Here is a 138,708-nt window from a genome sequence, read left to right as displayed (position 1 = left end):
GGCCTACTCCAACCCTCCAGCCTGGCTCACACTGGTTTCCCCGGGGTAAGTTTCTTATTCTCACTGGGGTTCAGATTTCCTCATCTGTGTAATGGGTGGTTCTGAGGATTAAGTGTTTGAATAAATATAACACCATGCTGCACAGTATGTACTCAAGTGTAACAATATGCAGGGTCCCTGCTGTGGAAAGCTTTTCTGTTTAATTCACCTCTTTAATTTCTTTCTGCGAATATGACAGCTTCTGCTAACATTCCAGCCTCCCCCTCACACACTTCTGTCCTCTCAAGCACGCCTGCACACTTCCAATTCTGCACTCCCTCACATACAATCTTAAACTCCCACAATACACTCCTTCACACCTGTGAAGTCACACACGCATTTACTGAAACACTCACACCCTTGAGCTAACTCTCAGGCACTCACTCTGACATCTCCCACACTTGTGTACTAACACCTACATACTGTCTTGCACTCCCGCACTCACACGCATCTTTTTGAGACCAGGTAGTGAAGGGAACAAATCCAGGTTGCCATGCAGCTTTGAATATTGTTTCTTAGAACCTGAGTCCTATATGGTTGTCTGTGAAAAAGAAATAGCCTATACTTATGCTTGGGAAAGGAAGAGTTATACAGAGATCAAAAGGTTCTTGGACCAAGTGTGGTGAAGCACTCTTTTTATCCCAGCATTACAAAGGCAGAGGCAGATGGATTCCTGCGAGTTCAAGCCTGGCCTGGTCTACATAGTGACTTCTAATTCAGCCAGGGCTAAATAATCTGCCTCAAAAAAAAAAAGAAGGCTTCTTGTTTCAAGACTTCTCCAACCCCCAGCAGAAGGCACCATGACCTCTCCAAAGAAGCACAGTGTTCTGCATGTGGCAGATCTGTGGCTCAGAATCAGTGTGATCTTTTTCAACTCTTGAGGCTGTCATTTATTGCACACACTGCAACACAGTTCTGAGGCATTGGCAGGAAGACAAAAGGTTCATAGTCTAGTCTGGTTCATCAGACTAAAACCTCAGTAGTGAGCCATCCTTGGAGTTCATTTTAAATGAAAACTGGCAATTTTAGTAAACTGAGAACCATTCTCTAAACACTTTGTTCATGTGGAGTACTGCAAACTGACGGCAGGTAGCTAACTCAAGGTAGCGATTACTCAGGGAAGCATGTGGAGGCAGCAGCCTACATTACTGCTGGCTGGTCAGACTCCCTCATAAACCTAACATCAATGAGCAGTTGAAGTCGCAGAAGCCTGGTTTCTGCCTGCAAGCTGTTAACACACAGTGTATCTGGCAAGAAATGAAAAGCATGTCCAAATAGTACTGTTTTATCACAACCACACACGGGTGCTTTTCACAATAACCAGCAGTCCTGTAGGTGCTGGAGGGGCCTTTTAATTACATGTTTCAGTGCCCATGGGTTGTACTGAAGGCCTCTTCCTGCAGCTGATTGGTGAGTATAGCTCTGAGAACGTGCCCATAGACAGACCTTACTAAGATGGACTTCACAATGATGAAATGTTCTGGTTTCTACAGCATCCTTTGCTTCACCCAAGAACCAGAAGTTCACAGCTGTAGCTGTGAAGGTACAGAGTTCCAGACCACATACACTGCCTCCAGTGTGACTGGAAGTTAAGTAGCATACTCACCAGGCTTGTTAGGAACCACAAGAAGGAAGTTTGTGGAGAATAATTGAAGTTTATGGTTGCTAGTGTTTGTTCATTGACTGACCTTCAATTAGGCTCCATTCCCATAATAAAAGGAGACAACACAAACTTACAACTGGCCCTTAGGCCTAACCTCATATCAAAGGACTCCAGGAGGCAGCTCAAGGGGGACAGCACAGGGTCACAAATACCATTAAGTCCTGGTCTTCCATCAACCTTCCTACCCTCTTATCAGAAGAAGCATAATTCTACCAGTTGGGCAAGATGACCCTGGGTAACAACTATTCAAAAGGAACATTGTAGGGTGGTGCACACCTTTCATCCCAGCACTCAGGAGGCAGAAGCAGGCAGATCTCTGAGTTCAAGGCCAGTCTGGTCCACAGAGTGGGTTCCAGGTCAGCCAGGGCTACACAGAGAAACTCTGTCTCGAAACCACCACCACCACCCCAAAAAAAAGAAAGGAAGGAAAAAATTCTGCCCAAGTGACCAGACATGTAGTTTCCTGTCTTTGTTTAAATTGCCAAAGTGTAACCTGGGGTGGAACCTGAAGGAGATTTAAGATGGCGTTGTATGTAAATATATGAGCTTAAGGTCTATATAAGCTGGTAAATTTTTCTGTTCAAGGCCGGATCCTTTTGTGTGTTGGCCAGAATTAGTTGTGTGCTATTACTGAAGAGCCTGTTCCTTTATTAATATCTTAAGTGTGGGCAGTGAGTTCTCACTGGGAAAGCATATTCATTCTATAACAAGTTCACAACTATAACTCCAGTCCCAGGGAAACACACGTACACAGACATACATGCTAGCAAAATGTCCACACGTAAAAAAAAAAAATTTTAAATCAAAAACCCAAAAAGCAAAAAAATCCCAGAACAGTACCAACAAAAAGGAGAAAATGGAGTTTTCTTTTTTTTTTCTTAGCAACATTGTTTTTTTTTTTTTTTTTTCCTTGATCTAATTGGGGGATTTTGAAGTCCTGATTTTAAAAATAGATAAAATCTATCTTAGTGACACTGCTTTCACAGTTAAGTGACACCCTTGTCATTGCCTTGGTGGCTAAAGCACCTAACTCCGCCTTTCTCTGTTTTTGTTTTCACAGTTCATCACTTGGTTTGCATTGGAGTAACAAGGTGAAAACAAGTAATGTATCAGGCCGCCAGGGCATAGGCCTCCAGGGCAAGTCTCAGGTTTGGTTATTTCACAGCTCCTTGGTTGTATGGATATGGTGGCTCACACCTATAATCCCAGCATTTAGGAGGCAGAGAGCAGAGGATAGTTGCAAATTCAAGGCCAGCCTGATCTACACAGCAAGTTCCAGTTAACCAGGGTTAACTACCAAGTTCCTGTCTTGGGCTACAGATATAACTCAGGGGTACACTGCTCACAGTATGTGTAATACCCTGGCATCCATCCTCAAACGACTGAACAGATAAACTCAAGTTCCCCCTGTCTTTCTGATAGGCCATCTTCAACTTGCTGGCATTTGCCCTGTGATCACTTCAGGCTCACAAAACACTAAGCAGTAGCTCCCAACATCCTATTTTCAGAAAGCAATGATGAGGAGCTAGAGTGTGGGCACCCTCTCTCCTCCCACTATTTTAATAAATAGAACTTTCATGGATACCTCTATCAGCAAGGTCTCTGTAGGCTTGCCCCCACCTCCTCTCTCTCTCTCTCTCTCTCTCTCTCTCTCTCTCTCTCTCTCTCTCTGTGTGTGTGTGTGTGTGTGTGTGTGTGTGTATTTTGTTTATTACCCAGCTCTGCATATCTTCTTTTTTATTATTTTACCCTAGTGCTTGAGGACAAACCTAGGGCCCACAATATGGTGGACAAATGCTCCTACATTGAGCTATACCTCCAGCTTGCACATTGACTCTCAAGCCACTTCTTGCATAAAAAGTAAAACCATAATTCCCATAATCTAATCACATTTCACCCAATGCTGGACATTACTGCCCCAAGGCTCATGGATGGTGAAAACATGAACAGTCAGAAATGTGCTAATAATGAAAAATAAGTGTTGTAGATCAGTCAACTGATTGATATTCCTCACCAGAAGTGGAGACACTTGGAGAAGAAAGACTTGGACAATGTTTCTGAAGTGGATTTCATCTGTCTTACAAGAAAACCATGTGCTTTCATACACTGCATGGTTTAACTGTGTTTTCCTACTGTGGTTGTTGCACTGCATTAGGACAAATCCCCTGAAAGAATGTGGGTGAAGAGTAGAGAGCAAGCTGAGAACTGCAGCTAACCTGAGAAGCCATAAAGTGTGGTAATAAAGTAATAAAAAGGTGCTCTTTGAACAGCAGGTAGAATAAATGTAGTGAAATAGGAGACAGAAACTTGAAGTAAGAAAATTGGTGTTCTAGGATTTACTAATAAAATGTGCTTAGATGACATTAAGTCACACAAAATAGAATTTAGCTAAGGGAGTGCTGCCTCTGACATAACTTAAAGGCAGGTCTAGTTCAACTGTCAGATGTTGCAGTAACGCCCGTGCTACCGCCACCCATTTACCATGTCCAAGCAAGGGGCTGTGGATTAAAAAATAGAGACAAAACCCCCACTCACGTCCAGGCTGTTCATGTAGATCTCATCCATTTCTTCGTCATTGGGCGATCCCCGTGTCTTTCTTGGTGTCCTGTTTTCCAGGTAGCCTCCCTAGTGTTGTGAGTAGCAGTCCATTCATCCTTGTTCCACATCTAGTATCCTCCTATGAGTGAGTACATACCATGTTTGTCTTTCTGAGTCTGGGTTACCTCACTCAGGATGATTTTTTTCTAGATCCATCCATTTTGCCTGCAAACCTCATGATGTCATTGTTTTCTCTGAGTAGTATTCCATTGTGTATGTGTACATTTTATTTATCCATTCTTTAGTTGAAGGGCATCTAGGTTGTTTCCAGGTTCTGGCTATTACAAACAATGCTGATATGAACATAGCTGAGCAAGTGCTTTTGTGGTATGATTGAGCATTCCTTGGGTTTATGCCCAAGAGTGGTATAGCTGGATCTTGGGGGAGATTAATTCCCAATTTTTTAAGAAAGTGCCATATTGATTTCCAAAGTGGTTGTACAAGCTTGCATTCCCACCAGCAGTGGAGAAGAGTTCCCCTAGCTCCACATCCTCTCAATCATAAGGTGTCTTCAGTGTTTTTGATCTTAGCCTGAAAGACCCCCGCTCCATTATGAGGACATGGGGCGTTGGGCCGATGGAATGTCCCCCCCCAATAACTTAGCCTAAGAAACGCCATTCTGAAGGAATCAGAAAAACAGGAGTTCACAGCCGTAGCCAGCCACCCGGCCTTGAGAGAGATAACTATGGCCAGCCATCCGGCCTTGAGAGAGATAATTGTGGTCAGCGGCCTTGAGAGAAAGACAGTTGAGTTAAATTAGGATATTTTATGGCGGGCCCCTGGCCTTGAGGAATAAGCAGCTGGCCTGGGCAAGGCCAGATCAGCCACACACATACGACCCCAAGTTCACCCTGGCCTTCTTTGAAACAACCAATAGGGACCCTGTAACTATGCTTCTTGCTTCTGTAACCGCGCCTCTGCCCTGGAATCCCATAAAAAGTCCCCTTTGCCCTAGGAAGGCGCGCAAGTCCTCCTAGAGACTTCGCCCCGGGTACCCGTGTATCTAATAAACCCTCTTGCTTTTGCATCTGATAGGTGGTTTCGGTGTGTTCCTTGGGTTTGGGGTCTCTCCTGAAGGAAGATCTCCTCTGGGGGTTCTTTCAAGCCATTCTGACAGGCATAAGGTGGTATCTCAGAGTTGTTTTGATTTGCATTTCCCTGATAATTAGGGATGTTGAGCAATTCCTTAAATGTCTTTCAGCCATTTGAGTTTCCTCTGTTGAGAATTCTCTGTTTAGTTCTATAGCCCATTTCTTAATTGGACTGTTGAGCATTTTGATGTCTAGTTTCTTGAGTTCCTTATATATTCTGGATATCAGTTCTCTGTCAGATGTGGGGTTGGTGAAGATCTTTTCCCATTCAGTAGGCTGTCGCTTTGCCTTGTTGCTCTACAAAAACTTCTCAGTTTCAAGAGGTCCCATTGATTGATTGTTTCTCTCAGTGTCTGAGCTACTGGTGTTATATTTAGGAAGTGATCTCCTATGCCAATGCGTTCAAGACTACTTCCTACTTTCTCTTCTAGCAGGTTCAGAGTATGAAGGGTGAGGGTCGAGGGAAAGAGAGCTTGGGGGAGCAGGAGATCCCAACTGGATCAAGAACAGAGAGGGAGAACAAGGAATAGGAGACCATGGTGAATGAAGACCATATGAGAATAGGAAGAAGCAAAGTGCTAGAGAGGCCCACAGAAATCCACAAAGATACCTCCACAATAGACTACTGGCAGTGGTTGAGAGAAAGCCCGAACTGACCTACTCTGGTGATAGGATGGCCAAACACCCTAATTGTTGTGCTAGAAACCCCATCCAATGACTGAGGGAACTGGATGCAGAGTTCCACGGCTAGGCCCTGGGTGGAGCTCTAGGAGTCCAATTGGCGAGAAAGAGGAGGGTTTATATGAGCGAGAATTGTTGATAAAGCATAAGGACAAATAGCCAAACGAATGGAAACACATGAACTATGAACCAAGGGCTGAGGGGTCCCCAACTGGATCAGGCTTTTTGAATAGGTGAGACAGTTGATTGGCTTGATCTGTTTGGGAGGCATCCAGGCAGTGGGACCGGGTCCTGTGCTCAGTGCATGAGTTGGCTGTTTGAAACCTGGGGCTTATGCAGGGTCACTTGGCTCAGCCTGGGAGGAGGGGACTGGACCTGCCTGGACTGAATCTACCAGGTTGATCTCAATCCTCAGGGGAGTCTTTGCCCTGGAGGAGATGGGAATGGGAGGTGGACTGGGGGGAAGGGAAGGGGGGCAGGAGGGGGAAAACAAGGGAATCCGTGGCTGATATGTAGAATTAAATTATATTATAAAATAAAATTAAATTAAAAAAAAAATAGAGATAATTCTCTGTTTAAATTGTTCAAAGTGTCACCTGGGACCTGAAGGAGATTTAAGGGTGACAGTGTGTATGGGATGGATAAGCCCAAGGCTTATATTAACAGGCAAAGTTTTCTGTTCAAGGCTGTTTCCCTTCTGTGCATTGGCCAGACCAGTTGCATGCTATTAAAGAATTCTTCCTTTATTGATCTCTAAGTGTGGGGGCGTGCTTTCTCACTATGAAGGCATGTTCTATGACAGCAGAGAGAACACACTTTCTCTTTGGGCATTCACCATTCCTCACCTTAAGCAACAATTACAGGATGGGAAATTAAAGTATAACAAAATGTTCTTAGAGGAAAATCTGCTCCTGAGTTTGGAGTCTGCATTTCCTTGCAGAGGCAGAGGGATGGGAGCAGGTTCACTGGGGAGGAAGAACATGGATTTGAGTTTAGACTCCCCAGAGATATGTGATCTGTTAATTTGGGGTATTAATTTTACCTGATTGCTTCACACAGTTGTGGGGGGAAAATGAGATGTTTCAGAACAATGAACATCCTGAATCTCTAGGAAAAGCTGTGATTATTTCCTCCCTTTAATAGATCTAACTGCTCTCTAGGGATCCCCAGATTTCACTTTCACACCCTCACAGCCCATGTTTTACCTGGGGCCCTAGGGATCCTCTTAGAGCAGGAAGTAATTTCCACAGTAGGACAACAGGAAATACCAAGAGGGCAAAGTTCCCTGATGATCTGTATCCCCTTGAGCCCTTCCTCTTGGCTTCAGATTTCTATCACTTCTCTGCTCTATTTCCACATCCTAGAGTGGTGGTTCTTTCTCTTTTCTTTTCCTTCTTTTTTTTTTTTTTTTTTTTGTTGTTGTTTGTTGTTTTGTTTTTTCTTTTTTGTGTAGCCCTGGCTATCCTAGAACTTACTCTGTAGACCAGGCTGGACTCAAACTCAGAGATCCATCTGCCTCTACTTCCCCAGTGCTGAGATTAAAGGTTTGCATCACCACTAACAAGCAGTGGTTCTCAATCTTCCTAATGCTGCAGCCCCTTTAAAACAGTTTCTCATGCTCTGGTGACCCTCCCCAAACATAAGATTATTTCATTACTACTTCGTAACTGTAATTTTGCTAGTTATGAATCAGAATGTGTTATGCCTGTGTCTCAAGCCCCCAAACCAGACCACCAAGGAGCTGACTTCCGATGCAAAAACAAAAGATTTCTCTATTCAAGCCAAGCCCAGGCAGGGACTTCATCCACACTCTGTTACTGTTATGCCCAGATCGCAGGGACCCCAGAAGACCACCACAGAGACCGAATTCTGCAGGTAAAAGCAAAGAACCTTTTATTTCAAGCTCTGGAGGTTGGTCCCTCTGTCCGACACAGCGGTGAGAGTAGAGCCCTGAGCTCAGGTGGGGCAGACTTTTTAATCATAGCAGAGGTTGGGGTGAGGGGATTTCCAGGGTCCAGGACCCTGATTGGCTGGCAATTGTCTAGGGATATCTGTAAAACAAAAATAGGTATGTGCTAGACTCAAGGACATCTGGCCACCTTATCTAATGGTTGGAATGTTTGGGATGTCGGGTACTTCCTAATCCCTGGGTGGATCTCTGGGTGGTATTAGCTTAAGGCTTTTCCTGGATCTGGGTGTTGCCTGCCAATAAGCCTGTCACAGAAGCTGTGTCTAGGCCCCTAAGCCTGTCATGGCTGCTGTGTGGTCAAGCTGTTTGGGGGCCCTTCACAATCACAAGGGGTTTATATAGGAAAAGTTAACATGCAATGGGTTACATATCATTGGACGAGGGGGTTGGGGTGAGATAGTTCTTTGAAGTTACTGGCTGAACTATAAGCGTGAAGTTACTAATGGCTGACAGGATGCAGGCTATCTACAGAGACATAATTTTTTTTTTTTTAACTTCTGTAAGGAACATGTAAGACCTAGGGTGAACAACCCTGGTCCAGAGTGATAAGCAATAGAATGACGTAAGTAAACCACAAATGGAGCAGTAATAAGCTAGCCAGAAAGGGATGTAAAAGATGAAGCCTCAGACCCAACCAACAGAGCTCATCAGACCCTCACGTGAGATCCTGTCCCCAGTGCAGATGTGGCTGACCGGAGAAAGGCTGACCCAAGATCCAGAGGAACAGAGTGGCGAATCCGGACCTGTACACTGGAGAGGTACTCCTGCTTACATTTGAAAGACGGGATAAATATTGCTTGTAATCTTCCTGTGTGAATGAGTGTTATACCAAGTCTGAATCAAGAGTGATTATTCCTCCCCCGTAACCGGGGAATGTGCTCACTATACTCTCTGTATCATGTTTTTGCTGAGCCCAGGATATGTACATTCAGATTTATTGTTCCAATCCTATTTTCACATGAGTTCAATCTCTGGTCAGTTGAGTCCATTGCTCCCCAAATCGTGTTTTGCTGAGTCCAGGATACATAGATTTATTGTCACATATGTTCAATCTCTGGTCAGCTCTGGGTTCATTTATAGATTAGCATATACTTTGAGGGGGGCAATTTTCAAGAGGGCTACTAATTTTTCCCCTTCAAATGTAAATATCTGATATGCTGGCTATCTGATATTCAACCCCTGTCAAAGGGTCACTTGACCCCCAGAGGGGTCATGACCCCACAGGTTGGGAACACCTGCCCTAGTATCTTTTACCTACTCTTTCACACACCAAACCCCTCAAAACTCATGGGAACTCAATCGGGGATCTTCCAAAGACATAAAGTGAGCACTCATCCCTTCTTGATGCTAGGATTGCAGCAGGAATTGGTATTGCTTTGGTATCTCAAGTGGAAACCCTGGATTTATCTTTCTACTAAAAATGAAAAAAAAAAAAAAAAAAAAAAAAAACTGGGTCTGGAGAGATGACTCAACAGAGCACTGGCTGCTCTTGCAGAGGATGTGGGTTTAGTTCCCAGCATCTATGTAGTAGCTCAGAATAGTCTATAACCAGTTCAAGGTGGTCTGCCACCCTCTTCTGGCCTCCATGGGCACTGCATGCACATGGTGCACAAACACACACACAGGCAAAACACCTACACATAATATAAATGGGGGGATGTAGAACGAAGGCAAATAATGGATTAGTTCTGCCCAACATTAAAGATTAATTTCTTCTTAGAAAAAAGAAAAAAACTGATGTTTTGAAAGTAACATTTGCAACAGAGTAGAGTCATTTGATCTGCCCTGACCTCTGGATATCAGCAAGTATAAAGTCTACCAGCTTTCCAAAATCTGCCTTAATTTGCTGGGCTCTTGCCCTTTTCCCTTTCCCTTTTATTATCCTACCAGGAATGCTGATGCCGCCTTCCTGGACTACAAGATGAAGGCCACATTGTCACATCGTGGCACGTGACCTAGTCATACTAGTTTTAGGCATCGTGGCACGTGACCGAGTCATACTAGTTTTAGATTTCTCATCTTCAGACATTGCATATCTGAGTAAGGAATAAAGTTTTTCTGGGGGGTGGGGGTCACCCTGGGAATTGAATGCAGGACTTCATGTGTGCATTGCATACATTCTACTTTAAACCTCTGAACAAAAATTCTTGTAAAGAAGCTGTGTTTTGCAGAGACTGGTTTGCTGACTAATTTCAGTACTGTGGAGAGACTGGAATATTACAGGTCCAGTAGCTAATTACTTTATCTTGGGCTAGTTCTAGCATTCCAGAATAGTCATTCCTTCCCCATCTCTGTATCAGAACTAACATCTGTGGCTAATGGCTAAAAAGCCTCTTACAACCTGTTAACTTAGTAGGCCACTAGCTTCCACCAACCCCAAAGCTATGAATGTCATTGAATAACATCTTGGATCAATAGAAAAGTCTCCCCCATCTCAATATACCACTTCTCTGATGTACCTACCAATGTATTTTAAACTTGCCTTAATTTATGACTTTCTTTGTTCTGTAAAACTATAAAAACTTTATGAAACTGCTTCCACATTAGAACATGGAATTTGGGGTAACCTAAATCTGTGTTACCAGGCCATGATCACTCAAAAGCTTCCTAGAATAAGCTACCTCCTATTCCTTTTAAGATGTGAACTATGGTTTTTATGTTGACAATTATGGTGCCCAATGTTGGGCTCTGAGAATGATCCACTTTTCACTGGGGAGCTGGGGGACTATTTACCTATATCCAAGAGGCCAAGGCTGATCTTATGACGTCACTCTGTTGTTATTACCTGAAGCCAGGTACCTGCATGGAAACATTGTATCTAGACTATCTGGTGCTGTTTCCTCAGAAGAATTGTTGTTGAGTTCTTTCCAGAGCTCTGGACCTCCCTTGGTTTGGTTGATAGTCAATTTTGTTTATTCTAAGCTGGTTAACATGGATCTTACTTGGATAGAAACCTTTAGGTCTGTTTTCAAAGTATTTGGTTTAACGTATGTGTGTCTTAGTTAGGATTTCTGTTGCTGCGAAGAAACATCATGACTACAGCAACTCTTAAAAAGACAAATATTTAATTGGGGCTTGCTTACAGTTTCAGAGGTTTAGTCCATTTTCATCATGGAAGGACATGGTGGCATATAGGCAGACATGGTGCTGGAAAAGGAGTTGAGAGTTCTACATCTTGATCTGTAGGGAACAGGAGGTGTATCACATTGGGTATGGCTTAAGCATATGAGACCTCAAAGCCTACCCCCAGAGTGACACACTTCCTCCAACAAGGCCACACCTACTCCAACAAGGCCACACCTACTCCAACAAGGCCACACCTCCTAATGGTGCTACTCCCTATAGGCCAAGCATTCAAACAGATGAGTCTATGGGGGCCATACCTATTCAAACCACCCAAGCATGTAATTTTGCTTATTTTCTTTGAAAGCATTTTGTTCTAGACATTTGGTTTGGCTTATCTGCTGGCTTACTTGCTTGCTTTTAGATCTGTAAGGTATTTGGATTCTGCCTGTTTAGCTTGTTTTCAAGCTTGCATTTGGTTTGCTTTTGGAACTTTGAAGGCATTTTTGTCTAGATGTTTGGTTTGGTTTTGTTTGCTTGCTTGCTTTTGTATCTCTAAAGGTATTTTTGGTGTTTGCCCTTGGAATGTTGAAGGCATTTTGGTTTCTGTTTTGTTTTTACTGATTTTCTTTGTCTTTGAAGTGTTCTGATTTATTATCAGTTGACCCTTGCTCCTGACATTCCTCCTCAAATGCCTAATTCTGTGTTTTTCTGTTGCTTCTCCTATGGTCTTGCACGCCTTTGGCTTAGGAATTGTGTGAAAGGTTGATGGTAAGGATGCCAAAGAGAAGAGGCACTTGTTCCCTTCCATCCAAAAGTGTGGCAGTGTTAGGGGGAACACCCCGTGTGCAATGGCTTCATAGAGAAATCCAACAAATGTCCCTTTCCTGGGTCAGAAGGAACTGTGTTTGCTCACCCAGGAAAACACATATGAGGATTGGTCCCCCAGTTCCTGGAGTCCCCTTCATGTTTGTATAAATGTGCAGGATAACCCAAGACTCAGTTGAGAAGACAGTCTTAGGATAAGAGCTGAGAAAACCAATCCCAAAGCTGCACGTAAAACTGACCCTAAAGACATATTCCCTTGTTAGCAGAGATAGATGTTGCTACATGACTGCACATGCGCTGTTCAGTAGCCAAGCAAGGGGCCTTACGTCCTACTTAATCCTGTGTGCTGCCTAGTCGCATGATTTGAGCACAGTGTGATCATGCAATCTATGTGCACGTGTGGCATAGCTATGTTAGCCCATACACATATGTGCAGGGGGACCCATAAAAAGTGAGTCACACCCTGACCTTGATGTCCTCCCTATGCTAATTCCCTCCCGGGTTCCACCCTCCTGAATGCTTAAGGGAAGTTCCTTGTCTGTGTATCCTGAATAATGGACGTTAACAGCTTAGATGCAAGATTGTAAAACATCAGTATCGGTATTGAACTTCTGCCCTCCGGGGTTCTCCCATTGTGCTGCAAGCCTGTATTTAAGACCTCCTCCCTCCTTCAATAAAGGGCATTCAGCATTAAAAAAAAAAAAAAAAGAAAGAAAGAAAAGAAAAGAAAAAGAAAAAATAAAATAAATAAATAAGAAAACAAACAAACAAAAAGAATAATCAGAAGCCAACAAGATGGTTCTGTGGGGAAAGACATTTGCCAAGAGGCCTGACAAGCTGAGTTTGATTCCTGGGACCCACATCTAAAAGGAGAGAGCCAACCTGCCAAATCTGTCCCCTGACCTCTGTGTACACACTGTGACTTGCTCACACACCTCACCTAAATAAATATACAAAAAAAAGTGAGTCATAGACTCCTTCCCCCTTTTTCCTCCCCCTTCTTCTCCTCCTTTCTCTCTCCCCCTGCACAACCTTCCACAGGTCTAAAGCACATTCCCCTCTGTTCCTTCTCCTAATAAACTCTCATAGTGGGTTTTGTCATGCCTTGTGGCTTTTCCCTCAAGATAAACAGCACTGCTTAATGAATAACATTGCATCACCACATAAAAACTAACAATAGACATTTTTTAAGAGAAAAGACACACACACAAACACACACACACACACACAAAGCAAGATTTTTGGAGACAAACTACTATCTAGCTGGCTTTATGTGTGATAATCATTAACTTGTAAGTGTTTGGGAAAATGGGAGATCTAAAGATAACTACTGCCAAAATGTTTTATCTTGCATGCTTAACAAAGTCCTAGGTGTTAAACTGAAGACGTTGACAGCTCCATGGTATGTTAAGGGGAAGTTTTTATTGTAGATATGAGGGAGCCAACAGCCAGGGGCATCTGGAGGAGCCCAGAGCAGAGAATGGAGTGGACCAAGTGCAGCCGACAGACTAGACCTGGCCAAAGAGAAGCAGGAGCAGAGAGAGACTCAGAGAGAGAGAGAGAGAGAGAGAGAGAGAGAGAGAGAGAGAGAGAGAGAGAGACTCAGAAGGAGGCAAGGAGAGAGAGAGCACAGCCAAAGTAGCAGGGTTATAAAGAGTGGCTGGGGGAGGGAAGCCCTTGAGCTGGAAGGTTGAGGGTGGGGAGGAGGTGAGAAGAAGAGCCTGGAGCCAGCATGGGCTGTGGGTGCTGATAGGCACCACAGGTAGCCATTTGTCCAATCTGCTGGTGATAAGGGAACAGCTCCTTTGGTAGAGGGGGACCAGCTTCACAAGTTCCTGAGGAATACTGCCTGTTGTCTAACTTCCACAATTTGGGGAAATGGACCATGGACCCTAGGTAATAAATGTGTTTGTTTCACAAACAAGCGGCCTGCTTTAGTTAAAATGTAAAATATCTTTTAAGAAAAACCTGATAAAATTGGTAATTCATTATTTTTTTTAAAAGAGCTCTTAAAATACACATTGGTTAAATGCAATGCTAAAATAAAAATAATTAAAAGGTTTTTAGAGTTGATATTGAAAATAAGAGTAAATTCTAAAGCAACTGCCCAGTCTTCTCTTTCTCTGGCCTGACTTCTTTGTGTCACTCGTCTATTGTTTCCTTGAACAGCCTTTTCCTTAACTCTCACCCTTACAGTAAACCTGTCCCTTAAAGCCAAAAATTCACCTTTGCCTGCCTTGAGTCCTACAGCTCAGAGCAACGCCTCAGGCTGTTAAGATAACCAGAGGAAGCTAAGTCTGTGCCCCCAGCCCAGCATTCCTGGGATTTACCTGAGACCCGTCTTCAATTTGACAGGTTGGTCCTGTTAAGCAGGGCTTTTGTGTTCCTTTGCTTCTATTTTTCTAATGAGAAACCCACTAACTGTTTAAATGCCACTAACATAAAAAGAAATCTCTTAGACCCAGCTACAGTTCGCTCCTGAGTCCTGTGTAGTGACACATGGCTTTTCTGGGGAATATCTTCATAAAGCTGGACCCCGGATAGCAAGTCTGGCAGATATAAAGGTGTTCATCAGACTGTTGATAGAATGGGCCCTGAGAATAAGACCGTTCCCCAGAAATCTCATGCTAGGTGTTTGGTTGGAGCCTCTGGCTCCTCCCTCTGATAGGAATTCCAGCCACGCCCCCATGATCATGCATGCCCTGGCTGGACACTTAGTCATTTCTGCCTAGTCATTTCCTGTCATACATCCTACGTAACCCATGCGCTGCCTGGTCACGTAATGGAGCATGGTGTGACCACGCGATCTATGCGCATGCATGGAGTAGCCGTGTGGACCTGTGTGCACATGTGTAGGGTGGAGTGGATCCCATGCCCCCCCCCATCCCTTCCCTCATGTGTCCTTTCAGCAGGCCTGAACACACCTGTAGATGTAACCAACCGTCTTATTAAATAAGAAACACAGAACCAATGTAAAAGAGAAAGCCAAGAGGTCAGAGCTCAGAGCTAAAATCTCACCCTTCCTCCTGCGGTGGTCCTACCTCTCCGAAAGAGAGCTATTTCCTGTCTGTCCGTCTTTTCATAGTCTTTTGTTCTGCCTTCTCATTGGTTGTAAACCCAAACACGTGACTGCCTCGTCACTGTATGTACAGCCCCCCAGGTCTTAAAGGCATATGTCTCCAATGCTGGCTGTATCCCTGAACACACAGATATCTGTGGGATTAAAGGTGTGTGCCACCACCACCACCACCACCACCACCACCACCACCACCGCCACCACCACCACCACCACCACCACCACACTCTGTCTATGGCTCTAATAGCTCTGACCCCCGGGCAACTTTATTTATTAACATACAATCAAAATCACATTTCAGTACAATTAGAATACCACCACACACACCTATCCCTTTCTCATTTCCTTAATAAAACTCTTGTTAGTGGGTTTTGCTGTGACTTTTCCTCCCTAAAACCATCACTCCTCCGGCCCCCTTCACAACCCCACCTGCCAAACAAAGGAAAGGCACCAAAAGCCCAGTTCTCTTTCTTGGTGGCTGTTGCAGCTTTCTCCCCTAAGGTTGCCAGCTGCCCAAGTCCCTGCCTGAGCGCGTTCAGCTTTTGACCACACTTGGGTACAAACCCAGCTTGTGGCTGACATCATCACCCCTGAACTACAACCTATAAAATCTCCCTGCTTTAATTTGGGGATAGAACTTTTCTAACCTCCATCTCTGGAACCAGAGAATCCACCCAAGAGTTGCTTTGCTCAATATACCTGTTATTATACTTTTCAATTCAGCCTGATCTGGTTTCCTGAGTCAGCAGAGACACTTATTATGGGGTGGGGGGAACAGGCAGAAAAGGCTATTACTGGGAAGAGAAAAGAGCCTCAGGCAAGAAAAAAAAGACACCAGAGACTCCATTCTGATGTAAAGACCAGGACTGTATCCCGGTATTTCTAACTCACTCCTAGGCAGTGGTGAGCTCTTTCATATATCAAGAGCACATTCATGTGGATTTTAAAATGTTGGATGTACTCATCTTCAACACCACTGACAGTAAAGTGCCCCGAGTGACTGAACATTCTTTTATGCTTTATGTTTCTAAAATATTTTAGATTTTAAAAATTGATTATGGAGCTGGTCTGGCAGCACATGCCTTTACTCCCAGCACTGGGAGTCAGAGGCAGGAGGATCTCTGAGCTTGAGGCCAGCCTAGTCTACAGAGTGAGTTCCAGGACAGCCTGAAATACACAGAGAAATCCTGGTTTGAAAAACCAAAATCAAACAAAAATAATTGATGATGATATTTAATGTTCTACCTAGTAAATAATAAAACATTAGCTGCTTAGGTAGAATCCCTGCGATACCTCCTACCCAAGGAGTCTGGGATGATTAGGTAGACGCCCCACTTCTCTCCCTCTCCAGACCCTGCCCCAGAAGCCTGCAGAGACAGTCCCTCCCTCAGGGCTGCTCAAGACCATGCCTACAGGCTATACTGGTCACCACTGTAAGGATTTGGTCCTTAATTATGTCATCAGCCTTCCACGGCGTCCCAGCCTAAAAATCGGGTGGGCGCTCTGTCTTCTCTCTCCTTTCCGCTCCTTCTTCTCCTCGGCCCCCCCTCTGGGCCCCCCTCTCTCCCTCCCCCTCCCCCCTTCTGTCTCTCTCTCTCCCAAATCCAATAAAACTCTAAAAAGGTAAACATGGCTATGATTCTTTTAATCAGCATGCTCCTCCGCCAGCATGGCTGCCGCGGGCAGTGACCAGCCACAAGGGGCAGCACCGTGGAATAACCAACAACCACACCTGCCATGTGCTCTCATAATTCCTCTCCTACCTTCCTGCTCTGCTCAGATTAAACCTGGATTTATTAATTCGGTTTGACTGGCTCATTACATTGGCATTAGAGGATGCCCAATAACTGGGAATCCAAAACTTATCATTAGCCTTGATTTTAATGAACTTATAAATGAAAATGTCGTGTTTTCCCATAGGATCATACTTTTTGTTATGACTGTCTGCTTACCCTAAACCCCTACCTTATTCAAAACGAGTATTGGAAAGAGTCAGTTTTCTCATTGTCTTTACATGTGTGTGTCCTGTGTGTATATGTGTGTTCTCACTGTTCAGTGTAATGTTGATACAGCAAGAAAGTCTAGTTTTTAAAGTAAAATTTAACTCCATTTATCTTAGCTAGATTTTTATCCTACCCAAAGATTTTGATTAATTCTTCTTACCTAAATTATGCGAAAGATTTCAATGTTTAATAACAACACTCATGAAGTTTTACGTTTCTTCACTTAATTAGTATCTAAAATGTCCTATATTACAATTATTAGAGATTTAAAAAATTAAACATTTGTATTTTAATAATAAAAGGAGAGACAATACAACAGTGACTCCTTTAAGAGTCCTATTTCCGCTGGGTGGTGGTAGCGCACGCCTTTAATCCCAGCACTCGGGAGGCAGAGCCAGGAGGATCTCTGTGAGTTCGAGGCCAGCTTGGGCTACCAAGTGAGTTCCAGGAAAGGTGCAAAGCTACACAGAGAAACCCTGTCTCGAAAAACCAAAAAAAAAAAGAAAAAGAAAAAGAGTCCTATTTCCAACTATTTAAATATAAATAAGATAGTCCATTGGAAGCAAATAAAACTATAAATACAGGGAAGCTGTATAGTCAATCTCTTTACAAATATGTAAATTTCACAGGCCACTCTAACCAGGAATGGGGTAGGATGACTGTAGAAGTTCACCTATCCTCTCTCCACTAAATCTAATCCCTCAGTCTCATCCCTAGCTCTGAAAACCACCTGCTGAGCCCTCCCCCATCTCCAGTCAATCATACAAATCTTCTCCTCCTAACCTACTTTACCCCACTCATTGCTCTATCCCAGCCCCCAACTCCAGCAGGCATTCCCTGGGAACCCACAGGCCACTCTGACCATGGTAGTGAGTAGGCAAATTGAAGATCTTCATCTCTTCCTCCATTCCACCAAGTCCAATCCCCCAGCCTCATCCCAGTCTCGGTCCCAGTCCTTCTGCTGTGGCCTCCCCTTACTCTATCCCCATTCCCAGGAGACTAGCAGGTCCTGTGGAACACCGTGATTTCCTCCCTCTTGTGGACCCCTCAGTCCCCCAGCTCTATTCCTAAGTGTCTTCTCCCAATACATTTTACCTGGAATCCCCAGTGGCCACACCTATCAGAATCCCAGAAGAATTCCTACAATACACAGCCACCACACTTTCCTAAGCACCAGGGAGGGCAACAGAAACCGAGAAACAAAACATCCACCCAACAAAGACAAGACCAGATATCAGCACTGGAATTACAAGCTTCCCAAACCCAGATGCCTAGGTTCCATTGTAAAAACACAATAACAACCAGGACAATATGTCTCTACAAGAACCCAGCCACCCCCTACCACAGCAGGCTCTAAAATACCTAATAGACACACACACACACACACACACACACACACACACACACACACACACACACAGATGCACAAAGGCCTTAAAATTGCCTGAATGAAGATGATAGGAGTCCTTAAAGAGGAAATGAATAAATCCCTTAGAGAAATCTTTTATAAAAACACAAACAGTGGAAGGAAATGATTAAAATAGTTCAAAACCTGAAATTGGAAATAGAATCTGTTAGTTATTTAGAGGCGCTCTTACTCTTCGAGGAAATGTCATGAAACAAGACAGAATCCACTAACAAGAGTTTTATTAAGATGAAAGAGACAGCCGAGTGCTCAGGCCTGAGGAGAGACATGTGTGTGTGAAGAAAGAAGCTGGGAATATGGTGCTGGCTTATAAAGGCTGGGTGGCGCATGCGTACACAGGTCGATGTGGCTACTCCATGCATGTGCAGATCACATGGTTGTGTTGCATGCTGTTACGCAACCATGCAAAGCCACAGGGTCCTGGTCACTCGAGAAGCCTTGACCTGGAAATGGCTATTTTGACCTAGACCTGGCTAGGTGGAAGTGTCTAAGTCCACCGGGCATGCACCGTGGGGGCGTGTTGTGAATCTATCATCCCTGACTCTTCTTTTTTTTAAAAAAAAAAAAAATTGTGGTTGAATGGGTATGGGGTGACATTTCTCTCAAAGACTGCTTCCAGCTGAATAGTGGGCATTGGTTGGCTCTTGGGGGGAAATGTGGAGGGTAGCTTGTGAAGTCCTGGGATGATGGTAGGGGTCCTGGAATGAAGTTCTGCCGTCCCCTTGTTCTGCAGCTGTCCATCGGTGCTGTGGCTGGGAACCTTCTGTTTGACAAGATACTGTTGACATAGAAAAAGCTTAGAGAAAAAAGAATCATTATTATTTTATTTTTGGAGTTGGCATTTATCTGAGGTAGATCTGGCCTGACCAGATGGAGAGATGTGACATTTATCTGAGGTAGATCTGGCCTTAGTACTCTGCTTAATTTTTATCTGAGACAAGCCTTGTTAGAGGTAGTTTATTTAAGGCACCTGTTTGCTTTATTAGTTTAGCATTTAGGAAATGCAGGTGATCAGTTGCTGAGTATTGAACAATGATCAACTGTTGTATTATATTTTTCCTTACTGCCTGGATATTTTTGATGGTCCTTTTTGTCTCCAGCTCTGTGTGACCCTAGTTGGGAAAGGAAGGGGTAATACCTTATTCCTCTGGAATTGGTGACAAGGCAGTGGATCCTGATGTCCTCTGGAGCTTGAGAGTGAGAGGCCCTGTTTGTTTCACTGTATATGAAGAGAGATTTTTTCTGGGATGGAGGTGAGATAAAAGGTTTTAGATGAGACAGGTGGACCCAGTGAGGAAAGCCCTCGAGTTTAGCAGCTGTAGGAGTGACAAGAATTCCTTGAAAGGTCCCTGCCACTTAGGAGAAAGGGGTGAAGGGCCCTGGCCTGGAGGGAAGAGAAGAACCTGATCCCCAAAGTGGATTGGAGGTGGACAATTATTGTCACACGGCTAAGGTAATGAACAGTCTGTGTAGCTCCATAGGATAAACCTTAGGTGACATAAAAGGGGAGTTTACAGGTTATCTGGAACAGTTGGAGGCTTGGATAAAAGACCTGGTGTTAGAACTGGCCTTCCATACATTAGTTCAAATGGAGAAATTGAAAGAGGCTTTTTAGGAAGAGACCTGAGCCTGAGAAGAGCTAGAGGCAATAATCTTACCCAGTCAAGATGAAGTTCCTGTGACATCTTAGTAAGAATAGTTTTTAAAGACCGCTTGGTACGCTCCACCTTTCCTGAGGATTGAGGACGATATGGGATATGAAAATGCCAAGGAATGTTAAGAGTCTTAGGTAGTGTCTGAGAAATCTGAGAGGTGAATTCCGGGCCATTGTCAGATTGAAGAGAAGCAAGAACCCCAAACCGAGGAATAATTTCTCGGAGAAGGAGGTCTGCAACTGTCTGAGCCCGCTTATTAGAAACTGGGTATGCCTCCACCCAATTTGAAACTGAGTCCACCATCATGAGGAGATATTTAACTTTCCTGACAGTGGGCATATGGGTAAAATTGAGCTGCCAGTCAGTCCCTGGAAGGGAACCTCTAGCCTGGTGAGTGGGAAAAGGTTGACTTCTGTACTTGGTATTGGGATCTGTTTTTTGGCAGGTCTCACAAGAGGCTGTAATAGTTCTTAAGAACTGTAAGTCCTCAGAGGTGGGCTGCAGGTGAGCTTTTATGAATTGAGACAGAGCAAGATTATTAGGATGAAAGAGCTGGTGTAGATAGGAAAGAATTTGTCTAGTGTCTGGAGTTCCCTATGAGGGTGTAGGCTGTACTGTATGGATTCTCTATGGTGGGTGAGGTGACACTTGGCCCTGGAAGGCCGCTGTCCTGGCTGCCTGCTCAGCCCGGTTGTTTTTCCTAGAGATGATGGAGCTATCGGTCTGATGAGACCGGCAGTGGACAATTCCTATAGCCCTGGGGAGGTGGGAAGCCTCCAGCATGGCCATTATTTGGCCTGAGTTAGATATGGACCCCCCTTTTGCTGTGAGAAGGCCACACTCTCTCCAAATAGCAGCATGGAACAGGAGGATATGAAAAGCATATTTGGGCCGGGCGGTGGTGGCGCACGCCTTTAATCCCAGCACTCGGGAGGCAGAGCCAGGCGGATCTCTGTGAGTTCGAGGCCAGCCTGGGCTACCAAGTGAGTTCCAGGAAAGGCGCAAAGCTACACAGAGAAACCCTGTCTCGAAAAAACCAAAAAAAAAAAAAAAAGAAAAAAAAAAGAAAAGCATATTTGGACTCTGTGTAAACATTTAGAGATTGTCCCTGTGCCAGTTGGAAGGCACAGGTGAGAGCTATCAGCTCAGCCTGTTAGTGGTGTGTGCGGGTAATGCCTGTGCTTCTATTATCTCAGTATCTGACACTATGGCATAGCCCACTTTATGGGTCTCTTCGTATAAAAAGGAGCTGCCATCTGTGTACCAGGTATAAGTAGCCTGAGGCAATGTGCCCTCCTGTATGTGTGAAGGGTGAGGTAACAGTTCCTCTAAGGTTTCAGTGCAGGAATGAGAAGAATAGTCAGCATTAGGTTAAGGGAGGAGGCTTGAAATATTAAGGGGTGGACAAGTCTGGAAAGTAAGTGTGGCATCCTCTAGTAATGCCACCTGGAGAAAAAGAACCCAGGAAGGAGGTAAAGTTTGTAAGCCTTTATAAGTTAAAAGATGGGGCAGATTATGATGAGAAAAACAGTAATGGATGACCCAAAGCTTAGCTTCTTTGATTCCTGAATAAGGAGCTCTGCAGCTGCTAAGGCATGGATGCAAGGTGCCCAGCCCTGACTGGTAAGGTCTAACTTCTTTGACAGATAGGCTACAGGTGCAAAGGAGGGTCCCAGCTGATGCGGTAGGGTTCCGAGGGCAAATCCCTCCTTCTCTGCTACATAGAGGGAGAAGGGACGGGTTAAGTCTGGGAGATGAAGTGCTGGGGCCTGAAGAAGAGCCTGCTGGAGCTTCTGGAAAGGTTTAGTGACAGGATGGGGGAGGGGCTCATGTGGTGAGCCCTGGGCTGCCTCATATAAAGGGCGAGCAAGGAGAGAAAAAAGATGGAACATAAGACCATAGGAAGCCAGCTATTCCTAGGAAAGACAGAATCTCCTGGTTAGTAAAAGGGACTGTAAGAGACTGGATTAGGCGCTTTCTGTCTACAGTAATAGCCTTGTGAGTTGGAGTAATGGAGAGACCCAAATAGGTGACCCAGGGAGTCGACAGCTGAACTTTAGGAGGAGATACCCTGTAACCTCAGCTGGATAAGAAATTTAGAAGAGCAGAGGTGTTAGTTTGGCTAACCTATAAGGACAGGCTACAAAGTAAAATATCATCTACATACTGTATTAATTTAGAGCCAGGGAGAGACAGAGAAAGCAGGTCAGAGGCCAGAGCCTGACCAGAAGATAGGTGTGGACTGTCCCTGAATCCCTGTGGCAGAACAGTCCAGGTCAACTGTGTGGATCGGTGAGTGTCAGGGTCAGTCCAGGTGAAAGCAAAGATATTTTGAGACTGAGGACTGAAAGGAATAGAAAAGAAGGCATCCTTGAGATCTAGAACTGAGAAGTGAGAGGTTCCCGAAGGGATAGTGGACAGGAGAGTGTAAGGGTTAGGCACTACAGGATGGAGGGGGACCACTGCAGAGTTAATGAGCCGGAGGTCTTGAACCAGGTGGTAGGTTCCATTAGACATTTTAACTGCAAGCAAGTATGGGGGTGTTAAAAGGCAGAGAGGTTGGGCGGAGCAGCTTTTTCCTGAGAAGGTCAGAAATGATAGACTTAAGTCCTCTTAGGCTCTGGAGTGAGAGAGGGTACTGAGCTTGGGTGATATATCTGGTAGGATCTTGTAGCTGGATAATAATAGGCTGATGGTACCTAGCAATAGAAGGGTTTTGGGTATCCCAGACTTTTGGGTCTGCCTGAGAGGCTGGCAAGGGGAAAGAACTGTTAGAGTCAGAAGAGTGAGTGCCTAGGAGAAGGAGGAGAGGAGCTGCTGGTGCATCTGGGGTGAGGCAAATGTGTGGAGCGAAAGAAATGGATGCTCCTACCTTAGCTAGAAGATCCCTCCCCATTAAAGGCACAGGGCAGCTTGGCACCACTAAGAATGTGTGTGAGAGAGGGATGCCTCTGAAAATGCAATTGAGTGGTGGTGTCTGATGAGGTAGGTAAGGCTGTCCCCCCAACCCCGACAATAGGGAGACGAGAAGGAGAGGTGGGCCCCCCAAACTCTCTCGGGACAGAGTAGGTAGCTCCAGTGTCCAAAAGGAACGAGATAGGGTGCCCATTTACTTTTATTATTACCCTTGGTTCCCTGTGTGAGACAGGAGTGGCCGGGGTGGGAACCGGGCAGCGTCAGTCCTCGCTGTAGGCCAAGCCTAGAAAGTCAGCCGGAGGGTGGTCTTCGTCTGGCGTTCCTATGTCGCTTGGGACATTTGGACAGTCAGCTGACCAGTGACCCTTTTGGCAACATTTTGGACAAGGCCTTGTTGGTGCCCTTCGTGGGGTGGTGGTAAAAGCCCGGGCCCTATGGCCTTCTTTCCCACACTTGAAACAGAGACCAGATGGCTTTCGGGGAGCCAGTCAGATGGTGCTTGCCAGCATCTGGCAGTTCCTTTTTGGGTCTTTTTATCTCTACCATGGTACACCTTAAATGCTATCGCCAGTACATCTGCCTGTGGGGTCAGAGGGCCGATCTCCAAACATTCAAGTTTATCCCTAATGTCGGGGAAGCTCTGTGAGACAAAGTGGGTCATTAGGAACTGCCTGCTCTCAGGGCTCTCTGAGTCTAAGCTAGTGAACTGAAGTAGAGCCTTGGTGAGCTGCTCTAAGAGACAGATTTTTGTCCTTATCCTGAATTATCATTTTTAGTTTTTCATAGTTTACTGGTTTTAGGGCAGCCTTATGGAGACCTGTCAGGACAGGCAATAAACTTATCTCTGGCTAGACAGCCACCCTGGGTGTTATAGTCTCAGTGTGGCTCCTGGTCAGGAACCGCCTCAGCTCCTGGGGGGTGTGAAAGGTTAGTCTGGTGAATTTCGTCTGCATGGGTCCTAGCCTGTTCCCATACCCACCTGTGCTCCTCAGGAAGTAAATTATTAGAAAGTATCATGTATATATCATGAACGGTGAGACTATAAGATTGAGTTATATATTGAAACTGTTTAGTAAAGGAAGCAGAATTAGACGTATAAGAACCCAGCTTACTTTCTATCTGAGAGAGTTCTGCAAGTGAGAATGGAACATGAACTTTAATCAGTCCATCCACACCAGCCACCTCTCACAAGGGGAGAACAGTGGGAGGGTTTGGATGGCTGGAGTCAGGCAATTTAGCAGCTCGAGAGTGGGTGGTAGGAGGGGTGAAGGTCGGAGCCAGGACAGGGCCTTTGGAAACACCGCTGCCGAGGGAGGAGGAGCAGCTGCTGAAGGAGGATCAGCTTTAGAGGGAGGAAAAACTGGAAGAGGAGCTGAAGGAACAGTCACCCTAGGAGTAGGGGTGGGAGCCGGAGGTCGGATAGGTGGAGGTTCGTTAGCAGGATCTAGAGCCAGAGATTCTGGAGTCAGAGAATCCTCCAGTTTAGGCATAGCTAGGAGCATATGAGCAGGAGAGAAGGAATCCAGAAGAGACGGTTTAGCACTCAGAAAGAAGAAAGCAACTCTTTCCATCTGCCTGCTCGCTGACAGAAAATAGATAACACCTGTAAAATATCGGGATTTAAGAGCCGCTCGGTGGCCATTTTTTGTTATTTTCTAAAGCATATTTGGGCTATTTCTTATTATAGAGATGGATCAGCTTAGGAATCTTTAAGTAAGGCATTAAGCTGAGAGGTTTTAAAGCTTCAAGAAGGCATCCTAAGGGAGAGGAAGGACTAACAGGGTTGGAAGCCTTGTTTTCCCATGTCTGCAGCAGAGAGGCAGAAAAATAAAAAATAAAAATAAAAAAGCAAACGTGATCCAGAGCCAAGGCCCCAGGTGTCCCCAAGGCCAAGGACAGATACCGGGCACAGGCCCCTAATCGGCTCGTCAGACGAGAAGCAGGGGCCCCACCACGTTAGGCAAGGATTCCCCGGGAATCCAGTCAGCATCTACCACTTCATCAAGCCGGAAGAACGTGTCGCCCTCACACAACCCCCAGGACGCACCCAATGGCGGTGGTCCAACCATGAGGAGTATCTCAGGCTACAGACGTGGGAGATGGTAGAAATTTAGGCCTGCGATAGGGGCCGACCGTAGGCAATAAAGACACGGTTGTTCTCACAGATTCAGAAACTGTTTGCGCTGGCCGAAAAGTGGGGGACTTACCAATTGGAGAAGCTATGTGAACCCTCACGCACATGTGCGGGGAATCCATAAAAAGCGGGTCACAGACTCCTCCCCCCTTCTTCTCCTTCCTCTCTCCCCCTGCACAACCTTCCATAGGCCTAAAGCACATTCCCCTCTTTCCTTCTCCTAATAAACTCTCATAGTGGGCTTTGTTGTACCTCATGGCTTTTCTCTCATGGTAAACAGCTCCACTTAATGAATAACGTTGTGCCACTGAATAAACTAACAGTACTAGTAATAAGGTGAGTAGAGTCCATTTCCCTTTTATATGTTTAGATGTGAAAAGTTTTATTTACTTTTTAATTTTCTGCTTAATTAGAAACTTACCCATTTTTTTTTTCTTTTAAAGACAAGATCTCCCAGTGCAATCTTAGCTGGTTGTCTTGGAACTCATGCTGTAGACCAGGTTTGTCTTGAACTCATAGCTATCCAAGTGTTAGGATTACAGGTGTGCACCACTATTCTTGACTACTTACCGAACGTGACAGGAAATAGGTTGCCTAAGAGAAAATGAGACTACAAAGAAGAAGAGTAACCAAAAGGAACGAACAGGGAAATGAACAAGGGAAAAGGCAGGGTTTAGTTAGGGCCTGAAGCAGAGGCTGCAGAAAGCATTTCAAGACTGAAAACCCACTGTAATCTAACTTTGAATATGCCCACAGGTACATGCAGGAGACTGTGCTGGTATTCTAATTGTACTGAAATGTGATTTTGATTGTATGTTAATAAATAAAGTTGCCTGGGGGTCAGAGCTATTAGAGCCATAGACAGAGTGTGGCGGTGGTGGCACACGCCTTTAACCTCATGGATCTCTGTGTGTTCAGGGGTACAGCCAGCATTGGAGACATATGCCTTTAGGACCTGGGGGGCTGTACATTCAGACAGTGATGAGGCAGTCATGTGTTTGGGTTTACAACCAATGAGAAGGCAGAATGACTATGAAACGACTTACACACAGGGAAATAGCTCTCTTTTGGGAAGCTAGGACCAACACAGGAGGAAGGGTGAGATTTTAGCTCTGAGCTCTGACCTCTTGGCTTTCTCTTTTACATTGGTTCTGTGTTTCTTATTTAATAAGACGGTTGGTTACATCAACATCTGGCACCCAACGTGACAAGAATCCATTAAAAACCGATTGGCTTGGCGGCAGGTCCGGGTTCCCGCAAGGGCGACTGGCCCTTTCCAGCCTGGGCAGCAGGCTCACTAGTCCAAGCAGCCAATCAGCTTCCTAGCCCGGGCCCAGGTCTGCTTGGCCTCAGGCCAGACTAACCGTGGGCTGCTTGCTTAAAGCCAGTGCTACAAACAACTCAGAACTGCCCTGCCGAACAGGGCCCCACCTGTAAAGCCAACTTATGTGGTCTGAGCTTAAGGAAGCCAGAGCCAAGCCTTGACTCAGCTCAAGAGGGAACACGTGGCTGGATTTAAGCTTTAGCCAGCTATGCTTTCTTATGTGCTCTCTCTCTCTCTCCCTCTCTCTCTCTCTCTGGATTTACACCTCGGACACTAGGTGGCTGTTTTGAAATTTCCTCAGATTTCTACTGTTCTATGCAGATTTGGTAAGTCATAACATATCAGATATTTTAAAGGAAACTATTTAAAAGAGAATTTTTTCCACATTAAAAAAAATGGGTTTTATGTGTACATTGGAAGAAAATTGGGTTTTGTTTGAAATTTTAGGCAGTCTGACAATGGAACAACTATATGAGAAGATTGGTATTGTTGGAATTATGCAGTTTATCACTATGCTAATCCTCATTTTAATATTTAAAAAGATAGTCAATTTAAGTGCCAGGATAACAGCTTTAGAAAAACTTGTTAAACCTGTAAAAATTCAGACAGGAGAAATTAACAGTGAAGTTGTTTCAAGTTTGGATCATAAGGTTACAGAAAGAAAGCCTGTTTTCACACAGTCACTCTTAATTTATCCTGTAACCATACAACAGATGCCTGATCAAATGGCTACACAAAATATTTGGGCTCCAATTGAAATGTTGGATTTAAAAAGGTTTAAGGAGGCAATAGAATCTTATGGCATGCATTCCCCATATGTAAAGCAATGCTAAACTCTTTTCAACGTATAATAGGATTGTACCACAGGACTGGCAGGACCTTGCACAAGCTGTTCTGGAACCCAGCTAGAGACTTCAATTTCTAACGTGGTTCAAGGATGAGGCTAAAAACATAGAAAAACAATGGAGGGATAAAGGAATACAAGTCTGCCAGCATCAGCTTATTGGAGAAGGCCAATATGCTTCGGTACAAACACAATGTTTATACGATGTCCAAACCCTAATTTTATGTCGAACGGCAGCCTTGAATGCATGGGACAGAGTTGAGGAACCAGGAAAAAAACTGAGTCATTTACAAAGGTTATGCAAGGCCCAAAAGAATCTTTTACAGATTTTTTACAAAGACTGGCTTCAGCAGTAAAGAGAATGGTCTCAGATTCAGAAGCTAGTAAGGCAATAATTGAATCTTTGGACTTTGAGAATGCAAATGCGAATGTAGCATGCAAAAGAATAATCAGGCTGTTAAGGGCAAGATCTGCACCTTTGGAAGGTTGGATTAGAGACACAATTAATGTTGAGGCTGATGAGCATGATGATATGTGGGTAGGAGAAGCAATTTCAAAAGGTTTGAGGAATGTTAGATGTTTTGGATGTGGAAAGCAAGAACATTTGAAAAGGGACTGTAAACAGGTCAATCCTAGAAACAATGTTTCTTCAAGGAACAATGGCAACAGAATGCCCCTTCCTTCTGGAATATGCACAAGGTGTGGTAAGGGAAAACACTGGACCAACGAATGTAGATCAACAAAGGACAGACAGGGTAATCCTTTGCCTCAGTCTTCGGGAAACTCCCAGAGGGGCCTCATGCAGGCCCCCATAGCAAATCCAGTTCAAACCTTTCCTGCAGCCATAGAGGAAATCCCTGCTCTAAGCAATTAAATAACCAAATGCCTATTGGAATAAATCATGCTGGTCAGGATGATGAAACAAAGAGAATAGAAAATTCAGGAGAAAACATAAAGAAAATTTTTTGGCAAACTTCTATTAATGAACAAAGACCAAAATTAATGATAAAAATAAATGGTGTTTTGTTGTCTGGTCTGGTAGACACAGATGAGGACGTTACCATAATTGCACTAGAATTTTGGCATCCAACTTGGCCTCTTCAGGAGGTAAACGTTCAACTGTTAGGAATTGGGACATTATCTCAAGTGAAACAGAGTGCAAGATGGCTCGAATGTATAGGTCCAGAAGGACAGAGAGGAAAATTAAAACCATATGTGGCTAACACAACTATGAACCTGTGGGGTCGAGACTTGTTGCAACAATGGAATACTCAGATTAACATCCCTCCAATCTCAGAAACAAATCATAAACTAGCACATGTTACTGAGAGAAATATTGGAAGATAATGTTCTAATGAGTGGTCACCAGCCATCCATATTATACAAGAACAGGACACAACAACTGATGATCTTCCAAAGACACCAACAGCTCTACCTTTAAAATGGTTAACAAGCTAGCCTGTATGGGTCCAGCAATGGCCTTTAACAACAGAGAAACTCCAAGCTTTAGAAGAGCTGGTAGAAGAACAGTTAAATGCCCAGCATATTGAAGAATCAACCAGCCCTTGGAATTCTCCTGTATTTGTTATTAAAAAGAAATTTGGTAAATGGAGAATGGTAACAGATCTTGGAGCAATTAACAAAGTAATTCAGCCAATGGGCTCCCTACAATCTGGGATTCCTTTGCCTACTCTGTTACCAAAAGGATGGCCTCTCATAGTTATTGATTTAAAAGACTGTTTCTTTTCAATACCCTTACAAGAAAAAGACAGAGAAAGATTTGCTTTTACAGTGCCTACTTATAACAATTCTCAACCGGTTAAAAGATTTCAATGGAGGGTCCTCCCACAGGGAATGTTGAATAGCCCAACTCTGTGCCAATATTTTGTACAACAGCCATTGGAAGTGATACATAAAAAATTTCCTAAATCTATAATTTATCATTATATGGATGGTATTTTAGTAGCTGACTCAAATGCAGATACTTTAGAAAGAATGTTTGAAGAAGTAAAGAAAATTTTGCCTTGCTGGGGATTACAGATTGCTCCTGAAAAGATACAAAGAGGAGATTCTATTAATTATTTAGGATATAAAACAGAGCTACAAAAATTAGACCCTAAAAGGTGCAAATTAGGAGAGATAGACTACAGACTCTTAATGATTTTCAAAGATTATTTGGAGATATTTCTCATCTACGAACTATTGTTGGGGTAAAAAGTGATGAACTGACTAATTTGTTCAAAACCTTAGTAGGTGACAAGGACTTAAATAGCCCAAGAGAATTATCTCTTGAAGCTGAGAAGGAATTGTCCTTGGTAGAAAAGAAAATACATGAAGGGCACGTGGATCGTATTGATCCAAAGCTGGATTGCATTTTGGTTATTTTACCCTCTAGGCATTCTCCTACTGGAATATTAATGCAGAGGGAAGATATTATATTGGAATGGATATTTTTACCAAATAAACCAAATAAAAAATTAAAAACTTTTGTGGAAAAAATCTCTGACTTGATTTGCAAAGGAAATTGAGACTTCGTCAATTAGCAGTAATAGACCCAGCAGAAATTGTCGTACCTTTAACTAAGGAGGACATTGAAAAATTATGGACAGAAAGTGAACCTTGGCAAAGAGCTTGCAGTAATTTTTGGGAGAAGTGGCCTTTGCAATCTGGAAAAGGTACGGTGCCCTTTTCTTCGAAGGCAGCTGAACAGGCAGAGGGCCGATGGCTTCTGCTGTGCAATGGAACAGCAGCTGAAAGCTCATGCCTCTTGATAGTAGACTGGCATTTAATAGAGGTATGTGGAGAAGAAGGGGATGCTGAGATGAAGCCATATATACACAGTCAAGAAGAATGGACAGCTGAATTCAAAAACTGTCAACAATTTCCAGAATTTAAAATCCTGACAGGACACTAGTGGAATTCAGGTGTTTCTGGTACATGGACTGCTCTCACCCAATGTGAGGTTGAACTGTTGACCTTGTGTACATCCTACTTCACAAATGAGTCTGTCAGATACACTAGCCTATAGGCTGAAGATGATGCCCCAACACTGCGGAAACCTCAGGTGACTGTCCAGGCAGCTAGCTGTTTCTGTCAACTCACAAATTTTTTGGAAGTTGCTTGCATGCACTTCCTGTTTTTATTTTTGTTAGTTAATATTATTCCCTTCTTGGGTCTCTGAGGGAGTTGAAGATTAGTTAGTTATGGTTGAAAATTAGTTAGTTATAGTTGAAAATTAATTAGGATAGAAAGTGCATTAGATATATCTTGGATTTATCAAAATAGGATAGATAATGGAATTATTTTCTCTGATTTGTCAAATACCTGTTTAGGTATTTATTACTTGTATATATTGTATATAGTTATTGTACTTTTGTATATAGTTTTTCTTTTGTTAGTTATAACCTTTTGCTTTTTTTTCTTTTTATTAAAATAGAAAAGGGGAAATGTGGTGGTATTCTAATTATACTGAAATGTGATTTTGATTGTATGTTAATAAATAAAGTTGCCCGGGGGTCAGAGCTATTAGAGCCATAGACAGAGTGTGGCGGTGGTGGTGCATGCCTTTAACCCCATAGATCTCTGTGTGTTCAGGGATACAGCCAGCATTGGAGACGTATGCCTTTAAGACCTGGGGGGCTGTACATTCAGACAGTGACGAGGCAGTCACGTGTTTGGGTTTACAAGCAATGAGAAGGCAGAATGACTATGAAACGACTTACACACAGGGAAATAGCTCTCTTTTTGGAAGCTAGGACCAACACAGGAGGAAGGGTGAGATTTTAGCTCTGAGCTCTGACCTCTTGGCTTTCTCTTTTACATTGGTTCTGCGTTTCTTATTTAATAAGACGGTTGGTTACATCTACAGGAGACATTAGTTACACTGTGTTCTAAATCCAGGACATTCATCTTAAAATCCTGAGGTACACAGGTCACACCAGGACAAATCTCCCCTCTTGCTGTGGTTCACAAAGAAAGCTACCATTTCATTTTTATATTTTTAGTTTTATTTGTACTGTCCATGCTTAGCTCATCCTCTTCTCTGGATCCTCAGCTTCTGTGGCAAGGCATGGACCTCCCTGTATCTTTGGATATCTTGGTTCAGCTGAGGCATCCTCTCTGGTCAGCAGTTTTCCCTGCCAGTTGAGGAACTATGTATCGATGAGACTCAATTTGGAACTGCATACAGTTCAATTTGAAGAAAATCACTGCACCACACACTTTAACAACAACCTACCCTGGTCCCCTTGTCCCATCCTCCTACCCCTGGTCCCCTTGTCCCATCCTCCTACCCCTGGTCCCCTTGTCCCATCCCCCTACCCTGGTTCCCTTATCCCATCCTCCTACCCCTGGTCCCCTTGTCCCATGTCCTTACAGTTGCGGTAACGCCCACGTTACCGATACCCATTCACCATGTCTGAGCCAGGGGCTGCGGATTAAAAAATAGAGACAAGAGACAGCGAGTCATTTGCCAAGGCTGAAATGCCAAATGCCAAATGCCGTTTATTGATAGAGGGAGGAAACCTTAAATACAGGCTTACAACACAATGGAGGATCCCTGGAGGGCAGAAGTTTGCTACCTGCTACCGAATGTTCTACATTCTTGCATCTAAGTTGTTTACACCAAATGCAGGATACAGGAACAAAGAACCTCCAGTGATCTCTCTGGTGATGGTTAGGTGAGAAGGAAACCGGCAGGGAATCTGAATAGGGAGGACATCTGGTCAAGGTTGGCAAGCAAGGCGGCAGCCACTCACAGTCGGGGGCTGGGGCCCACAGGTCCCCCCTTTTCATTAAAAAAATAAATGAGCTTCTGACTTAGGTTGCATGGGATGTCAGCAGGTCACCTTACCCGTCATGGAGACAACTGCCCAGGCCACACAGGCACTCTGTCTTAGGTTGATGACTGCCCCCCAAGAATTACCCATCTCTGAATACTCATTATCATACAGATTCAACCACGTGAGCTGTAGAGTGACTGCTGCCAAAGATCTCAAAGTGGCGCTGGGCTTGCAATCTGTGCGACACAGAAAAGACCAACAGAAGTCCTAACCCACCCATAGCCAGGAGGCTAAAGGCAATTGAACCATTCCCTTCTTAAATGAGCCTTCCTGCAAATTGGAGTCCTTGTAGGGTGGTATCCCATAAGCAAATGGAACTTGAGTTTTAATAATTTTTTTTACAACTGTCAAAGCCAATTTTAATGTATAATAGTGGAATTAAATTTATCATGCCCAATAAGATGAAAGATTAACTAACTGTGGTAGCTACTTTTGCTGCCAGGGTCTCCATTGTGCTAGCTGTAGTAACCAATTATGAAATAGCAATCTGAGAAGCAATAGCAGCAGTGGCCACCACCACTATAACAGCAACAATGGCAACAGCGATGTCAGAGTCTCTTCTGGAGCTGTGAGCATCATCTGTGTCTAGCTGCCACGGTCCACTGGCATGGACACGGCTCCAGGAACACGAACCACCAAGGCCCATTTTTCTTGATCCCAGCACTACTTAGGCTGGCAGGTCTGCAAGAGAACAACTGAGAACCATAAAGAAAACAAAAAACAAAAACAGCAAACAAGGAGCAGAACTAATGGTCTCAATAATGGCTACATTCAGGATCACAAATTTTAAGGTATATTCAAAAAGGCTAGATGAATTTCAGGAGGCCAATAAATGTTGCACAGAGCCATTCCTGAAAAGTAGGTACTACACCAGCTTGAAGAGGGTTGCAAAATTCGAAAAGGCTTAGCTGGCATGCTACTGTTAACAAATGAAGGTCATTGACCTTCAGAGTTATCCTTAATCTCCAAGGTGTGACACATTCTCAACATTTTTGAAAAAAGTTACCATACATTACCTTCTGAAGAATCCAGCCACATGGCTACAGTTCCTAGGCTTACAATAATGTTTGCCAAGGGTGGCCGTATTGGGCTCTCAATCTCCATTGGCATCAGAAGGGGAGAGTTCTTTACGAAGGCCCAGTAGGTCTCTGCCATGTTGGGATTCAGCAGCAGTCACAGGGCGCACACAGTGTTCAGGAACCCAAAGAGGAACTTCATTGTCCTGCGGAAAGACACAAACAGATCCCAGGCCCACACCAACACCGGATCGGGTCCCTTCCAAGTGCCAGTAGAAAGATCCTTTCATCGCATCAGAGGATGATTTGCAACAGGAACCCTCTAGTGCTTATCTGCAGTGGATACTCCAGCAGAATCCACCGATAAAAAATTCAAAATATATAAAACAAGGGAAAGAATAGAATGTGGAGAGGAGAGATGAGCCCCTAGCTCCCCCTTTTTACTTTAGCAATATATGTTTTTAAGGTACGATGGCAGCGTTCTACTATAGCCTGCCCTTGAGGATTATAGGGAATACCAGTCTTATTAATAATAGAAAAGTCTTGGCAGAATTTTGAAAATCCCATACTTCTGTAGGTGGGACCATTATCAGTCTTTATGCATTTTGGCACTCCCATGTAAGCAAAAGCATGAAGACAATGGTTTTTTACATCCTTAACCTTTTTTCCTGAATGGGCAGAAGCAAAAATTAGAGAAAAATATGTATCAGTAGACACATGGACATATTGTAATTTTTTAAAGGAAGGCACATGTGTGATGTCCATCTGCCACACATGATTAGGTAAAAGTCTTTGGGGATTAACTCCCAAATGAGGAACAGGTAAATATTCCACACAAATAGGACATGATTTAACTATCTAGATGACTTGTTCCTGGGTTATGCCGGAAAAAAAAAAAAAAAAAAAACCAAAAAAAAAAAAAGGGAAAAACAGAAAAACATTTCCCACGAAGGGATCCTAAATATTGAATTATTCCCACTCTGAGGGAAAAATAAAAAACATTTGAACCCAAATTAAGCAAACAGACAGCAAAATTTAAGCTCTGGGCTCACTTGCTGATCAGCCAGCAGCAATGAGGCCTACCTGCCGATTCTTTGTAATTCAGATGCTGCCGCTCTGCACTTGCAGGAAGAAAAAACTCAAGAGTTTCAGCTATCCTGAAAACTCTACAACTGGAAAAAGTCTTTACATCCTCCATTACCCCTGGGAAGAGGCTTCTCTCTTTCCTTCATCCTTCCTCTACAGGGCCCCAATCTTTAGGCCGAGTTTCAAATTTTTTTCCCCTTTTTACTGGGAAAATTCTTTTTTCTTGATTAAATTTTTTTCTCCCTTTTCTAACGGGGAACTTCCTTTCTTCCCTCTTCTCTATTGGGAAGATTTCCTTTTTCATTTAAAATCTTTAGCTGTCTTGCCCTTACTTAACTTTGGTGCCTTCCTGCTTCAACAGTCCAATTAACTGACTGTGAGCTAGCTGCACCCATTTCAATTCACTCTTACCTTTTTCTTTTTTCTTTAAAATGCTGGCCAGCCTTCCAAGAGTGTCCATCAGCTTGTTCCTTCTTTCTCAGATCTCGGTGGAACCTCCATTTGTTGCGGTAACACCTGTGTTACCAATACCCGTTCACCATGTCTGAGCAAAGGGCTGCGGATTAAAAAATAGAGACAAGAGACAGCAAGGACATCTGGTCAAGGTCAGCAAGCAAGGTGGCAGCCACTCACAGTCGGGGGCCGGGGCCCACACCTTACCTTCTTTTTAAAAATTTTCATTGGAAAAGAATTTCATGAAGCCGGGTGGTGGTGGCGCACACCTTTAATCCCAGCACTCAGGAGGCAGAGGCAGGTGGATCTCTGTGAGTTCGAGGCCAGCCTGGACTACCAAGTGAGTCCCAGGAAAGGCGCAAAGCTACATAGAGAAACCCTGTCTCGAAAAACCAAAAAAAAAAAAAAAAAAAAAAAAAGAAAAAAAGAATTTCATGAGACACATAAGGGCCCACATATCTAATTTTTTCTTCAAGAAAAAGATCTATATGTTCTTACGGAGTGATTTTCAGTTCCCCTTTGTCAGTTAGACCTTTTTGGATTTGATTTTCTGTCCATTGGAGCTTTGGATAGAGTGAATAGTATTTGAGCAAAACTTTATATTTTGGTTGATTATTTCTGTAAATGTGGTATATATTTCATTAGTTGTTACTTTTGAAATCTTCATTTTTAAAAAACTTGTCCTAAAATATATGACTATAATTACAGCCAGGTGAGGAATACACTAAAATGGTTTCTACTTAGCAAAGTTAGCAGGATGGTGAAGGGGGGTATATTCTTCACTCTCTTACTAGCATGGTAGCTTAATAATAAAAATAATAAATATGCCCTTTCACTAATATAGTAGAGAATATGAATGTTTTTTAAAACATGGTGAGATTTTATAATTAACCATGTCCAAGCCACTTATTTCTAATTTGATGCCTGTGATGACTGATCCATTGGTCTTTGGACTACAATATAAAATTATATTTTTTTTTGTTGTGGAAATGAAGGATGCTTGTTTGACTTTTCTGCTTGGAGCAGATAAACATGAGGTCTTTCTTTCTATTACAGTATAGAACATGAGTTAGAGAAAAAATACTTCCAGACTCACTTCTCATTCTATAACTGGCTAGTTCTTACAACAGAACTTCAAACAGCTTATCTGGAAGACACATTCACATATACCAACAGAAAATAAGATTTGATCAAAATAGAACATGGTTTAAAACACAGACTTAGTGGTTATTATTTTACTTCTGAAGCAAGGGACATAAACACATTTGCTTTTGATGGAAGGAGAAACGCTGAGTTGGTTGATTTGTTAAAAATGTAGTGAAATGACCAGAAAATTATTAACATTTATGAAACAGGTAAATTCCAAAATTTACTTGATTGAAGACATTACCTTTTGAATAAAGCTTTTCATGTGCATTTCAAGCTGCTGTCTTAAACTGTTTGCTGTGAAAGGGGAAGCCTTTCTTCTCACCCTAAGGAACAGACAAGCGACTCTTGCTCCTTGTCGGTCATTCCCAAAGCATTGTCTGGACAAGACTGCCTACGAAACAATATGCTGGTGTGAATAGTACAATTATACAAATTATAGAATTAAAAAGTTGGCCCTACTTAATTTTGAAGACTCTCTCTCTCTTAGTATAGTATATATTCAGATAATAATAAATTTCTTGTTGGAGCTACTCAAAGCTCATAGCAAAATGATAGCACAAAGGAGCCCAAGGAATTCTGATCATTGTAATCATTTGTTGCGGATTGTATCATTCCTTCCTGGGAGAGACATAATCAGTGTCTTCCCTTTTCTTAAAGTTCCAATGACAAGCACGCACGATTCCACCACAGCTCACTGCTAGGGGACCAGTGAATTTATTTGGCTTTCTTACAGAGCATTGGTGAGGGGTAACTCACAGAGGGACACTCCCCCTGCCCAACAGGTAACACTTAGAAAGCCTTTATTCAGCAGTGATGAAGGCTTCCCCGCAAATGGATCCCCTCTCCACTCATCTTCCCCAGCCTAAACACAACAGCACCTCCCAGAGGCCATGTGCAGTGACAGCAGAGTCACATACATTAGTGACTCTGAGAGCAGCTGCCACTCAGGAGAGGTTTTGTGACCTTTCCCACCACTCCATGTGCTGTGGGCCACAGGAATCTATCCTAAGAACTCAGCTGGTTATGGCCAAGTCACTACCTGGAGGGATCAGGGAATTCCTCCAGAGGAAGCCAAATCCCAAGGAGTTTTTGGTGTTACTTGGCTTGTTATATATCAGCTGTATTCTGTTATGAAAATCATGTGTGCCTTCATAGTTTTCCCAATTGACTTTTCCCTAAGAAGGGCTAACAGTGTGGACTGATCACTCTCTGGACATACACATTCCAGGTGTTTGGAGAACTGCCTCAGGAAAGGCTTTCTCTGGAATCAGATATCTCCCTTGGCCACTTTCAAGGACTAGCAGTAATAACAGTCCACATGCAAGTTTCCTGATTTAAGGTAAATTCCACAAGGAGACACCACCTAGGTCAGTGTTAAGTAATAGCTTTACACAATTTAGCTCAGACCCTCCTTTCTTACAGCTTTACTAACTTTATAGTCCTCTCTCCTTACTTAACCACTTCTAGGAATATTTAGATAACCTTCTGTGCTGACAGCTATGCTCAGCCAGAACCCCAGTTCAAGCCTCCCTGTAATTATTGTCATTGGCAGCATCCGGCCAGGTCCATCCCCAGATGGAGGAAATTACCTTATCAGAGATACCTCTGTACTCTCTAAGAACAGACAAGCATCCAGGCTACCTGTTTGAGAAGGCGTGGCGGATGTGCCAATTAAGCTTTACTTCCTCCTTTTCCAAATCTTACCTCTGGTTCCAGATCTCCATTTAACTATCACCAGAGGCATCTAGCCATACACAGGTTGCCTAGCAACTGAGTACACTTTCCCCTACCCTGCAGAAAAATGGCAGATAGCTTGGACAGATAGGAGCCACAGGAAAAAAGAAGACAGTTTTATTTTCTCCCATTGACCTAGCAACTTATAGATTCTTAACATTTTCTACTAATCACATTTAAGAGTTTAATAGTTGAGCACATAAGATCCCTCTTCTTAGATATTACCCAAATTTAGCCTTTAGTTAATTCATTTCCCCATTGGTCACTTCCCTTTGGGGTTGCAAATGATAATTAACAGTTATTGCCTCTCAATGTGATTCTTATCACCCCTCCATTTGACCCTGGAAGCCTGGCTTTATATACCAGGACTTCCAGGGCATGGAGGGATGGAGAAGAGAAAAGAGAGAACAGAGAAGAAAAAGGAGTATGGAAGAACTATATGGGTACGAACTTGAGAGGAACAAACTGAGATGGGAAAGAGCTAGATTAAAGGACTAGAAGAGAGTACTAGAGGAACAAGATGGAAGATGAGGAAGAACCAGATGGGAAAGCCCTAGCTGGGTAAGAACAAGATGAAAAGGACCTAGATGAGGCAGAATTAAGACTAGAGAATTAAGATAGAACTTAAGAGGGAACAGTAGATAAACAGAGAGAAATCAGGCAAGAAAGGAGGTAGGCACGAGAACAGAACTGAAGCTGTGTATAAAGGATGTTATGCCAGAGGAATTAAAGCAAGTGGACTATAGAGCTCAGTGTGCTGAGATTCTATTTTCTGAAAATAGTCCTCGCCGTTAGTAGTTCTCTCTCCTGAGCCCCTGGGATGTATAATATTAAGGCTGATCCCTCTAATATTATACAAGATCCATGAGTGAGTGTAAACAGCCAATGAGCCCACCTGGGACAATCCTGCTGCAAGAGAGTTCCCTAAGGCGGCCGTTGCTTGTCTTCTATGACAGTCACTCACAGCATCACTGTAACACACTGTTTCCTTTTTCTCTAGGAAACTGAATGTTTCTTCAGGAATATAAATGGTGACAAGGGATACAAAAGGACATGGATAAGGAACAAGAGACAGAACTGTCACTTGGGAGACTTGATACAGACATGCCTCCCAGTTGAAGTATTTCTATTCGTACTTTTGACTGGGAAAAAACAATTTTTTTTTTAACTTTTATTAACTCTTTGTGGATTTCACATCATGCATTCTGATCCCACTCATCTCCCTGTCTCCTCACAACCACACTCTGTCCTTGCAACCTCTCCCCAAATCCAAGCAAATTTAAAAGAAAATCCCAAGACAAAACTAAACAAAGAAACAAAACAAAACAAAAACCAAACAACAACAAAAAAGAAGCGTAGCAGGCTTTTTTGGACCAACAGCCCCCAAACCATGATATGGAGGATTATTATTGATTTGAACGCTCGGCCTTAGCTTAGCCTTGTTTCTAGTTACCTTTTTTAACTTAAATTAACCCATTTCTATTAGTCTACGCACTTCTGTGAGGCTTGTGTACTCATCTATGTACTGTCCATCCTGCTTTCCTGCTTCCTCCATGTCTGACTAGTTGGCCCCCACCTGGCTGCCTCCCAGCTGGTTGGCTGGCCTTGCTTTCTCTCTGTCTGCCTATCCCTTCTCTGCCTAGCTATTGGCTGTTTAGCTTTTTATTAGACCAGTCAGGTACCTTAGATAGGCAAGGGAAAACAACAACATATCTTTCTGTAGTTAAACAAACGGAGCATAAACAAAAGCAACACATCTTTACATAGGTAAACAGTTTTTCTGCAACACAAACAAAGAATAATCTTGTTGTGGAAGCTGTAGTGTAGCCCGTTGAATCACACAGTTTACCCTTTAGTTCATTCATCTTTACTTGCAAGTGTTCATTACCATGAGTCATTGGTCTGACTCAAGGCATCTGGCTTCTGCTACACCATTGATAATGGGCTCTTACTGGGGTTCCTTTTGGATATCCTATTGTCCTGTGTCATGGAGATCCTGCTCTTTTGGATCTATAGGTCCGTCCCCTTCACATGCTCCAACAGTTCGTAGATTCCATGGATGCTGGGGTGAGCCAACTCATACCCCTAGTTCTGGGCCTGGGGTGGTAGCTGGGTTGGTCAGCCTGCCAGCTTTCCGTCATCATCACTACCCAGGCAAGTTCTCCAGCACTGCCTTGGCATAAGCCAATTCTTGTTTAAGATATACTGTATATACAACTTAGATTCAACTCTTCTTTAAAAAATAGACATACTAGAAAAATGGGTATTTTAAAGAACAACCATGTGGCTCACCTCCATCTTGGCTAACAGTCTCATCAAGATGGATGCAAACATGTCCCTGGCAGCCATATTTACTCGGGTTAAAAGGGTATATGCCAAGTAACTTCATTGCCATCTTAGTTAAGTTGGCCACATGACATAAAACAGCTAAGGAAACAATTGGTCTCTGAAATATTTTGGATTACTTTGTATTTTTGTATGATAAATTCCTACAATTATAAAGGTCTACTCAGATTAATAAATGCTAATCTAAGATGTATTTCTAACTATGTATGTCTTTGTTAGCTGTGTCTAACACCAGGCTTCTAGAAATTTTTACATAAAAAAATGTCTGATAAAGAATGATTGATTAAGGTTTATAAATTCCTAGTGCTATACAGGTATCCTTAGGTTAACAGAACCTGACTTAAAGATGTATATCTAACCACTTACATCTTTGCTAACAGCACAATACCAGGCTTCTGGAAATGTTTAAGTAAGGAACAACTTATATTTGATAAATAATATATGTTTGATAAATAAGTTTTATAAATTCCTAAACTCTACTCAGGTTAACAGTAACTAACTTGAAGATATATGTCTAATTTTGCTAACTTTGTCAAGCTTTAGCTACTTGGATAAACTGAGTCATAAAAGAAACTGTGAAATTATATAATGGTACACTATAAAAGAATAAAGTTCCCAGGCTCTGTGAACTGTATTTATGATCTAAAGTTTTATTTTGATGCTAAAGGATCTTCAATTAAAACTTCAACTCAAAATTTTAAGGCTCAAACTTAACAGGAATAAAATTATAAAATCCTAATCTTATAAAATCTACTAATTTGCTATAAATTGTTTAAGATAATTAAGACATGCATGTTAATACTCAGTCACTTTATAAATGATCAAATTCTTTAATAATGCTCAGAACTATGCTCATAGTCATGCTAGCTGCAAATGTAATTCATTGACAAGGATAAGCTTTATTTAGCCTCTTACATATATTTTCAAGGTTAAGCCTAAAATAAGTAACTAAAAACAAGTAAAGTTTGTTTAACTAGGTATACTTAATAAATAAAATGGTCCTCAAACTCTTTAGAGATTTGCTGAATATAGCATTTATTGTTTAATGAAAAAGCTTCCCACGATAGACAGAATGTCAGATCCTAGTGATAAACCTAAGGTCTCCAAAGAAGACAGATGGAACATGATGACTCCACCTGAATTGTGGTAATGCTAACCACTGTGCAAAACTGTCCTATGCCTCACCCTGCTGCAAGGGCTCTGCCTACACTGGGACACTACTGTTGGGTTGACTTGCCCTGCTTTGCCATGCCACAGCAGGTCAGTTTTCTCAGGTTCCTTCTCCACAGGAAATCCTTTCAGACTTTCTGGATCTGGCAGCCAAAGATCAACTCCACCATGGGAGTCTAGGAAGTGGGTAATTCTCTAATTTTACTTGATACAGGCTATTTGGGTTATACTTCCTGCTATAATTCATCCTTCTCAGATCTTTGATGATACTGATGGCTAACTGTAACTTTATGTTAATAGCAACAAGCAAACTAGCTCCTTCCCCAAGGCTGCAGCTACCTTGTTAATTCATTTCATATGTAAAATCAGGTCACAGGCCACACAAGCAAACTAGCTCCTTTCCCAAGGCTGCAGCTACCTTGTGAATTCATTTCATATGTAAAATCAGGTCCCAGCCCTCACTTTTCTGGAGCTACTAGGTCTCCTCCTGAGAAAGGCAGACACAGACAGTACACCTGGCAGACTTCACTTTGAAAAAGATAAACTCACAAGTCAGGCAGTGGTGGTATATTCCTTTAATCCCAGTTCTAGGAAGGCAGGGTTAGGCAGATCTCGGTGAGTTCAAGGCCAACCTGGACTATAGAGTGAGTTCCAGGGCAGCCAAGCCAAGGCTACACAGAGAAATCCTGTCTCAAAAAAACAAAAGAATTATGATAACAACAAAAAAGACAAATGCACAAGGACGTTTTCAATATAACTTTTTACTATTTCTTTATTTAAAAGGAACTTGCTTTGCAATGACTGCTCCCAGTAATCAACTACTTGTGTCTCATAATAAATGACTATGACTACGAATCTATTGTTTTTTCTACAATGCAGATTTCAGTACAAATTACAAACAGTGGTAATACTAACACATCTAAAACTTTTATCTCTTTTTGTAAACTTAAAAAACTCTTTTGGGGAAGTGGTAAGAAAAAAACCACAAACTGTATCCTGCAGGAGACCAATCAGAATTGTCTCCTGAAAAGTACTAGATGCTCCAGAACATAAGGGATAGCTCACATCACTTGTATATAAGTTGCCAATTTCCTTGCAGCAATGCCAGTACCAATCCCTGCTTGACAAGACTTCTGTGCCCCACTCCTTCCCAATCAGGAGTTCAGCCCCCATCTGAATCCGGTATTCCCCTACCCTCCCATTCTTTGCTCCTTAAAAACCCTGCCTCAGCTGAGCTCGATACTCTCCCTGATCCCCTGTGTCAGAACGGATGGAGAACCTAAGCCTGAGCTTGCAATAAAGGTTCTTTGCTTTTGCATATGAACACTCAGACTCCTGGTGGTCTCTGGGGGCTCCTGACATGGGCATAACATTCTTCCCGACTGCCAAGACCATGGGTCTGGAAGTTTCAAATATACACCCAAGATAAAAATTTTTTCTAAACCCCTTAACTTTGCCTTCTTCCCCTGATCTCTATCTGTCCCAGCAGACTTCTAGTCAACTGCAGACTGCTGAAAACCTGCCTATAATGTGCCAGTCCCAGGTGTTCCTTGGAACCTGCATCCAGCAGGCTCCAAAGCAGCCTGCCCTTCCCTAGCCCCAGATAGTTTGGCAGAACCCAAACAGCTGGTGAAACAGATGTCCCCCAGTCTGCACCCCTCTCTTTCTTCCCCTTCTTTGACCATCATTCTAGTCTTCCTGGCTCCTCTCCCCAGACAATCCCAATTTCAATAGGAAATAATTACAGAAGAGATTATGTCGGCCTTTATTATCAACAAAGGCTGGAATGTTAGATCTCTGGTCCTTGGCTCCTTTTTTTGCCCACCTCTTCTCTTTCACTCTTCCCCTTCCCTCTTCCCCTTCATAGCCTGGTTAAGTCTGGATGCCTCTGGATGTTTTCTCCCTCATATCTACAATAAACTTTCTCCTCAACCATACCAGGGAGCCATCATGTCTTTACTTTTCCATTCACTACCTGTGGTAGTTTGGATGTAATTGACCCCCATAGGCCCATACATAGGCACTATTAGAAGATATGCCCTTGTTGGAATAGGTCTGGCCTTGGTGGAGGAAGTGAGGGCAGGCTTTGAGGTTTCAGGTGCTCAAGCCAGGCCCAATGTCACTGTCACTTCCTGCTGTGAAGATCCTTCTGTAGAACTCTTGGCTCCTTCTCCAGCACCATGTCTGTCCGAATGCCACCATGCCACCCACCACGACAATAATGGACCAGACCTCTGAAACTGTAAGTCAGCCCAATTAAATGTTTTTTTTTTTTAATTAAGAGTTGCCCTGATCATGATGTCCTTTCACAGCAATAGAAACTCTAATAAGACTCTACCCATGACAAGAGGATAGTTAACAGATTTCTAAAAGTGACTGTGTACAATTCTGCATTAGTTTTCAGAGGCACTTAAAGTGTTTTGCCTTTAAAGCTGCTTACTAAAATTTTTATTACACTCACTATTTGCGTTGTGTGTGCCTGTGTGTGGGTGGTTGCACGAATGTCACAGAAAGCTTGTGGAATTCAGAAGACAACTTGCATGAGTTGGTTCTCTCCTCCCTGCAGGTCTCAGGAAGGTGAATTAAGATCATTGGGCTCATGGCAAGGGCCTTTCCCTACTAAACATCTCATTGACCATGTATGCTTCTTTTTCATTTATTTGAGTTTTTTTTTTTTTCTTTTTTTGGTGTTTTGAGACAGGATCTCTTCCTCTACAATCAGGCTTGCCTGGAACTATGCACTGCAGGCTGGCTTTAAACTAAAGGCAATCCTTTCTGTTCTGGTTAGTTATTTTGTTAACTTGACACAAGCTGGAGATATCTGGATGTAAATCTGTAGACTATTTTTTTGTTTTTTTGATTTGTGATTGGGAGCAGTACAACCCTAGGCAGGTAGTACCAAGTTGAAAGAGTGCTGAGCAAGCTATGGAGAGTAAGCCAGTCAGCAGCGCTCCTTTATGGCTTCTGCTTTAGTTCCTGCCTCGAGTTCCTGCTCTGACTTCACTCAGTGATGAACTGTGATTGGTGTGTGTGTTTCTCAGAGTTGCTTTTGGCCATGATGTTTGTTGTATGACAAAACTTTTCCCAGGGAGATGCAGCACACACGTCTGCTCTTACAGATAGGGAGCCCACAACAGACCATCAAAGCCCAACTGGTGAGCCAGCGGGATTTACTGTGGAGTGTGGGTGACCGACTACTACAGGAGCAGAAATGACTCACAGACATCTGCATTGCCAAGGCCCACCCCAGCATGGGTGACAGCTCACAAGAGCTGGGAAGCCTGGAGGACACTGCACAGCCTGCAGGCAGCTTCAGAGGTGGGGCAGTGTCCTTTCCAAGGGATGCTGGTCCAAACCAGGCAGCTCAGCTTCTCAGTCTTCGTTGCAGCTTGGCTAGTCTGAGAGTCTTCTTTGAAGTTTGGCTTTTTTGAGTCTGAGAGGGACTCTCAGCTTTTATTGTTTATTCTGGCAGGGAGAGGGAGATGGCCTATTGCATTTGGTCAGGTTCAGGGACTTCCCCGCAAGATGGAAAGTTTCAGTTTCTGAGGAAAATGTTAAACAACAGTGTTACATCACAGAATAGAAAACAAAGTAAGACATTGCCTCAACACTGGCATTTAAGGTATTTCAAGCTATTATGTGTTTGTGGGCAGTGGAATAAATAACACAGAGGCCTTACCTGTTGCTATTTACTGGGTGTGAGAACAGACCAGGAGATAACAACAAAGCCCACTTTAAGAGCTTTATTAAGGGGATAGGAAAGCAGGGCTGGTGCTGCAGGGCTGTCAGAGGGAAATGACGGAAGGGGGAGGGAATGGGCGGAGTCTGCTTTTAAGGGTCACCTCGAGTATGCATATACGGGTTTACAGTAGCCATGATGTGTGCAGATTACATAGGACATAAAGCCCTGGAGTGACTAAGCATTGAAGGAGCATGCGCAGTCATGGGACTCTGGAAGTGGATAGGAGGGTGTCAGGAATGATAACACTGACATGTATCTTTTTATTGGCTTTATATTTATAGTTGTTTACAGTTGGAAAACCAAGTCACATACAGCAGGGATCCTTTAACACAGAATATTTATATGATAATTTATTTTAGAAAAGAGTAATAGTGTAGGGTCCTTAGATGGCTCCACATGACCAGAAGACACCGGATATGCAATTGCAGAAAGCAGCTTTATTCCTGAGACAGAAAAACCAGCATGCTGGGGCCCACCCAAAATGCCATTGACCTCAGGGGAGGGGAAGGCAGTCCCTTTTAATTCTGCTTAGAGGAACTCCAGCTGTGGTCAAGTGTACTTTGAAGTATAGACCAATCTTGGCATAGACCTTTACTGGTACAGGAATCATCTTATGATTGGTTTATGACATCTGGTCAGCAACTGTGGTTGTGGTGTCAGGGGTCTGTTTGACTGAAAATAACAAGAACGGTTCCTGCTTGTGGCCAGGTAGGACCCTGACTGGCTTCCAGACTGGACATGCTTTCTGAGGTTCAGGTTGAAGCCAGACATGATTAATGGGTAATATGGGACAGAGATCTTAGCAAACTGGTCCTGGTCCCTTTAATAGCAGAGTAGATGTGCCCTATAACTCAAGTTTAAGTCACTGTATTGAGGTAAACTATGTATGTGCTTGCTTGCTTTGCAAGCACAAGGAACTGAGTTTGATCCCCAAAGTTCATATAAAAATTTCAAGTGTGGTAGAAGACACTTGTAGACTCACCTAGGGAGTCAGAGAATGGCAGAAATATGGGGTTCACTGGTCCCTTCTAATCAGAGACCCTGTCTCAAAAGTCAAAATAGAGAACTCCTGAGGAATGATACCTGAGGTTGACCTCTGGCCTACACGCACCTGCTTATATACATGTATACATACACACATACGCGTAAACAGACAGATGTACGCACACACACACAAATTTTCAAGTAAGTAAAAATCTCAAAAATCAACTTGGTCACCTTTTTTTCCTGCATTTATTTATTTATTGTGTGTGTGTGTGTGTGTGTGTGTGTGTGTGTGTGAGAGAGAGAGAGAGAGAGAGAGAAAGAGAGAGAGAGAGAGAGAGAGAGAGAGATTAGAGAGAGAGAGAGAGAGAGAGAGAGAGAGAGTGTATGTGTGTGTGTTTACAATTTATAGAGTTTATTTGATCTTTCCACCATGTGAGGTCTGGGGATTCAGTTCAGGTCATCAGGCTTGGCAGAACTTGTCTTTGCCTGCTGAATCATTTGTCCAGTTCAGCTCACCATTTCTTTATCTTCCTTTTTTACAATAAATTTTCGAGTCTTCATTTTTTTTTTTTATTTTCAACTGACACATAGTAGTTATGCATATTTATTTGGTACCATGTGACATTTTGATAGATATCACACAATAACTAAATTAAGGTACTTAGCATATCTAACACTTGAAATGTTTATCATTCACTTGTATTGATAATATTCAAAATCCTTTACTTTAGCTATTTTGAAATTGCCACCTTTTCTTAGCTGGGGTCTTAGAAATCGTGATTGATGTGGGAGGGACCAGCTCACTGTGGGTGGTGCCACCCTTGGGCTGGTGGTCCTCAGTGCTGTAAGAAAGCAGGCTAAACAAGCCATGTGGAGCAGCACCCTCCATGGCTTCTGCTGGGATTTCCTTCCACAGTCATCTGAATTGAAGCAGGAATGTAACCCCAGAGTTTGAAAGCTCAACCCTCGACTGCTCTCGACTGTGTTTGGACAAAGCGTCAGCACATCAGGTTATAAAAGGAAGGCATTATGTGGATGTATCTGCCAAGATTGGTGTCGTCACCGCCAAGCCTCACGGAGCCCCTGCTTTGCTGTCTCTTTATGAAATACAATGTGAAGAGACAAAATGGCGGGGGTGGGTGGGGACAGTTTGCTACATAGGCAGTCTGGCTTCACATTTATATCAATCCTCCTGCCTCAGCATCCCAAATGCTACGATTACAGGTATAAATCATCATGGTCAGAGTCAAATCTATTCTTAAAAATTTAAAAATAAACTTTAATACTAAAAAATAGTTTTTAATTTTTCATTGTCTGAAAATTTCTCCACTATGTATGGGGCCATCATGTAATGCTGACATGAGTGTGTATACTTATAAAGAGGAGCAATACTGCAGTGAGATTTTTTTCCCAGACTGGGTACAGTATCTGCTGGGTGCTGACAGTGCCCCACTATGCATCTTTTTTTTTAAATTTTTTCTTTTTTAATCTTCTTTTTATTTCAAAAGAAAAGGTTTTTTTTTTCATTTTACTTACCATCCCTAGTTCCCCCTCCCTCCCCTTCTCCTGATCCCCCCAGCTCTCCCCCATCCCAACCCCCATCCATTCCTCAGACAGAGGTAAGGCCTCCCTTGGGTAGTCAACAAAGTCTTGCACACCAAGTTGAGGCAAGGCCAAGCCCCTCCCCACTGCATTAGGACTGAGCAAGGTATCCCATCATGGGGAATGGGCTCCAAAAAGCCAGTTCATGCACCCAAGGAAAGTCCTGGTCCCATTCACTGCCAGGGGCCCCCCACACAGAACAAGCCACAAAACTGTCACCCTCATCCAGAGGACAGTTCCCCAGCTGTCAGTCCAGAGTCCGTGAGCTCCCACTAGCTCAGGTCAGCTGTCTCTGTGCCCCCCCCCAGCCTTATCTTGACACCCCCCCCTCATATGATCCCTCCTCCCTCTCTTCAACTGATCTCCAGGAGTCTAGGCCAGTGTTTGGCTGTGGATCTCTGCATCTTCTTCTATCAGTTACTGGTTATAGGCTCTGTGATGACAATTAGGGTAGTCACTAATCTGATTACAGGGGAAGGTCAGTTCAGGCATCCTCTCCACTGTTGCTAGGAGTCTTAGCTGGGGTCATCCTTGTGGGTTCCTGGGAATTTCCCTAGCACCAGGTTTCTCCCTTACTCATAATGGCTCCTTCTATCAAGCCGCTATGCATCTTATAGTCTGTTCCTAATCAAAATGTAGATCAATGGACTCTGATTAGAATTTTTAGGACATTTTGAGTAACAACATGAAAGAACACTCCTGCTATTTTCTCCAGTATTAGAGATTCCTATTATTGACAATGAGAAATTAAACTCATTGATAATTAGACAAGCAAATAAATTGATTAATCAAAATAATTAATAAACCACTAATTAAAGTAAATAATGTCTTCTTTAAATAAGTTACTGTTAGGAAATGGAATGATCCTGCTTCAGGACCATGGTACTCAGTCCGTAAACTGTCAGGAGTGTTGTTTGCCTTCTGCATATGGCTGTCAGCCAAAAGGCTTGCCCAAAGCTTGGATCCCTCTCCAAGAGCATCCCGTATTTAAAGATTAGTCAATAATAAACCAAAACAGCTAATTTCCTTGCTTCAATTCAGATGACTGTGGAAGGAAATCCCAGCAGAAGTCATGGAAGGGTGCTGCTTACTGGCTTACTCCACATGGCTTGTTTAGCCTGCTTTCTTACAGCACTGAGAACCACCAGCCCAAGGGTGGCACCACCCACGGTGAGCTGGTTCCTTCCACATCAATCACCAATCAAGAAAATATACCATTGGCTTGCTGATTGGCCACTATGATGGAGGGCATTTTCCCTCAGCGACTCTAGCTTTGTCAAGCTGACATAAAACTAGCCAGCACAGTTCCGTTGTTCCCTCTCTCCCTCCATACCCCCACTCATCTCACTCTATTTCAGGTGTTGTCCACAAATGGCACATCTTAATTCTCCTGCACACAAATGTCCAACTGGCAGTTCAGGGAGTCCAGCACAAGGCTTGGTATTGAAAATACGTTCAGAGTCTCTTCATGCCTGAAAATGTCAGAATAAATTCATTATTTTGTACAATTCGTGTATGCTAATTAAAATGTTTAAAGAAAACAAGTCATAGTCTACAATGGGACCTGGAGGCTGGCTCACCTGCTATCAGTGAGAATTCTCATCTGGTAGGCGAGCCCTCAAAGCACATGACATGTTAGGAATTTGAATGACCTTGGTTTTAGTTAAGTAAATAAACAAACCATAGGAAGTCTTTGCTGTAGCTTGGAGGAGACTGCCACCTCTAGGACACACACTGAAGATGGTGTGTGCGTGCGTGCGTGCGTGCGTGTGCTGAGTCTCTCATTAACTTGGGAAATTGGTACAACGAAATTTCGTCTCCACCCCGCTCCGAGTTTGAACCAATTTCTTCCTACAGACTTGGATCATCACAGGCTTTAGCATGATCATTTAAGTGACCGTAAACAGCTGTGAGATAGGAAGTACTAGCATGGCATCCACTCTGAGAAAACGGAACCGAAAGTACAGAGAACACCGGGCGCTCCGACGGGACTCACGGGGTCCACACGCCAGGTCTGCCCACGGCTCTAAACCTTACCGGGCTCCGCTCCCGCTCCGCCCGAGCATGCGCAGAGGCAGTGAGGCGCTGGTGCCCGCAGGGCGGCGGAGGCCCAGCATGCCCTGCGCGTGCTGCAAGATGGCGGCGCCCGTCCTGCGGCGCCTGTGCTGCGCGCCCCGGTCGGGGGTCTGGCCGCGCGGGCTGCGCGCGGTGCGCCCGGGCGCGCGGGGGGTTCTGGCGGCGCCACGGGCCAGGGGCCTGTTCAAGGAGTTCTTCCCCGAGAGCGGCACGAAGACCGAGCTCCCCGAGCTCTTCGACCGCCGCCGGGCGGGCTCGTCGCCCCAGACCGTGTACTGCGGCTTCGACCCCACGGGCGATTCGCTCCACGTGGGGCACCTGCTAACGCTGTTGGGTCTGTTCCACTTTCAGCGAGCCGGCCACAACGTGATCGCGCTCGTGGGGGGCTCCACAGCCCGCCTGGGGGACCCTAGCGGCCGGACCAAGGGGCGCGAGGCGCAGAGCGCGGAGTGCGTGCAGGCCAACGCGCGCGCCCTGCGCCTGGGGCTCGAGACCCTGGCCGCCAACCACGCGCGGCTCTTCGCCGACGGGCGGTCCTGGGGCACTTTCACCGTGCTCGACAACGCCGCCTGGTTCCAGGAGCAGCACCTGGTGGACTTCCTGGCCACCGTGGGCGGCCACTTCCGCATGGGCACGCTGCTGAGTCGGCTGAGCGTGCAGAGTCGCCTCAAGAGCCCCGAGGGCATGAGCCTGGCGGAGTTCTTCTACCAGGTGCTCCAGGCCTATGACTTCTACCACCTCTTCCAGCGCTACGGATGCCGGGTCCAGCTGGGCGGAGCGGATCAGCTGGGCAACATCGTGTCTGGATACGAGTTCATCCACAAGTAAGCTTCGCCTGTTAGATCCTGCAGAAGTCCAGGGACGGATACTGCACATTAGTAGTCCGTTATGCGATATGAAGATGGTAAGATGCTGCCCTTTCGAGTTAGGATGTCTGAATTATGGGCGTATTGTAGAACTGCTGGAAGCAGACCACTTAATGATTTGGATTGTGTCTGAGTCGCCCTCAGTTTCTAACTTGAGAAATTGCTTTTGTTATTTATACCTGAAAATAATTGGACTTCTGTTTAGTAGTCTAATTAATTAAGCCCTTCACCTCCATAAAGATTTCAACATTTTCTTGAGGAAAATGGAGTGTTGGGCTGGCTCGTGTGCTACACAACAAAATCATAAAAAACAATTCTTTAAAAAGCACCTGCTAAATGTACCTTCTTTGTGTCCCTTCATCCAGTTTTGTCTTTTTTCCGCCTATCTTTCGAAATCACTTCCTGTTGTCTTGCTCAGAAGTATTCTGTCAGTTGCAGTTCAGCATGACAAATGTAAATAAATATGAAGTGAATACTGTTATAGTTCTTAAGGACTAGTGTCCAGATTGAGTTGTTGTTGTTTTTTTTTCTTTTTTTAAACATAGTAAGTAACCAGACTCAAATCTGAATTGTGCTTGGTGGAACTAACTGCTTACAGAATACCTTGAATGTATGTGTAGGTTGACTGGAGAAGATGTATTCGGAATCACTGTTCCTCTGATTACAAGTACAACTGGAGCAAAGTTGGGAAAATCTGCTGGCAACGCTGTTTGGCTAACCAGAGAGAAAACATCACCGTTTGAACTTTATCAGTTCTTTGTCAGACAGCAAGATGATTGTGTAGAAAGGTGAGCTTTTAATAGACAGCTGGGAATAACTAATACAGTTATGCTTCAGTTTTAGGTACTGAAGCGTTATTCTTTGTAGGTTTTTAATGTTGATTCTGAAGGTGTAAATCATTGTGTCACAGGATATTGCTGTTTAACTGTCATAATTTTATTTGTTTATTTTTAAACACTAGAGTTGAACCCAGGGCTGAATGGCTATTAGGCAGGTGCTTCACCATTGAACTGTAGACATCCCAGGCCTGGGGGAAAAAAAATCAGATGTTGTGAGTTGGCCAGGACAGTATCTGACTTCAGTCTTCTGCCTCGGCCTGGTGGTTAGAAGCTGGGATTACAGACTGCACCAGCGTGCCTGGCATCGGTGAGGGTTTTCCCATGCCCTTCCTTGTACATGAAACTACATCTCAGTCCTAGGAACTGTTTGCTTGTTAAAATAGAAACTACAGTGACATTTAAAACCCAAATTGTTTTTACCTATGTCTAGTAAGTACATAGGATTGTATCACTTGCATATTCTTGGTTATTTACTCCTTTTATCTTAAATTTAAACATCCTCTCCCTTTGTCTCATCTCACAGATAGGACTCTCAAGTCTCTAACCTTTAGGTTTTTCTCAATTGGAGCCATGGAATGTGCCAATGATTCCAGCTGGGAGTCTAAGGGTTCCAGGCTGGCTTGGGCAACATTTCGAGACCCTCCTCTCCTCACTAAATCTAAACAGTGTACCACATATAGTTTCATCTGCAAAGATATTCTTTAGAAAGCCAGCACCTTTGTTTTTACTTAAGTTTTAATTTTTAAACATTGTGGTAAATCACGTCTTTTGAGCCATGTAACTTAGCCACAAAATCCTGTGGACAGTTGTGTGTAGATGCCTAGTCATGAATCTCAGTTGTGCATTGTACCTTCATCTTAATAAACTCACTAATTTTGTGTCACCCTGGTTGGTCTCCTTAAGTCTTCTGTGGTATAATCAAGGATCCAGCTTTACCTGAGTGCAAATGTCAAAGGGAGAGGAAAACTTAGTTGTAACTAAGCTATGATCTGACATAATCTCTACTGGGTACGTGCCTAACAGAAATTCATGCATGTGTGTACCAAGAAAAATATGAAGGTATTCATGGCATGATTAGCATATTTTCAAAATTAGACACACAATGCCCACAGTAGAGTATAATAGCTTGGAAAGCTGTGCTTGTGACATCATAAATCTCTTGCACATGGTGGTGTGTCAAAGTAGTTAGAAAAATGTATTCTGCATGATTTTATTCATAATCTTGTATTTCTTATGAGGATGATGTCATAGGTGTTTGCTTTACAATGGTTCATTAAACTTTTTCTACATATCATTTTGCAAAAGTTAACATATAGAATACTATTCATGTCAAATTTTAAGTTACATGGTGCTTTTTAAAGATACACATGAAACAAACGTCAAAGTATGCTTAAGGAAGCACACAAATTATCTCTTGGCATTAAAAATGGAAGGAGATGGGGTTGGAGCCTTCGTTTATTTTGTACCATTTTGTTACTTAAGGAAAGTAGAAAGCAAGTATTGGAAAATATTGTCCATTGGGGTTCTGTATGTCTTAAGTGTACAGCTTAAGTACAGTAAGTACATGTTTTCATTCATAAATTCCAATGTGAATGTAAAAGGTTTTTCTCCCCCTAAGATAAGGGAGCTGGTAGATGCTATCCACCTAATGTGTCATCTCTTGCCCTGCAGGTACCTGAAGCTCTTCACTTTTCTCCCCCTTCCAGAGATTGAACACATTATGCAGCTGCATGTTAGAGAACCAGAAAAGCGGGGTGCTCAGAAACGACTTGCTGCAGAAGTCACAAAGCTTGTTCATGGACAAGAAGGTCTGGACTCGGCTAAAAGGTTGGCTTTAGAATAGTTAATGCTCCCAGTCCACAACACAGCTCTACACTGAAGGTTCAGAGGGAGGACTGGAAACTGGCTGTGAGATTGTGTCTCCTAGAAATGACAGGGAAACTTCACCCACATTACAGCAGTAAGGCTGCCTAAACACGTGAACTACTAATAGGTGTGCTGACGTGGAAGGGGGAAATCTCATGAGTCAAAGAACTACAGGCAACTAAGGAATGCTGAGAGGAGAAGTGAATACTTAATGAAATTTAGTGGATAGACAAGAAAAATTCAAGATGATTTTAGGAGTTTCTCATGACTAACCTGGACTGTATTTAACTTATTTTTAAATTGTCTCTATTGGATCACATAAAATAGATGCTGCTGTTGAATGAAAAACCATACTGTGGAACACAGTGGGCACTCCGTAATTGGTCGGGGAAGGGGTTAGCAGTCCCTGATGTGGTTTTATGTTTTTCAGGTGTACACAAGCCCTTTACCATAGCAGCATAGAGGCACTGGAGGTTATGTCTGACCAAGAGTTAAAAGAATTGTTCAAAGAAGCTTCATTTTCTGAATTAGTTCTCGACCCTGGAACAAGTGTGATAGATACTTGCCGAAAAGCAAATGCCATTCCAGACGGTCCCCGAGGGTAAGATTTAACTTTCTTTCTTTTTTAAATGAGAGTGAATGTTTAACACACACAGCACTCCTGCACCATCTTCAACAAACACTGTCTTTGCATTAGTTTTAAAGCCTTTCATCGGCAAGTCTGCAGCCCTGCAGTAGTCTAACCTGAGACTTGTCGGGGCTCTCAGACGGACAGTACAGTGAAACAGCACAAAGCACACTTGTTCCCGAGTTCCTGCCGTGACTTACAGACTTTCGTCAAACAGCTCTTTTTGATTTTATTTTTGTTTTCTGAGTAACAACATATGAAGAAGTTATCACCTCACCTCGTTTTGAACGGTGTTTCCTGCTTGATTTTCACCACCGATTGGATATGGGGCTCTGCCTAAAAGAAACTGTACCCATTTGGGGACATGCTCTTCTGCTGATATCAGCCCGGTAACAGATCTCAAGAGAATGCACTGCAGGCTGTGGACGTGGCTTAAGCCTGACCTGTAAAGATTTCTCTGCAGCTTCTATGGCCTACAAGAGACTGATGTTCCTTTTTGAAGCAGTCTCAGGGACTTGGAGGAGACATGCCCTTTCTCTGTTCTGATCTCCAAAACTATTCATTTTCTGAAGTAACATTAATCTTTGTGATACTATTTCTTCATGTCTGTTAGAAAGGTAAATTTCTTGAGTGAACAAGGAAGTAATTTTTAATCAAAGCTGGGCTATAAGCTTTCTTGCTCCCCACTTAATAGCTTCCTCCACATCAGCCCACTGGCCTCAGGGGGTTGTGGCCACACTGTGCCCACCTTTCAGCCCTTCCGGGAAGGCCTTCACTTTGATTCTTGACGTCCTATGAGGTGCTGAACTTGACAGCATGTCTCCAGAGTGTTTTCTGGATACTGCTGTCACGTACCTCATTTCTTGCAGAAGTTAGGTTCATAGAGTTGGAGAGGTCTTGATCTCTGAGGAGGACAGTGCTCTTTCATTCAGTCCTTCACTGGGATCAGTCAGCTCAGGAATTTGGTCACAGAGAAGTGAGAAGATTCTCAGGACGTCCTCTTACTCAGCCTGTATCCTCATTTGAGGACAGGATCTATTTTAAAATTTAATTATTGAAAAGAATTGAGCAAAGAAACAGAACTTCATAAAGCTTATAAACTGTAGAATATTCTCCTTGGGCATTACATTTTTCTGCATATTACAATTCCTCAGCTCTACCATATTATTAGGGAATACTACTTTTGCCCTACAAAAAGCGATTTGGCATGTGGAGTGTTCATTTATAACTACATGTTATAAATGGAACGTGTACAAGGAATAGCAATAATCAGAAATCCTTGGTGCCTCACCTGTGGGACTTTACACATAAAGTCCCTGTCGTTTGCCCATGGTTACATGAATGACATTTGTTACAGTTGCTTTGAATTGTTTTGGAATGTCTACCTCTCCATTGAGCTCTAAATTTCTGGGTGCAGACCGAGAGCCATGTCTCCTTGTTCATGGCCTGCCATTCTACCTTATCTATTTATTCCCCAATGTTTTACTTAAAATTAATTAAATTAATTAAAAGTTTAAAAAATGCACTAAATTTAAGGTTGGAGTCTAATCTCCCCTACAGCAAATCTGGGTTTATGCATTTTCTTGTGAACTTCGCTCTGTTGTATTTGCTGATTAGCCAGTCAGCAGTGGTACTGTATTTTTCATACCGTAAATAGGGTTGGCCTGCGTATTCATCATGTAAGCAGTCTTCCTAGAAGAAAGGAATTTATCTCTAAATAGGAACATTTTTGTTGTTGGCTTGATTTTATAAAGCTGTTTTCAGTGAGTTGCTTAACTTGACTTAGTCACACATGCCGATGAAAGAAAGGCACTGCTTACTTTATTCACAGACTTTAAAGGCTCCCTTTTGCTGCTGCTCCTTGCTTGTCAAAATTACTGTCACCCAGTGTCTTAACATCTTACCTGACAAAAGTTCCCGGCCCTCACTTATCCAGTGTGCCCCTAGAGAAACATCCAGGCCTTCACAGCACAGCACAGCGCTGGACAGTGGTGTTAACATTGTCTTTATCTCTTTGATGCTATTTATGCCTAGCACATAGTAAGTACTTCATTGAATAAATTGAATGTGAAAGTCAGTAAAACGTACTTCTGGTATCATACATTTATTAAACCAGCTATTGATTTTTCCATTTATGAGATCAGCTGATTAAGAATTTTGTTTTTATTCAAACAGTACTATTCATATTTTCCTGTTAACTTTTCTTAAAAGATTCAAGTAGTGGTATTTGTTACCTGTATCTTATGGGTAATATACTTTAAAAGCAAAATGGTTTTTTTGTTTTCAGGAGTTTCTTGTCTGGCAGTTTTTTCCCTCACAATAATAGAAATTCTGAAAAGTAAATCTCCATTAAAAGCCATTATGGGGTGAATGTGTCATAGAGCTGGTCCATCTGAGCCTGTGGTACAGGCCTGTAATCTCCTGAGTCTGTGGTACAGGCCTGTAATCTCCTGAGTCTGTGGTACAGGCCTGTAATCTCCTGTCTGAGTCTGTGGTACAGGCCTGTCATCTCCTGTCTGAGCCTGTGGTACAGGCCTGTAATCTCCTGTCTGAGTCTGTGGTGCAGGCCTGTAATCTCCTGTCTGAGCCTGTGGTACAGGCCTGTAATCTCCTGTCTGAGCCTGTGGTACAGGCCTGTAATCTCCTGTCTAAGTCTGTGGTACAGGCCTGTAATCTCCTGTCTGAGTCTGTGGTACAGGCCTGTAATCTCCTGTCTGAGTCTGTGGTGCAGGCCTGTCATCTCCTGTCTGAGTCTGTGGTGCCAGCCTGTAATCTCAGATGCTCGGGAGGTTAAGGCAGGAGGATCACAGGTGTGAGACCCACCTGAGTTGAAGTTTGAGTGTAGGTCAGCCAGGTGACCTACTGACAGCTTACCTCAAAAAGTAGAAGTCAGGTCATTTCTGGTGATTGGATGCTTCTAGTTATTAAACCTTTCTATTTTCAGATATCGGATGATAACAGAAGGCGGAGTCAGTATAAATCACAGACAGGTAACAAATCCTGAGAGTGTTTTAGTAATTGGACAACATATTCTCAAGAATGGACTTTCCTTACTTAAAATAGGAAAAAGGAATTTCTACGTTATAAAATGGCTTCAGCTGTGAAAGATTTTGTCCGAATATGTCCATCATTCATTTTCAAAACATGGAGGGTCTTCAAAAACCGAACAAGGCTTTACAATGTAAACACCTTTGTGCATTTTTAAATAAATAAAGTGTTATCTAACTATGGTGTATTCTTATGAAAGATCTGTCCATCTTGCTTCTTGGACTGATGAAGTACGATGGAAATGAAGTCTATGGAATTATACATTATGTAAGGTGCAGAGCACTTACTGATTTCAGTAGTGCTATAGAAACAGTTCTATAAACTAGGCAAGGTTCTAGTTTCTGTTTGGAAGTGAGAAATCTGCTGTTGGAAACAAATTTTCTGAGTGATGCTAAGAAATAAACAGAACAGAGAAACCCTGTCTCAAAAGACAAAAAAAAAACCAAAAAAACAAAAAGAAGTTAGATGTGGCAATGGTTCTTTTTTTTTTTTTTTTTTTTTTTTTAAAAAGATTTATTATGTATACAGAAGAGGGCGCCAGATCTCATTACAGATGGTTGTGAGCCACCATGTGGTTGCTGGGAATTGAACTCAGGACCTCTGGAAGAACAGTCGGTGCTCTTTACCTCTGAGCCATCTCTCCAGCCCAACAATGGTTCTTAATAGAAACTGTAATAATGGTTTTTTCTCAAAACACAAATCAGTACTAGATTTCATTTGTAGTTTAGTTTTCCATTTCTGTGCCTGTGTTTCAGTATCATTCTATTTACTCCTAATTGCCTATTTTTGTCAGTGGTTTCCTTGGCAGGCATTTTAGGGAACCAAAGAACAAAAGTGTCTCACCAAGTATGTAGTCAGGAGAACAAAGGTGAAGGGAATCTGGAGGTCAGACTAGTTTAGGTTTGTATACACCAGGCAAGTGAATTCTCCAGACTGTAAGTCAAGAGAGTGCCATGGGGTTGTGCACAGGGAACAAGTGAAGCAGAAAGTGTTGAACAGCTTCTGGAAGTCTGCAGCAAAGTGCAGTGTTCACGTTCTGAGCACTCACCACTGGGTTACTTGGAGCAAGTTTCTCTCTTCAATCTGTAGGCATGGAGATTAACAAGGCCTTGGTGGTGACAATGTAACAGAAAAATGTCATTGTGGTGGTATTGTGTTCCCCAAAATATTGTGCACCCTAATAAACTTATCTGGGGTCAGAGACAGAGCAGCCACAATATTAAACATAGAGGATAGCAGTGGTAGCTCACGCCTTTAATCCTAGCATTCCAGAGGCAGAAATCCATCTGTTCAAGGATACAGACAGGCATGGTGACTCACACCTTTAATCCCAGGAAGTGGTGGTAGAAAGGAAAGATATATAAGGCGTGAGGACCAGAAACTAGAAGCATTTGGCTGGTTAAGCTTTCAGGCTTTCGAGCAGCAGTTCAGCTGAGATTTATTCTGGATGAGGACTCAGAGGTATCCAGTCTGAGGAAACAGGATCAGCTGAGGACCTGTGGAGGTGAGGTAGCTGTGGCCTGTTCTGTCTCCCTGATCTTTCAGTTCACCCCAATACCTGGCCCAGGTTTGATTTTTATTAACCTTTAAGATTCATGCTACATGCCATAAAACTTCTGGTGCAATACAAGTTGACTTGTTAGGCTAGGAAGTAGATCCAGCTGTTTAAAAGATACAGCTATTTAAACCTTTTTCTGAGGCAAGTCTGGAAAAAGTCATTTACTGGCAAACGTTAATGTCATTTCATACCAGCAGCTTTATTTACACAGAAAGAACATACAGTGGTCTTATAAATATGCCAGAGATTATCTCCTGTTTCAGAACACATCTCGGTGTAAAAGCACACAAAAGCAGCTTCTGTTTTCTTTGTACAAAGTGTGTAGTGCTAACAAGTACACTATGGTAGCACATTTTTAAAGCTAGTATCTTCCATTTAAAATCTATTTGAAATGTTGGGTAAAGGTGCATTCCCCCTTACAAATTCAGAAGGCTACAGTGGTAGTCATCTCTCTTAAGAAATAAATCATAGATACCTAACAGTTGGATGGCAGGGTACTTTTTTAAGTGCTAACATACTTAGGCAGTGTGCACTCACTGTCAAGCTGGTACTATTAACACATTATCATCAGACTGAAGTGGACCTTTTTGTGTTTGAGATTATTAAGTGGGTATCTTAAACTAAAGATAACATGTTCTTGTTTTCCTTGCTAATAATACTTCATAAAATGCCCGGGTATAACCTGAAAAGAAATTTTAATATTTTTGACACTAATGTATTATTTGGTTAGAGACAGAACTAGATACACCAAAGATTTTCACTTAGGACTGAAAAAATTTTAATGCTGTTTATACCATGAATTGCCCAGGCAATTTCCAGTTTGTAAACATGACCCTCAACCTCTGAATACAGTTAAATAGTCTAAAAGCTTTCAGGTGTATGTGTATGTCCAAGTGTTTCTCTTTAAGTCACCAAGTTCCACTAGTGGTTTCATACCATTATTTGAATGTTTTCTCTTGGTATAGAACTAAAGTGGCCATTATTAATGTGTACAGAGTAGAATTTTAGGTCCTACCTTACTTGAGTCTTGGAGCCCAATGCTTTAAGGGTGTATATCTGCATTGCTGTTACTTTTATTTGTAAACTAAGGGAAATTTAGGTCATCATTGGATCTTTTAGAAATTAAAATGACCGGCCATTGTTACCAAGTAAATTCCCAATAGTTTTTAAATGCAGGAAGTCAATTTATGTCTTCAGGCTTAATTATGAATCAAAGTATATTTTAATTTTTAATACATGAGGGCAGTGTAGAGTCAGAAGTGGATAAACCATTAACTACACAGCCTAGATCTTTGAGTCTTTCAGCTCTTACACATTTCTTAAAACAGCAAAGGTTATAGAATTTTGTTTTTTAAGACTATGAAAATGAAGGATAAGTGGATACATTGATTATGTGAGGAACTTGCCAAGCTCCATCTTTTAGAGCCCAATCAGTCTATATAATAGTGCATGCATTATAGTCATTAAATGTCCTGGAGCTTTCTGGACTACGGTTGCAGCTTTAAGACTAAAAAAAAGTTACATGGGTCATCATATCCACACGCAAACTGCTTTGTACAACTAGAATATCAATTGTTCTTGTAAGTTTGACTGAAACAGACATAGACTTGATATACATGTATCACAGGAAACTTTAAAAATGTGAATTAAATGTGATTTGTTTTGTAATGCAGAGTATACTTTTCAGCTTGTATATAGCCAGTCTTCACACGAGCAAATTCATACACTGCAATACATAAGAGTTCATAAATAAACTTCTACTCAGGTAGGCAGTAGCTAGCAGGTTCAAGTCAACAAAGTCTGGGTGTTAAACAGTTCTGTTCACCAGAGATGAGTCTCTCGGATTTCAGCAATAATTTGACTGGCTCCTTGTAATGCCTGCATTAAAAGAAATAAAAAAATTCAGTTACGGTGTTAATTTGAATTTTGTAAAGAAATGTCTCCATTTCAATGCTTAAAAAAAGAAAGGCAGTATCTTCTTTGAAATTTGAATCTAATCAGGCACCAATGAGTGGGGGTGGGGGACAAGATCAGAATGCATTTTAAAAATTTTGTATGTGTATATTCCAGGGAGAAAAATTGAAAAAAAACTTAATAGTTACCTTTAACATATCAGCTGCTTCTTTTCTACGCTGTGCCATGTCCTCAGATTCAGTCAGAAGGTCATCTAATAAGGAAGATTTATACAGCTGTCCTACCAATTCACTCTGAAGAGTATCTTTCACATGATTAACCAAAAAATGCATCACTGCCTTTGGGACACTGCAAAGCAAAGTAAAATTGTGACATTTTGGTAATAATTCTATTGAAAAAAATTTAGACCAGTGGTTCTCAACATGTGGGTCACCACCCTTGGGTGGGGGGTGTCAAACGACTCTTTCACAGGGGTCACATATCAGATACCCTGCATATCATATTTACATTCTGATTCATAACAGTGGCAAAATTACGGTTATAAAGTAGCAGGGAAAATAACTTTATGGTTGGGGTCACCACAACATGAGGAACTGTATTAAAGGGTCACAGCATTAGGAAGGTTGACAACCACTGCTTTAGACTTTAAAGAGTATTGCTTTGTAAAATAGTAAATATGAATAAATGAATATTTAATATACTTAGTAAAAGAGATACCTTCAAGTAACATTAAGCAAAGCCACAGTCCTTGCTATTTTAGCTTCATTCATTTCACTTAATCTTTATCCCATCTATAAACACAACATTGACTGTTATTCTTAACAGCCAAAACTGAAAGTCAAATATCCACAATGTGATGAGTAGACATACAAAATCTGGTATAGCATATAATCCAGTATTATAGTCAACTGTAAAAAGGAAGTGCCGATCCATACTATAGTATGAACAAGCTTTAAAACACACTGTCAAGTAGACTAGATTTAAGGCCCACTCTACAAGATAAATCCCACACCTGGCACCATTACTGGGCCAAGAACCTATGGCTAGACAGGTCAACAACCTTAGAAGAGGACCTACCACTATGATACTAAATGGATACAGTATTAAACCAGTTCATAATGACCTATCATTATACCCATCTTGTTTGCTGTTGATGGTGGTTAACATAGAGACCCACAAGTGGCCAAGATGCAGAGAATAAGACATTACACAATGTTCAGCATTAAATAGCGCACCTATATCTCTTCCCAAGGGTCAAGGATCACTATGGAAGGCGTGTTGGATGACAAGGAAACTTTTCTGGACACAGCAGGGCAGCTGCAAATACGAACTCAGTTGTGAGAGCATGTACAAGACTAGTGCTAGCCTAAATCAGACCAAAATTCAGCATGACTAGGGTGTAAGGTACAGAGCTTTATCCCAAGCAGAGGAGCTACTAGAAATTCTCAGTTGCTGGGAGAGGGTTAGAGTGTAGCCTCTTTGAAGTCAACCAAACTCCAGTACAAGGCCATACATCCAAGAGCATCAGGCAGCACAAACTGGCCTGGATTGAGAAAGGGGGAGAAAGGGTTGAGGGAGATAGGTCTGGGAAGAGTTGGGGGACGGAGAGTGGAAAAATGATCAAAACACAAGAAATTCTTAAATATTTTTTAAAAAGAGAGGGACACCCACAAGTGAAGGAAGCCAGACAAAAGGACACATAATAACTATTGTGTTCCCATTTAACATGAAACGTCTAATAGGCTAATTCATAAATATGGTGTATTAGAAGTGAGGCAGATAGGAAGTTATTATTGACAAAGGGTGTGCTTTATATTGAATAAATTTAAACTATGTCAACCATATTTTATTTCAATTTTTCCAGAATTTTTTCACAAGAATATTTCTCAATTTTTGTAGAGCACTGAGGGGGATTGAATCCAGGGCTTCATAAATACTACACTAAACTAATTCTATACTATAGCATGGGAACCACACTGCTACCCTTTTCTAATTAGTTTGTTTTGAGACTTGGGGTAGGGGTGGGGGGCATTTCATGCTGGCCTTCTATTTGTGATCATTCTCCTTGAGGCTGAATATATATTCAATATCTGTGATTGCAGACATGCATCACTATTCCTAGATCCTCTTATTTTTTTCCAGCTGATATATAATATCCTAATCATTCCATGTCAATAGACTAATAAGTCTTGCTATCACAGTTAAGATTTAGAATCAAAGCTAATCTAAAATTTTAAATGTATGATTTTTAAAAACAGATCATGAACTCATCCAGCAGTATTTATATATTAATACTGACCTGTCTTGAATATTCTTTCTGACAATTAGAAAATATGATTTGATGAGTCTTTCAATAACCTCACAATCCCGCTGTTCACGGGCAGACAGTTTTCGTGCAACTGGAACTGGCTAAAAAAGGATAAGGGAAAAACATTACTTCTGTGCTATTTTGAAATGGCAACATTTAATATATATATATATATATTTTTGGTTTTTCGAGACAGGGTTTCTCTGTGGAGCTTTGTGCTTTTCCTGGATCTCTCTCTCTGTAGACCAGGCTTGGCCTCGAACTCACAGAGATCTGCCTGCCTCTGCCTCCCAAGTGCTGGGATTAAAGGCGTGCGCCACCACCGCCCGGCAACATTTAATATTTAAAAGAAAATTTTTTGAGACCTTAATTTCTTCTGATTAGAGACTGTCTGCTACTAACTTGGTTTGTCAGTAGATTTAAATCAAACTGTTATGGCTTACCACATCCAGCAAATTGACAGCATGGCCTTTCTGTGGACTTGCTGGCATAATTGGAATTGGTTTTGATTTTTCTTCAGCAAGTAATTCTTCAGCTTTTGAAGTTTTCAGCATTCCTCGCCAGTTGCCTGTTGCTGGTTCTTGACCACCATCTCCAATCCCACCACCTGCAGATGCAACCTGAAAACACACGTTCCAAACCTATACTCTGTATATTTGACAACAGATGAAGTTCATTTTCTTGGATGGTAATCAAGAACATACAGGTAGTACCTATCTGGAATTTATTCAAATAGATAATGAAGTCACAGATGATGGTGGCATACATCTCTAGAAACTTTGAGATTCTGTTTGAAGCTGTCTGCAAGCCAATAGCCAATTCAGGTCCCATTTAACTAATTTTTATTTTTTATTTATCATTTATTGACTTTTCAAAACGTTGCATCTTTCTTCACTCCTCGAATACTAGACTAAAATCACAAACAAGAAAACAGAACTGCTACTTGGTTCCATCTCATCAAAGTAATCTTCAATACTAACCACTGAACTAAGCTTACAGAGCTGTGAGCTCATGTCTCTACATATTTCTAAAAGCAGTTTATATCCCTTAAGTCAAAATAAAAAGTAGACCTCTTTAATAAAAGACTACATCCTTAGACCCAACTATCACATTAACAAGCTACCCAGAATGTGAAATGTACCATAAGCAACATAAAAGCTCCCTCATAGTCTGCACTCCTGAGAAAGAATCCAGTGAGAGAATCCATTGCTCCCCTTCACCACAATTGTTTCTGCAACCCTATTTTCGGGGTTCTGACTCTTGACTTCTAAAAGAAAAAAAGTGACTATTTGCTACAGTGGGAAAAACAAAATATATCAGTGTTTAAGAGACATTTTTAGAGCTTTAAGATCATCTAAACATAGGATAACTGAGTCATAAATGTAGTGGAAGACTGTTATGGTACTTGTAAGAAAAACAGCAGTTTGGGGAATCATTCAAATTTGAAAAATTGTCACGGTGTCAAAAATATACAAGTGATGTTTATATGTAGGTGTTATGGAGTAAATAACATTTTTAGTGTTTATTAAACATACATGAATTATGATAAACTAAATGAAATCATAAGGAAAGTGAACCACGAATGAAATGAAACTTATGTGGTGATTTGCATGGTTCTCTGAAGACCATGGCTGAGAGATGATGTCTGTAAGGCTCAGAGGGTGAGAAACAAACCTAGAAAGTAAGTAATGGAAAAAAGGGGGAAAGGAATTGGCCTGAATATTCTACCCAGGTTTTCTATGAAAAATATTATCAAGAATCAATAAGAATCTCCCAGTTTCCATGTTTTGAATTTGCTTAAGCTTTGAAAGCCCACATGAAATTCTGTATTTAGAGTTAACGTTAACACAGAACTTGAAGGGAAACAGGAAGGCACTGAGGCGGCTAGAGCTCAGATCTTTACAGAGGAAATGTCCCAGAGTCCATTTCTAGCTCCAACATCCTAATCTCTTCCAAAAGAAGACACTGGAAGCTAATCTTGGAGGTAACAGAGGTAGGAAAGGCTATTTTTAGTAGAAAACAGCGTTAAAGCTAGACTAATGGCACCTTACACGGGTTATATAAAAGGAACATTAAGACCATAACACAGACAACAAGACATGGAGGTTACTGTACAAACAAGTTTTTGATGAATTTGAAGAGTATTTTAGTGAGAACCAAAGGCACCAACATTTATTTCCATTCTAAAGCAAGAGACTCACATTTTTAGTTTCTCTTCTGCTGTCCTGAATTAACTGTTAAAAGATATGTTAAAACATGCAATTTAACAAGCAAGATTTAAATAGCAATAGCTTGAAAATTTAAAAGTAGAAGATAATTTCCTTTTAGAATTATTTTTCTATGTATAGCTTCTATATAGCAAGCAAAGGAAAGCAAGTCAACAATACTTGGATATATACTTTGCTACACAATTAAAAACACAATACCCCATATTAATATCACTTTATTCAGCATACTGTCTCCAAACTCGGCATGCAGGCTTAGATTAGGAATGAGAACAGACCTTGCCATCAGCCTCAGCAGAAGCGGCAGGGGAGGGCTCCTGGGAGGCAGGTGCCAAAGCACTTGGAACTTTAGAAGACTAAAGGCAAAAATGCAGGGGAGGAAAAAAATCAAGGATGCCAAAAATGCATTTGGAAACATTTTATAGACAAAATTTTCCCCCTATAACAAAATAGTAAAGTATAAAAACAAAAGTACCCACGGAGATAAGAGTCTGTACTCTGCTTTATTTCCTACAGCACTGCCACTTGTTAGACTTTTCCTACAGATGAACAAGTAAGAAAACCTAAATCTAAAGCTGCTGCTCCTTTTGGTGGTTGTGGTTGGGCGATCACTTACTGAGAGCCTTTCTGACAAGGATCCCAGGATAAGAGGTACAACAACTGCTCAAAGTCACTGCCAAGAAGTAACATCTGCTGCATACCAAGTTGTCTCCCTTACAATAAAATCACTGTTGAGCAAATCTGAATCTTAAAGAATCCTTGACACTTCAAAGCCATCTTTCTTTTTAAATCATTCAAAGCTTTTTAAAACTTTTATACTCTTACTCTAACACCTTTAAAGTATTAGAGACAGAGGAAGAAAACATTCTCACACAGAAATAAACCTGGCTGAGGCTGACCTCTGGGTGTGGGGAATATACTATAAAAACAATTTTCTTTATTTACCTTGTCTCGTGATACAGCTGAAGGAAGTTCTCTTGCTAGCCTGTTTCTTCTTTGTTCCTATAAAATGTAACCAAGTTTTTGTAATTATCAGAATAGAGAGATAGGCCTATTATAACATGTTCATTTTAGTTGAAAAGTGTGGAGAAACAGATTTATCATATTCCTCTTGGGAATTATGCCATAATTGATTATATTAAAAAACAAAAACAAAAACCCAACAAATCCCTGACCCTAACACTTCCCTATGCTTGTTTGTTTTCTGTCCAAACACATCTGCTGAGGGATCCAACCCAGCATCACCAACAGCAGCTCCCTTTACCAGGGACTCCCAAATAGAGGGCAGCAGATAAATATCCTTCAGGAAGTTAAGAAACATTGACTGAAACTGTCCCAACATGAATGTGGGAAATAGGCTTTCAGCGTACTATGAAGAATTTGAAGTATATACAACATAGAAAATGTAAACCCCTAAAGGTCAGACTACAAAAAAACAACAAAACAAAACAAAACCCCCCTAACTTAAAGGTCTGTTTTAAAAAAAGGGTTATCCTTTTAAAAAATACCAACTCCTGGAAATACTGCCACCTATCTAATTTTCATCAGACTGATCAATTACTCATTGTTATATTATCAAACTGTTACAAAACTGTAGACACAATGTTAGATTCAAGTCGTCATGTACTGAGCACTTGCAATATCCAAGCACCAAGACAAGTAGATATAGACAAATAAAGACAAGGGTAATAAGTCTCTTACAGGCATTTGGAAAATTGATATAAGTTAAAATCATGTCAAAATTGCCCCTCAAATGAAAACATTTTATCAACACCCCCAAGCTTGCAAAGACCTGTAAGTTCACAAAGTTTCAAAATGATTTCTTAAATATAAAACTTTTTATAGCAAAAATGTAAACATTTCTATTTTTCATGGGTTACCAAGTGATAAAATAATAAATAGATAAATAATAAATAGATAAAATGATAGAACTATGTGGATTTTAATCTTCAGAAGGAAAGCACACTAAAAAACGTTCATTTTGAGAGTGACGCAGAGCAATCTGGAGAATGACAATTCTAATCCTACCAAGAAAACCACCAGCTAGATTCCAGCAGATGTGGCTTGATTCTTCCTAATCCACCATTTCCTCTGACAACAATATCTAATTTCAGAGGGTTAAAGATTAAATGGTAATATACACAGAATTCTTTGGTACAGTCGTAAGAAGCAGAGATTATATTTCCAGTGTTGATCTGAAATCCTGTTATGGTTGTTATCAACTTGACTATATCTGGAATTAATTAAAACCCCCCAAAAGGAGGGGCATACCAGTCAGGGATTTTTGCTTCATTTGAAGTGGGAAGATCCACTTCTAACCCGGGAAGCCACATCTTTAATCCAGATTTTTTGATGTGAGAAGACCTACCTCTAATCTGGGCTACAGCTTTTGCTGGAAGCCTATATAAGAACATGGAAGAAGGGAGCTTTTGTTCTTTTTGCCTGCTTGCTCTCATCTTGTTATCAGGTCCATTCCTTCACTGGCATTAGAGCCTACTTCTTTGTGATTCCTGCATATACTGAAGACCAGCTGAAACATGCAGCCTCATGGACTAAACAACTACTGGATTCTTGGACTTTCTGTTCATAGGCAGCCGTTGTTGGATTAACTGGACCATAGCTTGTAAGTCCTTCTGATAAGTTCCCTTTATATGTATACTATACATATATAAACACATACACACACATATATGTATGTATAATATTTATAATCATCCTTTAAGTTCTATAGTGTGCCTACTTTTAAAAGTATTTTTTATTTTATGTGTATGGGTGTTTTGCCTGCATGTATGTCTGTATCACATACATGCTGGTGCCTATGGAGGCCAGAAGGTGTCAGATCCCCTGGAACTGGAGTTACAGATGGTTGTGAGCTGCCATTTGAGTGCTGGAAATTAAACTCAGGTTCCTGGAAGAACAGCTAGTACTGTCAACCACGGAGCTATCTCTCTAGTGCAGCACATATGTGCCTACATTTTCTGGGTGTTAAAAAACACTTTCTGAGTGTTTAAAAAAAGGGGGTATGGCGCTTTACTGTGCACAATCTACTACTTTTCCAAATTATGAATTTAGTTAATTCTTAGAATATTTCTTTCATAGTTTGCAGAGCCAAAAGCCCCTCAATTATAAACATTCACTTGGTTTTACACACTTATAGTTACTGAAAAGGAGCAAGATCATCTTTCAACACTAATCAATAAATCCTTTTTGTTTCCTAACTAGAAAGAAAAAAATCATTGTCCCTGGTGATTTTGAGAGCTAGAATTAAGAAAGCAATGTAAGGACTTTACATATTTCCTGGGCATACAACTAGCAGTAATATGTCACATCTCTTGTATGAAATTACTTGGAGGTGATTTCCAACCTCTGAAAAATGATCACTATACTCACCTCTATATTATTGTTCATTAGCCCACAGGCATCAGCAAAGTCGGGATGTTTTGTGTTGATATAAGCTAGCTCAATTGCCACTAAGTTATGGACCTACAAAAAAACAAAATAAGGCTAATATACAAAAATATGCCAGTCTAAACTAACTTTGAGAAGTCTAAATATAAAAAAACTTATTATACAGACAATACTGAGTATGTATAAGAAACATTTTCAATACTTGATGATTATACTCCAAATAATACTCTATGCCCAATGATAATTAACTCTAAATTATTTACCTTCAGATTTAAAACTGCATTTCTAGAAAGGAAAAATGACATTAAGAGAGCTTCAAAGTCATTTCCTATTACTGGGAAAAGTTATTTACCTGATGCAATTTTAAGTTCCAACTTTTAACAAGAAACAGTTCATAATTAGGGATAAGTGAAAGATGCTAATTTTACTCCATTAATGAATATATGTAAGCCTGAGGTAGTTAGTAATAACATAGCCTGAACCATGAAGCACACAGTTAAAATCAAAAGGGCTACAAGTCTAATGAGACAGCAATCAAAAGGAAAAGTGAAAATTAATGTTTTCATTCTTCTAACTGAATTCCTAAAGCTTACAGAGAATAAGCTTACATCATTTTTTAATCTTTAAAAAATTAATATGTATTAGTTATCCATAACTGGTTTTACTTGTGATGTTTTCATACATGTTTATAATGTACTTTAATCACATTCACTACTACTCTTCCTGTCCCCTCCGCCTCCTGCTTATCTTTCTTCCCACCTCGAAGTCCTTTTCTTTCACTTGTCTTTAATGATGCACTGAGTTTCAGCAGGGTTGCTTACAAAAATACTGGTGAGGGGAAGGGATTGTATACAGGACCATGGTCACCTTTAGAGCATTTTTATCTTCTAGTCTAAATGTTTCTGGTTGCAGCTTTTCTCCGAAACTGACTCCCCTACTGCCAATTATGAACAAAAGAAAAATTATTAAAACATTACTTATCAAGTACCAAATGAACTACTGCACAAGGTGAGCTACTCGTTAACCCATTAGTTGTTTGCTGGCCAAGGTTATAATGCTTCTAGTTAAATCACAAGATACAGATAAAAATATGCTGAGAAAAAAAACAAAAGATTTCTTTTGCAGCTAGTACAAAAGGAACTGAGGCTCTTATGACTGCCCTGTACTGTTTCAAGTTCCAGAATATCACTCAATGGTGCAGAGCTGGTGACGTGACATTTCAGTAGTTCTAGGACACTGATGGGCAGAGTATGACATCAGGTTTAGGCACCTGACTGACAGTAATCCCCCTAAGTAAGCAACCACTCAGCAGCCACTCACCAACAGTTCCAAGAATACTATTTATAAACTTCAAGTGAGGCTCAGTAATCTGAGCCAAGACTCGACTGCATTTTTAGTGGCCAGAAGGAAAACAAAAAACTGCTAGCCAATTAGGGACATAAAAGTAATTTCAAATGCTGAAGCTTACATTTCTAGCAATATTAGCTTTTTTTATAGGGATGGGGTGGACAAGTACATCTCACTATAGTAACTACTAACTCCTACCATCAGGTCATAGAACAAGCAGAATGTGGGTTGTCCCTTGTGCTTCAGAACAAAAGTGAGCTTCCTGTATAGGACTGGCTTGCCGAATGTGGGCTGCTTGTTTCATGTGCTTCTGTGAGCTTGCTATAAAGGTCTGGCTTACTGAGTCCAGAGACAGACCAATTTCCCACAATGATCAATGGCAGCACAGAACAGAAACAGCTACACGAGACCTTCAACAATATTCTGTCCTCATGAAACTTGGAATTCAGGCTAGTAATGATTAAAATATCAAAAAATACTGTGCACTAGAATTACTAAAAACTTACTTTGGAAATAAGACTTAAATACTTATGATTCGCACCGTACACTAGGAAACATGCTTGAAGTAATCAAAATGTTGTTATACTGGAAAAAACACAAATGAAACTTTAAACCTTTGCTAATGGTGATTCAAACAAGGCAGTAGCTCACCATTTCATTTGTAACAGGCAACCTTTTACGAAGAAGACAAGTCACTACTTCAACTATGGCATCATGAAGTTTAGGGAACCGTAACAATTCCTATATATAACAGAGAAACAAAAATGTTAGTTTGTTTAATTGAAAATTAAAAAAAGAAAAAGAAAATTAAATAATCACTGAAGTACTGAATTAGATTTGGAAGTTACATTTACGAACACCATTTAAAAATCACTCCTAGGTAAGGGAACTCGTGAGTTTACTTGTAGCCCATTTCCTCCCGCTCTGAAAAGCAGGGCTGATCTGATGGGCTCTATCCCATCTCACAGGTACCTGTGTACTGTAATTACTACAGTGCTGAATGATCCTCTGCATTTCCTCATGGACCAGTTCCACACACCGGAGACTGGGCTCTTCTAGACGCTTGATTTGCCGTTTGACCAGTAACTCAAATGAAACCTCAGGCACAAATAAGGCAGGACGGGGACCCTGAAAAGACAGAACTCAACTCTTACTGTAGCTATGCATAATCAGGTCTTTCAAAGAATAAAAAATAATCCCATTTTTGTTCCTTTTTTTCTGAAGAGCAAAATAAACTGTACATCAACTTAAGATATGCATACAAATCAAGCTTTACCCTCTTTCGTTTTCGTTAAGCATACTCACAGTAGCATTTCTAATGGCAGTCAAAATGTCAATAGTGTTAAGGCCACCTAGCGGGTCAACAGATTCTAAGGTTCGCCCAAAAGTCTCATGGAAAATATAACAAATCCTAGCACCACCGCATCTGAAAAGCAATGAATTATATGATTACGCATTGCTATAAAGAAAAGAAACTACAAGTTATATTTTTCTTTAAGCTTTGGGGTTGTTTCATTTTCTGAGAAAACTTCATCATAAATCCAATAGCTGTATTAATTGATACCCCACCAACAGTGAATAAGGGCTTCTTTTTTAAGTCCATTCTGTCCGTTAATTTTCTTTCAAATTTTGTGATTTTTTTTTCTTTAGAGTTGAATAGTATTCTATTTACATATGCCCCAAGTTTTCATTATACATTCATTTGTTGATGGGTAAGCAGGTTGATTCCAACTCTTTGCTATAGTGAATAGAGCAACAACAAACACAAGGTGCAGTTATCGTTATGGGAGGTCATGGAGTTCTCTGGGCTATGCCCTGGAGGGAAATAGCTGGGTTATATGGTAGTACTATTTTTAATTTTTTGAAAAATACCCAAACTCATTTTCACAAGAGATATATTAATTCACACCCCTACCAGCAGTGAATAACGATTGCTCTCTAACATTTTGTTGAATTTGTTGATGAAGGCCACTGACTAGGGTGAGGTCACACTGCAAAATACTGAACACTTTTTAAAACAATTATTGCCCATCTATGTGATTTTGTTAAAACTATCCCATTTATTTGCCCACTTGCTGATTAGGATTTTTATTTCCTTGGTGTTTAATTTCTGCAATTGGTTTTAAATTCTAGGTATCAGTCTCTTGTCTGAAGTGTAGCTAGTAAAGACTTTTCCCCCATTCTATGGGCTGTTTGCTCTGCTAATAGTTTCTTTTGCTGTGCAGAAATGTTTATTCTCATGTTGTCCCCATATGGTGATACTCGAGACTAGTTTCTGTGTTTTGCTCTATTACAAAGTTCTTGCCTACCACAAAGTTTTGAAGTGTACTCCCTGTTTTCCCTAGAGCTCCAGTGGTCTTTGGTCCACTTTGAATTTACTTTTTATAAGGTGAAAGAATCCAAATTAATTCTGCATGTGGACATCCAGCTCTACCAGTACTACTTGTTGAACAGGCTATCTTTTATCAAATGAATGTTTTTGCCATTGTCAAAAATTAAACAGGCGTAGCTTTCTCATTTTAATTCTGGGTCCTCTATTCTATTCCATCGGTGCATCTGTCTGCTTTTTATATCAGTACCAGACTGTCTTTTATCACTATAGCTCTACAGTATAATTTGAGGTTGGCATGTGGGCCTTTGTGGTTCATACAAAAGCTTATATAGTACTTTCTAAAGCCATGAAATATGACATTGGAACTTTGATAGGTATTTCATTAAGTTTGTAAATTAATTTTGGTTTCATGGCCATTTTCAAAATAACTTTGTCAATTCAGGAGCATGTAAGTTCTTTCCATTACTTAGTATCTTCTGTGGTTTCCCCTTTCAGAGTCTTTAAGTTCTCCTTGTAGAGGTCTTTCTCTTTGGCTACATATTTTCTTAAATAATTTTTTTTTGAGTTATCTGAGTGGAGTATTTTTCCTAATTTCTTTCTCTGAGAGTACATTAAGATATATGAAGGATTTATTAAAATATTGATTTTATGTCGTGCATATTGTGTTCAATAGGTTATTAGTTTTTTAGTAGACTTAATGGGGTCTTTTAAGTAAAAGAATCTTGTCATCTACAAATAGAGACTTTGACTTCTTCCTTTCTTATCCCTTTTTTAAATGTCTTTGTCTTGTCTTCAACACTAAATCTCTTGAGGCAGTTTCTCTATTATTAAAATTTAAGTAATTTCAGGAGTATGGATACAGTATGCTTTCATATTATTTAGTATATAATAACTTTGATATAAGGCTTAAGGCAACAAAAAATTAACAGCTTATCCTACCCTACTTTTCTTCAGCTATCTTATCAGCTTCTAAGAATACCGTATTTGTTTCTGCTGATTCACAAAATCTAGAAGTGAGACAAATTTTTCCCTTAAAAAGTTAGATAATAAATATGCATGCCTTTCAGTATTTATTGCAACTACCCAAATCTGCCAGTAAGTACAAAAACAGACAATCTGTAAAAATTTACTTGAGTATAGCTGTGTTGCAATAAAACACATACCTGACATTTAAATTTTATATAATTTCCAAATGTCATGAAACACTGAATTTTTCATTTAAAAATTTTATATTTAGATATGTAAACATCATTGTTAGTCTGCCTACTTATAGAGGGGGGAATAAAACAGCAGGGAAAGATGAGATCAAAGCAGGACTGAAACCTAGCAGAGTAAATATCAAATCCTGTGGCTCCATATCCAGCATCTGGGCTCATGAATGGAATCATCTGGATTCCAAAGGGCTTGGGTGACCCCACAGTATACAAAGACTTTCTTGGGCCTGCAGCTTGTCAGATGGCCAAATGGTCTCAGCATCTCAAACATTCAGAGGCTCCACTAAAACTTGGGCTTTACCTTCACAGCCTCGCTTATGAACTACTCAGGGCTCCTTGCAGAGAACCAATCCCATCACAGTTTGACCTTAGAGTCCTTCTAGTACATTAGCATAAGCCCCTGTGACTGTCCTCACCCTTGCATCTCTCACACCTGTAAAACAATACTACTTGGATGGTGCATTTTCTCATTCTGTTGTGTACACTGGGAGGGAGGGGGAGAGGAGAGAGAGAGAGAGAGAGAGAGAGAGAGAGAGAGAGAGAGAGAGAGAGAGAGAGAAGGATGCATGGGGCCTCTTTGTACATTTGTTGGCAATCTCCTGTGTGCCTAGAATTATCCTTAAATCACATGTTCTTTTTTAATAAGTATATGAATGGGGCAGGAGAAAGGGAGGGAAGGAGGGAGAACGTTTAGAGTCAGGTATTTTTACATTCTGCTAGTAATAGTTTATGACATATTGATTTGAAGAAATGATGCTAAGGTACCATGGATAGCACCTGATAAAATACAGGCATTTATTTATCTGTCTTACAAACAGAGATATGTAGAGAAATGTGTAGGTCAGAGTAAAACAGCAGGAATGGTCTCTGGGTAGTGGAATTAAGGTAATTTTGTTTTTATGTTTTGCTACCAATTATCTATGTGTACTGGTCATGCCCAGACCATCATGTAAAGCTCTTCCATTTTGGTCCAACAATGATAAATGTGGAAACCGACTTGGTTTCTAGAACTAAAGTGATTTCTTTTTCTAAAGTTTGCTTTCTCTTCTGTCTTAGGTCTTTATTGCTGTAATAAAACACCATGACCAAAAGCAACTTGGGGAGGGAAGGATTTATTTTGCCTTATATCTTAAAGTCTTTATGAAGGGAAGTCAGGGCAGGAACTAAAAGCAGGAACCTGGAGGCAAAGGGCATAGAGAAATGCTGCTTTCTGGTTTGCTTAGCTGTGTTCTCATATAATTAAGGACCACAATCCACAATGGGCTAGGCCTTCCCACATCAATCAATCAAAAAAATGTCTTGACAAACTTGCCTATAGGCCAATACCATGGACGCATTTTCTCAATTGAAGAGTTCCTTTTCTCAAATGACTCTAGCTCATGTCAGGTAGATACAAAACTAACCAACATGCCTGCCTTATCAATTCTCAGTTATGGCCAGTCAAGAGAGATGCTTATCAAACTGCGCCCTCACTGGTTCACCTAACAGTGGTCAACTGTAGGACAAAAGAAGAAATTCAATCTCCTTCTCACCCTCCTTCCTCTAAAACCTGTACAAATGGACCCCACTCTACCATATGATCTCCCCTCAGAGCCCACTTCCCATGCAATGGTCTGCCCTATCTATGATATTAAAATCTCTTCTAATAAACCTCATTAAAAAAGAAAGTCTGTCTCAGTGTCCTCCTTAGCCCTAAACTCAAAACTTTTAAATGTGTATTAAAGAAACAACTGGGCTGGGTATGTAGCTCAGTGACAGCGCACCTGCCTAAACAACCCTCACCTCAATTTATTTTAAGCATAAATATTCTTTTGGTGGTTTGGATAAGAAAGTCCCAGTTCCACCTAGGCTCAGATGTCTGGTTCCTTGGTTTCCAGTTGGTGGCACTGTTTGGGTAAGTTTAGGTTTGACCTTGGTGGATGAAGTATGGCACTGGGACAGGCTTTGAGGTTTCAAAGCTATACTCCATTCCTAGTCCACTCTCAGCTTGCTGCTCTAGTCACAATGCCTGCCTGCTGCCAAATTTCCCCACTGTGACAGTGACAGACTGAATCACGGAACCATAATTCTTAATTCTAGAACTCTTAATTCTGGAACCATAAAGCCAAATAAAATGACTTCCTAATATAAGTTGCCTTGGTCAGAGTGTTTTATCACAGCAACAGAAAAGCCACTAATAGTTTTTTTTTTTTTTTTTTTTTTTCCTGAGACAGGGTTTCTCTGTGTAGCTTTGCGCCTTTCCTGGAACCCGCTTTGTAGACCAGGCTGGCCTCGAATTCACTCACAGAGATCCGCCTGCCTCTGCCTCCCGAGTGCTGGGATTAAAGGCGTGCGCCACCACCGCCCCGCACTAATACAGTTTTAAAAGTTTTTAATTTTATTTTACATGCATTGCTGTTTTGTCTACATTCATGTTCGTGTGAGGGTGTCAGATCCCCTGGAACTGTAGTTACTTACAGACAGTTGTGAGCTGCCGTGTGGGTGCTGGGAATTGAACTTGGGTCCTCTGGAAGAGCAGCCAGTGTTCTTAACTGCTGATCCGTCTCTCCAGGGCCATTTCAAAAGACAGTCTTAAAAGTTAAAGGCTGGTGAGATGGCTCAGCAGGTATGGTGACAAGATCTATCGTGGACTGTGCCCTGATAAGACTTGGAAACTAGAGCAGAACAGTAACAGTGGTAGCCAGGTCGACGGCAGCATCAGTGAAGCTATTGATACTCCCTATAGAGCAGTGGTTCTCAACCTTCCTAATGACTCGTGTGGTGACCCGAACCATAGAACTATTTTCACTGATACTTCATAACTGTAATTTTACTACAATTATGATTGTAATATAAATATCTGTGTTTTCTGATGGTCTTAGGTGGCCCCTGTGAAAGGGCTGTTCAACCCCCAAAGGGGTCTCAACCCACAGGTTGAGAACCACTGCTATAGATGCTCAGGAGAGTCTCACCAGGGATTCCAGCAATTATTCCTTCCCCTAGCTGCAAGCCATGTTGGGAGATGTGAGACTAGAAAAGGGAAGTGAAAAGGTGATTGAAAGTGGGACACATGATGCAGCATCCATGAGGTTGCCAACCAGCATAGGGTAGAACATGCTATGGATGCAGCTATTTTGAGGTTCCCACACTTCTCTAACTAACTCTTTCCATGTGCTCTGTAAACAAGCCTGATATACTCATTAGTCTCATCAAGTTGAACTGTGGTGAAGTCAGTCACTGATTTACATCTGGGGTGATTAGAAGCTCATTTGTGCCTCCCTGGGCAAAGCTAACACAATAGTGAGTAGTGATGCTTCAACAATAGCCTGACAACACAAGCTCAATCCCTCAATCCCACAGGCGGCAGGAGAGAACCAATTTTTGATAGTTTGTCTTTTGACCTTCACATGTCTGCTCTCTCTGTCTCTCTCTCTCGTGTGTGTGTGTGTGTGTGTGTGTGTGTGTGTGTGTGTGAGAGAGAGAGAGAGAGAGCCAGCACACACATTTAATTTTAAAAATTGCAAAAAAAAAAGTTCAAAGCCTGATATTATGGAATGGTCTTACAGCTCTAGCTATGTTGGAGGCTGAAGCAGGAGGATCATGAGTTTGAGGCCAGCCTGAGCAACACAGTGTGGTATATCTCTTAAAAAAAAAAAAGAGTCATTTGGCTTGGGAGGCAGCTGTGCGGTGGTGCCGGGTCCTGGGCTCGTTGCATGAGTTGGCTGTTTGAATCCTGGGAATTATGCAGGGACGCTTGGCTCGGTCTGGGAGGGGGGGACTGGACCTGCCTGGACTGAATCTATCAGGTCGATCCCGGTCCTCGGGGGAGACCTTGATCTGGAGGAGGTGGGAATGGGGCTGGGGGGAGGGGGAGGGGAGCGGGAGGGGGAGAGGAGGGGAATCTGTGGCTATTATGTGGAACTGAATGGTGTTGTAAAATAAAAAATAATAATAAAAAAAATCCAAAAAAAAAAAGAAAAAAGAAACCGAAACTAATAAATTAAGTCAAAATTAAAAAAAAAAAAGAAAGAAAGAAAGAAAAGAAAAAGTTGCTTTTTAAAAAACCTGTAACTTTTACCATGTTTATACAGTTTACAAATATCTGATACAATAATCCTCCTCCTATCATTTCTACAAATTTATATTCCTGTTTTACTAATAATAAACTACAGTCAGATGATCTAAGTCACTTTATAGGTAAAGTGACCTCTCAATCCAAGTAACCAAATCTTCACAAAAATGTCTTACTCACAGCTCCGAAGTTTCAATGTACTTTGCGGTTCCTTCAATAGTGTTACAGTACTCGGTGGCGAATTTGGTGATAAGCTGCAGTAAAGTGGCACTCTTATCATCCACGGGTTCACCATAGCTATTCAGAAGAGACTGATACTGGGCAGCTAAGACATTTATCCTTGTTTTCAGCTCTGGTAAACAATCTCTGATATGATGCATAAGTAACCTAAAAGATCAGAAAAGCGGGGTTTAGCATAAAATTAAGGATTCTGATACTTCAAACAAGTCAATGAAAAATATGTATAAAGGGGAAAACTTCCTAGTACTTAGGTCTTAAAGCCTCTTCAAAGTATCTGAGGACTGCTGTCTGCTTCCGGAAAGACTAGTGAACATCCCAGCTGAACTGATCACTAACGGCCAGTGAGGTAATCAATCATATCCATATAATGAAGCGGCCATGAAAACTCAAACACAGAGTTCATGAAACTAACTAAAGGTTCTGGATCATGGCATGCTCAGAGAGGGTATAAAGCTCTGGTTCAGTTTTCAATACCCAATACCTCACCTTATCTATCTTCTAACTGCTTCACCTGTATCCTTTATAGTAATCTTCTATTATACACGAGTAAACATAAATAAAATGTTCATTAAGGCCTATTGCCTATTCCAGGGATTACAGCTATTAAGAAGCACAAGCCATAACCTCTGCTGGCAATTGACATCTGAAGCAGAAGGGAAATCCTATAAAAATCTGAGGCCTTAACCTAGAAGATGTGATGCTGTCTCTACATAAATAGTGTAGGAAGTGAGTTATAGGACAGCTAGTTACAATCTGCTACAGAACCACACACACGGTATATGGGGAAAACCCTCTATAACTCCGCTGCTGCCGGAAGTACTCTCTGTTCATTTAAGAAAACAAATTTTTAACACCCGCCCCCATCACAAGAACAGGAAATGAAGCAACCTTCGACTAAAAAAGAGACAGAGACAAAAAAAAAAAAAAAAAAAAATCACAAAAGTAGCTCTTTTGGTCAATACTTTTGACATATGCCTTTAGCCTGTAGTGGTTGGTAGGCCACAAATAAAACTAAAACAATGCACATTATTTTCATGTCACTGTAATCTAAAGTAAGCTACTCAGTCCATTCTACCTATAATTTTAGTTTAATAACCTACAACAGGTATCCAACATAGTATAATAAATCTGTCTTCTTTTTTTAAGTAAATCCATTTTTCAAAGATTTATTTATTTATTATGTATATAGTGTTTTGCTTGCATGTATACCTGCATGCCAGTAGAGGGCACCAGATCTCATTATAGGGGTTGTGAGCCACCATGTGGTTGCTGAGAATTGATCTCAGGACCTCTGGAAGAGCAGCCAGTGCTCTTAACGTCTGAGCCATCTCTCCAGCCCTAAATCTGTCTTCCTAAGATCCAAGTTCATCTGCCTTCAATGTATAGGGTAAGAGAACATGGTTTTCTCTCCAGTCACTTTTATAAAAGGAAGGCCTTTTTAGTTCCTATAAACCAGTAGGTGTTCAGAATAGGAGGTATGAACACATGTTATTTCTATCATGAATAGTAAAAGAAATTCTGAATTAAAAAGCATATCATGTGATAACTGAAAAATTTAATTAAATTCATGAAATCTAAAGTGTCAGGAAGTCACCTGATATCTTAGTCAAGTTCAAAACCCAATTCACTGCCAAAATCTTCCCAACTGCTCAGTCAGGGTACTGTGGCTGCCACTGCCCTCTTGGCATCAGTCCCCAAAGCTTCCTGTACTCCACAATGGCCACTGCCTCTGTCCAGATGCTTGCTGCTGTTCTCATGGGCCACATAAAACAGATCAGTATTTTGATATTTACTGGGTGACACTTCAAAAAGTCAGGCATAGATGGCTATAAATTGCATAAAGGGATGAGCATACTCCTTGGCTATGATCCAATTCCAAGGCCCAAATCACTGATGCTGCTTTGTGAGCATGTGGTCAGTTAAATGATTTTGAGTGTGCTGTTTGCATCCTGGAGGTTAAGGATAAAGGAAGACCCTACCCAGATCAACTTTAAATGAACTGGGAATCTTCACTCCAGAGGATCTGGGCCTCAACAAAGTGTAAACTCCCTTTGATGGACTTTCCAAAGATTTGTTGCTATTGCTACTTGATTGTAAACACTATTGAAAATGTTTGAGTAAATTTTGAGTATTTAACCATAATAGTAATTTGGGAGTTTGAACTGAAAATTAAAAACAAACAAACAAACAAACAAAAAACCAGAACACTTCCTCATTAAGAAAATTATTTGAATACTCATTCTAGACAACATGATTTAATACCAAACATCCCAATAAAAATAGAGACATTTGCTTTACAAGAACTCAGAGGTGAAGCTATAAAGAACAGTATGAAAATATATATGAAATTAAACAGGAACATTCTAAGACACCTGTGGGCAAAATGAAATCATTTCAGCTTCAAAAGGTGAAAATGTTACCTATTCAGGGTCCTAGCAAGATACTTCGTTCCATTTCTGTTGGCCAGAGACGGGTATTTCTTTTGAAGAAAAGCATATTCATCACGGATTGAATCAGTCACACTCTTCTTATTGTTAATATCTAGCTGGCTCCTATGGTAGAAAAATAAACTCGTTCAACTGAAGCCACTACTGTCCTCTCTCGCTCTGGATGAGTGTTAGCACCAGATAGTGTTTCCTGACTTCTAACAGGGACTGTTTACGTAGATCTCGAGTGATTCTCTACAACAGGCATCATCGTTACACCTCAGAGCACTGATGTCTCAGTCAATGAACTTATCAAGGAAGGCAGAGAGCCAAGACTGGAACTGTTTGCCTTAAGTTGAACAGTATCAGCTTCGTGGTTACTGTTAACCTACACACAAAAGCAGGATCCTTAAGTAAGTTGTAGACTGATATAGAAATGTAAGCATACCTTAATCAGCTATATTTTACTAATCGGCAGGTGACTAAATTCTACCAAGATAAAGAAGTTAACTTGAAGTGTAATCATCTATGAATACAGGATTCAGTAGTGTATATATAGCACATACTTGCCTAAAAAGAGACTAGCTGGACATTGTCCTTAGGTGAGAAAGGAATGTATACAGAGACAATTGGAATGGACCTTAGATATCACTTAATAAACTATTTTCATTTTTAAATGACCTGAGGTTTATTACATGTGACTTAAACCTTATTACATCCAGACTACGTAGAAACTCGAGTTAGCACTGGGTCTCCCGATAACTGGTTTCCTTACTGTACAGAAACTGAGACCTAAGAGACTGTCCCCTGAGCACAGCACTGCCTCCCACTAGCAGCACTTCTCGGGGAGAATTCCAAGGATGCCACTGCAAACCGCTCACTGTAGAATGTATAAAACATGGGCACTCAACAGTAGGTGGTTTTTATTCATATATATATATATATATATATATATACATATATTTGGTTTTTCGAGACAGGGTTTCTCTGTGTAGCTTTGCGCCTTTCCTGGGACTCACTTGGTAGTCCAGGCTGGCCTCGAACTCACAGAGATCCGCCTGGCTCTGCCTCCCGAGTGCTGGGATTAAAGGCATGTGCCACCACCGCCAAGCTCCTATAATTTTTAATATCAGCAACTTTTTGGATATATCTTTAAAGTTTCCAAGTCACATCCTGGCAATTACACAGCATTACTAATGATATGGTATTAAAACAATCATTAAAATCCAACCAACTTTAAATTTTCTTGAGTGGGTACAAATTAGATAATATTTTTTCTCTTTACCAATACCACTCCCATACATAAGTAGTAGGAAAGAATTTGTAATTATTAAATCATCTTCTGTTTTGTGGCACTGATTATCTTAGAAACATTTTCCATGAGAAAAAAGAAAGAGGAAGGACATTTTTTCCAAAGGGCCACTGACGCGACTCTGAGTAAGAGCGCCTGCTGCTAAACCTGACACCCGAGTTTCAACACTAAAACCCAAATGGGGGAAGGGGAGAGCTGGTTCCTGCCAAGCTGTCCTCTGACCTCCACATACTTGCTAATAAATTCTTAAAAAACACCACCACCACCAAAACTCCAAAATACTCAGAGGCTTTTGTCACTACATTGTAAATGTAGTGGCCTTGCAGCAATACCAGCATCAGAACAAGAGGGAACACAGGGCAGCAACACATTTCAGACTCATTTTCAAAAATTCAGACTTGCTTTGAAATGGGAATGCTGTGACTCTTATCCCATTCTTTAAAACATTTCTTTTTATTTATGTGAAAATGTGTGCATACATGTTTATATATGCATATGTATGCTGGTGGTATCCTCAGAGGACAGAAGAGGGTGTTGGATCCCTTGGAGCTCTAATTACAAGTGGTTGAGTCACTCAATGTGGGTGCTGGGAATTGAACTTGAGTCCTCTGTAAGAATAACTAACAAGTGTTCTTAACCACTGAACCAACTCTTCAGCATCCTTACTCCATTTAATTGCTAACCTGTTAACTACTCCAATTATTCCAAGCTTGACTGGAATAACCCTTCCCATCAATACATCCATGGCATCAGTACCCGCATCCATGAGATCAAGTTTGGTGATTACAGCTAGAGTTCTGCGCCCTGGTAAATATAAAAAGGAGGGGGAAGAGAGATTCATTTACAAAAAGCATTACATTCAATAAAGGAAACTCTTCACCTATATTTCTACCTAACACATTGCCTCTTTCATCATTTTGAAAATATTTTTCTAATATTTGCTTCTAGTTATTTTATATGAAATAAGTTTAAATATGGCATACAATTTTAAAATTTGTTTTCATAAGTAATTTTTAAAAATAACTTTTTAAAATTATGTGTATGTGGGTTTCTATGTATGTGCATGCAATGGGGGCTGTAAGAGTGTTGGATCCTCTGGAGCTAGAGTAATAGGCAGTTGTGAGCTGACTGATGTGGGTACTAGGAACCAAACTGTGGTCCTCTGCAAGATTAGCAAGTACTCTTAACCACTGAGTCAACTCTCTAGCTCCTTAAGCAATTTCTTATTAGTTCTTAGGGCAACATCTCTAAGCGTTTTTCATTTTGTTTAATATTTACTATTTTTGGTGTACAATCTTGCCCCCGCCCAACCTCTGGCAGCGCTGAGGAAGAAACCTAGGGCTTTGGATATGCTAAGCAATCACTGTATTAGTGAGCCATACTCCCAGATTCTAATTCTAGTCTTCTGACTAGTTAGTACACAGCACCTCAATGCATGACAGCTCCACCACCCCACATTACTCTTTTGCTAAACAACCAAACCCGTCCTTCAGTCCTACTTCTGTAGTCTTTGATTCACCATGACACATCTGAGTGCTGTCCACATTGTAGTGGACATCAGCCGGTCACTGTTCAACAGTGCTGTTTATTATATGGGTGTACTAATCTGGCTGTTCACTCTTGATTTGAGAAATATTTGAGTTGTTTCTAGTTTGGGAGAACCATGAATAAACTTGACATAGATGTTTGTATACTAAGGGTTTTTTAATTCATTTACTACTCATGGGGGGTGGAAGGAGTGGAAGAGGCATGTGAGTACAACCGCAAGTACAGAGATCAGAGGACAACTTTCATGAGTTTGTTTCTTCTTTCACCACGTGGGAGTGGAGGCTTCCAACTCAGATCATCAGATCTGGCAGCAAGAACCTTCATGGGCTAAACCACTGCCCGCTAAACCATCGCCTGCTAAGCCCCAGATTTCTGAAACAGGGTCTCTCTGAGTGGACACCAACCCAGGCTAACCATAGCCTCCTGAATGCTGGGGTTACAGTGAGCTAGCATGCCAGGCTCCAGAGGTTTTCATATGAAAATTTAACATGGGATTGCTGATTAAAAGTTGTTCCTCATAGTCAGGCAGTGGCGGCACATGCCTTTAATCCCAGCACTTGGGAGGCAGAGGTCAGCCTGGTCTACTTAACGAGTTCCAGGACAGCCAAGCTACACAAAGAAACTCTGTCTTGAAAAAACAAAGGAAAAAGAAAGAAAAATAAAGTTGTTCTCCTTTCCCACAGTAAATGCAGCACTCTACACTAATATATGCAACAATTCCAGCTGCTCTGCAGGTACAACTTTAAATAGGCATTTTTCAGCTATAAACATTTTCCTTTTGTTCCAAACCTACAAAATCACCACTTACAGTCTTCTTACATTGTGTTATCCCCATTAAGAAGTTGCTTCTAGGGCTGGAGGGATGGCTCAGAGGTTAAGAGCACTGACTGCTCTTTCAGAGGTCCTGAGTTCAATTCCCAGAACCACATGGTGGCTCACAACCATCTATAACAGGATCTGAGGCCCTCTTCTGCTGGGCAGGGATATATACAGACAGAACATTGTCTACATAATACATAAATATATATATATATATATATATATATATATATAAAGAAAAAAAAAGAAGTTGCTTCTAAATTACACCTAATTGCTTTTGTGTGTATGTGCATGTGTATTTATGTGGAGTCCATACATGAGACGTCTCCCTCAATTGCTTTCCATCCTATTATTCGCGACAGGGTCTCTCACTGAAACTGGAACTCCAGGGGGTCTTCCCTCCTCCCTTTGCCCCAGCACTGAGGTAACTAAGGGGTTCTGTTGTGCTGACTTCTAGGGATTTGAACTTGTGTCTTTGTTCTTACATTGCAAGCACTTTTCCAACTGAGCCATTTCTCCAGCCCCACTTCTAAAATTTTATACTATATATTTTTTGATACTAATAAATGTGTTTGATAGTAATATATACTAATTTTGGATACTAATATATATTTTCATATTGGATTAATTATTTCCTTGTAATGTATTGCCAGTTTAGATCATCTACACATCAAATTCCAGGTCAGTCAGGACTACATAGTGAGACATTGTCTCAAAAAAAAAAATTACTAAATCAAATATATGCCCATCTTATTATTACTTATTTTATTTATGTATTTATTAATTTATTTAGGGACAGGGTCTCATGTAGATCAAGCCAGCCCCAAACTCACTGTATGTGAAAATGACCCTTTCCTGCCCTTACCTCCCACTAATTATGGAAATTTGATTAATACTTGCTAGCATTGGATACAGACTGAGAGAAGCCTCTGATAGCTTTAGTATCACCATCACAATCTGGGTAAAGAATGCTTTATAAAAGAGATACCTTCCAAGACTCCCTCTAGACTGAGTGTCTATGTGCTTTTTATCTGCAGAAAGTAGATTCTATAATTATTTCCTGTTTCATAATGATCTATACGATTATGAGTTATTTATTCTTAAATGTTGATTATTCAAACACTGAAATTTCATTTACACAAATAAGAAACATTTTACAAAGTAATTTGATGTTAAAATTATTAGGTAGCTACTGCAAATATAGACCTTATGGAAAGTATTCTTGCCTACACTTTACAGCAATCAAGTAAAAGGTTTTCATCCTAATTTCTGTTTAAAATTATGAGAAAAGTAGGAAAGCACTTCAAGATCTATATTAACTAGAGATATTCCTCTCAATAATATTCTTTTCTTGAGGACAGATTTACTATGGTAAGTCAAACCTTCATTAAAAAGAACATCGGTCCTTACCATCTGGATCCACCTCTCTGGAAATCTTGAGTGCCTCTGATGTCGCCATATCTGTATTGGCAGCAGTGACTGCAAGGATAATGGAGTTGGGATTACTGATGAACCGAAGGATGAGTTCTCTGATTTGAAGCTCAATATCCTTTGGCTGATCACCTACAGGTACCTAAACCAAACAAAGATGACCAATAATCAAAACCAACTCAGCTTTCACCACAGATTTAGTCTATAGAATACAAGTGTTTCTGTATTTTCAAATAGCTAAAGTAAATTAATAATGTGCTACAAAGGTATTTGTCAATCTGGTAATGTGCAAAGCCTCAAAATGTCAAAAATTCACTATTGCATAAATCATGTCAAGGAGTGCTGAGTATCAACTGCATACAGATGACCATTCATTCATTATTTGCCAGATGAATTCATTCATTCATTTAATGTCTGGAGAGAGCATCCGGCACTCTTCTACATGGTGGGTTAAGTCTAGAAATAAAATCAAGAGATTCAATTCCTGCCATCCTAGAGCATCTGTCTTAGTAACAACAGGCAAACAATAACAGACACAAGTGTGTCATCCAAGTGGCAGGCAGGGCTATCAAGAACACAGAGCAGAACAGGCTGTGCGATGATGCTTTTAAATTCTTGCTTTTCATGATGTTTTAAAACAGAATAAACAGGGTCTACCTCAATTAGATAACGAAATTTAGGTGATCAAGCAGAAATTAAAGGCAAAAAGAAGTACATATAGATATGTGGGGAAAAACATTCCATACTGAGTGAGCAATTAGGGAAAAAGTCCAGAACAAAATAAACTAGAGAAGAATAATAATACATAAACCAAGTACGGTGGCCTGTAATCCCAGGATGTGGGAGACTAGGAGGATAAGGAGTTCAAGGTCATCCTCAGTTACATAGATAGTTAAAGGCCACCCTGAGATGGAGAAATAAAAAAACAGACTAACAAAGTGAAAGAATAATACAAGAATAGAGATTTCCAAGAACTTAAGCTTGTAACTATCACTACTCTCAGTAGAGAGAACTAGGAAGTCACTGAAGAGATTTCAAGCCAAGAAATGATAAAATCTAGTTTTCACTTTAATAGAACACTGTGATTACTTAAAAGTAAAAAACAGGGGGCTGGACAGATGGCTCAGTGGTTAAGAGTCTGTGCTCTTCCAGAGGAACCAGGTGCAATTCCCAGGAACCACATGGCAGCTCACAACTATCTGTAACTCCAGCTCCAGAGGATTTGACACCCTCACACAGATATATATACAGTCAAAACACCAATGCACATAAAAATAAACAAGTGAGACCTATTATCTATCCTGTAATTTATACTAATCCAAGTGAAATAACAACTGCTACCTTTGCCATGGATATGCAAAGAGGTGATAGAATTCTGGATACATTATAAAAATAAGGAAAGCCCAGAGATACACTGAAAGGAGGGGAGACAGAAAGTAAAAAAATATCAAAAAGATTACGGTATGGTTTTGGCTGATCAATTAGTACAGTGTAATCGTTAATTACTAAGATAGGGAAGATAATAGAAGGATCAAATATAGTTAAAAGACAGATCAGGAATTTGGTATTAGACATAGCAAAGCTGTAATGCTAATTAAAACACTTAAATTTATACGCTAAGTGAATAGCTGGACAGGTATCTGGAAATAACTTGAATGTCAACATATTCAAACTCATGCACTTAAAGCTGTAAGATCTGATAATACTATCAATCTAATCAGACTGCATTTTGTGTACCTAAAGAGGTCAAGAGATTAAAAAAAAAAAATGGCCAGTGAGATTACAGATGAAATTCTAGACTCTGATACCCTGGGAGTCAAGGTAAATAAAGCATTTTAAGGAGAAAGGAGGGTTCAACTATATAAAATGTTCTGATAATAACAGTAACTGCAAAATCAACTCATTATTTTCATATTAAATTAATATTAAAAAGAAAACAAAACATCTCTTTAAATGAAAATGTGACCAATAGATATTCCTTACCTTGGTCATTCCTGGTAAATCCACAAGTGTCAGATTGACAACATTGGGTGAGAAAACCTTAAGATGGATTGGTTCAGGGCTTACTCCCTAAAAACAAGTTCCAAATATATTACAATCAACATTGAATTTCAAGAATGAAATGCTAGAGTAAACTACATTCAATTGCATAGACTTTAGATGCTTTAAAATACTTATTAAATTATGGTTCCTAAAATTTTTCAGTAATAGAAGCTTAATGAAACACATAAATGTAAATAAGGATTATAACCCTATTCAACCACATACCATTAATATATAAAATTTCTTCTCCCTATATGATTTCACTTTCTTTTCCATATGCATGTGCCATTTTAAAAAAAAGGGCTTAACAAATTATGTACTTAATAAAAGAACAATGCATTTTTCATTTACCCAAAATGATGATGTTCCTGAGCTGAGAGAGTAACAGGTAAGAATTTGGTCGCAGATATTTGAACAGCAAGTGGCAAAAGTGTACACACAGAGTGAGAGTTTGCTCAGGCAATGTACCTCAATTTTCAGACCTCTGAGACAAAAAGCTACTCCTGGCATAATCTAATCCTCTCTAGTTATATTCCTGTTGTAATTCAAGTTCAACCTGGTGTAGGGAATTTAAGAAATGTGGCAACAGTACTAACTCCAAGGTACCAGCTTAGAGTTTGACAATGAGCAAAACTGTTACTCAAAGAGGCAAAGGCACATAAAACAGCTGCAAAAGCCGGGTGGTGATAGCACACGTCTTTAATCCCAGCACTCGGGAGGCAGAGCCAGGCGGATCTCTTTGAGTTCCAGGCCAGTCTGGTCTACAGAGTGAGTTCCAAGACAGGCACCAAAACTACACAAAGAAACCTTGTCGTCTTGAAAAAAAACCAAAAAACCCAAAACAAAACAAAACAAAAAACCCCAAAACAACAAAAACAACCCCCCCCAATCCAAAAACAACAACAAAACAAACAGTAACAAAAAAGCTGCAAAAATGCCTTTCTGTCAGGAAATAATTTCTATATCACAGGACCTGGCAACAAATATATACTGAATATTACTGCTGGCTCAGGATCACTTGTGAGGTTTAAAGTTCCTCCAGATAACACAGAATAGCAATTTAAACAAAAGTAATTTTAAAAAGGGCACAAAAAGGATTTAAATGAGACTGATTTTGATTTTGATGTTAAAAGTATCTTAGACTACTTGATTTAAATTCTCACACTTAGAGAGTAAATATTTTACTGTAATCAAGTACTATGTAATTAAGACCACAAAATATAAGTGAAATGTTTTCTATGTATAAAAGTTTTTAGGTGTGTATGTGTATGCACACATGTGCACACGCAGGTTTGTGTCTGATAATCTGTGTTAACTGTCAACTTGTCAGAAACTAGAATCACCTGGGAAAAGGGCATGCCTGTAGGAGATTGTCTTTATCACTCTTGAATTGGAAAGACTCATCTGAATTGTGAGTGGTACCTCAGCTATATAAGCGGAAAAAGACAATTAAAAATTAGTATGTATTCGTGCACTCAATGATCTCTTCTGACTCTGAACATCATGTGGCCAGCTGCTTCAAAAAGCCAGCGTTTGCTGTGTGACTTCCCTGTCACGGTGGACTGTAACCCTGTCCCTTCAGTTGCCTTTGTTGGGGTATTCACCACAGCAACAGGAGAGAAACTACAACAGTGTGTGCTGCTGGAGATCTAACCCAGTACTCCCACCAAACAAACCGTCTATCACTGAGCTATGTCCCTAGCTCATGGTGTTTATAAAACTATTTCCCCGAACTCACATCCTTCTGCCTCTACCTCCCCAATCCTGGGAATTCAGAAATAAACTACAACTTACACCAAAAGACAATTAATTATTTAGCTAAGTTTTTATATTTGTGGAGTACTCCGTTTTTAAAAAAAGATTAAGATTATGAATTTATAAATCAAGCCCGGCAACACACAGGACTGTAATTCCCAACTACTCAGGAAGTGAAACAGGTGGATCCCAAGCTCAAGACTAGCCTGGGTAATTTAGTCAGACACTGTCTTTAAGATAATAGCTCAGTGGTAGAGCACTTACCTAGCATGACCATCAGTACTGGAGAGAGGGAAGATTATGACTTTGCAATGTGCTCGTATATTATATACAGAAAATGTTCAGCAACATATTTACTTTTGTTTAAGTCTTCTAGGTTTTAAACAGTGCCTACCTTATTATTTCCTGAAATTCTTTCAGTTTCATTTTCAATTTCTTGTCGAATTTCATCAAAATCTGTGTAAAGCTAAAAATTGTTGAAACAAAAAGAACCATATTCTAAGTAAGATCAGAATTCTTAAGGAGTAGAGGCAACATTTAAAGAATATATATGGATTTACTACAGAAGATTAGTTCACAACTTCCCATCTATACATACATTTTTCTAAGGTTTGTTTCAAAGTTGCCTGATCTCACAACACTCAAAAATCTCCAAATCAGAATGGATCAAGTCATATTAAACCACTGAGGCTAGAAATGTTAGAGACAAGTTTTATTTTACAGCAAACAAGAAAAACAATGCTAGTAACAAACTATATTCCCTACTATCCTTACATAATGTTATTTCTTTATATTCTTGAATGATTACCTTGTTTTTGGTGTGAAGAAATTTACCCCATTCTTCTGCTTCAACTCCTAGAGAAAGAAAAACTCATTTCTTAGAGACTAGAAACCGAGCTTTATAGTTAGGAATTAAAACAATAACACAGTGAACTGCTTTTGACTGACTAAAATTAACAAGTGTCTCAACTTTAAGACTGCTAAATACACATTCACGTTTTTAAAGTACAGCATAGACTGACTACAAAGGCAGAACTAACTTCAAGTAGAGCTGCCTTCAAGTCCTTCCAGCATTTGAAATCTAGTTATGACAAATAAATTGTTCATTCCCTATTTGTTTGTGATTATGATAACTGATAATTTCTTTAAACATCTCATATATGAAAGCAGTTTAACCAAAAAAAACTTTTAAAGAACCATAGGAAGAAAAATTAAGAATTCCACTGAATAATGCAAAAACAAATTATATATAACAAATGTGTACATAACATTCAAGTTTAAAATATGCATGCAATATGTGAATGAAACAGCTAATTTTCCCATTTGAAAAAACTCATTGTCTTTTAACTGGTTTTCTGTTGGCTACACATTAAGCTCTCAGTGACAGGGTACTGGCTGCCTGCAGTGCACACTGCCAAAGTGATTTCTCCCAAGGCCAAGTTGATGTTTTCTCATGGAATTGTAGAACAGAAATGAATGAAATGAATAAAAATAGAAATAATGTATGTACTGTAAGGACCTGACATCCTGCTAGTTTCTAGTTATAATCTGTTCCTCTTGACATCTTACCCAAGCACAGCTATTCTGTTTTCATCAAATTCAGAAGCTTAAAATATCTTAGCAATTTAAACTTTTTAATGCATAAGAGTCACCTGAAATAAAAATAAGATAGTCTCATAAACATTTATTTAGTAAAAATTCTATCATTCTTTGTTGGAATAAAGGTACATAAAACCAGATCCTACTTGAATCTTAGGATCTTCTTGCAAGCAGCATCTCTGAAGGACCAGATTAATCGTGGTGACACAATTCACTGAGGCAGTACCACATACCACAGGGGTATTTTTAATTTAATTGGCCATATAAAGCTTTCACTATTTTTACAATTATATTTTTGTAAAAATTAAAGTAAATTCTCCACCAAAAAAGCTTGCATGGTAATGCAATGCCAAAACACTAACGAGAACCTCTAACACCTGCAGTCAATGTGGACAGGCAAATAAAAATAGAAGGAAAACAGATGCACACAGCCTGTAAGGGTACATAAGCACACATGCAGGCATTCTAGAAAAGAAGGGCTAAAAACAAATGGATACAGGAAACCTTTAGAAAGGTGTCTTGAGTTTTTCCATGTAGCAGGGTCTGTAGTTAAAGAGAAATAGCACAAAGTAATTTTAATGCTTATCCCTAAAACTTTAAACTTTTTAAAAAAAAACCTTAAATGTGTAGAAACATGATTATATTTCAAATGCACATAAGCATTTAATTATTTAAAACTTATTAGAATTGTAGGAACAAATATATTTCTATGTACTATAAGTAAAGCATATTGTGTGTAATGCCTTGACTTTTTAAGGATTTTAGTAAACAAATTTTCATTATAATTCTTTTACTACTGTTGCTAATTCTAAATGTATTAAAATTATTTTACTCTCAAAAAGATGCCTGAGCTATTTGAAAGCCTACTGTGGGAAGAGATAGTGTCTGGTTTAAAAGAGCCCAGGAAATATGATAAGCACATCCTTTGAAACCTTCAGAATTAGTAAGTAAATGCAATTAGCCTATTTGCTAAAAATGACCATTTATAAGAGTATTTTCTTTGCATTTAGCAAAATACCACAAACAAAAGTCTTCAAATTCATGAACTCCATCCAACAGGAATCTACTGCCACAATTCTTTCACTTCTGTTAATTACATTCATTACACACAAAGTATTTTAGCCAGTTTTCACAGACCTCAGGTTAAAATTACTGTTTCATTTTACAATGCAATGCTCTTAGCACATCAATAACTGGGACTCTCTTATGTGTAAAACCTCAAGGAGCTTTTATAGCTTTTATGCCCAATATGAAAATGACTTTTTTTTTTTTTTATGCAAGGAATTTGTTTCTGTGTCTAAAAGGAAAAAATAACACTGACTCCTGGAGGCCACCTGAACAGGAAAACAGTAAGCGTGTGACTTGGGCCCGTGGGAACAGTGGCACTGTACCCTTCGTGGATCTAAACTAATAAAAAGGAAATAAATAAAAGTGGATTTGTAAGATAAACTTAAAATAAAATTAGCCGGGCGGCGGCGCACGCCTTTAATCCCAGCACTTGGGAGGCAGTGCCAGGAGGATCTCTGTGAGTTCGAGGCCAGCCTGGTCTACAGAGTACCAAAACTACACTGAGAAACTCTGTCTTGAAAAAACCAATAAATAAATAAATAAAATAAAAAGAACCATATACAAAAAGGTTTTGGGTTTGTTTTTAACTTTTTGGTGGCTTTTTTGTGATGCTTTTTTCAAAACTATTTTTTCTCACTGTTCATGTTTTTTAAATCCAAACTGTGTGTTAATCTGTTTAACTAGCTCTTAATTTCTTTAAGGTCAGAATGATTTGGTAAGCCTAAATGGCTTATCCAAAGGAGAAAGTGGTTTTGATAAGAAGGTAAGGATAGCCAGCAAGGTGGCTCAGGAGATAAAGGCCCCTGCTGCCAAGCCTAATTTCCGGAGTTTGATCCCAGGACCCACATAGTGGAAGGAGATAAGCAATTCCCCAAGTTGTCCTCTGACTGGGGCACACTTGCAATATCACACACATACCACATCCACACACATATTCACACATAAATAGAAATAAATGGTTAAGAACTTTTTAAAAAGGAAACCAAAGAATTATGGTAGAATAAGAATAAATTGAATACTCAAATTTGTATTTCTTTTGTACTCAGAAGTACACTTCAAGAAAGTGGGAACATAGTATATATTTTTCTTTACATGTAAGGAAACACATATATGTAACAGGGACTAAGCTCCAGAGTAATATTTTTGCAGATAAAAATGTGCAGTTTTATTGGCCTGCTCCCACATCAACAAAACATGCTGGATATATGAGCAAGGTGATACCAAGGAACTGACAGAACTGACATGTCTAATTTCTTTCTTAACAGGCAAAACTTACTTAAGGAAATATCATATCTGCAAATAGTCTCTGATAGAGAAACTGCCCTTTCAAAATAGCCGAGGGGGGGGGGGGGGGGAAGACAACCTAAAGCCATATAATTTCTGAGTCTTGGTTCAAGGTATTAAGTAATGTGCTAGATAGAATTGGTGAGGATGAAATTCCAAAAATTTTATTCTAGATATTTGAAGTTAAAACACAGGTTTGTCAAGAATGATTAAATTCAGGGTTCAAACTTTAAATAATCTGGGCATAGTCATGCATGGTCTGTCATCCAAGAAACTGGGAGGCAGAGGTAAGAAGATCACTGCCAATAAGGGTTATGTAGCAAAACTTTGTCTCAAAATAAAACAAAAAGAACTTCAATAATAAACATTAAAATATAAAATAATTACTAGTATATCACGAAGATGCCTAGCAATTAAAAGTTTCCTATTTAGCTGACAGTCAATTATAAAATATACTTATTAATATCTACAAGCTCATTAACTTCCTTCAGTTATTTTGGAGTCTCTGTTTTAAAGTCATAGCAGATGCTCATGACAGGTTTTTCCCCCTACTTTAAAATAAAATTAGAGTCATCACCACCAATATCTTCTATGATAAATGAAGGGGAGAAAATCAGATGTAACTACCACCCCACCTCAGGGCAGAAGATAAACAATGAAACTACAATGAGAACAAATCTCTCCAAATAGCACTCTGTACAAACACTATCTGAAAGGAAGAGCAAGTCTACAAAATGCTAGAACACAAGTCTAAGTCAGACCCTGAACTGAATAGGATCACTACTGTCAAACATTTCAAATCTCACTAATATGATTAATATAGGATGTATGTATGTATGACAACTTAAAATCTCTTAATAGAGAGCATTTCTTAAAATAACCTTAATTTTTTAAGATCCAGCTATATACAACCACGAATATAATCATATTCTGGTCTTACTATTCATATACTCTATTTTAAAAAAAAAAGTCAGAGCCAGGCGGTGGTGGCACACGCCTTTCATGCTAGAACTTGGGAGGCAGAGACATGTGAATCTGAGTTCGAGGCCAGCCTAGTCTACAGAGGGAGTTCCAGGGCAGCCAGGGCTACACAGAGAAATCCTGTCTCGAAAAACAAAACAAAGCAAACAAAAAACCCAACAAACTCCTCAGTTTAGGTAATATAAACAGAACATGGCAAAGGGGAGGGCCTTTGGAAGTATAAATAGTATATATTATAGAGGTGAATTTTACTATAAGAAGAATAAAAATTAGTAATCTCTTCCTACAGTTGGACATGGCAGCACGTATTTGTAATCTAGGAATTTAAGACGTAGATGAAGAAGGATCACAAGTTTGAGGTCATTCTTAGATATACGGTGATTCTGAAATCAATTTGGACTACCCTAACAAAAGCAAAAAATCTTTCTATAAGTAATAGCCTTTCTCTTAGACAAAAGAAAGTATTATCGAAATTAGTGAGCACATAAGCCTAGAAAAGGGCAAGCAAAAGAGGAACTTTTTTTTTTTAACTTTAAGTAACTGATTTCTATTTAATGATAGTTTACTAAGCTGAATTTTCAAAAGGGATTATCCCCAACAACTTTATTCAGCATTTCAAATCAATAAAAATTGTTTTATGTTGATTTAATACTACTCCATAGGATTTCTGATTTTGCTATAGCCACTATTTCCCAATTCACTAATCAGCTTTTTACTTTGAAACTCCTATCTTAAAAATGTACAAAAGAGGAATGACATTTTAAAATAATCCTTACTCCAGTTCTGAAATTTACCATTTTCTTCTCCTGTTGTTTTTCGTTTATCCTCTGGTGACACATGGCCAGCTGCAGAATGAGAGGTCTCCGGGTGACCACACCAGTCCCTCTGGGAAGAAGGTCCCTCCCCACAAGGCTTTCCAGTACCGAGCTCTTTCCACTGCTCTGAGAACAGAACATATGAGAGTAAAATAAATGACCACTCTAAACAGACTCCACTAACAATGCAACACACACAGAAGTCAAACAATTCAAAGTCACAGAAAATAAAAGCCCACACTTAAAATTAAAATACATAAAAAGTCCCTTGCCCCAAATTATTCTACTTTTAATACCTTCTTAACTAAATCTTTTTTTTTCTTTTTCCTTTTGCCTGTCCTGGCTCTCGCTCTGTATGTAGACTAGGCTCGCCTCGAACTCTCAGAGATTCACCTGGCTCTGCCTCCCAAGTGCTGGGATTAAAGGCGTGCACCACCACTGCTGGACCAAATCTTAAAGCCTATATGCTGTAGGTACCAATAATAGTTATTTCACTTTAAATGAGGCATTTTAAACTGTATTTTTAATGTAGTGAACAGGAATTAAATTCTCTGGTTAGTTTTTGTCAATTTGCCATAAGTCCAGAGTTGTCTGGGAAGAGAAACCTTAAAGGAGAAAATACTTCAATCTGATTGGCTACAGGTGAGTCTGTAGGGCATTTTCTTGATTAATTATTGATGGGGAGGGTAAATCTCCCCGGGAACAGTGTCACCTATAGGCAGGTGGTCCCAGGTTTCGGCACCAACAATGTAAGTAAGTTTGTTGCAACAACTCTGGGGAAAGGTGTCCTGACTACCTGGGGAGTCAGGTAACACCTTGAGCTGCTTAGGGCAGATCTGATGACTAGAACTGCAAGGAGACAGTTCAGTCCTGGAGGGTGAGGTATCCGGGACACCTCAAGCTGTTCAGTACAGCTCTGATGGCTGGAACTGCAAAGAAGCAGCCCAACTCTGGAAGGGAAATTTTTCTGACTTCTCTGGAGAGTCAGGCCTGGAACTGCTTCAGCAAGGAAGGGTATCCTGACTCTTCAGGAAAGTCAGGGTATACTTGGTGTGATGGGGGATGGTCTCCCTGTAGGATATAGCAATCCTGCTCCTCTCCTGGAGAGCTGCTACAGCTGAGCTCAGCCTCCACTTTAAGGGGGCTTCCTTGCAGAGCTCTGCTTCTCCGGCCTAAGATGCTGCTTCTTTTGCTTAACTCTGCAAAAGGGGAAACCCTTGCAGAAAGGTAGCAATCTTCTCCAGCTCTGGAGAAAAGTGTTACTTTGTCAGCTCTCGCTTGCTCTGTCGACTGAGAAGATCTCAGCAAAGATCTTCTGTTCAGGTCCTCCTTCCTCTGCTCTTTCAGCTCTCTCTTGCTCTGCCCACTGAGGGACGTCTCAGCAAGGATCTTCTCTACGCCAGTGAATGAAGATCTTCACACCCAAAACTCTTTTGAGAAAGAGATTTATTTAGGAAGGAGGAGTCTAGGAGAGTGGCTGCCTCTACCAGGATGGAGAGAACAGCTCACAACTGACCAGGCAGGGTGGTTTACATAGGATGTCTTGGGGTGGAGTCAACCAGAGGTTGACTTGGGGCCCAGGGTTCTACTGTCCTGCTCTGTGATTGGTTTGGTTTCACAAGTCAGTTGGCCAGGGACAGAGATGGCTCTGATCTGACTGAGCCAAACCGTGTTTTTTTTCTGCCCTGATCTAGGCCATTCCCTAGTTCTGGACTCCAGGGTCAGGGTGGGTTTCTTTAGCCAGCCCCTTTTCCCTACAGTATCCCCACTTGTTGAGTGGGTCTTAAGTTCAATTACAGAGCCATTGGTTACCACCAAGATATGTGTGTCGCTACTGAACCTATAGAGCTATCTTGTTATGCTGGTCATTGATATGGTTCATAGGCATCACAACTAGGTACAACTGTTAGTTGCCCCTCTCCTCTGAAAAATTGTATTGGAGCCTTCTGGTACCATGAAAACTATGCCTTAGGGAGACAGTATTCAAGTCAGTTTCAGGTCAGCAGTTCTGGGGCCCTGTTACTGAAGTACATGGTCTCTTCAGCAATAGAGATTTACCTTCCACCTCTACAAATGGGTAACCAAAGGCAACAGCAATAGGCTGTATGTTTTTGGAGACTCAGAAAGCCCTAGCCAACAACTGAAAAGAGGATTTCTCATATCTGGTATTGGAGTTAGTGTGTGTGTGTGTGTGTGTGTGTGTGTGTGTGTGTGTGGGGTTGTTAGGTGGTCTCTGGTTCTTGGAGGGAGCGTCATCATCACAGATGAGAAGTTCATTAAAAATGTATATGTAGTTATACACTGATTTGTTATAGGGTTTTAAATTTTTATTCTTAGATAAATGGTGAATAGCATGATTACTTGTGGCTTTTTCAGATATCCATATTGTTATTTTACCTTGCTCTTCCTGTATTAATAACTTCCCTCCATTCCCTATTTTCCCATCTCCACCATCAGATCACTTATATACCATTATTCCCTTTTTACCTTCTTCCACTCACTTTCTTCTACATTTATGTACCTCTCCCTCCCTTTCCCATATCCCTATCAGATCACTTGTATGCTTACAGCTTTATGAGACATCCTAATTGTTATTTTTCCTCTTCCTACCATCTTCTGTATTTACGTCCCTCCTCCTACCTCCCCCTTTTCCCATTTCCATGATCAGAATACTTGTACCCTGATAGTCCCTCTCTATTGTTCTCTAATCCCACTACTGCAGCAATGGTACTGTTTTACTTTCCTAGTTTCTGTAGTAACTACAAGCTATGTTACTCATATCTGAAGATTTCATGCTAGCCTCTGAAGAGAGAGAACATGTAGCATTTGTATTTCTTGGTCTGGGGAATAACCAATAAAAAATTTACCTCAATAAAAAAAAGTGTACACACACACACACACACACACACACACACACACACACATTTGATCCATTTACCTGCCAAGTTCATGATTTCATTTTTCTTTCCATAGTGTATATGTATCACATTTTCATTATCCATCCCTCAGTTGTACAATATTTAGATTGTTTTCATTTCCTAGCTACTGTGAACAAAGAGGCAATAAACATGGCTGAACCAGTATCTGTGGAGTATAATGTCAAGTCTACTGGGCACATGCCAAGGAGTGGTATAGCTGGAATATGATAGGTTTTAGATTTTGAGAATTATCCAAACTGATTTCCACCGTGGCAATACCAGTTTGCAATCCCACCAACAGTGAATGAGGGTCCCCTCAATCCTTGTACCCACTTCAGTAACTGTTCTTGGTTGTTCCAGTGATCTTAGCCGTTCTCATTAGGGTAAGATGATATCTAAAAGTTGTTTTGATTTTCATTTATCTAATAACTAGGGACAATGAACATTTTTTTGAAATATTTCTTAGCCATTCTTTTTTCTTCTTTTGAGAACTCTCTATTCAGGTCCTAGGCTCAGTTTTTGAATGGGTAATTTGTCTTTTGTTTGTTTGTCTCATTTCTTGGGTTTTATTGACTTTTTTTTCTTGAGTTCTTTATATAGTCTGGATATTAATCCTGTCAGATATATAGCTGGCAAAAATTCTCTTGATTCTGTGGGCTTTCTCTTCACCCACTTGACTGTTTCTTTAGCTGTGCAGATTTTTAGTTTCATGAGTTCCCACTTGTCAATTGTTGGCCTTAATTCCTGGGCACATGGAGTCCCATTCAGGAAGTTCTTTCCTGTACCTATATTATGTAGGGTGCTGCCTATGTTTTCTTCTAGCAGTTTCAGTGTTTTAGGTTCCAAGTTTAGGTCTTTGGTCCATTTGGAGTTAATTTTTGTTAATTAGATATGGGTCTAATTTCATTTTTCTGCATGTGGAATACAGTTTTCCCAGCACCATATTTTGAAGATGTTTTCATCTTTCCAGCATATGTTGTTGGCGTCTCTGTCAAATATTAAGTGGCTGAAGTTATGTAGGCTCATGTGTGGGTCTTTAAATTTTGTTCCACTGGTGTACATGTCTAGTTTTGTGCCAATACCACATTGTTTTTTACTACTATGGCTCTGTAATATATGTTAAGATCTGGAATCCCTCCAACATTGTGGTGTTTTGTTGTTTGTTTGGTTTTTGTTTTGTTTTGTTTTGTTTTGTTTGCTCAGGATTGCTTTAGCTATCTTGGGTCTTTGGTGGTTCCATATGAATTTTAAGATAGTTTTATCTATATCTGCTAAGAGTGTGATTAATATTTTGACTGGGATTACACTGAATCTGTAAATAGCTTTTGGTAGAATAGTCATTTTTACAATGTTAATTCTACTAACCCATTGAGTATAGGATATCTTTCCATTTTCTAGTGTCTTTATTTCTTCAGTGGTTTAATGTTTTCATTATAGAGGCCCTTTACCTCCTTGGTTGGATTTATTCTTTGAGGCTATTGTGTTCATGATCCTTCTTGGTATGTTTGTTGTTGGTATACAGAAAAGCTATTAATGTTGATTTTGTATCCTGCCATGTTGCTGAATTTGTTTATGGTTTCTAGAAGTTTTCTGGCAGAATTTTTGAGATCTCTAATCTATAGTATCAAGTCATCTGCAAATAGGGATAATTTGACTTTTTCCTTTCCCTACCTGTATCCCTTTAATTTCTTTCTTTTGCTTTATTGTTCAGCTAGTATTTGGGGCACAGTATTGAAAAGGAGTGGACATAGTAGATATCCTTGTTTTGTTCCTGACTTTGTGGGATTGCTCCAAACTATTCTCCATTTAGGAAGATGTTGGCTGTAGGTTTTTTATGTGTAGCTTCTATTGTGCTCCCTCTAGCCTTACATTCTCTAGGGCTTTTATTATGAAGGCATGTTGATTTTCTCAAAGGCTAGAAACTGCATCTTTTGAAGGTGATCATATGATTTTTGTCTATTAGTCCATGTATATGATTTATTACCTTTCTTGACTTGTAAATGTTCACTACCCCTGCATTTCAGGGATAAAGCTAATTTGGTCAGGTGCATAGTCTTTTTTTATCTGTATCCCATTTCAAATTATTTTATTATGTATTTCTAGTATATGTTCCTCAGGAATTTTGGCCTGCAGTTTTCTTTTATTGTTGAATCTTTATGTGGTTTGGGTATTAGAGTGATACCAGCTTTGTAGAAGGTATTTGGGAGGTCTTCTGTTTCTTTGTTTTGAATAGTTTAAGAAATAAACTATTGGCTGTAGATCATTTTTGAAAGTCTAGTAGAATTCTACTATGAATCCATCTGGTGCTGGAAAAAAAGCTGGGAAGCTTTTCATTACTATTTCAATCTCTTCATTTGTTATGGGCTGTTGACTTCTTAGTTTAATTTTGGTGGATTCAATGAGAAAAATCAACCCTTTCATTTAGATTTCCCAGCTTCATGGAATACAGGTTTTTAAAATATTTCCATAGAAAACTTTGAGTTTCTTTGGTGTTTGTTATAATGTTTTCCTGTACATTTCTGATTCAACAAATTTGAGTCATTTCTTTCTTTCTTTCTTTTGGTTAGTTGGGCTAAGGGTTAGTCAATTTTGTTCATCTTCACAAAGAACCAGCTCTTAGTTTCATTGAGTCTTTGTACAGTTTTATTTGTTTCAATGTCATTGACTTCAGCTCTGAATTTTATATTATTTCTTGCTTTTGAATGGGTTTAATTTGTTCTTGTTTTTCTAATTTATTGAGTTGTATCGTTAAGCCATTTATTTGTGCTCCTGTTGTGGAATATTAATTTAAGATGTGTTACATTTGTTTACGCTGTGGAACATTTGTTTTAATGAAGCAAAGATGTGTTGCATTCTTTTATGTTGCATTTGTTTAACTCTGTGAAGCTGTGTTACTTTGCCTAAGACATCTGATTGGTCTAATAAAAAGCTGAATGACCAACAGCCAGGCAAGAGAAAGGATAGGCGGGGTTGGCAGACAGAATAAAAAGGAGGAGAAATATGACAAGAAAAGATTGAGGAGCAAAACAGGAGAAGGAAATCAGGGGCCAGCCACCCAGCTACACAACAAGACATGGACTAAGAAGTAAAGAAAGGTATACAGAAATAGAGAAAGTTAAAAGCCCAGAGGCAAAAGATAGACAAGATAATTTAAGTTAAGAAAAGTTGGCTAGAAATAAGCCAAGCTAGGGCCGGGCATTCATAAAAAAGAATAAACTTCCTTGTGTGTATTTATTTGAGAGCTGGGTAGTGGGCTTCATAAGAATCAAAGAGCAAAGAGCCAAAAGAGCTTAAAAAAAAGTGCTCCTTCTAATTTTTTTTAATGAGACACTTAGAGCTATATACTTTCTGAATAGGGCTGCTTTCAGTTTGTCACAGGGTTATTGTTGTGTTGTTTTCATTTTCATTTAGTTCTAGGAAGAATTTTATTTCTTTCTTGATTTTTATCTTTGACTCAATCATCATTTAGGTATCAGTTCCTTAATCTCTATGAATCTGAATATTTACTAGAGGTTTTTTTTTTTCCCTGTAAACTTTAAGGTTTTTTTGTTTGTTTGTTTTTGTTGTTGTTTTTCGAGACAGGGTTTCTCTATGTAGTTTTGGTGTCTGTCCTGGAACTCGCTTTGAAGACCAGGCTGACCTCGAACTCACAGAAATCCTCCTGGCTCTGCCTCCCAAGTGCTGGGGTTAAAGGCGTGAGTCACCACCACCCAGCAACTTTAAGTTTTACTGCACTGTGTTGAGATAGGACACAAAGAGTGCTTTCAAACTTTTAAAATTTATATTTATTTGTTTTGGTCTAAAATAGAGTAGCCTATTTTACAAAAGTTTCTATGTGCTTCTGAGTAGAATGTGTATTCTTTGGTGTTTGGATAGAATATTATGTAGATGTCTGTAAAGTCCATTTGATGTATGATGTCAATTAATGCTCATATTTCTGCCTATTTTTTATCCAGATGATCTGTCTACTGGAGAAAGTGGGGTCCTGAAGTCATCTACTATAAATGGATTGATGTTAATCTATGTCTTTAAGTCCAGTAATAGATCTTTATTTTAATTTTTTTTAGTTTCTCAAGAAAGTGTTTCTCCGTGCTTCTCTGTGGCTGTCCTGGAACTTGCTTAAGTAGACCAGTTTGGCCTCTAACTCATGGAGATCCACCTGCCTCTGCCTCCTGAAAGCTGGGATTAAAGGTGTGTGACCATCACCACCTGGTCCAATAGTAGATTTCTAATAAAATTGGGCATCCCTTCGTTTGATGCATGTATCTTTAAAATAATAATGTCTTCTTGGTTAACTGTTCCCTAGGTTAGAATGAGGTGTCCCTCTTTATCTCTTTGGATTAGTTCTAGTTTAAAGTCTCTTTGTTTTATTTTAGCTTATAGTTACAGTACAGCATGAAGGGTTCAGGCAGGAACTGAAGCCATGTAGAAACACTGCTTACTGGCTTGCCTTCCATGGTTTACTCAGCCAGCTTTCTTATACCACCCAGGATCACCTGCCCAGGGATGTCACCAGTGCCAATGAGTTGGGCCCTCCTACATCAAACATTAATTAAGAAAATGTCCTACAGACTTTTCCAGAGGCCAATCTTAGGGAGGTATTTTCTCAATTCCTCTTCCCCTAGGTTTGTGTTAAGCTGACAAAAAACAAAAAAAACAAAACAAAAAACAAAACAAAAAAAAAAACCCAAAAAACCAAGATCCCAGCACATTATTATTTAAATTGATGCAATTTGTATGGGTGTACACAGACTTCAATAACTTATTAGCTTACTAGACCTACTTCACTTAAAATGTTACATTTATAGAGTATACAGATTTTGAATACTATCTGGATAGTACTCAAACTAGATGGAGCAAACTTACAGTTTGTTATGAACTTTGCTACTTCAATACAGGGACACTAATAAGTTGGCTTAAATTTGCATGCCTTCTGGCTCAAGGGCTTTCTGAATTTTTCAAATGCGAATGTTTTATGCTTATTGATTTATAATAAAACTCTTTATTCATATCAATGTTTCACTTTTTTGGTTTGACTAGGCTCCAAATTTTTACTTTGAAATTTACAATGCTACAAAAAAGCTCTACGAATATTCTTCACATACTTTAACACAGATTCAGTATTCATTACATTTTGACATTTGCACTGTACACACATTTCCCTCTAGCTGTCCTATGTGAGTTAATCACAGGTATCATGGCATTGCAGACGACCCAGAACAAGCATATGGCAGGCAGAAAAACAATCAGCAAAGAGTGAGAATAAAAACTTGGTTCAGCCTTATTTAGTTGGTCTGGATCAAACTTGAAAAGTCTGATGCCAGATGGTTTTATTGTCAACATATTTAAATACAATACATGTTGGAAAAAAGTTTCCAGGCAACAATCATTCCAATTGCAGGTGCACAAAAAAATGTAAGGCATGATTTCAAAGAAACTTGCTGTAGGATGGTCTGTATGTCAAATGTGTTGCTCTGATTGGTCAATAAATAAAACACTGATTGGCCAGTAGCCAGGCAGGAAGTACAGGCGAGACTAACAGAGAGGAGAATTGAGAGAACAGGAAGGCAGGGGGAGACACTGCCAGCTGCCGCCATGACAAGCAGCATGTGAAGATGCCGGTAAGCCACGAGCCACGTGGCAAGGTATAGATTTATAGAAATGGGTTAATTTAAGATGTAAGAACTAGATAGCTAGAAGCCTGAGCCATTAGGCCAAACAGTTTAAATAATATAAGCGTCTGTGTGTTTATTTTATAAGTGGGCTGTTAGACTGCTGGGGTTTGGCGGGACCTGGGGAGAAAACTCTCCAGCTACAGAAACTCCTTTGCAAAGTATGTGTGACCATGAAGACAGGTTCTATAGCTTAAAGGCCAAGTATCCAGTATGGTCTCTGACCTAGATAGCCTGAAAGAAATGGAGGGATTTCTAGATTGGTCCAAACCACCAAAGTAAAACAGAGATCAACTACCTAAACAGACCCATAACAAATGAGACAAAATGGCAAAACAAATAAACAACAAAAACCAAACATCTATGCCTAGATGAATTCTACCAGATTTTTAAAGAAGATTTATAACCAGGTGGTGGTGGTGGTGGTGGTTGTGGCGCACACCTTTAATCCCAGCATTTGGGAGGCAGAAGCAGGTGGATCTCTGTGTGTTCGAGGCCAGCCTGGTCTATAGAGCAAGTTCCAGGACAGGTACCAAAACTACACGGAGAAACTCTGTCCTGAAAAAAAATTATTAAAAATGTTAAATTTTAAAAATAATAAATATTTATTAAAATATTAAAATTATTAAAGAAAAAAAGACTCCATAATGAAGCCAGTATCACTCTAATACCAAAACCTGGTAAAGTCACAACAAAGAAAAAAAAAAAAAAAAAAAAAACTACAGGTCAATATTCCTGATGAACATCAATTCAGAAATTTTGAATAAAATACTGGCAAGTCAAATACAAGCATACATCAAAAAACCGTCCAACATGACCAAGATGGCTTTTATCCAGGAGATGCAAAGATAGTTCAACACATCCAAGTCAATAATAATTTAATAAATGAACCTAAAGACAAAAATCACATGATCATCTCAATAGATGCAGAAAGGGCTTTGACAAAATCTAATATGTCCTCATGATCAAAGTCCTAGAGAAAGACTGGTCATACTTAGCATAATAAAGGCTATAGATGACAAACCCATGGCCAACATTTATCCTAAATGGGGGGAAAATCAGTAATAAGACAGTGTTATCCACTATTCCCACTCCTTTTCAATACACTCCTTAAAACACCAACTGGTGCAATAAGGCAAGGGAAAGAAATATCTAAGCAATAACCAAGTAAAAAAGACCTATACAATGAAAACTTTAAACCTCTAAAGAAACTGAAGACACATCCCATGCTCATACTAGATAATTCACACAGAATATTGTAAAAAAGATCATTATGCAAAAATAGATTCAATGCAATCCCAATCAAAATCTTCATCTTCATTTTCATAGAAATAGAAAGAAAAAAATTGTAAAATATATATGGAACAACACAATGCCCTAGATAGCCAAAGCAATCCTGAGCAAAATTTCTAGAGAGATGATCATTCTAGATTACAAGATATATTATAGAGCCAGAGTAATACAAACAGTATGGTAATGGCACAAAACAGACATGTAGACCAACAAAGAAAAAAGACATGAGGACATGTAACTATAGCTATGTTCTGATATTTGACAAAGATGCCAAAAACATACACTGCAGAAAAGACAGCATCTTCAAGAAATGGTGCTGAGAAAACTGGTGTCCACATGTAGAAAAATGAATTGAGGCTCAAATCTATCATCACCTTGCACAAAAACTAATTTGAAATGGATCGAAGACCTAAATCTGAAATCTGAAACGCTGAAACTGCTAGAAGAAAATATGAGCAGTGCCCTACAAGATCTAGGCATTAAAAAAAGAGTTTCTGAATAAGACTCATTTGCCCAAGAATTAAGGCCAGAAATTGACAAATGAGACCTAATAAAACTGAAAAGCTTCTGTACAGCAAAAGAAACAATTGTGTGAAGAGAAAACCCACAGAATGGGAGAGAATCTTGGTAGCTATACATCTGAAGGAGGCTTAATATCCACAAAATATAAATAACTAAATAAATAGTCAAAAAAAAAAAAGACTCATTAAAAATTGGACAACAAAGCCAGGCAGTGGTGGATCTTATAGAACCTATTACCACTACTTTACTCAACTAGCATAATTCCTAACTTCATTAAAAAAAATACTTATCCTTGTGCCCACGGATAAGTGTAAATCTTCATCCCTCATCAAAGAAACTTCTCTTTGCAACATACCAAGACATTACAGAAAACCACAAAATGCAGAACAATTGATTGTGGGGTGCCCATCCCCAAGGGACACATCTACAACACAACTCCTACACCTAAGCCTCAGGAAGCACCACAGAAGAGGGGGGTAGAAAGACTGTAAAAGGCAGATAACCAGAACATCTGCTATGAGATTCTGTCCCTAAGAAATGACAGGAGAGCTAAACCCATGATAGGTCCACATTATGAATGCCTAAATAAGACCTGAACAAGTACAACACCAACAGACATGCTAACCCACAGAGGTTTCCTAGTGAGATCTGAGCTTGCTTTAGCCGGCAGAGCTGTATAGGGGAATGATTGGACCACAGGTGTGGTTGCCAGGTGTTTGGAAGGGTCTGCACTTGGCTGTGTGGCATGCTTTGATCTAGCAAGGGGAAGGTCTTTTGCCCCGCCCCTTGGCACTGTTATAAAAAGCCCCTTTGAAGAAACAGAAGGGGCCAGTGGATTTTGATCCAGGTCCTCCCGAAGCTATCCTGTGTTTCTGTCTGTCTCCTCTCTGCTATCTTTCTATCTAAAAGTTTCTTATTCCTCTCTCCTCCTCATAGGTGAGAGCTGGCCTCCCACAGATGGTGCCCTTAACAGGGACATAGGTTCAGGGACCTCCACAATGGATGGGGGAAATCTCACAGGGTCCCACCCCTAGATAAAGAACTACACAAGCAACCAAGGACTGCTGAGAGTGGGACGGTCTTCCTCAGGACTGAGCCCCTAACTGGTTATCTTCTGAAATTATATACATACAAGCAACACTAGATGGACTAAGCACATTGTATTTACGTGTGTGTGTGTGTGTGTGTGTGTGTGTGTGTGTGTGTGTGTTAACAATAACAATTTAAAAAGAGGCCATAAATTTGAAAGGTGGGAGAAATGGGAGAGGTTGGAGGGGGTAAAGGAAAGGGAGAAAATGACAATTATATTTTAACTTCAAAAAAATAAAAGCCAGGTGGTGGTGGCACAGCCTTTAATATCAGCACTTGGAAGGCAGAGGCAGGTGGAGCTCTTTGAGTTTGAGGCCAGCCTGGTCTACAGAGTGAGTTCCAAGACAGCTGACAGCTAGGGCTATACAGAGAAACTTTGTCTCTAAACAAAACAAAACAAAGAAACAGTGTATCTCAGGGGTACTTACCTAGAATGCAAAAACGCCTGTGTTTTATAAGTCCCCCCAAAATGTCCTCATTTCCCTCAAAATGTATAGCCATTTTAATCAGTAGTAACTGGTAACATTTATTGAACATAGCACATAACAATTACCATTTTACATGACTAACATCATTTGATTTGAGTACCTTTATAAAATTGCTATTAGGTCTCATTTTGTCAACTGAATTTTTTAAAATGGCAGCCAAACAAAGGGTACACACTTGTGATCTCAGTACTTAGGTGGCCAAGGCAAAAGGATTGAAAGTTCTAAGCTAGTATAGGTCCCAAAGTGAGATTACCACTCCCATTTCCCCCAAAATTAAAAATTATGAACATATTTAGATAACAAAACACAACTGAATCATAACCAAAGTGTTCATCTTTTCTGCTTTTTTATACAGATGGAGAAACAAAATATTTCACTGCCCTAATTACACTATAAAAAAAGAGGAAACACATAAATGGTTATGAATGCTGTGCATTACAACTAGTAACAAAGGGAGCAGTAGCTAAGTACTCTAGGCCCATTAAGGCAGGCATTATTTTACATCCATCGAGTTTTTGGTTTTCTTTTCCTTTTTTTGTTTTATTGTTTCTTTTGAAGGAGTCCAGTCAACTATCCACCAATTTTTAAGCACAATTAACTCATTTCTTGTTAATGTATATGTCAACACATGCAAATCAAACAAAACATGTCTATGAGTTTCTGTTCCTTCTTTTCTTCTCTAGACTTGAAATTGTAAATAAAATCAGCTTCTTCAAGAACTGGCCACATTAAGAGCTTGTTTTCTGCTAGTGACTTAAAACTATGCTCATACCTTTTCCCGAAAGTCTGTAGGATAGCTATCATAGAAAAGTTCTAAAACAACAAAGTTACAGCTGTTATGCTCTGAAAATAGAACTTACTGAAACTCTTCCATTTCCACCTCCAAAGCTGATTTTGCATTTAGGTTATGACCTGTGTGCCAGATCTCACAGTCATTCTGTAGCTTCTTTAAAATTATACTGTAATGAAATTTACTGTGCCTTCAATTTAATTCTTAGATATGCTCTTTCACTGAAAATGTGATAACAGTTTCAGTTCTTTTCACCAATAACTAACACCAGTTCATCCATGACACATTAACCAAGGCTGAGTCAGTCACTTTTTAATGGAGATGAGGTCTGACTATGTAGTCCTGGCTAGCCCTGAACTCAGAGATCCTCCTGCTGCTGCCTCCTGAGTGTTGGGATCAAAGGCATGTGCCACCATGCCAATTCATTCAACTTTTTAATTCACAAGCTTATATTTTTCATTACATACAACAGGTTCTTAATCTCCTGCTATTAATGTAACTGATAACAATCCATTTCTTTAATTTTTCATTTTACTTAGAAGTACTTTCCTTAATATTTACTTTGCTTAAATATTTCTCATAGACTTCTTAGAAATATTCTTATCAATTTACCAGTTAAACTGACATGCTTTTTTCCTTACAGCTATACCACTCTACCTAAGAATAAAATATAACCTGTGGCATTAACATACTCTTTTTACACTGAATAACTAATGCACACATAGCTCAAAATATTAAACACGTCAACTCCCATAGTCCAGACTTTCTATGATGTTATACTCCTAACAGTTATTAAATAATTTTTATTGACTATGGAATTCTGGATCATAAGAAATTCAGATATCTGATAAGGCCAAATTTATATCTACAAACCCGCCCCCCTCCATAGAGCTAGAGGCATAACTCACATTTAAACTGTGCATTTGGCATGTTTAAAGTCCTGGGTTCAAGCCTCAAGGTCTCACTATAAGAATACAGCCCCACCCTACTTTTCCAGAAAAGCATAATACAGCCATGAATATACAAACAAGCTGTCTAATGAACTTCATACAAGTAGGAAACAAAAAACCTATTGTGATAAATTAGAATCAAACTGTCAAAAAGCAGACAAACAACAAATGATAGAAATGACTCACTCATCACCTACAAGTTTCCTCAGTAGGATTAATAATGGATATAACAGACTTTCCATCAAAAGCTAAGCAATAGGGTGGTTCAAGGTGCTAAAAGAAAAACTATCAACCAGAGGTGGTGCTACCTATCATCCCAGCACTCATGCAGTTGATTCAGTATTGACAATTCAAAACCAAACTGAGCTACAGAATTAGATTTGACTCAAAAGAGAGAGTGTGTATGCAATATTCCCCAAAGCAAACTGCAGACCCTGTCTGTCAAATCCAAACAATTTTAGTTACAGAAATGGGAAAGCTAATACTAACATTCATATGGATTGTCAATGGACCCCATACAACCAAACAATCTAGAAATAAGAGCAAAGTAATCAGAAGTGTGGTAAGGACCTAAGAGTAGAAATATGAAATAGACCAATACATCTATGGTTAACTGATTTTGAAAAATGCCAATACTATGCAATGAACAGAAGATTAACTCTTTAAGCAAATGGAACTCAGTCAAGTAAATGGGCATATGAAAAAGATAAGCTGGGCCCCATCACAGACAAAAATTTTCTGAAAATAGATTAAAAACCCAAATATGCAAGCTGAAACATTAAAAGAAAACATAATAAACCTCTACATCCTGGAATTTAGCAACATGTTAGAAGTCTAACCAACAAAGAAAAAGATCAATTTTATCAAGATCAAAAATTTCTGTGCATTGAAGGACATTAAAGAGTGTGAAATGGCAATCTCCTGGGAAGAAGAGAGTATTTATAAGCATATTGTTAAGGTCCTAGTATTCAATTTATAAAGAACTCTAACAATTCAACAATAAAAGGACAACTCCAACAAGCACATAAACATATTTAAGATTAGTTACTAAGGAAAGGTAAAGTATGGCACAGTGCACACACATTATTAGGATGGCTCAAAGACAGATAAATACTGAGGACAGAAAAACTGTAGCCCTCCTACTGCTAGTGGCAATTTTTAAATGGCGCAGCCACTGTGGAAGTTTTATGGCCTATAATTTCAATCCTAGCTATATACGAAGAACTGAGAACTGGCCTGTACATAAACGGTTAGAGCAACACTATTTAGAGTAGCAGAAACACCCCAAGTGCCCATCGGGGTGAATAAATAACAAGCTGTCATTTATCCATGTATTGAAATATTATTTAACTTTTAAAAGGAATGAAATACTGATACATACTACAACATGAAAAAAACTATGCTAAGTGAAAGAAGCCAGACATAAATGATCATATTCTGTATACTATTTCCATACAATATCCAGAATAAGTAAATCTAGAGAATAAAGTAGAACAACATTTGTATAAAGAGAAATGGGGAGCAACTACTTAAGAACTAGTTTTCTTTTGCAATACAATGTTTTGGAGACAAAAGTGGCATATTTACATTATGAATGTGCTAACTGCCACTGAATTGTCTCTTTAAAATGATTAATTTGAACACAGTAAGGTGAAACACTCCAGTAATCCCAGACTCAGGAGTCAGAGGCAGATGCACTACCATAAAGTTCCAGGCCAACCTGATCTAAACAGCAAGACCTTGTCTCAGAAACACAAAACAAAATGAAGAAAACAACTTAAATATAATTGCTACTATATGATCTGCTGGAGATGTTTTTCTGTATGCTGTGAATGTGTTGCTCTGATTGATAAATAAAATGCTGATTGGCCAGTAGCCAGGCAGGAAGTATAGTACAGGCAGGATAAGCAGAGAGGAGAATGCTGGGAAGTAGAAGGCTGAGTCAGGAGACACTGCCAGCTGCTGCCACCATGAGAAGTAAGATGTAAAGTACCGGTAAGCCACAGCCACATGGCAACTTATAGACTGATAGAAATGGGTTAATTTAGGATATAAGAACTAGATAGCAAGAAGCCTGCCACGGCCATACAGTTTGTAAGTAATATAAGTCTCTGTGTGTTTACTTGGGTCCGGTGGGACTGGAGAAATCTCCAGCTACAATGATCCAACAAATCCATTCTAGTATCAAGGGAACTGAAAGCACTGTTCCCACAAAAATTGGCAAATAAATATTTACAGCAAGCAAAATTATTTATACTAGAAAAAATATAGTAACAACCAGTATCTATCAAGGATATTCAACCTATACTAATACACACCACAAAAATGTATAATCCTAAAAGGCATGCTGAGTGGATAAACAAGATAGAGTAAATCTATAGAAGAATATTATTCAACCAAAAAGGGAGAGAGGGAGGGAGGGAGGGAGAGGGAGGGAGGGAGAGAGAGAGGAGAAAGGGAGAGAGAGAGAGAGAGAGAGAGAGAGAAAGAGAGAGGGAGGGAGAAAACAGATTGAATATCTTTAATCTGAAAAGCTTGGGTAAAAAATGAAGCATTTCAAATTTGGGAGTCTTAGAATTTTAGAATATTTGCATGTGTATAACGAGGTATCTTAGATGAGATACAAATACAGACACAGTTCATTTATGCTTCATGTTTATCAATAAATTAATGTACCTGTGGTTTTCTTTTAAAGATCTATGTTTATTTATATGTATATTGCATATGTGTAAGAGTGATGTCTTCATCCAATGAAGCCAGAAAGAGGGTGCTGCATCCTCTAGAACTGGAGTTACAGGCAGCTGTGAGATACCCGCTGTGCAAGAACAGCAAGCACTCTTAACCACTTAGCCATCTCTTGTAACTTGTGCCTATATTTTAACCACAATCTATTTGTCATATGGTTAAATATGGAATTTTATACTTGTGGCATCATGTCAGCACTACAATTTTTGGATACTGGAGCACCTGAGACTGTTTTGCAGTAAAGATAACTTACTTTAAAGATAAAGTAAACTTACACTAGTACATACCACAATTGGCATTCTGGGTAAATGAAACTAAATACAAAAGACCATATCATAGGACTCTATATGAAATGTCTACACCGGGCAACATCTATAGACAAAAAGTACATTAGTGCTTATCAGGATTTAGGGGAAGGTAAAATGAAAGAGTGGATCCTTAATGGGTAAAGGCTTTCTTTAGGGGCAATACAAAGGTTCTAGTTTGCTTTATTCTGCTGTGATAAAAACATAATGACCAAAAGCAACTTGGGGAGGAAAGGGCTTATTTTATCTTATAGGTTATAGTCCATCATGAAGAGAAGTCAGGGAAGGAACTCAAAGAGGATCCCAGAGACAGGAACTGAAGCAGAAACCATGGAAGAAAACTGCTTCCTGGGTGCTCACCATAGCTCACGCAGCTTGCTTTCTCATAGAACACAGGAGCACCTGCCCAGGAGTGGCACGACCTACAATGGGCTGGGACTTACACATACATCATTTAATCAAGAAGTGCTCCAAAGACTCACTTACAGTCCAATCTGATAGCAGCATTTTCTCAATTGTGGTTCCCTCTTCCTGAATGACTCTAGCTCATGTCAAGAAAACTAGCCAGCACAGCTGAGTTAGGAACCAAATATTAGTGATAACTTCACAACTCCATGTCTATACAAGTCACCAAATTTGTACTTCACTATGACTTTATGGTGTATAAATATCTCAATTTTCTAAATGTTAAACTTTTTAAGTTAGTTTACAAACTGATTGTGAAAATCCTTCTAGATTTGTCCTAATCATTGAAGGAATGCTGAAATTACTGAACTAAAAGGCAAAGAAAAATTTACCACAAGCTACACTAAGCCACAGCCTCAGTTTGATGTCATCTGCACTGTGATGCCAGCACTGAATGGTAGAGGTTTGAATTATACATCTACAGGCCTGCCTTTTCTGATTCTCAGCTTAAAAAATAGTGATTAAATTTCTCAAGTTGAGGCACAAAAGTTGTCCTTAATTTTAGCCGCCTTCTCTACCTGCAAAATACAACACGGTCCAAAAAGTTTCAATATTCTCTCTTCCCATTTGCTTTTTCTTTCCATGCAGATTATCTTAGAAATCAGAGTGTATTCGCTGAGAAATAAAGAATGAATGGCTGGTACTTCTAAAAACAATTCCCTCTCCCCAACTCTATTAACTCCTGACCCCAGGGAAGTATGCTTATGAGTTGACAAAGGCTGCCAAGAATGCCACCAGGTGCCACACATGGTGGCACAGACCTTTCATCCCAATACTCAGGAATCAGAGGCAGGCAGATCTCTGTGAGTAGAAGGCCAGCCTGGTCTACATGGGGAGTTCTAGGCCAGCCACAGATCAATAGTAAGACATTATCTCAAAACAAAAAAAAAAACAAAGAAAAAAAGGAAAATAAAATGAATGTCACTCAAATCAGTATTACTGAATGGCAGTGTGCTGTTAAGCTTAGAAAACCCCAACATGTAGGGAGAGGATTCAGGAAATTTGTTTTCAAAGTGATTTTTATATACTGCTATTTGCAAATCACTCAAAAGAAAAGAACCGACAGCAATTTTTTTCTAAAACATATTGCTGGGTATGTGTGCGGCGTACACCTTTAATACCAGCACTTGGGACAGAGGCAGGCGGATCTCTGTGAGTTCCAGGCCAGCCTGGTCTACAGAGCAAGTTTCAGGACAGGCTCCAAAGCTACACAAAGAAACCTTGTCTCAAAAAACAAAACAAAACAAGTTTATTACGTATACAGAATCCTGCCTGTCTGTATGCAGAATCCTGCCTGTCTGTATGCCCACACACCAGAAGAGGGCACCAGATCTCATTACAGATGGTTGTGAACCACCAGGTGGTTGCTGGGAATTGAACTCAGGACCTCTAGAAGAGAAGCCAGTGCTCTTAACCTCTGAGCCATCTCTCCAGCCCCTGACAGTAATTTAATAGGGAAGACAGAGAAACTTCCTGTTTTACAAAAACAGAAAATACAAGTAAAGTATTGATATGTATGTGCATGTTTGGAATTCATTCACTGTCCACTACTCCATTAAATAAGAATGTGTAACTATGTGCTGTATTTTTGTTCTACATCGTCAGAATAAAATGGCAAAGATTTAGTTTTAGACATGGGGAACTAAATGTTCTAGATTCTACTTCTTTTGTACCTGAATAAAAAAAAAAAAAAAAAAAAAGAACTAAAATTTAGATACTAAGGAACTGGACAGAGGAAAAGAAACTGTCAAGTCAAAAATCGATCCTTTGAAAATTTCTAACATTAACATAGAGAAGTGGCATGTAAGTGTCACCAGTGGAATGAATTTCAAAGGCCTTCATTCTTCCCTCACTACCCATCTACTGAAGAGAGAAAAAACATCTTGATTTTAGTCTTTACACTGATTCATTATATCCTTGATTCTTTTACTGAATCATAGTTAAAATGCACTAGAAAATCTCTTTAAAGTATATGTAAAGCTTCTGCTCTGAAGCTACAAAACAATTCTCAATTGTTATGAAAAAATATTTAACTATGTCATCTTTTCCAATTTTATTTACAAAAACTAGTTTTTATTAAAAGAGTCCCAGTGTTTCAAAATACTATCTCAGGGGCTTTAGAGATGCCTTAGAGGTTGAGAGCACTTGCTCTTGCAGAGGACCTGACCCAAGTTCAGTTCCTAGCATGCACATGGCAGCTCACAACCATCTGTATTGTCAGTCCAAGGGATCCATTGCCCCCTTCTAGCTTCCACAAGAATTAGCAAGTATGAGATGATACATACATGCAAACAAACACTCATACACATAACATAAAAATAACTTAAAAAAGAAATATCTCAGAGGGAGGGGAAACTGTGGCCAGGATGTAAAATAAATAAATAAATAAATAAATAAATAAATAAATAAATAAATAAATATCTCATTACAATGAGTAATATGTATTATTGAAAATCTTTATGGAGGCCTCCTAAATGGTCCCAGTGAATAAAAAAAAAAATACTGTTTATGGTATACTTGATGACTCAGCCTCCAGTCAAGGCCAACCTCAAGTGCTGGAATATGCAGACACTATTGACAGAACAGAGTCTATACTAACCCTGCTAAGAGAACAAGCAAATGGTCTGAAAATTATCTCTAATGCTTTAACCATTTAAAGCCCAAATAAAAAATAATAAACTACAGAAGGGTTTGAAGTATATAGATATCTTCTGATCTATTTCTTCTCGTATTGATACACTTTTTGTAGTAAGATGTAGTGATGCAACCCATTAAATAAGGAGAAATCATCATCTCAGAAGAGAACACTATTAACCATTACATGGAAGCACTTAAAAATCTGTATTATAAAGGGGCTGGGGAGATGGCTCAGAGGTTAAGAGCAAAGGCTGCTCTTCCAGAGGACTCGGGTTCAATCCCAGCATCCACATGGCAGCTTTACAACCGTCTATAACTCCAGTTCCAGCACCAGGCAAAACATTCACATACATAAAATTAAAAAATAAAATAAAAATCTGGGAGTGGTGGTTTGTCGGCCAAAGGAGCTGAGGCAGCTGAGCTGCAGTTCCAGCCAGTTCAGGATGCGTGGTGAATTCTTAGCCACCCTGAAATACAGAGAAGGACCTGTCTCACTCCTCCAGCCCCAAAGTTCTGTTATTCCTTCTCAGTCCGAAGCAAGCGTTAAAAAGAAAGCAAGAAGGAAACTCACACTTCTCTGTCATTCTAGAGAGTTATTACTTCAATATTCTTTCCACGTAAAAACAAAAAAAAAACTGACTCATCCACATGAAAAGGCCGGAGAACCTTATGCCAACTTCGGGTCACAGTCACAAAACTATAAACACCAAAGTCATGGAGCAGCACACGAAAAGCCTGGCGCTCCTTCCCAACCTCAGAACTCCAACAAATCTCTCCACGCTGCAGGGCTCGGGGCCGCCGACTCACCAGCGCGCTGCCCCTTGGCCCCACGGCGATTCCGGAGCCTATCGCGTCCTCGGCCGCCGGAAGGAAGCGACCGCCGCTCCCACGCCCTCCCGCGCGTCCCCCGAGTGCCCTTGGGCCAAGCCGCGCCGGCCGCAGGCTGCAGGGCCGCTCGGCCCGCTGAGCGCCCGCGATCGGAGCGGAGCACCAGGGCGGCCGGCCTCCCACCCGCGGACACCCGCAGGCCTTCGGTCGGGCCGGGCCTCGGCATCGCGGCCTCGCCTCACCTGCGTTCCCACCACGACGATCTGAGGCAGCTGGATGATGTCGGCGCCCACCGTATTGAAGACGTCCTGCAGCTTATTGATGACCGGGATTAGCGCCTCCATGACTCGGGAAACACGGGACCCCGACCCTGCAGGCCCCTGCAATGAATGGGGATGGGGCCCACAGCCCGCTGGCTTCCTCTTCTCCTCCGCCCTCTCCTCGGGAGCCCGCACCCATTGGGCCAGGCCGCCACCTCCCAGCCCGCTCCCGGCAGGCCATGCGCCACGCCGGAGGTGGGGACGCAAAGACTGCCGGGAGATGTAGTTCAGGCTGAGGGGAACGCGGAGGCCTAGTCCAGAAGATTTCGAGCTTCCGGAGCCTGGAGGATAAGCAGGCTGCCACAACAAAGTTGAATCTTCTCTCGTCAAAACGCTAGGGAACAGCTAGATGCATAATGACTGTTAAAGTGTTCGGTATGAGTCTGCCTCCGGGAGTCAGGGCACACACCTGTAACCTAGCCATGGGAGACGTAGGCAAGAGGATCGCGTAGTGAAATCCTGTTTTGTTGTTGTTGTTGTTGTTTTGTTTTTTTTCTTTGGTTTTTCGAGACAGGGTTTCTCTGTGTAGCTTTGCGCTTTTCCTGGAACTCGCTTTGGAGACCAGGCTGGCCTCGAACTCACAGAGATCTACCTGCCTCTGCCTCCCGAGTGCTGGGATTAAAGGCATGTGCCACCACCGCCCGTCGAAATCCTGTTTTTAAAAGAAAAACATGGAGTCTATTCATAACGGATGTCATTTCCTTATGAGAACACTTTATGAGGGGCAATCAAGGACACTTCAGTAAAATTTAAAGAATGTCTCTGGACATTTCCACTGCCCCGGTCTACCCTCCAACTGGATGACTTAGCGTGGCTCTCAGCTTGTGGCAGACAAGTTCCTTTTTGCAGAGGGTGCTGGTTTTGCAGAGTTATGTATCTCGTCAAAGTTCTGAGAGTGAATGATGAGTCTTCAGCCTTAAACCACACACACCAGCTGGGCAGTGGTGGCACACGCCTTTAATTCCCAGTGCTTGGGAGGCAGAGGCAGGCAGATCTCAGTGAGTTCGAGGCCAGCCTGGTCTACAAAGCTAGTCAGGAGAAACTGTATCTCAAAAAAATCAACACGCGCGCGCGCACACACACACGCACGCACACACACACACACACACACACACACACACACACACACACACACCATACATCTGTAGCTAGAGTTTTTCTGCCTTGCCCACAGTCAGGACAAATCTCTGACACCAGCCAGTCCCACAGTCGCTCAGACCCAACCAAGTAAACACAGAGACTTACATTGCTTACAAACTGTATGGCCATGGCAGGCTTCTTGCTAACTGTTCTTATAGCTTAAATTAATCCATTTCTATAAATCTATACCTTGCCACGTGGCTCATGGCTTACCAACATCTTCACATGCTGCTTGTCCTGGTGGCAGCTGGCAGTGACTCTCTCTTTCTTTTCTCTTTTCTGTTAGTCCCACCTATACTTCCTGCCTAGCCACTGGCCAATCAGCTTTTATTTATTGACCAATCAGAGCAACACATTTGCCATACAGAACATCCAACAGCATACATCCGTACCACACACCTCACCCAAGGCTCAAGATATATGGCAGAAATGAAGGCAGAAAGAATTTAAGAGACCAAGGATGGGAAGAGTTGTGAAACGCTGCCATCTATTTCTGAAGCTGCTATTGCAGCCTTTAATACATAGCCCCTATAGATTCCTGCACAGCTATCATGGATAAAGGAGGTGCCCATGAAGCCCCATCCTTTCTTAAAGAGCAGTGACTGTTCATGTTTGCTGGGATAGGGGTTTATTTTCTCCAATCGTGTATCCACTGGGGCCAATAAGTAGGAAGAAAGGGGGGCCCCAGAAAGAAAGGGGGGAATATCAGAGGGTTGGGAGGGGTATCAATATAGTCAGTCACATATACTGGATTTATGTAGGAGACTGTCAAACATAAAGAAAAAGGTGGCTCAGAGCCATAAGCTCACTGGTCTGAGAGGAATGAAAAGTCAAGGAAAACTTGCTGGAAGTTCCTAGATTTCCATCCACAATGACAGTGACCACTCTTGGTCATGAAGTTTTGGACTACGTAACTGGACGGGTTGCCATTGGCTTACACCATAGCCAAAGGAGACATGCTTGACTTGTTCAGCAGACAAATGGTGGCTGCTTAATAATTTTTGAAAAACAAGTAAATGAAAGAATCTGAAGATCCAAATGTGGTTTTTGGACATCTTGGCAGATGTTGTGACTATCCTTTTCTCTTTTAAAAACGAAGATTTCAGAATCCAAAGCTAGGTGTGACAGCATAGACCTTTAACCTCAGAATGAGAAGGCATGCCTTTAATTCCAGCACTCAGGAGGCAGAGGCAGGTAGATCTGTGTGAGTTTGAGGCCAGCCTGGTCTACAGAGCAAGTTCCAGGACAGGCTCCAAAACTACAGAGAATCCCTGTCTCGAAAAACAAAAACAAAAACAAAAGAGAGAGAGAGAGAGAGAGAGAGAGAGAGAGAGAGAGAGAAGGCAAAGATAAGAGTCAGTTCTGTCTCCATAGTGAGCTCCATGCCAGCCGGAACTCTGTATACTTTATCTCAAAAGGAAGAAAAAAAAAAACAAATCTTTTTATTCCAAGTTATTTTATTTTCTACCAAATGCAATATTTACATAACAATAAAACACTATCCATTTGACTTCACAGCCCTTTGTTGAGACAGTATTTTTTAAAATTCTCTCATACATTACATCCTGACTGCAGTTCCCTTTCCTCCCCCAGTATTTCACCCCACCTCCCCTCTCCCCAAAATCCATTACTATCCCCCCTACCTCCACTCAGAAAAGAGCAAGCCCTCCCAGGGACATCAACCAAACTTAGCATAACAGGCTACAATAAGACCAGACACAGACCATCAATCACCTCAAGGCTGGAAAAGGCAAACCATTAGGAGGAAAAGGGTCCTATAAGCAGGAAAAAGAGTCAGAGATAGCCCCTGGTCCCACTGTTAGGAATCACACAAGAACACCAAGTTACTTAGCCCTAACATATATGCAGAATACCTAGGTCAGACCACTACAGGCTTCCTGGTTTCTGCAAGCCCCAGAGTCTCTATCAGTTGATTCTGTGGGCCATGTTCTTATGGTATCTGAGGCAGTGTTTGTTATTTTCTATAAGAAAGAGAAAAATCAGAGCAGGCCCTTATGGTAATATTTTATTTGTGCTGAAATGTGATTTTATTTGTATGTTAATAAAGTTGCTGGGGGATCAGAGCTAAGAGCAAGCCATTTAGCAGAAGTCCAGCAGTGGTGGCACACACCCTTAATCCAGTCACATGGCAGCCAGAGTCTCTGTGTGTTCAAGGACACAGCCAAGCAGTGACCCGAACCTTTAATTTCAGTATGAACAATAGAGACCTGGAGGTCTGTATAGACAGGCAGTGACGAGGAAGTCATATGCTTGGGTTTAGAACCAATGAGAAGGCAGAACAGAAAGGCAATAAAAAGACAGGACACAGGAGGAAGGTCTCTCTCTCAGGGGAAAGATGGCAGCAAGTGGTAAGATAAGGTGGTCTTAGCTCTTGGCTACTGCTAGATCTCTGGGCTTTTAACTCTGTATTTGGCTCTGTGTTTCTTATTTAATAAGACCCTTTAGAATTACATCTACAGTCCCTAATCTTTCCAACAAAAAAGAGAGACAGGGAAAGAGTAGGTTCATAATTAACTCTTGAAAAGATCAAAGTACCCTGGGCACTTTGCTTCATCTACACTTTGCTTTCCTTTTTGTCTTTTCCTGTGTGCTAAGAGCTAAATTGGAAAAACAGGTATGCATACATATTACCAAAGGCAACAACATATCATGGATTGTGTAGTATATCCCTATTTAAATTATGTTTTCTCTGGCAAAGGAACATATACAGACTTATATATGAACATGTAACTTTTGTTAAGAGAAAGTAGAATGATCCCATGAACAGTGTTTGGGAAAGTCTACCAATACACTACCACCGGGATTGCCCAGATCATTTAGTTAATTGGATATAAGAGGAAAGCAACAGGAAGGGATGAGGCCTAAAATAGAAGGCTCTAATTAGATGACAACACACACACACACACACACACACACACACACACACACACACACGTAGATATAGATAGATAGATAGATAGATAGATAGATAGATAGATGATAGATAGATAGATAGATAGATAGATAGATAGATAGATAGATAGATAGTCACCATTTCCAACCCAGAAGCTAGCTCCTATTGATAACTGCTCACAAAGGTTGAGGAGAGGAACCAGTGGTCTTGGCAACCTGTGATGTTTGAGAGTTTCTGTGGGGGCCTCTGGCCAATGACTCAATTAGATGTAACCCACTCCTCCTGGCACTGGAGGTTTACTTGATGGCATAAGTCTAGTTGGAAACTCCTATTATTTGATGACTTGATTTAGGGTTCTTTCATATATGTATTCACTTCAGGAAGCCTCTATAGTAGTAGGTTCCCATATGTTTTTCAAATGGCCTTCGGCGTTAGTTCTCGCTCCCCGTATGCCCTCATTTACTCTTCCACTCCACTCCCCATTTGGTCCTCCTAGTTCCCCTTTGTCTCTCCATAACAAGGTGTTCTATTTCCCCTTCCTTGGGGGATTCCTTCCTTCCCTCCTAGTTCCTCACTAGGTTCTTAACTTCTGTGTTAATTGGATTATAGCACACACATCAAAGGCTTAAAAACTAACATGCATGTAAGATAAAACATACAATATTTGCCTTTTGGGATCTGGGTTACCTTGCTCAAGTTATTCTTCTAGCTCCTTCCATTCACCTGTGAATTTCTGGTTAATAGAGCAGCAATAAACATGGATGAGCAAGTATCTCTGCAGTAAATGTAGAGTCCTTTGGGTTCATGCTCAAGAGTGGCATAGCTGGATCTTGAGGGAGATAGAGTGTCGCCATTCTTCAGGAAGCTGTTCTATTCCTACTAACCGGAATTTAAGAAAATCCTAGATGTCCATAGACTGATGAATGGATAATGAAAATGTGTACATTTACACAATGGAATATTATTCAACTGTTAAGAAAAATGAAATTATGAAATTCACAGGTGAATGGACAGAGCTAGAAAAATAATCTTAAGTGAGGTAACCCAGACCCAAAAAGGCAATGAATAAGTGTTTCCTTGCTTCCCCACCAGCACATATTGTCATTTGCTTTATTGATCTTGGCCAATGTGACTAGGGTAAGATGAAATCTTAAAGTAGTTCTAATTTGCATTTCCTTGATGGCTAAGAATGCTGAACAGTCCGGTGTTTCTCAGTCATTTGTGTTTCATCTTTTGAGAGCTCTTTGCATAGTTTGGTATGCCATTTTAAAAATTGGATTAATATTCTCTTGATATTCATTTTTTAGTTTTTTATATATTTTTAGATACTGACGCTTTATCACGTGCATAATTGATAAAGATCATTTTGCACACTGTAACTTGCTTCTTTGACCGCAAATAGTGATGTCCTTTGTAGTGCATAAGCCTTTTAGCTTCATGAGGTCCTATTTATTTATCGCTCTTAGTGCCTGTGTTATTGGTATACTGTTCACAAAATCCTTTCCTATGTTAGTTAATTCAAGACTACTCCCCATTTTCTCTTCTGTGAAATTCAGGGTATCTGGTCTTACGTTGAAGTTCTGAACCATTTGGAGTTGAGTTTTGTGCAGAATGATAAATATGTATCGATCGGCATTTTTCTTCATGCAGCCATTCAGTTTGAACAACACCATTTTTTGAAGATGCTGCCATTTCTCCAGTGCCTACTTTTAGTTTCTTTGTGAAAAATGAGGTGTACATAAGTGTGTGGACTTATGTCTGGGTCTTCAATTTGATTGATTTCACTGATAAACTTGTTTGTATTTATGCCAATACCATGCTGTTTTTATTATTATAGCTCTATAGTAGAACTTGAAATCAGAGATAAGGATACCTCCAGTAGTTAATTTATTATTGAGAATTGTTTTAGCTATCCTGGGTTTTTGTGTTTCCATGAGAAGTTGAAAAAAATTTTTTTTCAATTTCTGTAAAGAATTGTATTGGAATTTTGATGGGGATTGCATTGAATCTGTTGATTGCTTTTGGTGGGATGATCATTTTCACAACATTAATCCTACTGATCCATGAACATGGAAGATCTTTCCATCTTCTGGTATCTTCTTCAATTCCTTTCGAAAACTTGCTGGTTAGAGTTATCACAAGATTTTTTTTTGGAGGATATTGTGAAAGGTAATGTTTCCCTGATTTCTTTCTCAGTCAATTTGCCATTTGTATGTAAGAAGGCTACTTATTTTTGTGTATTAATTTTGTATCTTACTACTCTGTTTATTGCAGTGGTTCTCAACCTGTGGCTTGTGAACTCTTTGGGCTTGAATGATCCTTCACAGAAGTTACTTAAGACCATTGGAAAACACAGACATTCACATTATGGTTTGTAGTGGGTAGCCATTCCAGCTTTGGTCTGGAAGTTCCAATCCCCATTGAGGTTTTGGTAACTATCATGCCCACAAGGCAGGGCCAAGGGAGGGCCTGAAGACCCGAGATTGGGATGTAACACGCTCTCTTGCTGCTGGGAGCCCGGGCACTAGAGGTAGACGGAGGAGAGTTCTCCAGAGAACATCGCCAGACTACTGCTGTGTCTTTCCCAGAACCCTCCACCTACCTATTCCTTCATTTGTAAGTTACGGCATTAAATAAATCTCCTTTTAACTATGTGGAGTGGCCTTAATAATTTCACCAATAATGGTTCATAACAGCAGCAAAATTATAGTTATGAAATATCAATGAAAATAATTTATGGTTGAGGGGCATCACCACAACATGAGGAATTGTAATAAAAGATCACAGTATTAGTAAGGTTGAGAACCACTGGTTTATTGGCTATAGAAGTTCCCTGGTCAAGTTTTTAGGATCATTTGTGTATAAAATCATATCATCTGCAAATAAAGATACTTTGACTTCTTTCTTTTCTATTTTTATCCCTGCTCTAGGATGTCTTTCTATATGCTATGAATATGTTTTGCTCTGATTGGTTGATAAATAAAGCCATTTGGCCTATGGCAACTCAGGTTATAGCTGGGCAGGAAATTGAAGAGAGAGAGACAGGAAGAAGAAAGGCAAAGGGTGGAGATACCAGCACTTCCAGGAGAAGCAAGATGTGAACTTGACCATAATACTTAATTTTCTCAGGATCCCCATAAGATTACAGCGCCCCCAAGCAGCAGGAAATAGTATAAAAAGCTATGCCCAAATTCCCAAAATATTGTTTATGAATGTTTATTTTTATTTAAAGCAGGTTGATTTTAAATACAATCTCTTTCTAAAGAAGAAAAGGGTGGTATTATGGATAATAATAGGATGAAAGGGTAGATTATTGAATCTACTTAAAAACTAACAACTTGTTTGAAATGTTTTATAATGCTTTGGATTTTATTTTATTGATACAAATTTAAAGTTAATTTTTGTTATACTGTATGTATATTTCTACTCTTTTTAAAGATATGCTTGTGCAGCTCATTGTATAATTAAGAAATACAAATTAATAGTCTCCATGATAATCATACTTACAGTCATGAGAGTTAAGTTTTCTAGGTATAGATATATTTCAATTAGGTAGGTAATCTTCAAACACTTCAAAGATGTACAGAATATGGAGTTTAAAATGTCTCAAAAACAAATTTTCTTGACAATGAGACACATCTGCTCCTGGCAGCACCAATTTATTTCAGAGAGGAGGATGGGCATCAAAGACATTCCATATGGAGTTTATCTTCTTTTTGGCAAAAATAGCCATTTGGGCAAGAAACTTCTCTTGCCTGAACTGCTGATAATATGTTGTATAAACTGGATATGGAAGACCCATAGGAAAATGACTACTGAATTTGCCAAAATGGGGTGAAATGGTTCTTCAGGTTCCGGTTTTGCAGAAGAGATTACCAAATAGTCTATAGGACACAGGGAGAAACAACTAAAAAACTCCAGGCAATAGGAGTTTGGATGCCCCAATGTTACAGAAGAACTTTGGGTGACTGTTCAGGCAGGCAGTTGTCTCTGTCATTTCCAGAATTATGGATGTTGTTTACAATGAACTTCCTGTTTACTCAGGTAATATTATATCCTTCTGGGGTCTTTGATGTAGTTGAAGACTAGGTAGTTATAATTATAGTTTTCCTTAGTCATGATAAAAGATAAATTATATATAAAACTTTAGACTCACAAATATAAGATAGATAAAATATTTTCTTTAATTTTGCCAAATAAAAATAGACTAGATATTGTAACTGTAATTCTTGCTTGATAACTGTTCTATTATATATAATTTTGCTATGTTAAAGTTAAAACCTTTCTTTTTGATTAGACAGAAAAGGTGAAGTGCTGTGGGATGTCTTTCTATATGCTATGAATATGTGTTGCTCTGATTGGTTGATAAATAAATTCATTTGACTTATGACAAGTCAGCTTATAGCTAGGCAGGAAATTGAAGAGAGAGACAGGAAGAAGAAAGGCAGATGGGGGAGATGCCAGTTCTATGAGGAAAAGCAAGATGTGAAAATACAGGTAAGCCACAGCCATGTGGTACTGTGTGGTGTTCTGTATGGCAAATGTGTTGCTCTGATTGGTTAGTAAATAAAACACTGATTGGCCAGTGGCTAGGCAGGAAGTATAGGCGGAACTAACAGAGAGGAGAAAAGAAAGAACAGGAAGGCAGAAGGAGTCACTGCCAGCCACCGCCAGGACAAGCAGAATGTGAAGATGCCGGTAAGCCATAAGCCACGTGGCAAGGTATAGATTTATAGAAATGGATCAGTTTAAGCTATAAGAACAGTTAGCAAGCAGCCTGCCATGGCCATACAGTTTGTAAGAAAATAAGTCTCTGTGTTTACTTGGTTGGGTCTGAGTGGCTGTGGGACTGGTGGGTGACAAAGATTTGTCCTGACTGTGGGCAAGGCAGAAAACTCTAGCTACAATGTAGCAAGTTATAGATTAATAGAAATGGGTTAATATTTTAAGATATAAGAGCTAGCTAGCAAGAAGCTTGACTTAGGCCATGCAATTGGTAATTAATATGAGCCTCTGAATGATTATTTTATAAGCAGCTGTGGGCCGCAGGGCCAGTTGGCACTGGAGAAACTATCAGGCTACATATACCCTTGATCACTTTTAGTTTTCTTATTGCTCTAGATAAAACTTTAAGTACTGTATTGATAGGTATGTAGAGATTGGACTCTACCATACTGGAAAACCTGAAAGAAATGGATGTATTTCTTGATATATCTAACCTACCAAAGCTAAATCAAGATCAAACAAACAATTTAATCCATAAGCCATAAGCCCTAGTGGAATAGAAACAATAATTAAAAGTCTCTCAACCAAAAAAGTCCAGGATATTTTCCTAAATTTTGCAATTTTAAACATTGTGTTTTTCATGGTTTTAGTGGAAATGTTTTGAGTTTCTTTCTCTTTCAGTTGATGTCTGGAAGTAGGCTTGCTGCATAACACCTTTATTATGTTATGGTATGTCCCTTGAATCCTTAGCCTATCCAGAACTTTTATTGTGAACAGATTTTATCATGTTGGATTTTGTTAAAAATAATTAGATATTTCTACATCTAATGAGATCATGTGTTTTCTTTTTTCAATCTGTTTACATGGTAAATTAGCTCTATTTGTTTACATATGTTGAACCATTCTGTATCTCTGGGATGATGCCAACTTGATCATGGTGAATAATCTTTTTGATATGTTCTTAGATTCTGTTTACAAGTGTTTTTTTTTTTGATAAATTGTGCATCTATGTTCATAAGGAACATTTATCTATAATTTTATTTGTTGGGTCTTTGTGTATTTTTGGTATCATGGTAATCATGTCTTATTTAAAGAATTAGGCAATGTTCCTTAAGTTTCTATTTTGTGGAATAATTTGAGGAGTGTTGTCATTAATTTTTTGAAAGTCTGGTAGAATTCTGTCCTGAATATATCTGGGCCTGGGGTTTTTTGGTTAGGAAACTTTTATTTATTGTTTCTATTTCACTGGGGCTTATGGGTTTGTTTAGATTATTTGATTTTGACTTAACTTTGGTATGTTGTATATATCAAGAAATTCATGTTTCTTCAGGTTTTCCAGTATGGTAGAGTACAGATTTTAAAATTATGTCCTTAATGCTTCTCTGAATTTCCTCCATATCTGTTGTAATGACCCCTCTTCACTTCTAATTTTTAATTTCTAATCTTCTCTGTCTTATCGTTATTTTGGCTTTGCCAATTGTGTTTGATCAGTTTGTCAGTCTTGTTAATCTTTTCAAAGAACCATTTCACTGATTATTTGTATTGTTTTTTGTTTGTTTCCATTTCATTGATTGCAGTCTTGAGTTTATTTTTTGTCATCTTTTCTTTTTGGGTATTATATCTTATTGTTATGCTAGAGCTTTTAGGTGTGTCTCTAAATTTCTAATATGAGATCTCTCCAATTTTTAATATAGTCATTTAATTCTATGAACTTGCCTCTTAGACCTGTCTTGTGTTTTGTAGATTTGAGTATCTTGTGTTTTCATTTCCATTCCTTTCTAAAAAGTTTTTCATTTTCTTTTTGGTTCTTAATTTCAAATTGATTCTTTTTTTGTTTGAACCCATTTTTTATTCAGTAGTAAATTGTTTAGTTTCCATGAGTTCTTAAACTTTCTGTTGTTGTTGATACCCAGTTTTAATCTATAGTTGTCAGATAAAATGCTGGGTGTTATTTCAATTTTCTTGCATCTACTGAGATTTGCTTTGTGTCTAAGTATGTGGTCAATTTTGTAGAAAGTCTGTGAGGTACTGAGAAGAAAGTATATTCTTTGGTGTTTGGTTGTAGTGCTCTGTAGATGTCTGTTAGGTCCATTTGATATATGACATTTGTTATTTAAGTCCAGCACTTCCCTGTTTAGCTTTTGTCTGGATGACCTATCATTGGCAAGAGAGGGGTATTGCTGTCACCCACTATCACTGTGTAACTATCAATATGGGATTTAGCTGTAGTAATGTTGCTTTTATGAACATGAGTGCTCCTGTATGGTGCACAAATGTTTAGAACTGCAATATCTTCTTGGAAGGTTGTTGTGGAATATTTGTTTAACTAAGCAAAGATGTGTTGCATTTGTTTAACTATGTAAAGATGTGTTGCATTCATTCAATCATGTATGTAAAGATGTGTTGCTGTTTTACTTTGCCTGCTTAAGGCACCTAATTGGTCTAATAAAAAAGCTGAATGGCCAATAGCACAGGAGGAGGTATGGGTGGGACTTCCAGGCAGGGAGAGTAAGTAGGAAGAGGAGTTTAGTCTTGAGGAAAATAGAAAAGAAGACACCAGGGAGACATGAGGTGGGGGTAGGGGTGTGGGAGTGTGGGGGTTCAGCCAGCCAAGGAAGAAGCAGGAAAGTAGGACATACAGAATGAAAGGTAAAAAGCCCTGAGGCAAAACATAGATGAATAGAAACAGGTTACATTTAATTAAAAGAGCTAGTGGAACAAACCTAAGTTAAAGTCAAGCATTCACAATTAATAATAAGTCTCTGTGTCTTTATTTGGGAGCTGGTTTGTGGCCCAAGGAAAATTCCAACTACAGAGAATTTTCCCTTTGATGAGTATGCTGTGTCCCTCCCGATATCCTCTAAATACTTCTGGCTTGAAATCTATTTTGTCAAATACTAAAATGGCTACACCTTCTTACTTCTTGAGTCCATTTGCTTTGAATGCCTTTTTCCATACTTCTGTCCTTGGTGGAGGTGTGTGCTTTGGATACAGCAGGAAGATGGATCCTCTTTTCTAATCCATTCTTGATAGTGTGTACTTTCTTCCTGTTGAGTAATTGAGACCATTAACATTGAGCTATTGATAAACAATGTTTATTTATTCCTGGTATTCTGTTGTTATAGTGTGGGTCCCCCCACCATACACACTTTGATTTATTGCTCTTGGATAATTTATTTCTTGTGTTTTCTTGGCTGTGGTTAACCTCTTCAGAGTGACATTTTTCTTCTGTTGCTTTCTGTCAAGCTGGGTTGTAGAAAGAAATTGCTTAAATTTGATTTTATCATTTAATGTTTTTCTTTACCCATCAATTTTAGTTGATAGTTTTGCTGGATATAGTAGTCTGGGCTGGCATCTCTCAGTGTTTGTAGAACATTCTCCAGGGTCTTCAGTGAGAAGTCAGATGTTATTCTAAGGATTCTTTATATGTCACTCATTCTTTTCCCTTTGTTGCTGTACATTTAGTGTTTTGGTTATTCTGTGTCATGGGTAATTTCTTTCCTGGTCCTGTCTATTTGGTATTCTGTATGCTTCTCGTACCTTAATAGCCACCTCCTTCTTTAGGTTAAGGAAATTTTCTTCTATGATTCTGTTAAAAATTTTTCCTGTGTTTTGACCTTGGTTTCTCCTTCCTCTGTCCCTAGTCTTTGTAGAGTTGGTCTTTTTGTAGTTTCACAGATTTACTGGATTTTGTTTTTTTAAGATTTAACATTTCCTTTGACTGACATATCCATTTTTTTCTACATTGCCTTCAACACCTGAGATTCTTGCCCTCATGACTAGTTGGTAATGCTTACCACTGAGGTTTTTTTCTTTGCTTGACATCCTAAATATTTCATTTCAAGTCTTAATTCAGTATGGGTTTTCTACTTAGTTTGGGTGATTCTATTTCTTTGTCAAATTTTAGTTTCCTGTCATAATTCTTTTTATTATTTCATTCAGCTGTCTTGTTCTCATGGGATCCATTAAAGGATTTACTTTTGCCCTCTTTAGGGTTCTTGAATATGTTCCTAATCGCTGTTTTGAAGTCCTTGTCTACTGTTTCAGCTGTACTGTCTTGGTTGCTGATTTTCGTGTTTTTGTGCTGGAATGTAGGCATCCGGAATCATGGTGTTTAAGATGTTTCTTGGTGTATATCTGATATTGCCTTTGTCATGTGGGTTTTCTGTTCTTTGGTTGCCATTGTCTTCCCTAGAATGCTAGACAAGTGAGGTGACTTTGGGGTCCCTTGTAGAAAGTGCTTCTTCAGGCTGGCCACTGATAGAAAGAAATGGTGCTCGACTACTAGGGAAGGAAGGGGCCTTGGGAATGATCGAGGGGGATGAGTGTCCACACTAAGAAGCAAAATCCTCAGGGAATGGAGATGAGGTATAGGAGGGTCTCCTTCAAGCAGGCTGCAATAGAACTGAAGGTAAATTTGGAGAGATCAAAATAGAAGACAAGAAGAGTAGTGAACTTTACTTAACTTAGTTCTAGTCCAGTGTGGCAACTGGAGGTCCCTGATAGAATGTGTTTCTGTGAATTGAGAGCTGACACAAAGGAATGGATATGGCTGAAAAGAGGTGGCTGAGAGGGCTTATTGGAAAGAGCTAAGATGGGTCGGTACCCAGAGGTGAAGATCCCAGGGAATGGAGATAGGGTGGGAAGAAGGGCTCCTGTAGGCAGGCTGTAAGAGGGTGAAGAGTAAGTCTGGAGAGAGTAAGTCTGGAGAGATCATAATGGAGGATAGGAAGCAAATAAAAATACTTTTAAATAGGTATGCAACTAAAAAAGTGTTGGCCAACTAATCCTCAGTCTAATACTAATATTAACACCCCTCCCCAGAGTATCATCAATATATTAGGTATCACATCATTGAAGTTGCCTAACTCTTCCTCTCCCCACAGCAACCATATGTTCCTCAGCTAGGGGTGAGACTTGTAGCTGGAGTTTCTCCAGTCCTGCTCTGGCCCACAGCTGTTCATACCCAAGTAAACACACAGAGACTTAAATTATTTATAAACTGTATGGCTGTGGCAGGCTCCTTGCTATCCAGTTCTTATATCTTAAATGAACCCATTTCTATCAATCTATAAGTTGCCACATGGCTTGTGGCTTACCAGTACTTTACATCTTGCTTTTCATGGTGGTGGCAGCTGGCAGTGTCTCCTGACTCAGCCTTCCATGTCCCAGCATTCTCCTCTCTGCTTGTCCCGCCTGTACTATACTTCCTGCCTGACTACTGGCCAATTAGCATTTTATTTATCAGTCAATCAGAGCAACACATTCACAGCATACAGAACATATCCACAGAAGAGACTGTGCTATCTTCCTTCCTCCACGTTCAATTTTTGTCTGGCTTGAGCATGTGCAGGTCTTGTACACACTGTCACAATCTCTGTTAGTTCATGTGTTCATCTGATGAGCTGTGTCTGGAAAACACTACTTTCTCAAAGTCATCCACTACCTCTGGCTCATGCAATCTTCCATGCAGATCCTTGCGCCCCCTTGCAGGGATGGTTGTGATACAGATGTCCCATTTAGAGATGGGCACTCCTAGTCTCTGCATGTTGACAAACTGGGTGTTGCATGTTAATAGAAACCCTCCTGGAGAAAAATAAAGTTGCACCTTGATCAGAATCTTGTCTTGGTGTATTTCCTTTGTGTCTCCTGTCCCTATCATTCCATCCTTAGGGTGGTCGAAAACCCATTGAAGCCCTGCTGGCCGGGGCAAGAGACCCCAAAACATTACAGGCTATTGCCAATGCTCACCTTCCAGAACATGACAGTAAGGCCCTATTACTAAGATACCACATACTTGAGACATAAAACATTTAGAAGCTTGGTCCCTATTGGTCAGTGTTTCTAGTACTAGGAGATGCTATCCTTGCCATTGAAGGAGAAAAGCAATCATTACTGCCACCCAGCTGTGAACCTTGTGAGTTATAATAATGACCTACTTGGCAAGAAGTACTCATCGATGCTATAGTGTCACAAACGTGGGAATAACCAACCATTCCAGGAGATGGAATCCATACCTGGTACTGTCAATTAGGCCAAGAACTTGTGGTTAGTTAGGTTTTGGACCCTTTCAGGAAAACCTACTGTTATTATCCTGCTAATAATAAGACATTGTTATATCTTCAGGTTGGTCAGCCTTCATCAGTGTCCTTCTTGCAGTTGATGCAAGGATTCCTGCAGGGTAGCGGGAGCAGGAAGCTGTTATCTGCATAGGGTGGGGCAAGCTAACAGGATGTTTATGTAGGATGTTTACAGGGTAAAAGATCAAGGGCTCTGAATCAATGTCCTGTTGCTAGGCAACCTGACCATAAGATGTTCTAGTTCCCTTTCTTATTGGGGGTCTGTATTTTTCACTAACTAGAGATTCTGTCCTTGTCCCTGACATCTCCCCCTTCTTAGTAATAAGTCTAAGGGCCAACATAAACCAGGTTCGAATGGTCTAAAAGGTGGGCTCTGAAAGAGGCTTTGCATGGAGGATTACAGAGGCCCTATCCCTCTAAAGGTTGTGAAAAAAGGTTTGAGAGGGAATGTCTCTCCAGACTCAAGCACCACAGGCGTCCCCATAGTGTGGGAATCAATGGACCATGCAGTTTTTTGAGGGACCTGAAATGGATAAGTGCAAGGCTGCTACTGCACAACCGCTATGCAACAGGGCATATAATCCAGGCTCTCGGGATTTGGGGTACCATGGTCCCCAGCTTGTGCAGTCCCAGCTGCACTTCAGTCATGCTGTGAGCGAGCCTTTTTCCCACACACATTGCAGCCTTCCCCGAGTGAAGGGGTCTGTGTGGGGCATCTCTAGTCAGGGGAAATTTCAACCCTGGAGTCCTGCATATCAAGGCAGTGGTAATGAACCTGGATCTGCCTGGCTGGCAGGTCTGTTATTTGGTTCGGATGAACCAAGTGAGCCAGGAAAGTGCCCAAAGGCAAGGACCAGGAGCAGGCCTACAACAGGTCCTGGGAGGGAGGGAAGAAGGGTTGTTAGACAAGGGGAGGCGGAAAACCAATTCTAGAACCTCCCAAGCTCTTGTTCTCCTTTTCTTTTCTCTTTTTCTAGTCCTTTTCCAACCTTAACCATACTGTCCCTGACTACCCCGGTGTGGTCTGTAAAGAAGCCACATTCCTCTTTGAGCACAGTACAAAGGCCACCCTGTTGTAGAAAGAGGAGATCCAGGCCTCTCCTGTTCTGTAAAACTACCTCAGCTAGGGAGAAAAGGGATGACTCGAGGGCAGAAATTCCCTGTTCAAATTGGGCAATATCCTCGTCTATGGATAGTCAAAGTTCAGAGTAATGTTGGTTGGACAGGACCAGAGAGGCAATTTCTGTGCCTGTTTCCACTGCTCCAGCCCCCAGAAGGACTGCTAAGGTGATGGCAGTAACAGGCTCCCATAAAGGCAGTTGTCTCAGCGCGGCTTTTCTTCCTAGAGATCTAGGAATTGATCTGAGGAATAATAGGTTAGTCTAGGTGGAAGGGACCTAAGTGCCCTGAGTGTCAACACAGCAACCTGACCCAGTGATCTGCAGGTGCACTGCATATGATGGGATCGGTGGGCTTCCTCTGCCATCAGTGTTACAGGATTTTTTAAAGAGTATCTTTATAAGCAGAAGATTAGAACCAACTGAGCGAGGAAGATTTGGGTCTATGGCACATGCATGTGCCTAGTACAAGGCATCTTCTACCATTGCACCAATGAGGATGATGAGGGCTCCTGTGCTGACCACCCCTGCTCCTGCTCCCGCTCCCACTGCTGTACCCACCGGTTCTTCATGGGTGCCCTCTCTCTGGTGCTGTCCTGTTTGCTGTGCTACCTGCCAGCCACAGGCTGTGTCAAGCTGGCCCAACACAGCCATGACCGCCTGTGATACCAAGGCCAGCAAGTCCGACAAGCATTTATGACACTTTGGATGAAAATTCAGCACTGCCCTTGGAAACATGGCCTCTGCTGTCAGACTGGATTTGTGACAAGCAGTGTCCCTGCTCAGCCCAGAATGTGATTGGTTATGGGACTTGTGTGCTGTGTGAAAGGTCTCACACACAGTTTGCTGTGAAGTTCCCACTGTCCCCCCACAGGAACTCTAAAAAACCAACATAGCATTATTAATCAGTAATAAAGATCTTTTCCCCATCTTTTTTTTTTTCACGTGCCATTCTAACTGACACCCTTGCTAGAGCTCAGCCAATGGAACTCCAAGGAAAGGGAACGGAAGTTGGTGACCCACATACTGCATAAGCTAAGTCAACAGCCATTCTTTTCATAAAAGAGTGGAGCAGAGTGATAACAGAGCTAAAGGGCTGGTAGAGGTTGCTGTGGGCGAGGACCATAGCCTGGAGGGCTTGCTGGAGGGACAGCATTTGAAACAGAAGAAGTTTCGTCAGGAGAGGGGCTCTCTCTCCTGGGCAGATCAGGTATATTTACTGCTCTAAACAGGCATTTCAGTAACCATCTGGGAGCAGAGTGTATCTGGTCAAGAATGCAGGCTGAACCTCGTCCCCATATAAGGACCAGGTGAGGTAGCCTCCTGGGCCGGCTGGACTAAGGGCGTGAGGCTGTTACCTTTCTGGGGGCATTCCCTAGTGAAATGTCCGGGTTGTTTACAGAAATAACAGGTGCGAGCTACAGGCTGCTGTGAAGCCCTCAGGGCGGCACCGATTGCTAATCCCATGGCATGGGTGATGCCAACACCCGAACAGAGTCTGACATATTCTTTGAAGATTTTTTTCTTCTATATTAATAATCTCTTGTACATAAGGGGAATGATTATAGACCCTAAGGATGTCATTAATAATCAAAAAAAGGCTTTAAGGTCTTTTTTCTTTACCCTAGTTCCTTGTATCTTGAGGGGCTCTTTTAGGCCAGAAATGAATAATCCTGTGATGACTTTGCCTGTCCCATGGCTCGTCACTTTCTTACCCGCGTCGCCTCTGCTCTCCTCTGGGATCCCGTCCTGAACCGGGTGATTTCAGGGGGATCCAACAACTTCACCAAGGCCTTGGTCTTTCCTCTGGGAGAGATGTTCTGAATCCTCAAGAGGTGGTTTTGTCCACGTTGGGCGCCAGTTGCCCCACCTGCAGGGCTTCAACGGGTTCTCGACCACCCTAAGGATGGAATGATAGGGACAGGAGACACAAAAGAAATACACCAAGACAAGATTCTGATCAAGGTGCAACTTTATTTTTCTCCAGGAGGGTTTATATAGTTCCTGCAGGGTAGGGGGAGCAGGAAGCTGCTATCTGTATAGGGTGGGGCAAGCTAACAGGATGTTTATGTAGGATGTTTACAGGGTGAAAGATCAAGGGCTCTGACTCAATGTCCTGTTGCTAGGCAACCTGACCATAAGATGTTCTAGTTCCCTGTCTTATCAGGGGTCTGTATTTTTCCACTAACTAGAGATTCTGTCCTTGTCCCTGACAGTCTCTGAGACCCTATGAGCCAATAGATCAAAAAGCTAACTCATTCCTGCCTGCTATTGGAGATTTTATGTGACAGCATACAGTGTCTAATTGGGGTATTGTCTGCCACTTAGAGGGTCACTCCATTTAAACTACCTTTATATGTGTATATCTTTTATAAAGATTCTACAGTACTAGGTTTCCATATGGCTTTTTCAACTTGCCTTTATGCCTCATATTTCCTCCTCTATCCTACCTTCTTATCCCCCACCCAATAATATTCCATTATGTAAATGTTTCATTTTTCCATCCATCAGTTGGTGGACATCTAAGATGTATCCATTTCCTGGCTATAAAGTAACAATGAATGTGGATTAACAGGTGTCTCTGTAGTTAGAATCATTTGGGTACATGGCCAAGATAGGTATAACTGGATCATATTTATTTCTAGCTGTTTGAGGAACCTCCACCTTGATTTCTGTGGTGGCTACACGGGTGGGCGCTCCTCCCAGCGTCCCCTTTCCAAAATCCTTGTTAGCATTTACTGTCATTTGGTTTTGGATTTCTTTCCTTCCTTCTCTCATTTCCCTCCTTTCTTCCTTCTCTCCTTCTTTCCTTTCTTGTCTTTTAACAAATGAGATCCATCTTTTTTAACATCAGGTCAGAGTCTTTTTAAAATTTTTTTTATTTTATGTGTGTGTTATACCTGAATTATGCCTTGTTGGTATCCAAGGGCTGTGCCACTGCTGTAGCCATGCTGGTCTGGGTGGCCTGTGCTGCCTCCCAAGGTCATGGTGTTGTCCGGGCCTGGGCTGCTGCTGAGGGCCATGTCTGGGTCCGTAGCCTTAAAGCAGCTAGGGTCTGGGTTGATATTCATGGCTCCTGTTACTATCAAGGGCCATGGGGATTCCAGGGTCACGTCAGCCACATGAATCCATGTTGGTGTCTGAGGGCCATGCTGCAGCTGGGGCCATACAGATCTGAGTGGCCTGCGCTCTATCTGATTCCATGGTGATGTCTGGGCCAGAGTTGCAGCTGAGGGTCATGTCTGGGTTTGTGGCCTTACTGCAGCCATGGTCTGTGTTAATGTCCAAGACTCCTGTTATCATTTAAGGCCACGTGAATGCCCAAGATCTGGGCCTACATTAGTGTCTGAGGTCCACGGTACTATTGGAGCCATCTGATCTGAGTGGGCTGCTCTGCCACCTGGGGCAATGGTGACATCCAGACCTGGCTGCGGCCATGGACTATGTCTTTGTCTGTGACCCTACCACAGTCAGGGGCTGTGTTGAAGTCTGAGGCCTGTGTTGTTACTAAAGGTCACATGGAAGCCTGGGGTCATGGCCACAAACTGTGGCCTTGATGGTGTCCAGGGACCATGCTGCCACCAGAGATATCCTGATCTGAGTGGCCTGTGTTGGCACCCAGAGCCAAGATGTTGACAGGGCCTGAGCTGCTGCAGAGGGCCATGTCTGGGTCCATGGCCCTGCATCAGCTGGGGTCTGTGTTGATGTCTGTGGCTTGTGTCACCTCGAAGGTACATATGTTGTAGGGAAAAGGGACAGGGTAAAGAAACCCACTCTGACCCTGGAGCCTAGAACTAGGGAAAGATGGCTCAGATCTGGGTAGAAAGAAACACAGTTTGGCTCAAATCAGAGTCATCTCTGGCCCTAGCCAACTGACTTGTGAAACCAACCAAACACAGACTAGCACCCTGCCCCTGGGCTCAGTGAGATCAGAGCCATCTCTGCCCCTGGTGACTTGTGAAGCCAACCAATCACAGAGCAGGAAGGTAGCACCCTGGCCCTGAGGCCCAGAATCAGGGAAAGAAACACAGCCTGGGTTTGGGACCTGAGCCAGAGCAATGAACACTTTATCCCCAAACCCAGAACCAAGGAAACATGCTCTGACTCTGAAACCAGTACCAAGTAACACTCTTGGTCCCTAGAATCAGAGTCAGTGAAAGAAATGTGCCCTGGCCTTAGAAGTAGTGTCAAAAAGCCAAGAAAGGCCAGTGAAAGAACCACAGTTTGGCTCTGAAATCAGGGCCATGTCTGGCCCTAGCCCAGAAAACTGACCAATCCCTTGGCAGAAAAAAAAAAAAAACCTAACCAGTCACTGGTTGACTCTGTCCCCAAGACATCCTATATAAACCACCCTGCCTGTTCAGTTGTGGGCTGTTCTCTCCACCCTGGTAGAGGCAGCTACTCTCCTGGACCCCCTCCTTCCCAAATAAATCTCTTTCTCAAAAGAGTTTTGGGTGTGAAGATCTTCATTCACTGGCGAACAGAACATCGTTTCTGTGACATCCCATAGTGGACAGTACAAGGAGGAGCTGAACAGAACATCCTTGCTGAGACGTCCCTCAGTGGACAGAGCAAGGGAGAGCTAAACAAGTAACAATTTGTTCCAGAGCCAGAGGAGATTGCTACATTTCTGCAAGGGTTTCCCTTTTGCAGAGTGAAGCAAAGGAAGCAACATCTTAGGCCAGAGAAGCAGAGCTCTGCTGGGAAGGGGCTGAGCAAAGCTCAGCTGTAGTGACTCTGCAGGAGAGGAGCAGGTATAGCCTGAGTCTCCCGATCAGTCAGGATACCCTTCCCTGCAGAGCTGACCTGGCAGCTCCAGGCCTGACTTTCCAGAAGAGTCAGGATACCCTTCCCTGCTGAAGCAGTTCCAGGCCTGACTCTCCTGAGCAGTCAGAGAAACTTCCCCTCCTGGGCAGAGCTGCCCTAAGCTGCTCGAGGTGTCTGGGATACCTCGCCCTCCAATCATCAGAGCTGTCCTCTGTGGCTCTCTGAATCTGAGATACCTCATCCTCCAGCTTTCAGTGCTGTCCCGTGGCATCCAGGATACCTTGCCCTCTAGCTGTCAGCGCCTCGCCCTCCAGGGGTGCTTGCTGTCTCATCAAAGCTCCAGCCATCGCCTGACTCCCAAGTAGTCAGGATACCTTTTCCTAGAGTTGCAAAACTCATGTTTTGGTGCTGAAACCTGGGACCAAACCCACAGAGTTGCGACATGTGTGATGATAAAGTCAGAGGTCCATGCTGGCCAGCCCTGCCCTTCACTGGACACTACAGCGAGAGAGCTGGCCCTGGCCTTCATCATCTTCATGGGAGAGCCCCCCTCAACACTCTGGAGAGATGGCCCCACCCTTCACCATGGACAAGGGTGAACTGACCCTGATGGCATGGGCACAGGGGTGCCGCCTCAGTGGCCTGGACTGTTGGGGAATATTATTTTAAAGTGTATCGCATTTTTTCCTACTGTTTTTTTTTTTTTTTAACAATTCAAAGATGTGTTTGATTAAACAAAATTAACCTGTGAGCAGGAGGCTGAGTCAGCAAGTAGCTGACAGGACGTGGTAAGGAGGAACCACGTGAAGCCAGGGTTTATTAAGTGGGGGGCTGAGAGAAGGACGCTGAGTTTTTTGGAAGGCACCAGCAAAGGGAGAAGGTGAGCTGCTTGCTATTCAGCCTCTCTGAGTGAGCAGAATTCCACCTAAACCACTGAATCCTGAGTTCTTTAGATTTTGATAAGTTCCCTCAGTAGCTTTGAAAGTCGGTGCCTGAGGGAACAAAATCCCCCCGGGCTGCAGCCCTTGCAGCAAAGCAGTTGCTTACAGGGCGGCCACTGTAGATGATGAAAACTGTAACAACACTGGCCGACCAGCTCGGCCACCGCCCAGGCCCACAGCCGGCCTTGGGTGCACTCATCCTAACATCTACCCCCATGGAGGACCTGACTCAGGTCAACTGTGGAATATCCAAGAGAATTTTCAGTGACGATCCAGTGATGATGGTGTCCCAGAAACCAGAGGCCTGGAACCAGACCAATGACTCCTTGCAATGACCATCTGCAAGTAGAGCTGATTGGACAAAGGGTGACACTGTGTGGCACACTGCAGCTCAGGGTGTCCTGTGTGGCACCGCAGCTCAGGGTGCACTGTGTGGCACACCGCAGCTGAGGGTCTACTGTGTGGCACACCGCAGCTCAGGGTCTACAGTGTGGCACCGCAGCTCAGGGTCTACTGTGTGGCACACCGCAGCTGAGGGTCTACTGTGTGGCACACCGCAGCTCAGGGTCTACTGTGTGGCACACCGCAGCTCAGGATCTACTGTGTGGCACACCGCAGCTCAGGGTGTCCTGTGTGGCACCGCAGCTCAGGGTGTCCTGTGTGGCACACCGCAGCTCAGGGTCTACTGTGTGGCACCGCAGCTGAGGGTCTACTGTGTGGCACACCGCAGCTCAGGGTCTACTGTGTGGCACACCGCAGCTCAGGATCTACTGTGTGGCACACCGCAGCTGAGGGTCTACTGTGTGGCACACTGCAGCTCAGGGTCTACTGTGTGGCACACACTGCAGCTCAGGGTCTACTGTGTGGCACCGCAGCTCAGGGTCTACGGTGTGGCACACCGCAGCTCAGGGTCTACTGTGTGGCACACCGCAGCTCAGGGTCTACTGTGTGGCACACCGCAGCTCAGGGTCTACTGTGTGGCACACCGCAGCTCAGGGTCTACTGTGTGGCACACACTGCAGCTCAGGGTCTACTGTGTGGCACACCGCAGCTCAGGGTCTACTGTGTGGCACACCGCAGCTCAGGGTCTACTGTGTGGCACACTGCAGCTCAGGGTGTACTGTGTGGCACACCGCAGCTCAGGGTCTACTGTGTGGCACTGCAGCTCAGGGTGTCCTGTGTGGCACACCGCAGCTCAGGGTGTCCTGTGTGGCACCGCAGCTCAGGGTCTACTGTGTGGCACTGCAGCTCAGGGTCTACTGTGTGGCACACCGCAGCTCAGGGTCTACTGTGTGGCACTGCAGCTCAGGGTCTACTGTGTGGCACACCGCAGCTCAGGGTGTCCTGTGTGGCACCGCAGCTCAGGGTGTCCTGTGTGGCACACCGCAGCTCAGGGTGTACTGTGTGGCACACCGCAGCTCAGGGTCTACTGTGTGGCACACCGCAGCTCAGGGTCTACTGTGTGGCACACCGCAGCTCAGGGTCTACTGTGTGGCACACCGCAGCTCAGGGTCTACTGTGTGGCACACCGCAGCTCAGGGTCTACTGTGTGGCACACCGCAGC

The 138,708-nt window shown here is 40.9% G+C and overlaps 2 protein-coding genes, 1 long non-coding RNA gene and 1 pseudogene across 10 annotated transcripts; 1 reads left to right on the top strand and 3 right to left on the bottom strand.

The window, feature by feature from the left end:
- Positions 1-41,893: 41,893 nt before the first annotated feature.
- Positions 41,894-49,508, bottom strand: LOC114710543. The gene is made up of 3 exons (XR_003737073.2): positions 49,017-49,508; positions 48,785-48,908; positions 41,894-44,647 (listed from the first exon to the last, which is right to left on the bottom strand). It is a non-coding gene; the product is annotated as an uncharacterized LOC114710543 (long non-coding RNA).
- Positions 49,509-49,557: 49 nt separating this feature from the next.
- On the top strand, positions 49,558-56,939 carry Yars2 (tyrosyl-tRNA synthetase 2). The gene is made up of 5 exons (XM_028894708.2): positions 49,558-50,336; positions 50,999-51,166; positions 52,889-53,044; positions 53,514-53,684; positions 56,656-56,939. Exons 1-5 carry the CDS (start codon positions 49,573-49,575, stop codon positions 56,813-56,815), a joined length of 1,419 nt encoding a protein of 472 aa, XP_028750541.1. The 5' UTR covers positions 49,558-49,572; the 3' UTR covers positions 56,816-56,939.
- On the bottom strand, positions 53,691-55,712 carry LOC114710556 (annotated as a pseudogene).
- A 1,556-nt stretch (positions 56,940-58,495) lies between the features above and the next one.
- On the bottom strand, positions 58,496-115,371 carry Dnm1l (dynamin 1 like). Of its 8 annotated transcripts, none has more exons than XM_037209962.1 (21): positions 115,119-115,371; positions 94,399-94,563; positions 90,794-90,832; positions 89,499-89,545; positions 89,085-89,156; positions 86,876-86,962; positions 84,872-85,034; positions 81,778-81,898; positions 79,777-79,908; positions 77,297-77,503; positions 70,825-70,945; positions 70,492-70,647; positions 70,171-70,260; positions 68,155-68,247; positions 65,710-65,766; positions 65,043-65,120; positions 64,741-64,773; positions 62,983-63,159; positions 62,531-62,640; positions 60,420-60,579; positions 58,496-60,195 (listed from the first exon to the last, which is right to left on the bottom strand). In XM_037209962.1, exons 1-21 carry the CDS (start codon positions 115,363-115,365, stop codon positions 60,139-60,141), a joined length of 2,412 nt encoding a protein of 803 aa, XP_037065857.1. In that variant the 5' UTR covers positions 115,366-115,371; the 3' UTR covers positions 58,496-60,138. The 8 variants fall into 8 exon arrangements, with proteins under 8 accessions (XP_037065857.1, XP_037065858.1, XP_037065859.1 ...); XM_037209963.1 differs by having other exon boundaries at positions 94,417-94,563; XM_037209964.1 differs by lacking the exon at positions 64,741-64,773.
- Positions 115,372-138,708: the final 23,337 nt, after the last annotated feature.

Source organism: Peromyscus leucopus, chromosome 12 (assembly GCF_004664715.2).
Source record: "Peromyscus leucopus breed LL Stock chromosome 12, UCI_PerLeu_2.1, whole genome shotgun sequence".
Lineage (NCBI taxonomy): Eukaryota > Metazoa > Chordata > Mammalia > Rodentia > Cricetidae > Peromyscus > Peromyscus leucopus.
Note: the sequence above shows the minus strand (reverse complement) of the source record. Positions and strands in the feature narration are given on the sequence as shown.

Coding starts and splice junctions, on each gene's coding strand:
- Dnm1l (XM_037209962.1), bottom strand. CDS start 115,365: ATGCCGAGGCCCGGCCCGACCGAAGGCCTGCGGGTGTCCGCGGGTGGG. Junction 85,035..86,875: donor ATTTACCAGGAATGACCAAG/GTAAGGAATATC, acceptor TGTTTGGTTTAG/GTACCTGTAGGTGATCAGCC. Junction 79,909..81,777: donor ATAATTGGAGTAGTTAACAG/GTTAGCAATTAA, acceptor TTTCTACCATAG/GAGCCAGCTAGATATTAACA.
- Yars2 (XM_028894708.2), top strand. CDS start 49,573: ATGGCGGCGCCCGTCCTGCGGCGCCTGTGCTGCGCGCCCCGGTCGGGG. Junction 51,167..52,888: donor CAAGATGATTGTGTAGAAAG/GTGAGCTTTTAA, acceptor CTTGCCCTGCAG/GTACCTGAAGCTCTTCACTT. Junction 53,685..56,655: donor ATTCCAGACGGTCCCCGAGG/GTAAGATTTAAC, acceptor TTCTATTTTCAG/ATATCGGATGATAACAGAAG.